The sequence below is a fragment of the Oryctolagus cuniculus genome, chromosome 1 (assembly GCF_051225735.1).
Source record: "Oryctolagus cuniculus isolate XC-2025 breed Fujian yellow rabbit chromosome 1, ASM5122573v1, whole genome shotgun sequence".
NCBI lineage: Eukaryota > Metazoa > Chordata > Mammalia > Lagomorpha > Leporidae > Oryctolagus > Oryctolagus cuniculus.
The window spans coordinates 134012269-134134164 of NC_142867.1; the positions used below are offsets into that span (position 1 = coordinate 134012269).

The window sequence follows — 121896 nt, forward strand, 5'->3', positions numbered from 1 at the left end:
TGGCCCAAGTGCTTGGGCCCTGCACCCCATGGGAGACCAGGAGAAGCACCTGGCTCCTGCCTTCAGATGGGTTGAGCACGCTGGCAGTGGAAGCCATTTGGGGTGTGAACCAGCAGAAGGAAGACCTATCAAAAAAAAAAAAAAAAAAAACAACAAAAAAAGAGGGCAGGCATTTAGTTTAGCGTTTATGATGCCAGTAAGATACACTACATCTACCTCAGCATAGCTAGGTTAGATTTCCAGTGCCAGCTTCAGATTCCAGCTCCAAATGAATTGATAGAGAAGCAGTAGTGATGCCAACAAGAGAGACCTAGACTCCATTCCTCACCCCTGGCTTCCATCCCACTCCACCTCTGCTTGGTACAGCTATTTAGGGAGTGAATAAGTGCATGGGAGCTCTCTGTCTCACTCCAGGTCTTTGTCTATCAAGCTCATAAATACTTTTTAAGTAAGATAAGATTCAAGTAAGACAAACAATAGAAAATAACTTTTGACTTTCTCTATTATTCTGATAAAGATTTGAAGAACTGGAATATCATTACACCAAATTAAAGTGAAAGCAATGGAATTATTTGCCCAAAAACAGAGCTTGGGACAGTCTGCAGTAGAACTTGCATTTGTGACTAACTGAGAGAAATGCATAAAGATTTATTTAAGAACTTGCAGTAGGCACCATAACTGTGGTGCAGTCAGGTAAGCCTCTGCCTTCAATGCTGGCATCCCATGTAAACAGACTATTTTAGTCCTGGAAGCTCCACTTCACATCCAGCTCCTTGCTAATGTGCCTGAAAGAGCAATGAAAGATGGCCTGTGTTTTGGGGTCACTTCCATCAAAGTGGGAGACCTGGATGGAGTTCCAGGCTCCTGATTTGACCTGTCCAAGTCATAGCCATTGCAGACATTTGGAGAATGAACCAGTAGATGGAAGGTAACTCTCTCTCCCCATCGCTTTTAATCTCTGTAGCTCTGCCTTTCAAAAAATAAATCTTTAAAAATAAAAAGATCCTGATGTAGATTCTTTTTTTCCACATTTTCCTGATCCTATCCATAAATCAAGTTCAGCTCCTCAAAACTCTTAAGTACTGCATTAATTCAACAATTCAAAAATAAAGTTAACTGATTTGTGTTTTAGCATTAGTTAATTATTTCACTTGGAGAATGTTTATTTCCTGGGTGGCAATAAAACACTGCCCACTACAACATTTATATGACAATAAAGACTTTTTTTACACATTATGACCCACAAAATTTAGCATATTGTGCTCTAAGTTTCAACTCAAAGCATGTAAGAAATACATATTTTTCTATGGCAGCAGGAAGACCAGAAACCAAATTGCCTGATCTTAGTTGACTGTTTCATAATCACACCAAATTCATCATTAATCTTGCTTGTGTATATTTCCTGAAAATAAACTTTATGTTTATTGCTCTATTTTAATTTATGAACCATTCAAAATCTAAAATGACAACTAAAAACAAGTCAAGGAATAATTCAGAAAACAATTTACAGGTGATGTATTGATTTTCTCTGCTCATGGAAATATGTGGAGGTGTGCAGAATCATAGCTGGAAGGAGTTAACATAAAACTTACCTGGTATCATTTGACATTGAACTGTGGAAAAATGTAGAATGAATAAAGAATAATAACTACATTAACTGAGAAAACATAGGTTTCATTGTGGAGGAATAAACCTTTAAACATGAAAATATATAGGAATATATATATGAATATGTATATATATGAAAATGTACACACCTCTATTAAGTGGTAGCAATTAAACAGAAGTTATTATTGGTTTAATGAAAGAATTGTCTATAGATTTTGTAAAATAATAATGTAATAATAAAATTTAAGAGTGATCATTCACTCAACAACAGGAGTCACTGTGTACTTACTCCTCATGTAGGATCTTTGTCCTTAGTGTGCTGTACATTGAGATTTAATGCCATAACTAATACTCAAACAGTATTTTTCACTTTATGTTTCTGTGCGGGAGCAAACTGTTGAAATCTTTACTTAATGTATGCTAAACTGATCTTCTGTATATAAAGAGAATCGAAAATGAATCTTGATGTGAATGGAAGGGGAGAGGGAGTGGATAAGGGGAGGGTTGCGGGTTGGAGGGACGTTATGGGGGGGGAAGCCATTGTAATCCATATTCTGTACTGTGGAAATTTATATTCATTAAATAAAAGTTAAAAAAATTAAAAAAAACAAATTTGCATTTAGCTAAAAAAAAGAGTGATCATTCAAATAAATGAGATTATCAAAGAGATAAAAGTTGTGTTGTCACTAAATTTTACATTAAAAAAGTTAGAGTTTACATTTTTAAATGTTTTTTAAAGATTTAGTTACTTACTTGAAAGAGATACACAGAGAGAGACAGAGAGGCAGAAAGAGAGAGAGAGGTCCTCCATCTGCTGCTTCACTCTGCAATTGGCTGCAAGGGCTGGAGCTGCACTGATTCAAAGCCAGGAGCTTCTTCCAGGTCCCCCATGTGGGTGCAGGGTCCCAAGGACTTGGGCCACCCTCTAGTGCTTTCCCAGGCCACAGCTGAGAGTTGGATTGGAAATGGAGCAGCCAAATCTCCAACTGGCTCCCATATGGGATGCCAGCACTGTAGGCAGTGGCCTTACCCAATATGTCACAGCTCAGGCCACTCTATTAATGTTAAAGTACTATTTGGATTCCATATTTTTGTGTACATCAGAACACTTCTTATTTTCATAGATCAGAAATTCTATAGAAAACATGTAAATTACAGTTTCACATTTTTGGCCAAAATTGAATTGGAATAAACATACATAATATTTGATGTAGTACACTTTTCCAGAAATGTTTTCAAATAACATGATTCCCTGTATTCATCTCTTCACATGACCCTGGTTTTCACCATTTCATTTGCTTTATACCATATCACCAAATGCAATAGAAACAGATAGTTTGTAAAGTATCTGCCTTCTCAGATTTTCTTTATTTGACACTGTTACCTTGTAGAAAACTGTGTGGCCTGCTTGTTGAAAGGATAGGATCTAACCAAGATTTGCCACAAACCACCAGACATCTAAGTTAAGCTATATCTAAGGAAACAGCCTCAATAAGTTCTTCAGATGACTAAACCCTCATTTCTGATCCCAGGCTGATCACAGGAACTGCCCAGTTGAGCTCATCCCAAAACACCGAATCAGATTTAGAAATCAAATGGCTTTTAGTTAAGCCATTCTGTTTTCTGATTTTTTTCCTACATCAAATGCTGGTACATACTGGTGAATAAGTGAAAAAGTTGAAAAATACAATTAATACAACTTCACAATCTCATGTAGAAGTTTCCAGAAACATAGGGCTGACACTGTCACATAGCAAGTAAAGTTGCCACCTGCAAGCAACCCCATTTAGACATTTGTTTGTATTCTGGGTGCTCTGCTTTTGATCCAGCTCTCTGTGAATGGCATGAGAAAAGCAGTGGAAGATGGCCCAAGTATTTGCATAAATGCTACCAATGTGAGAGACTTAGATGCACCTCCTATATCCTGGCCTCAGTCTGTCCTAGGCTTGCCCATTGCAGCTTTCTGGAGAGTGAATCAGCAGATGAAATACTTCTGTCTCACCTTCCTATATATAACACATTCAAATTTAAAAAAAGAAAAGAAAAAAGCTCCTACAAGCATGATATGTGCCTAGCAATTGGATCTTAGCAAAGCTGCTTACACTAAAAAAAAAAAAAAAAAAAAAAAAAAAAAAAAAAAAAAAAACCCTTGGGAATCACACAAATAAATTCTCTGGAGATAATCAGGTCATGTTTCACATTTCTAGTTATGTGTGGTCATATTATTTTTTGTTTTTTTTTTAAGAAACTTAAAACATGAAGTCTGATTTAGTGTAAATTTACTATTCAGAAAATAGCTAAAAATCTCACAATAATTTTCTATAGCTGCATTTTTCAAGATTTTCAAGAAGTGACTGACAGCAAGTGGGAAAATGTTTATGATATGCTTTTTGAAGTCACACGATTTATAAAGATCAAAAGGAAAAACATGGCCAGGGCAGTCTTCTAAAGCAATACTTATTTGAAACTTGTGACATTTTCTGAAATTGATCTATAAAATAAATGTATTATTCAATTAAGTGTGGCAAAATAGAAAACTCTAGCCAAAAGTTAGGGTGCCAAGAATCTACAAATCACGTGACACTACTCAACCCACTTATCTCCTGAAATACAATTTGTTTCATCTTTTTTACCTGTAGAAACCCTGGTAAATATTCCTTGAACTAACAGAAAGAACTATTAGGATACAAGGAGCAGCAGCATAGCCCAAATTGACAGATTAGGTCTCACAGACTTCCATTTCCAAAAATCACAATAGTGGAATGAAGTAATGGGCATGTGGTAGGAAGCAATATAAATAGTGACTCTCAAGACATGAGAGGTTTCGCACCTCCCCAGACCACACCTTCAAGATCACTTTAAAAAGTAACATTTGTAGGCCCTAGCATTTCTAGTCCATTCCCAACTTTCTTTTGAATGCTAGTCCAGAACGTCCAATATTACCTAGTTTTGATAACAAGGATGAAGTAAGGTAATATCAACTAAAGCTTGTTCACTCTGCTCAGTATGATCAATAACTGGACTAAGCAAAACTAGGGTCTTAATATTTCAGTGACTCTTCATCTCTGTTCTGAAGCCTTAAGGCATTGTTTCAGAGAGCGTTAAGCAGTATTCTGTCAGAAATGATTCCTACTCATGGAACTCACTTCTTCAAATATCATAAAAACTACTCACTTCCAAAGGAAATGGAACTGTGACCCAGTGCCAAAACTTCCATGTTCCTGGAAACTAGGTTTTGTATAAACTTCTGTATCCTCAAATGAGTAGTGCTGGACAGGCTACACAGTGCAGGAAACCAGAAATTCAATTTGAAGAAGATATACAATGAAACCCCACAAATGCAATATTGTGTAAGCCTGCACACATCTCACAATGATTTTTCAGGGAATATGAGGATATTTCACTATTATTGCTAATATACTCATCTTACAGATTGGTAGGGACAGAGGTACAACCCACATTCACCCCATACACTTTTCAGCTTAAATGGCTCAAACACCCAGCTTCACCACATGGTCATTTAGACTGACTACAGACTGATGTAGGCATCAGACTGTCTACAGAAATTTTAGAACCACATTCTGTATGCCTGGAGACAAACGGGAGATTGAACAACATGCTCCAGAATGAACAATGAGTCAAAAAAGAAATTGAAAGAGAAATCAAAAAATTCCTAGAAACAAATGAAATGACAATACATCATATCGCAATGTATGAGATACAGCAAAATGTTGTTAAGAGGGACATATATAACAGTAGTGCCTACATGAATAAACTAGAAAGCTACCAAATAAATGAGCTATCAGTGCACCCCAAGGACTATCAACAACAAACCAAACACAAAAATATTAGGAGGAAAGAAATAAATAAAATTAGAGAATAAACAAAAGTGAAACCAAAGATGTACAAAAAATCAGTAAAATAAAGTTATTTTTTGAAAAAATTAACAAAATTGATACACCACTGCTGCAATTAGCCAAGAAAAAAAGAAGATCCAAATCAATAAAATAAGAGATGAAAAAGGAAATGTTACAACAGACACCACAGAAATAAAAAGAAGCAATAGAAATTACTATAAAGAGCTGTATGCCAACAAATCAGGAAACCTAGAAGAAATGGATAGATTCCTGCACACATTCAACCTACCTAAACTGAACCATGAAAACATAGAAAGTTTAAACAGAGAAATAACCAAGACAGAACTCGAATCAGTCATAAAGACATCCCAAACGAAGAAAAGCCCAGGACTGAATGGCTTCACTGCTGAATTCTACTAGATAATTGAAGAACTAACAGCAATTCTTCTCAAGATATTGAAAACATTTGAAAGGGAGGGAATCCCCTAAACATTTTTTCTATGAAATCAACATCACTTTAATTCCGAAACCTGAAAAAGGAAAAAAAAAACAATAGAGAAAGAGAATGACAGATCAATTTCCCCAATGAATGTTTATGCAAAAATCTTCAAAAAAAATTGGTCAATTGAATTCAACAAAACATCAGGAAAATTACTCACCCAGACCAAGTGTGTTTTATAACTGGAATGCAGGGATGGCTTGATATTCACAAGTCAATCAATGTAATACATCACATTAAGAAATTAAAAAGCAAACACCATATGATGCACAAACCTCATGATGCACAGTTAGCATTTGATAAAATACAACACACTTTCATGATGAAAATTATAAGCAATTAGAGTATATAAAGAATGTTCCTCAACACAATCAAGGCAAATTATGACAAAACTGTGGGCAGCATCCTATTGAAGGGGCAAAAGCTGGAAGCATTCCCACTGAGATGAAGAACCAGAAAGGTATGCCCACTCTCACCATTGCTATTCAATATAGTCTTGGAAGTTTTAGCCAGAGCCATTAGGCAAGAAACAGAAATCAAAGGGATAAAAATTGGGAAGGAGGAAGTCAAAATATCCCTATTTGCAGATGACATGATTCTATATAGAGGGGAACCAAAAGATTCCACCAAGACACTATTCAAACTCATAGAAGAGTTTTGTAAAGTATCAGGATATAAAATCAAGACACAAAAATCAATGGCCTTTGTATACACAGAAATGCCATGACTGAAAAATAACATTCACAATAGCTGAAACAAATCAAATACCTTGGAATGAATTCAACCAAGGATGCCAAAGATCTCTATGTTGAGAATTACAAAACATTAAAGAAATAGGGCTGGTGCCACGGCTCAATAGGCTAATCCTCCGCCTGTGGTGCCGGCACACTGGGTTCTAGTCCCGGTCAGGGCACCAGATTCTGTCCTGGTTGCCCCTCTTCCAGGCCAGCTCTCTGCTACGGCCCAGGAGTGCAGTGGAGGATGGCCCAAGTGCTTGGGCCCTGCACCCCATGGGAGACCAGGATAAGTACCTGGCTCCTGCCTTCAGATTAGTGCGGTGTGCTGGCCACAACACACTGGCCGTGGCAGCCACTGGAGGGTGAACCAATGGCAAAGGAAGACCTTTCTCTCTGTCTCTCTCTCTCTCTCTCACTGTCCACTCTGCCTATACAAAAAAAAATAAATAAAATAAAAAAATAAAAAGAATGAAATAAGAGATATAAAAAATGGGAAAGTCTTCCATGTTCATGAATTGAAAGAATCAATGTCATCAAAATGTCCATACCACAGAAAGCAATCTACAGATTCCATGTGATACCATTCAAAACACGAAGGGCATTCATTCTTCTCAGATATAGAAAAAATGATGCTGAAATTCATATGGAAACAGAGAAGACTCTGAATACCTAAAGCAATCTTATACAACAAAAACAAAGCCAGAGGCATCACAGTACCAGATTTCAAGATATACTACAAAGCATTTATAATCAAAATGGCATTTATAATCAGCATGACATTGGTAAAAAAAAAAAAAAAAACAGATGGATAGACTAATGGAACAGAATAGAAACACCAGAAATCAACCCAAGTATCTACAACCAACTTCTATTTGACATATGAACTAAAACCAATCCCTGGAGCAAGGACAGTTTCTTTAACAAATGGTGCTCAGAAAACTGGATTTCTACATCCATAAGTATGAAGTAAGACCCCTAACTTATACTTTACAAAAAAAAATCCACTCAAAATGTATTAAAGACCTGAATCTATAACCAGATGCTATCAAATTATGAGAGATCATTGAGGAAACCCTGCAATGCATTGGCAACAACTTATTAGAAAAGACCCCACAAGCACAGGCAATAAAAGCCAAAATTGACCAGTGGGATTACATCATATTGAGAAGCTTCTGAACTGTAAAAAGAAACACTCACCAAAGTTAAGAAGTGACCAAGAAAATTGGAGAAATTATTTGAAAACTCCACAACTGATAAAGGATTAATAACCAGAACAAATAAGATCAAGAAACTCAGCAACAAAATAACCCAGCTAAGAAATGGGCACAGTAGTTAAACAGGCAATTTTCAGAAGAAGAAATCCAAATGGCCAACAGACACATTAAAAAATGGGATCACTGGCAGTCAGGAAAATACAAATCAAAACCACAAGATTTCACCTCACCCTGGTTAGAATGGCTTTCATACAGAAATCAACAAACAATGAGTGCTGGCAAGGATGGGGGAAAAATGTACTCTAATCCACTGTTGGTGGGGATATATGCTGGTAAAGTCACTATATAGACAGTATGGATAGCTCAGAAATCTGAATATAGACCTATTATATAACCCAGCCATCCCACTCCTGGGAATTTACCCAAAGGATATTGAACCAGCATATGAAAAAGTTATCTGTACTCCCTTGTTTATTGCAGCTCAATTCACAATATCTAAGAAATAGAATCAAACCAAATGCCCATAAACTGAAGACTGTATGAAGAAATTAGTGGATATGTACACCATGAAATATTATGCATTGATTAAAAAATAAAATTTGGTCATTTGCAACAAAATGGATGAAACAGAAAAACACCAAACTTAGTGAAATAAATAATCCAGTCCTAAATGGACAAATGCCATATATTCACCCTCACCTGTGATAATGAATAGAGTGCCCATAAAGGCAATCTGTAGAAGTGAAATTGACACTTTGAGAAGCAATGAATTTAAACAGACCTTTCTTTTCTTGACTGTTGAGGAACAGTTCTTTTTTTCTTTTTTTTATACTATTTGTTGAACTGTTTACTGAGGTAATCATTTATGTATAAAGTTAATTGAGGGGCCAGCACTGTGGCACAGTATGTAAAGTTGCCACCTGCAGCGCTGGCATCCTGTATGGGCACTGGTTCAAGTCCTGGATTCTCCACTTCTGATCCAACTCTCTGCTATGGCCTAGAAAAGCAGTACAAGCTGGTCCAAGTGCTTGGGCCCCTGCGCTCAGGTGGAAGATGTGGAGGAATTTCCAAGCTTCTGGCTTCGGATCAGCACAGCTCCAGCTGTGTGGCCATTTGGGGAGTGAACCAGCAGATGGAAGAATTATCTCTCTCTGCCTTTGCCTCTGGCTCTGTGTAACTCTTCCTCTCAAATAAATAAATCTTTAAAAAAAACAAAGTTAATTGACAATAGATTTTAATAAAAACTAAAAATGGGAGATAGGGAGGTGGAAGGTGGTGGGAGAGTGGGAGAGAGAGTAGACATGGTGGGAAGAATCATTTTGTTTCTAAAGTTGTAATTATGGAATGTATAAAACTTGTAACTGTAAAACTGTATAGTTCAGCATACATTCCTTTTTTTTTAACTTTTATTTAATGAATATAAATTTCCAAAGTACGATTTATGGATTACAATGGCTTCCCCCCCATACCGTCCCTCCCACCCACAACCCTCCCCTTTCCCACTCCCTCTCCCCTTCCATTCACATCAAGATTCATTTTCGATTATCTTAATATACAGAAGATCAGCTTCGTATACATTAAGTAAGGATTTCAACAGTTTGCTCCCACACAGAAACATAAAGTGAAAAATAATAGATGATTTTTTTAAATGATGATGAAATCAGATCAGACCTATTGTCATGTTTAATCCCAGTGAGAGTCAAGTTGGGAGTTGATAATTTCTTTTTTTTTTTTTACAGAGGATCAGTTTAGTATGCATTAAGTAAAGATTTCAACAGTTTGCACCCCCATAAAAACACAAAGTGAAATATATTGTTTGAGTACTCGTTATAGCATTAAATCTCAATACACAGCACATTAAGGACAGAGATCCTACATGAGGAGTAAGTGCACAGTGACTCCTGTTGTTGACTTTACCAATTGACACTCCTGTCTATGGCATCAGTAGTCTCCCTATGCTCCGGTTATGAGTTTCCAAGGCTATGGAAGCCCTCTGAGTTCTCCGATTCTTATCTTGTTTAGACAAGGTCATAGTCAAAGTGGAGGTTCTCTCCTCCCTTCAGAGAAAGGCACCTCCCTCTTTGAAGACCTGTTCTTTCCACTGGGATCTCACTCACAGAGATCTTTTTGCCAGAGTGTCTTGGCTTTCCATGCCTGAAATACTCTCATGAGCTTTTCAGCCAGATCGGAATGCCTTTAGGGCTGATTCTATGGGAAACGGTGGCTTGATCAGCATAGCCCTGACTGTTAATGAACAACTTAATACATTATCCCTCTTGGTAGTTTTTTTATCTGTTCTACTTAATATGACTGGTTTAGATCTGTAATTGATGCACAGTTATTCTTAAGTGTTGAAAATTAACTGAAATGTGATCCCTGTTGAACATGGTGGTGGGAATGGGAGAGGGAAGAGATGTATAATTTGGGACATGCTCAAGCTGACTTGCCCCAAGTGGTGGAGTTGGAAGCATACCAGGGGATTCCAATTCAATCCCATCGAGGTGGCATGTACCAATGCCATCTCACTGTTCCAGGTGATCAGTTTCAGTTCACAGTTGGTCATGGTGGAGGGACTGGGAGTCAAAAGGAGCACATAGACAAGTCTAGTACCTGCTAACGCTAACCGATGGAGTAAATAAAGGGGAGAGTGATCCAACATGGGAAGTGAGATACTCAGCAGACTCATAGAATGGCGGATGTCCTAAATAGCACTCTGGCCTCAGAATCAGCCCTAAAGGCATTCAGAGCTGGCTGAAAAGCTCATGAGAGTATTTCAGGCATGGAAAGCCAAGACACTCTGGCAAAAGATCTCTGCGAGTGAGATCCCAGTGGAAAGAACAGGTCATCGAAGAAGGAGGTACCTTTCTCTGAAGGGAGGAGAGAACCTCCACTTTGACTATGACCTTGTCTAAACAAGATAAGAATCAGAGAACTCAGAGGGCTTCCATAGCCTTGGAAACTCATGACTGGAGCATAGGGAGACTACTGATGCCATAGACAGGAGTGTCAATTGGTAAAGTCAACAACAGGAGTCACTGTGCACTTACTCCTCATGTAGGATCTCTATCCTTAATGTGCTGTACATTGAGATTTAATGCTATAACGAGTACTCAAACAATATATTTCACTTTGTGTTTCTATGGGGGTGCAAACTGTTGAAATCCTTACTTAATGCATACTAAACTGATCCTCTGTAAAAAAAAAAAAAAAAGAAATTATCAATTCCCAACTTGACTCTCACTGGGATTAAACATGACAATAGGTCTGCTCTGATTTCGGATCAGCGCAGTGTGCCGGCCACAGCAGCGGCAGTTATTGGAGGGTGAACCAATGGCAAAGGAAGACCTTTCTGTCTCTCTCTCTCACTTTCCACTCTGCCTGTCAAAAAATAAAAAAAGAAAATTAAAAAAAGGGGGGGGAGAGTATTTACCATGCCAAAACTGAGTGTGTCAACTAAAACTAAGACCTATCATTCACCATGGAGAAATGAACAGACCTCCCTGGCCGAACCCACTACACATCTCTATATATTCACTGACACCAGACACTGCACTAATCTACAGAGGCATAATACAAAGATAAAAGGCAACACAGCAAAAAAAAAAAAAAACACAAAGAATAAACCAATGAGGATCTCCACAAATGCACCAATTCAAGAAACAAAAATAAAGACGAAAAATGATATCCCCAAAAGTATACAACACTTCAATATAAGATTATGAAGAAGATGATATTGAACAAATGCCAGAATTGGAGTTTAAAAAATTGACTGCACAGATCCTTTGTGTGGTTCATGGGACAGAGCAGAAGAATATTATACACACTGGGACTAGTGCTATGGTACTGGTCTCCCTTAAGGATAGGAGCACAGGGAGCAGAATAAATTTCACTTCTGATTGAGAAAAAAAGAGATTTACCATGCCAAACCTGGGTGTGTCACCTTATGCACACTCTTAACCCCGGAGAACTGAACACTGGCCACACCCACTCTCCATAGTCACTGGATATCCTACTTACCTGCAGAGTCTTAGTACAAAGAAAAAAACTGCCACAGCAAGAAGATGAGGAGAAGGTAGAGGAGGTGGAGGAGGAGGAGCAGGAGGGGGAGGGGGAGGGGAAGGAGAAGGGATGAAATCAATGAATATCTTTAAAAATGCCAAACAACAAACACATCAATTTGAGAAACAAGAATAAGGAAGACAATGTGACACCCTCAAATGAACACAACACTTCAATACCAGATTGTGAAGATTATGAGATGCAAGAAGTACAATAAATGTCATTCAAAAAATAGATCACAAGATTCCATAGAAGCTATCAGAACAAATGAACAAACTACTGAAATCTGTAAAAGACATGAAAGAAAATTTCTCCCAGGGAACTGAGATCTTAAAGAGAACTCAAAATGAAAAGAAGAATTTAATAAAACAAATAAAAAATACAATGGACACTAACCCATTGTTGGTGGGAATGCAAACTGGTAAAGCCACTATGGAAGACAGTTTGGAGATTCCTCAGAAACCTGAAGATAACCCTGCCATACAATCCAGCCATCTCACTCCTGAGAATTTACCCAAAGGAAATTAAATTGGCAAATAAAAGAGTTGTCTGCACCTCAATGTTTATTGCAGTTCAATAAACAATAGCTAAGACATGGAATCAACCTAAATGCCCATCAACAGAAGACTGGATAAAGAAATTATGGGATATGTACTCTATAGAATACTATACAGCAGTAAAAAAAATTATTGAAATCTGGTCATTCGCAACAAAATAGAGGAATCTGGAAAACATCATGCTGAGTGAAATAAGCCAGTCCCAAAGGGACATATATCATATGTTCTCCCTGATCGGTGACAACTAACTGTGCACCTAAAAGGAAACCTGTTGAAGTGAAATGGACACTATGAGAAACAATGACTTGATGAGCCCTTGTCCTGAATGTCAAGAAACAACTTACTACTTTATTGCTTTTAGTATTTTTTTGTTTTACTTAATACCATACGGTGAACTCTTGAATTAACAAACAATGATTCTTAGGTGTTTAAATTTAACTGAAAAGGTCAGCACTGCAGCTCACTAGGCTAATCCTCCACCTGTGGCACCAACACCCCGGATTCTAGTCTAGGTTGGGGTGCTGTATTCTGTCCCAGTTGCTCCTCTTCCAGTCCAGCTCTCTGCTGTGGCCCAGGAAAGCCGTGGAGGATGGCCCAAGTGCTTGAGCCCTGCACCTGAAGGGGAGACCAGGAGGAAGCACCTGGCTCCTGGCTTCAGATCAGCGCAGCACACCCACTGCAGCATGCTGGCCTTAGTGGCCATTTGGGAGGTGAACCAACGGAAGAAAGACCTTTCTCTCTGTCTCTCTCTCACTGTCAACAAAAAAGAAAAGAAATAAATTTAACTTAAGAGTGATCCCCACTAAATATAAAAGTGGGAATAAGAGAGGGAAGAGATGTACAGTACGGCACATGCTCAATTGGACTTAGCCCTAATGGTAGAGTTAGAAACATGCCAGGGGATTCCAATTCAATCCCATCAAGGTGGCATGTACCAATGCCATCTCACTAGTCCAAGTGATCAGTTTCAGTTCACAATTGATCATAATGAAAGGATTAAGAGTCAGAGGGATCACGTAAACAAGACTAGGAGAGAACAATCCAACATGGGAATCAGGATACACAGCAGACTCATAGAATGGCAGTTGTCCTAAACAGCACTCTGGCCTCAGAGTCAGCCCTTAAGGCATTCGGATATGGCTGAAGAGCCCATGAGAGTATTTTAGACATGGAAAGCCAAGACACTCTGGAAAAAAAAAACTAAAAGAAAGATCTCTGTGAGTGAGATCCCAGTGGAAAGAATGGGGCCATCAAAGAAGGAGGTACCTTTCTCTGAAGGGAGGAGAGAGCTTCCACTTTGACTATGACCTTGTCTAAATAAGATCAGAGTTGGTGAAATCAAAAGGCTTCCATAGCTTTGGCAACCCATGACAAGAGCCTAGGGTGATTACTGATGCCATAAACAAGAGTGTCAATTGTTAAGTCAAGAGCAGGAGTCACTGTGCACTTACTCCCCATGTAGGATCTCTGTCCTTAATGTGTTGTGCAATGTAAATTAATGCTATAACCAGTACTCAAACAGTACTTTACACTTTGTGTTTCTGTGTGGGTGCAAACTGTTGAAATATTTACTTAATATATACTAAATTGATCTTCTTTATATAAAGATAATTGAAAATAAATCTTGATGTGAATGAAATCGGAGAGGTAGTGGGAGATGGGAGGGTTGTGGGTGGGAGGAAAGTTATGGGGGTGAAGCCACTGTAATCCAAAAGATGTACTTTGGAAATTTATATTTATTAAATAAAGTTTAAAGAAAAGACGTTCCTTCTCAGCCATAGCATTGTCTGTGTACAAAGGCTGTTGACTTTTATGTACAGACTTTATATCCTGCTATTTTACCAAACACTTCTATGAGCTCCAATAGTCTCTTAGTGGAGTCTTTTGGATCCCTTATGTATACAGACTCATGTCATCTGCAAATAGAGAAAGTTTGACTTTCTCTTTCCCAATTTCCCCAATTTGTATCCCTTTGATTTCTTTTTCTTGCCTAATGGCTCTTCCTAAAACTTCCATGACTATATTGAATAGCAGTGTTGAGAATGGGCATCCCCATCTGATACCAGATCTCAGTGGGAATGCCTCCAACTTTTCCCCATTCAGTATGATGCTAGCCATCGGTTTGTCATCAATTGCTTTGATTGTTTTGAGGAATGTTCCTTCTAAACCCAATGTGGGTAGAGTTTTCATCAAGAAAGGGTGTTATATTTTGTCAATGCTTTCTCTGCATCTATTGAGATAATCATATGGTTTTTGTTCTTCAGTTTATTAATGTGATGTATTACATTGAGTGATTTGCAAATGTTGAACCATCCCTGCATACCATGGATAAATCCCACTTGGTCTGGATGGATGATCTTTCTGACATTAGTTGGTTTGGCCAGGATTTTACTGAGGATTTTTGCATCTATGTTCATCAGGGAAATTGGTCTGTAATTTTTTTATCTGTTGTGTCTTTTCCAAGTTTAGGAATTAAGGTGATGCTGGCTTCATAGAAAGAATTTGTGATGATTCCCTCCCTTTAAATTGTTTTGAATAATTTGAGAATTGGAGATAGTTCTTTAAATTTCTGGTAGAATTCAGCAGTAAAGCCATCCAGTCCTGGACTCTTTTTGTTGGGTGGGCCTTTATTACTGATTCCATTTATGTCTTGGTATAGGTCTGTTTAGGTTTTCTATGTCTTCATGGATCAATTTATATAGGTTGTATGTGTCCAGGAATCTATCCATTTCTTCTAGGCTTCCCAGTTTGTTGGTATACAGCTCTTTGTAGTGGTTTCTGATGGTTAATTTTATTTCTGTAGTGTCTGTTGTTACATTTCCTTTTCCATGTCTAATTTTATTGATTTGGGTCTTCTCTCTCCTTTTTATGGTTAGTTGAGCCAATGGTGTATCAATTCTGTTTATTTTTTCAAAAAAAAAGCTCTTCATTTTGCTTTCTTTTGTATTTTTGTTTCAATTTTGATTTCTTCTCTAATTTTAATTATTTCTTTTCATCTACAAGTTTTGGGTTTGGTTTGCTGCAGTTTTTCTACATCTCTGAGGTACATAGAGAGTTCATTTATTTGGTGCCTTGCCAGTTTCTTCATGTAGACACTAATTGCTATAAACTTTTAACTCTGCTTTTGCTGTATCCCACAAATTTTGGTATGTTGTATTGTCATCTTCATTTGTTTCCAGAAATTGTTTGATTTCTCTTTTGATTTCTTCTATGACCCACCGTTCATTAAGAAACATGTTGCTCATTCTCCACGTATTTGCATAAGAGTAAATATTCTCGAGTTGTTGATTTCCAGCTTCATTGCAGTGTAGTCTGAGAAGATGCATAGCATGATTTTGATTTTTTTTTAATTTGCTGAGGCTCACTTTATGGCCTAGCACATAGTCAATCCTAGAGAAAGTTCCATACACCAGGGGAAAAATGTGTACTCTAGGGATGTAGGGTGGAATGCTCTGTAGATATCTGCTAAGTCTATTTGGTCTATAGTGTCAATTAACTCTGTTGTTTCCTTGTTGATTTTCTATCTGGTTGATCTGCCCACTGCTGAAAGTGGGGTATTGAAGTCCCCTGTTACTATTGTATTTGAGTCTATATCTCCCTTTAAATCCCTTAATAATTATTTTAAGTAGCCAGGTACCCTATAATTAGGTACATATTCCTTTCTAATGGTCATATCTGGAAGAAGTGTTTTATAAGAAGCAGTTCATAGAAGATGCATAATTCCCTAGGAAAGGGAGTAAAGTAATTCCTTCTAATTGTCTCTCCCTGAGAAATTTCCAAGTCTCTTGATATTTATGACCCAATTAAAAATAGTCCATATGCATCTAATTTATGAAATATCTTAAAATATGTTTCCTTGTGCATTTAAAATAAGCATTTCCTCAGTAAGAAAACTTTATGACAAAAAGGAAGACAGGCATTGTCTGCTACCTTGAGCTACAATGTATGCATATATCATCCACTTAGCACTCTGGCTCATGTCATCTGCATTCCTGATAATTCTGTTAATGGCACCTCTGTATCCATATTTCTTTCTGGATGACATTTTTTTAACCCACCTGTCAGTCTATCCACTCAGCTTAAATTGGAGTTGGCTGGTATGTATGTTGTCTTCAGGGTCAAGGGGGCTCAAAACTGCCCCCTCCATGATAGGTTCTGCCTTCTGGCTCACCCCAGAAGTGGCATTGCTTGACCCTCTTTCCTTGGTCTTCCTTAAGGCCAGGAAGATTCTTCAGGAAGTAGAAAACCCAGTGACTTACCTTAGCCTTTGGATTTTTGCTTTGCACTCATTTTATTTTCAAATAAAAGTCCTTCTCAGGTCCTATGCTTACTTCTACCACCACTCCCTGTGAAGAAGGGGGGCAAGTGGTGGGTTGTCTGGTTTCTGGAACCCACCTGGGGGAAGCAGCCTTCTAGTTTCTAAGGCTAACTCGCCTGGAGGGGCAACAGACAGAAGTAGATCACAGAGAAACATTGCACCTCAAGCCACTTTTTGTTTTGTTTTGTTATCTTTTAAAAATATTTATTTATTTATTTATTTGAAAGGCAGAGTTAGAGAGACATAGAGGGAGAGACACAGAGAGAAAGAGGTCTTCCATCTGCAGGTTCATTCCCCAAATGGCTGCAACAGTTGGAGCTGAGCCAGTCTGAAGCCAGGAGCCAAAAACCTCATCTGGGTCTCCCATGTGGGTTCGGGGGCCCAAGTACTTGGGTGATCCTCCACTGTTTTCCCAAACACATTAGCAGAGAGCTGAATCAGAAGTGGAGCAGCCAGGACTTAAATCGATGCCCATATGGGATGCCAACACAACCTACTATGCCACAACCCTGACCAATGAAGCATCTTTTTTTTTTTTTAATTTTTTATTTATTTTTTATTTTTTTTTAACTTTTATATAATGAATATAAATTTCCAAAGTACGATTTATGGATTACAATGGCTTCCCCCCCATACCGTCCCTCCCACCCACAACCCTCCCCTTTCCCACTCCCTCTCCCCTTCCATTCACATCAAGATTCATTTTCGATTATCTTAATATACAGAAGATCAGCTTAGTATACATTAAGTAAGGCTTTCAACAGTTTGCTCCCACACAGAAACATAAAGTGAAAAATAATAGATGATTTTTTTTAATGATGATGAAATCAGATCAGACCTATTGTCATGTTTAATCCCAGTGAGAGTCAAGTTGGGAGTTGATAGTTTCTTTTCTTTTCTTTTTTTCTTTTTTTTTTTTTTTTTTTTTTTTTTTTACAGAGGATCAGTTTAGTATGCATTAAGTAAAGATTTCAACAGTTTGCACCCCCATAGAAACACAAAGTGAAATATATTATTTGAGTACTCATTATAGCATTAAATCTCAATGCACAGCACATTAAGGACAGAGATCCTACATGAGGAGTAAGTGCACAGTGACTCCTGTTGTTGACTTTACCAATTGACACTCCTGTCTATGGCATCAGTAGTCTCCCTATGCTCCAGTCATGAGTTTCCAAGGCTATGGAAGCCCCTTGAGTTCTCCGACTCTTATCTTGTTTAGACAAGGTCATAGTCAAAGTGGAGGTTCTCTCCTCCCTTCAGAGAAAGGTACCTCCTTCTTTGAAGACCTGTTCTTTCCACTGAGATCTCACTCACAGAGATCTTTTGCCAGAGTGTCTTGGCTTTCCATGCCTGAAATACTCTCATGGGCTTTTCAGCCAGATCCGCGTGCCTTTAGGGCTGATTCTGAGGCCAGAGTGCTATTTAGGGCATCTGCCATTCTATGAGTCTGCTGAGTATCTCACTTCCCATGTTGGATCACTCTCCCCTTTATTTATTCTATCGGTTAGTGTTAGCAGGTACTAGACTTGCTTATGTGAATGAAGCATCTTTTTTAAAAAAATCCCCAATAAAAACATTATAAACTCCAACATATTTATGGAATAGACATTATAAAATAAGTATCTCTGGAATAAAAATAGAAAACAAATGCACAGAATCCAAGACAACATAAAAGAAGACTCAATAAAAAAGGACAAATGTTTAAAGAATAAAATAGGATTTAGGCAATACAATATCCTATAATTTCCACTTCCAGTTTCCACTTTCAGTAATTTCAAACAAAGTTAACTGTATCAGCTCTCACCAACACTGTGGCATAGGAGATTAAGGTGCCACTTGCAATGTTCGCATCCCACATGGGTGCCAGTTCGAGTCCCCATTGATCCACTTCTGATCCAGCTCCCTGATAATGTGCCCGGGAAAGCAGAGGAACATAGTCCACGTACCCGCACCCCTGTGCCCATGCGGAAGACCCAGACGAAGCTCCTGCCTCCTGGCTTCAACCTTGCCCAGCCCCGGCAATTGTAGCCATCCAGGGAGCGAAACAGTGGATACAAGACTTCTCTTTCTCTCTCTTTGCCTCTCTCTCTCTCTGGAACGCTTCCTCTCATATAAATAAATAAATAAATCTTTTAAAAATAAAGAACAGCTATTAAAATACACGTTTTTCAATCTGCTTGATGCCACCTGAGGAGTAGGCACCCAGAGGCCAAACATTCCAGTAGCTGGGTTTTTTTTTTTTCAGCTTTTGATTTTTAAAGATTTCTTAATTCATTTGAAAGTCAGAGTTACACAGAAAGAGAAGGAGAGGCAGAGAGAGAGAGAGAGAGAGAGAGAGAGAGAGAGAGAGTCTTCCATCCTCTGGTCCACTCCTTAACTGGCCACAATGGCCAGAACTGTACCGATCCGAAGCCAGGAGCCAGGAGCCTCCTCCAGGTCCCCCCACATGGGTGCAGGGGCCCAAGGGCCTGGGCCACCTTCTACTGCTTTCCCAGGCCATAGCAGAGAGCTAGACTGAAAGTGGAGCAGCCAGGACTCAAACTGGCACCCATAAGGGATGCTGGCACTGCAGACAGTGGCTTACCCCGCCAGTCCATAGTGCCAGCCCCTTCAGTAGCTGTTAAAAAGGAGAAAATTGAATGCAGGAGGCACAGCATTCAAAGATATAATGAGAAAAAAATGATAGAGAAGCCAGAACCTCTCTAAAATGCTGGAAGAAAACTGTCAGCCTGGAATTCCCATTTCCCCAGTTCTAATCCAGCTCCCTGCTAATCACTGGAGAAAAGCAGCAGATGGCCCAAGAGCTTGGGCCCCTGCACCCATGTGAAGACCCAGATGAAATGATCTGGTCCAGACCTAGCTGTTGTGGAGAGTGACCCAACAGATGGAAGCACTCTCTCTCTCTGTCTCCCTCTCTCTCTCTCTCTTTCCCCCCTCTGTCTCTGTAACTCTTTCAAACAAATAAAAAAACTTTAATGAAAGAATTATTTCTTATAAATTTGAAGAAATTAGTAGATGGGAGAAACAAATAAAAGGGAAGTTGTAAGCCTTACACTATGATCATGGTGAAAAATATTATGGAGGAAAGAGAATTTTTGGCTAAAGATAAGGCACTGTTTATAAAACCTTTTGTCATAAGGTAGAATGGCTGTATTATTCTAGAATGGAAGAAAAAAATTGGGCAAAAACTGAAGGTTTAAATAAGTTGCAGAAAGTATAAGCATGTATGTGTCGATGAGATTTCACAAATAAGACCAGTGTAAGCAAATAATGAAGGATAGAATTAAAAGGGAGAGAACGATCCTGCAGGGGAAACAGGATGCACAGCAGACTCATAGAATGGCAACACTCCTGCCACAGAATCAACCCTTGGGACATTCGGATCTGGCTAAAAGGTCCATGAGAGTCTCACAGGCATGGAAAGCCATGACACGGTGGCAAAAAACAATCTAAATGAAAGATCCTGGTGAACAAGACCCCAGCAGAAGGAACAGGCCATCAAGAAGAGAAGCACCTTTCTCTGAAGGGAGGAAGGAACCTCCACTGTGACATGGCCTTGACTAAACAAGTTCAGAGTCGGTGAACTCATGGGGCTTTCGTAGCCTAGACAGCTCATAGCAAGAGTCTCGGGTGATTGCTGATGTCATAAATAAGAGTGCCAATTGTTAAATCAACAATGGGAGTCACTGGGTACATGCTCCCCACGTAGGATCTCTGTCCTTAATGTGTTTTACTCTGAAACTTAAAAACACTACTAGTCGAACAATACCTTATACCTTGTGCGGTTGTGTGAGGGCAGCCTGTTGAAATCCTTGCTTAGTGTATATTAAGTTGATCTTCAGTATATGAAGGTAATTGAAAATGAAACTCGATGAAGGGCGGGATGGGAGAGGGAGTGGGAGAGGGGAGGGTCACTGGAGGGAGGTTGGGGGGGAGCCACAACAATACAAAAGTTGCACTCTGTAAATTCACATTTATTAAATAAAAAACTAACTATATAACAAACAAAAAAAAGAAAAAAAAAGAACTTAATACTTTACCCTTTTAGTATTTTTTATGTTCTACTTAAAACTATTGGTTGAACTCTGTAATTAATACACAATGATTCTTAGGTGTTTAATTAGTCTATAACTAGTACTCAAATAGTATTTTACACTTTGTGTTTCTGTGTGGGTGCAAACTGTTGAAATCTTTACTTAATATATGCTAAATTGATCTTCTGTATATAAAGATAATTGAAAATTAATCTTCATGTGAATGGAAGGGGAGACGTAGTGGGAGAGGGAAGTGTTGTGGGTGGGAGGGAAGTTATGGGGGGGGGGGAGCTATTGTAATCCATAAGCTGTACTTTGGAAATTTATGTTCATTAAATAAAATATAAAAAAAAATTTAAAAAGAAAGTATAAGCATGTAACAGAAGGTTAGAAAGGGATACATCTTGCAATAAAAACTGTTTCTTCACTCCCCAAATGGGCACAATTGGTAGGGCTGGGCCAGGTAAAGCCAGGAACCAGGATCTTAATTCAAGGTCTCCCATATGGTTGCTGGATCCAGAACATTTGGTCATCTGCTGCTTTCCCAGGTGCATTAGCAAGGAGCTAGATCAGAAGTGGAGCGGCCAGGACTCAAACTGGAGCCCATATGGGATGCTGGCCTCATAAGTGGTAGCTTAACCTGCTATGTCACAATGCTGGTACCCTCCTTTTTTTTTCTTTAAGATTTATCAATTTATTTGAAAGGCAGAGTTACAGAGAGGCAGAGGCAGAGGGAGAAAGAGAGAGAGAGAGGTCTTCCATCTGCTGGTTCACTCCCCCAGAGGGCTGCAATGGCTGGAGCTGCACCAATCTGAAGCCAGGAGTCAGAAGCCAGGAGCTTCTTCTGGGTCTCCCACATGGATGCAGGGGTCCAAGTACTTGGGCCATCTTCCACTGTTTTCCCAGGCCATAGCAGGGAGTTGGATTGGAAGTGGAGCAGCTGGGACTCAAACTAGCACCCATATGGGATGCTGATGCTACAGGCCCCTCTGCCTGTTACTGAACAAAGGTATCCTAGCAGGCTTGATCTGATGTCATTTTAGCAGGGGTGGTCAACTTCCATCCCCTAGTCATAGAAAGTCTGTGAAATCATTTGGTCTGACCCTGCCAAGGCAAATGAAAATGAGATTTGAAATTCAATAAATCTATACAGGCTAAATCTTAAGTCGATAATTTTGCATGTCCTGTGAATGATGTTATAGATATCCAAATGGCCCTTAGAGAAAAAGCCCTTTGCTTTAGAGACTACAGACATGGAACAATCGAGGATGGAAACAGTTTTACAGATAAAATTCAAGCATTGAACATGCAGCAGTAACTCCCCAGGAATCCTTGGAAGCAACAGCACTGCTACCAGATATCTTAGAACAGAGAGCTAAACTCAAAGGCCTCACAGTATTCACACTGACTTGAGTTAGGAAAGAGGATGTTGATAATCTGGGTTTCCATTGGGATAGGGACAAAAGATGTACTTCAGGCCTTCCTTGGGTTCAAGAAAAATGGAGAAGATATACAGAAATCTGTGAGTTTCCAAAAATCTTTGAAGCTAATCCATATCTCTGTTTCATTCCCATGATAACTGGCTATTCATCTTTGTTCTTTTTTTTTTCTTTTGACAGGCAGAGTGGACAGTGAGAGAGAGAGACAGAGAGAAAGGTCTCCCTTTGCCATTGGTTCACTCTCAAATGGCTGCCGCGGCCAGCGCACTGCGGCCGGTGCACCGCGCTGATCCGATGGCAGGAGCCAGGTGCTTCTCCTGGTCTCCCATGGGGTGCAGAGCCCAAGCACTTGGGCCATCCTCCACTGTACTCCCTGGCCACAGCAGAGAGCTGGCCTGGAAGAGGGGCAACCAGGACAGAATTCGGCGCCCTGACTGGGACTAGAACCCAGTGTGCCAGCGCCGCAAGGCGGAGGATTAGCCTAGTGAGCCGCGGTGCCGGCCTCATCTTTGTTCTATAAATATGGCTGGAGAGTGGGATTTTGCACATGAAGCACTGGCAGATTATACTCAACATGTCTAGCCATTGTAATCCATAAGCTGTACTTTGGAAATTTATATTCATTAAATAAAAGTTAAAAAAATAAAAAATAAAAAAAAATGCAATGTCTGGCCTCACTCTATTTTTTTTCTTTAAGATTTATTTATTTATTTGAAAGGCAGAGTAGCAGAGAGGCAGAGAGTGAGAGCAAGAGAGAGAGAGAGAGACCTTTCCTCCACTGGTTCACTCCCCAGATGGCTGCAACAGCCAGAGCTGTGCCAATCTGAAGACAGGAGCCAGAAGCATCCTCTGGGTCTCCCACATGAGTTCAGGGGCCCAAGGACCTTGCACCTTCTACTGCTTTCCCAGGACATGGCAGAGAGCTGAATAGGAAGTAGAGCAGCTGTAACTTGAATTGATGCCATTTGGGATGCTAGAACTGCAGGCAGCAGCTTTACCTGCTACACCACAGTCCCAGGCCCCAAGTCTACTTTTTTTTAAAGGTTTATTCATTTATTTGAAAGACAAAGTTACAAAGAAAGAGAAGAGACAAAGAAATCCTCCATCTGCTGGTTCACTCCCCAAATGGCTGCAACAGCCAGAGCTGGGCCAACCAAAGTCAACAGCCAGAAATTTCTTTCAGGTCTTCCAAGTGGATGCAGGGTCCCAGCATTTGGGCCATCCTCTGCTAATTTCCCAGGCATATTAGCAGGGAAATGAATCAGAAGTGAAGCAGCTGGGACTCAACCCATGCCCATATAAGATGCTGCTGAAGCCAGCAGAGGCTATATCCTCTACACCACAGTGCAAGCCCCATCCACACTAAGTCTTAATCTAACTCTACTTCTGGTTTTAGACTGGAAGTTTTCTGACAAAAAATTACTAATTTATCTGGCTTTCTCTTGAGGTATAGAAATAATAGTGTGTTCTTGCTTTTACTACTGCTGTAGAATACAGAAGCAGGATAAAGCTATACAGGAACTGGTTGTGAAAACCCTCGATTAATGCAGAGGATCTCTACAAATAAACTCAGAACTAGAAATTTTTTTTTAAAGAAATGTCTACAGGGGCCGGTGCTGTGGCATAATGGGTAAAGCTGTCGCCTGCAGTGCCGGCATCCATATGGGTGCTGATTCTAGATCCAGCTGGTCCATTTCCGATCCACCTCTCTGCTATGGCCTGAGAAAGCAGCAGAAGATGGCCCAAGTCCTTGGGCCCTGCACCTATGTGCAGGCTGGACTGAAGCCAAGATCCAGGAGCCTCATGGGGGTCTCTCATGTGTTTGGTAGGTCCCAAGCACCTGAGCCATCCTCCATTGCTGACTTAGGTGCATTAACAGGGAGATGGATTAAAAGTGGTACAGCAAGGACTTGAACCAGCTCCTATATGGGACACCAGCACATACAGGATACCAGCGCTGCAGATGGTGGCTTTACATCTCTGCTTCTGAAGACATTTACAACTACTCTGAATTTGTAAAGTGAATAATTGAGGCCAGTGCACTGGTTTGAGTCTTGTCTGCTTCACTTCTGATCTGGCTCCTTGCTAATCCACCTAGGAAAGCAGCAGAGGATGTCCCAAGTCCTTGGGCTCTTGCACCAATGTAGGAGACCTGGAAAAAGCTGCTGGCTCCTAGCTTTGGATCAGTTCAACTCTGGCCACTGTGGTCTTTTCAAGATTGAAACAGTGGGTGGAAGACCTCTCTCTCTGTGTGTCTCTCTCTCTTTAACTATCTCTACCTCTGCCTTTGAAATAAATAAAATAAATCTTAAAAAGTACAGTCTGGCTTCAGAGGCACTACTCGATACAGCCTCCTCAGATTAAAAAAAATGGTTGAGTGATATAGAATTAATGAAGGCATGAGCACAGGATGTCACATGATTCCTTTTGCCTCGGGCTCCAATGCAGCTCAACCAGCAGTGACTGGTCCCCAAGTCTATACTGCAAAGTTCAGATATATTGTATACTCTTTCATACTGTTGTTCACCAATCCCTGAATCTGCGTTGAGATTTTTTCCCTTCAAACATTCCTAGAGCTACAAAAACATCACAGCCTAATATAGTTCCATCCCAATAAAACACTCAATGAGGAATACATGACTCTTTTTTAAACTTTATATGAAAAAGTAAAGAGTAACTCACTTGGGAACATTCCAGAAAATGAGAGTTTTTCTGTTGCTAGTTAAGAGAAACATCCTGGGAATAAGCATCTCATATGGTAGTTAAAATACCTACTTTCCATGTCAGGGTGTTTGGGTTCAAGTCCCATTACTGATTCTGATCCAGCTTCCTGCTCATGCACAACCACGGAAGCAGAATGCTCAGTAGTTGTCCCTCTGCAACCAACAGGGGAGATTCACAATGAGTTTCCAGCTTCTGACTTTGGCCTGGCCAGTCCTAGCAGATGCAAAATCAATCGATCTCTCCACCTCTCTCTCTCTCTCCTCTCCATGTGTGTGTGTGAGTGTGTGTGTGTGTTTCTTTAACTGTCTGTTTATCTTTTGAATGATTTTTTTTAAAAAATGAGAAACATCCTGAAAAAACAACACAAATTCCTCCTAAGCCATTAGGGTCATGTTCAGGATATTTTCCTTCATGTGGAAGCAGCCCCAAGTCTTCCAGGAGCTGCCATTGTGCCTCCTTAGCATACTTTTGAAGGAAAAATGTTGTATTTACTTTAGTTGCAGCACCTATATCACTGGGTGTAACAAACATGGGTACTATGTGGGGCCCTTAGGGTGAGTTCAGGCTCAAAGCTTACTATTTAGTGGTTGCTTTCTGCCCTCTGTTGGATTTCTGCTGCAACTAACACATTTTTTTAAGATTTATTTATTTTACTTGAAAGTCAGAGTTACACAGAGAGAGGAGATGCAGAGAGAGAGAGAGAGGTCTTCCATCCAATGGCTCACTCCCCAGTTGGCCGCAACAGCCAGAGCTGTGCCAATCCGAAGCCAGGAGGCAGGAGCTTCTTTCAGGTCTCCCACACGGATGCAGGGGCCCAAGGACTTGGATCATCTTCTACTGCTTTCCCAGGCCCTAGCAGAGAGCTGGACAGGAGGTGGAGCATCCAAGTCTCGAATCGGTGCCCATATGGGATGCCGGCGCTTCAGGCCAGGGCGTTAACCTGCTGCGCCACAGCGCCGGCCCCACTGATACATTTTTGTTAGATACTGACATACTGTTTACAGAATACCCTACACGAAGATGAACAACAAAGTTGAAGTGATCACAATTTCCCACTTTCAGATTTATTATACAGCTACAGGATTTCAAGAGTGATCATATTTGTATTGTTTTAACTATATCCCATTACTTTTCATTTCATGTTCATTTCTTATATTTTCTACTTTCCATTGTGATTTTTTTCTATAGCTCTAAGAATATGTTGCTATTTTCCACATATTTGTACACTTCACAAATGTCTTTCTGTTATTGCCATTCAAGATAAATACATTGTAGTCATACAGCATTGCTTCTTTTATTTGTTTTTTTTTTACTTTTACTTAGGTTGTTTTGGACCTAGCAAAAGGTCTTCTGCAAACAATATTCCATACGCATTTGAACAGCAAATATATTCTTATTCAACTATACTATCTCATATATGCTTTCCAATATTTTGCAAACTATTTTTCAAAGTTCTACCCATTACTGAAAGAGACAGATGTAAGTGTCCCAACAGTAATCTTGACCGGTCTACTTCTCCCTTTGATTTTGTCATTTTTTTTTCATTTAATGAAAAAAATATATACATACATATATATCTACAATTGAAATGTTATTCAGGTTGATTGACATCTTTATTACCTTTAAATACCCCTTTTTATCTGTAGTAACATTTTTTTTTCTTTTAGAGTTATTCAGTCCCATATTGCAATAGCCAGCAAGTATTTACTACTCTTTTGTAGTTACTCAACATTGTGTATCCATTTTCATCATTGTGCGTTCAATAACTTATATGTTTGAATGTGTTTCTCCTGAACACAATGTATTGTTTGATAGTTTTTCAAAAGTTACTCCTGCAATCTGTAGCTTTCTAAATTTTTGTTTTAGTTCCATAAATAACGGATTTATCAGTCACAATGTGATGTCTTGATAAATGTAGACATGGTGGAATTATCAAATCAGTCTTAGTACCATATTAATTACTTCATATAATTGTTATTGCTTTATGTTAAGAACATTGAAAATCCAGCCTTATCAATGTTACTAGCATATCCATATTGTACAACACGGCACCAGAACTTATATACCCTAATTGCTCTTGGAGCAATGTGTTATAGCCTTCACACTCTGGTATACATTATTCTACTCTCCATTTCTGTAATTCTGACTACCTTAGAGTCAATATATAGGTGAACTCCTATGGTATTTGTTTCCTTTTTATTAATCACCAGCATCCCATATAGACAACAGTTCAAGTCCCAGCTTCTCCACTTCTGATCTAGGTCTCTGTTAATGTGCCTGGGAAAGCAGCAGTGGAGGGCTCAATTGCTTGAACCCTTGCACCTCTGTGGGAGACTTGGATGAAACTCTTGGATCTTGGCTCCTGGCTTTGGCCTGGCCCAGCCCTGGTGTGATTGGAAGATCTCTGTCTCTCGTCTTCCTTTCTCTGTAATTCTGACTTATACATGAAGTATATAAACTTAAAAAAAAAAGACTATAAAAACTTCAAGAGGGATCAGCATTTTACAAAGCAGTTAAAACTGCTGCCTGTAATGCCAGAATCTGTAGGGGTGCTGATTTAAGTCTCAGCTGAAGCACCTCAGATCCAGCTCCAATTACTTGGGCCCCTGCCACCTTCACGGGAGACAACAAAGAAGCTCCTGGCTTCTGACTTTGGCCTGGCCTAGCCCTGGTGATTGTGGCCATTGGGGAATGAACCACTAGATGGAAGATTTTCTTTCTCTGTCTCTCTCTGCTTCTTTCTCTGTAACCTTGCCTTGCAAATAATTAGACACTTAAAAAATGAAAGAAATTAGGTATTGAAAAAATATACCTTATTATAATAGAAGTCAGGAATGACAAGGCCAAAGATAACACTGCACTTGATGAAAAGTATACCTCAACATTCAATAACAAGATAAAGATATACTCTCTCATATCTGCTGCATATAACACTTAAATTCACATCAAAGCAACTGGATAAGAACATAAAAACTTACAAATAGAAAGGGGTTAATTTTCTGCTTACTGATAATACAATCTTTTTTTAAAGATTTTTATTTACTTATTTGACAGGCAGAGTTACAGGCGAGAGAGAGAGAGAGAAAGGTCTTCCTTCCATTGGTTCACTCCCCAAGTGGTCGCAACAGCTGGAACTGTGCCAATCCAAAGCCAGGAGCCAGGTGCTTCTCCTGGTCTCCCATGGGGTGCAGGGCCCCAAGCACTTGGGCCATCCTCCACTGCACTCCCAGGCCACAGCAGAGAGCTGGACTGGAAGAGGAGCAACCAGGACTAGAACCTGGTGCCCTTATGTGATTCTGGTGCCGCAGGAGGAGGATTAACCAAGTGAGCCACACGCCGGCCCCTAATACGATCTTATATATACAGAAATAAAAGGATCATTTACCACAATTAAATGGAATTAATCCATAGAATTCAAGCACATATCAAAATATACAAATCAATAAATGTGACCCACCATATATGAACGACATCTATATATGAACAGAATATGGAAAAGTGTTAAAAATTATTAAATCTTGGGGCTGGCGCTGTAGCATAGCAGATAAAGTTGCCAACTCAGTGCCGGCATCCCATATAGGCACCTGTTTGAGTCCCAGCTGCTCCACTTCCAATCTAGCTCTCTGTCCCTGCACCCGTGTGGGATAAGCTCCTGGCTGCTAATTTTGCTCTTATCACCCTGACTTGCATCCTGGAGATGTGAAGCACGGGTGGTGTGGGGGTAGGGGTTACTCATGCAGGACTGAGAGGGGCTGACAGCACCTGTGGCGCACACAGCCAGGGTGGTATATGTTGGTTTTCAGTTGGTTTTCTTGCCCTTGAGACAAGAAGTCTTTTCTTTCTAGGGATCTGGACTCCTGGGGTTTCCCGGGCTGTGCTGGGCCCTCCACAGCTGCTCTCCTCTCCCAAGGGCCTCCTCATTGGCTTTGCTCCTTCCAGACCTCCTCCCAGCCACCTTTCCTCCCACCCCCTCACTGTGCTAGCCCCCTAAAAGATATCTGAGCCTCCTCTCCATTCCACTGGGGTTGGCACCACTAGTCCTGGCAGCACCAATGGTTAGCAGAGCTCAGCCAGCCTCTGCCCTCCTTGTAAAGGGCATAATCTGTAGTAGGAAGGGGCAATGTTCCTAGGATGGAATTCCCACCTGCCACCTGCTGTCTGGGTGTCCCTCAGCCCGTCTCCTACCTCTTTGGAATCATGGAGTGTCCCCTTGCCGGTGGGCAGAGGACCCCTGGATAGCATCCAGGTGCTCCCCTGGGACCACTGCCCAGAGTGTCCCCGCCCCCTGTGCAAGCCAGTTTTGCCAAATTACCCAACCAGCTTTTACCAAACTGCCCAACTTTCCCTCTAGAAGGTCCCAGGCAGGAAATGATGGTAGAAGACATACCACCTCAGAGGTTTGTTTCCAATGATCTAGTGCAGCAGTGAGACCTCTGGTGATCTGGGCATGACCCTGGGAAACAAGCAGCATGAACAGTTAGGTCTTCCCTGGAGTCAGGGGAGATCAGGGTGGTGTCCTGGGCCTCCATCTCACAGGGCCCCTCCCTCAGAGGTCACTGAAAAAACATCTTCTGTGACCTCGGCCCTCGGCAGAGGCTAAAGGCCTGTGTTGTCTCCTTATAGCTGGAACCAGTATACCAAGATCTAGCATGTGCTCAGCCACTGACACCCCTCCCCGCAGTCCTGGGAAAGTTGTGTGCCTCTGTGTTGCTCTCCTGAGTATCAGTGCTGGGCATGTCTGCGGCCGGCACTGCCTGCTATCCCAGCTTCCCAACGGGCGCTGGTTCAAGACATGGCTGTTGCACTTCTGATCCAGTTCCCTGCTAATGTGCTTGGGAAAAGCAGTGGAAGATGGCCCAATTGCTTGGGCCCCTGCCTCCCACATGGGAGACATGGAAGAGAAGCTCCTGGACCCTGGTTTCAGCCTGGCCTATCCCTGGCTGTTGTGGCAATCTGAGGAATATGCTAGCAGATGGGAGATCTCTCTGCATCTCTCCCTCTTCCTCTGTAACTCTTTCAAATAAATAAATATATATTTTTTAATACTAGGCACCTCTGTAGCTCAGTGACAGGGTGCCGGAGTGCCTTGAGACTCCCTAGAAGGAGGGGCTGGAGCAGGGCACAGTACCAATTCTATCCCACACACAGCAGCCTCTGAGGCATCAGACAAGGAAGGTGGCCACTGGAACAGGTGCTGTCACTGATGTAAGGGCCACCAATCCCATCAGCTGGATCTGTCTGACCAGCAACTCTGGCTGAGGAAGGGGGCGTGGCACCTCAGGATGCACTTGCATGGAGCTGAATGCACCCAGATGCCACGTGAGTGTATTAGGTCCCCAACTCCCAAGCAGGGGGCTGCCTATTTTAGAACCAACACCTCCATTTCCATATGGCACATCCTTCTCAGAGCTGCCACAGAAACCTGTTCCTTTCCTGCATGGCTGCCTCTCCTGCTCCCAGCTCCCTGCAAGGGCTTTGGGGGGTAGGGGAGTGGGCTGGGGGAGCTGGCATTTATTCCATAGCTGTGTGCCATGCCAAGTTCCCAGCAATCAGCAATTGGCAAGTAAAGGACTCTCTGTGCTGGCCTGGGTCCACCCACCTCCCAAGAGAACCCTGGAAGGGGCCCGTGTACATCTTGGACTGCTCAGTTCCCTGTGGTCTGGGTGAACATGTCAAAGCTGTCTCGAGGACTGCACTGCTTCAGGGAACTGAAGATGTTGCTGATGCTCTTGGTCCCCAGGTCTTTGGCAATAAAACAGATGAAACACACGTGAGAACGTAACGTCAGGCCCCATTCGCAGTGTTCCCAGGGCACCATGTGCAGGTGCAGCCAGGGACAGAACAGCCATTGACTCCCCCTCCCCACAAGCTGCTCAAGGAAACAAGGGGGTATCATGAGCGGCAGGGGCCCTGCTGGTGTGAGAAGGCAGGGCCGAGGGCCAGGGCATAAGTCATTTCCCATCATGCCTCTTTCTCCATGTGTTCCTCATTAACCCACTCATGATATCTAAGGACTAGGGTCATTTATGCATCTAGCCACTGTTTCTTAGGCACCCTCAATGTCCAGTACCGACCTAGCTCCTGGTGGGGCCCAGCTTGAATCTGCAAGAGGAGGGGCAGAGGCAACTTTAAAGGCACGAGGCTGGAAGGCCAGGGGAGGGACCCAGCCTCATGGGGAGAGATGGAAGGGAGGAAGTGGCTGGAATGGCAGACGCATGAGTACATGGGAACACCAGACAATGCTTAACAGAGGGGCAGCAGCAGGCTCCAATTTGAATTCTAGATATTAGGCCGGCGCCACGGCTCACTAGGCTAATCCTCCGCCTTGTGGCGCCAGCACACCGGGTTCTAGTCCCGGTCGGGGCACTGGATTCTGTCCCGGTTGCCCCTCTTGCAGGCCAGCTCTCTGCTGTGGCCAGGGAGTGCAGTGGAGCATGGCCCAAGTGCTTGGTCCCTGAACCTCATAGGAGACCAGGATAAGCACCTGGCTCCTGCCATTGGATCAGCGCGGTGTGCCGGCCGCAGCGCACCAGCCGCGGCAGCAATTGGAGGGTGAACCAACAGCAAAAGGAAGACCTTTCTCTCTGTCTCTCTCTCTCACTGTCCACTCTGCCTGTCAAAATAAAAATAAAAAATAAAAATCAATTCTAGATATTAAATCTGGTGGCCATACATGGGATGGCTCAGTGGGAAAATCTCGGTGCTGATGGAGAAAGAGCAGCTACAGCTAGGATGACAGCAACTGGCAGGCCCTGACAAAAGCTTAATTTGCTGAAATGAAGGCAGAAATGGATTAGTGGGGAAGAAGGAGGGTACCAGCAAATTATAGGAAAGAATTCCGAGAGCCCAACTCGCTAATGACATCAACATCAGCACTGTTATTTGTCACAGATTGGTGCCATCCAGTGTGACAAAAGCAGCCAGAGTCATGGGCAGTCTTTCAGATTGAATGAACCATGGAAAAAGGATGACTTCCTTCTAAATGTCAGACCCTGAATGCCTTAGGTTGCCTAGACAGTTTGAGGAAGACACAATTGCAGATATAGTCTGTCAATCACAGATTCAGCTTCTGGATTCTGATGTGGCTACAGCATCCTTCTCAAACCTGAAACCTTTGTGCCACCCTTGGCCCAGTGAACATGCAAAAGGAGATCGCTTCAGCCATGTGGAATATTCCAGTGAGAACACAGCTGGCTATGCCATTCTGCAAGAAGCCAACAACTTCTAGGCCCTTGGAACTTGCCCCCCAGCCTATCTGCCAACACAGGCTTAAACTTCAAGCGCCAGGGCCAGAGTTATGGACTCAGAGAGGTGCAATTGACAAAGACCCAGGGACACACTGGTGCTTTCTTTAAGTCTTTCCCCCAACCCCAATATGAGTCACTCACCCAGGTCTGCAAACTGGGAAGAGAGGGACACCGGGGGCACCGTGCTACCCACCATTGGGCTGATCGTGGCTGGAGACCCGGGGCCCAGGTCTATTAGGTTGTCTTCAGTCACCTAGTTCAGCACCTGAGAGAATGTTAGATGGGCATGTGAGCAGGTGCAAGGTAAGAGGAGAGGCAGGAGCACTGCAAGTGATGGATTTATCCCACCAGCACCTGTTCTGAGAGCACCAGATGTAAGCTTCCTCCAGGATGCCCAAGGCACTTTCCTTGTCTACCATCAGCCGTAATTTGCCCCACAATTACTAGAAGATTTTAACCCTAGCTAGGAAAAGGCAGGGCAAGACCAAACTCAGGCAGCTACACCTCCCATCCCAGCCCCTATGATGCGAGGGGAGCTCAGCCTCAGGAGACAGATGCTGCTGGAGCCACATTTACTCTGTCACTGGTGTTGTGAATTGACTGGCCTGATCTCTACCTCTCTAACATAGCGGGAAGAGAAGGCAGAAGGAAGCAGAGAGGGATGCACCTGCCACCGCCCTGTGGTGCTCACAGCCTGAACAGGGCTGGCCCCAGCTGTGGTTCCGGGCTCTTTGTAAAGCTGAGATTCATGGGCTCTTGGGTGAAAATGCCCCATTCACTCCTGTTACGCTGCTCCAGCACTAGCTGGAATATTGAAACACAAGCCCAGGGAGCATTCAGCTTAGCTGCTAAAATGCCTCAAACCAGAGTTCCTGGGTTTCAGTTCCAGCTCAGGCTCCTGACTCCAGCTTCCCGCTAATGTAGAGCCAGAGGGCAGTGGTGTTGGCTCAAGCCAGCTGGGTTCCTGCCACTCATGTGAACTGAATTTCCAGCTCCTGGTCTAACCCAGACCCCCCACTAAACCCTGGTCACTGTGGGCATATGGGGAGTAGACCAGCAGACAGAATCTGTGTCCAAGTCTATTTGTCAATCTCTCTATGTAAAAAAGAAAATCCCAAACCTGAGTCCATCCACTTGGGAGAAGTGGAACCACTGAGTGATACAAAGTGGCTACAGGCTAGCGCCGGGGCCCTCTGACATGCTCTCACTGCAGAGGTGACTTCCCCCAGCAAATGGTCAGGGCACCACCAGTCCCTCCCGCCACAGTCAAAAGCTGAGACAAGGTCCCGGGTTGGGACAACTGCAACAAAAATCACCCTCTGAGCCCACAAAGGTCAATGCCAGTGCAGTGTGTGTCTTCATGACCCTCCCTGGTGCCAGGCCCTTGTCCTGGGGGACTACACAGTAAGTGGTGTGCTGGCTAGAGCACAGAGGCAGTGAGGACCTCAAGGCTGTCTCAGGCTCTGGGACCCCATCTTTCAGCACGGAAGGCTGACCTAGTCAAGGTCCTTTCTGACCTTGACATTGCGTCCTTCAGGACAGTCCTGGGTGCAGGCATCGGGGTGAGGGGTGGGAACTGTGCCTGCTGTTAAACTTCCTGTTTAACTAAAGGGGAGGTCTTGGGCAGGGTGGATGTTGGGGGCACAGCAGGTTAGGCAGCTTCCTTATGGGAGTGCCTGAATGGAGTCCTAGCTACTCTAATTTTTTAAGATTTATTTATTTATATATTATTTATTTATTTGAAAGGTAAAGTTACAAAGAGGCAGAGGCAGAGAGAGAGAGAGAGAGAGGGCTTCCATCTGCTGGTTCACTCCCCAAATGACTGAAATAGCCGGAGCTGGGATGATCCGAAGCAAGGAGACTGGTGCTTCTTCTGGGTCTCCCACATGGGTGCAGGGGCCCAAGCACTTAGGCCATCTACTGCTTTCCCAGGCCATAGCAGAGAACTGGATCATAAGTGGAGCAGCTGGGACATGAACCAGTGCCCATATGGGATGCCACACTACAGGTGGCAGCTTTACCTGCTATGCCACAGTGCCAGCCTCTGGCTACTCTACTTTCTATCTAGCATCCTGCTAAGGCACCAAGGAAGCAGCGTATGATGGCCCAAGTGTTTGAGTCTCTGCAACCCACATGGGAGACCAGGATGGATTTCCAGGTTCTTGGCTTCATCATGACCCAGCCCCAGGTGTTCGTCTTTCGGGGGGAAGTGAACCAGTGGATCTTCTCCTGTCTCTGCCTTTCAAATATGCATATATAAAAATACACTATATTTATTATATATAATATATAATTTATTATGTAATTTGTTATATATATCATTTTTAAAAAATTGAATTATGATCTTATTTTTTAAAGATATTTTATGTATTTATTAACAGGACCTGGATTGGAAATGGAACAGCCAGGGCTCAAACCAGTGCTCATATGGGATGCTGGTGGCTGACCCTAATAAATAAATCTTAAAAATAAACAAATAGAAAAAAACCCTACTAGGTCTAAATCAGATGTTTCACATTTTTTCTTGTGGGAGAATGTCCAGGTTGGTCACCTTAGACTGCGTATGATCTGTCTGCACTGGAGCTGGAGGCAGTGTGTGTGTGTGTGTGTGTTTTACAGTGGTGGTGGTGGCAGCTGCGGCGGCTTGCACACCCTGCCTGCTTCTCAGACACACTGACATTTACAAAGGGAAAAGCATTTTCCCCCTTTCTCTTTTTAAAGGTGGCGAAGAGGAAATCCTTTTCCTTAGCGGAGATTGTTTATTCCCCCCTCTAATCCTTGTCAAATTCAAAGGATCCTCAAATTCAAAGCATGGCCGCCAAAGGAAGAAGCCTGGCCTGGGTAAATTAGCCCAGAAACATCTGAGCACAGCCCTTAGTGCACCTGAAGGCAAACTGCTGCTGGAGACTGGCTTAGGTGGGGACAGCTGCTGGGCCCTGTCTGTCCTGCCTTAGCATTGGTGCCCTTCGCCTTAGCCCTCAGCACAGCCAGGATGGTGTTGAACTCTTCTCTTCATTACTAGGCAACCAAGTTCAGGGTCCAGCCATGGTCTCTTCTCTGAACAGGTTCCCACCAAGGATGGTCCCTGGGAGTAGGGACTTTTAGCAAACACTACTCACAGCCTCTCTCTCTTCCTCTCTCTCCATATCCTGCTTGGGAGCCTCAGGGTGACTGGTAGCTGACCGGAGATGGAAACCCCAAAGAGAATGGCAAGTGGTCCTGGAGCCAGACCTGTGTGACATCCACACCCCTCCAGCTTGCAACATGCTCCTCTACTCAGCACCAGGGAGAAGTGAGAAGGGGCTCAGCACTGGCACCACACTGCTGCTACCTACACATACATGCTGGAGCTGTTTTAGCAAGGATGCCAGGGATGAGGGGATGAGGAAGAGGAACCTTCTCTCTCTCTCTCTCTCTCTCTCTCTCTCCCTCTCCCTCTCCCTCTCCCTCTCCCTCTCCCTCTCCCTCTCCCTCTCCCTCTCCCTCTCCCTCTCTCTCTCTTCCAGCCTGCAAGCACCATTTGGATCTTGATAGCCTCATTCTCAGGCTGTACAAAATGATCAACTGCAAAATGAGCCTGCGATGGAAGTACTATGCATTTCCAGTCCCATCAGATCAAATGATTCCACGGGCCTTGTACAGCCTGCAGATGGGACGTTCCCTGCCCCACAGTGGGGTCTGTCCTATCCTCAAAATTGAAAAGAAACTCTATGTGGATTCATCTACAAGTCAGCTACCACAGTTCATCTAAATTTCCTCATCTGGGGTTAAAACCGCCTTAGGGCATCAGAACAAGACCCAGGGAGACGGGCTGGTGCTGTGCATTAGTGAGTGGAGCTGCCACCTGCAGTGCTGGCATCCCATATGGGCACAGGTTTGAGTAACGGCTGCTCCACTTCCAATCCAGCTCTCTGCTGTGGCCTGAGAAAGCAGTGGAAGATTTCCCCAAGTCCTTGGGCCCCTGCACCCACATGGGAGGCCTAGAGGAAGCTCCTAGCTCCTGGCTTCAGGTCAGCCCAGCTCCAGTTGTAGCAGCCAGTTGTGGAGTGAACCAGTGGATGGAAGACCTTTCTCTCTCTGCCTCTCCTCTCTCTGTAACTGTCAAGTGAATCAATAAATCTAAAAAAAAAAAAAAAAAGACCCAGTGAAGGTGGTGAGGGTGGGCAGCATTTGGGATAAAACAAGAAAAGAGCTTTGAAACGCCCCCTGGGACCGGGCTCTGCCTCCTCAGGAGCCTTGCTGGCTTTTGCCAGGCTGAGAGTGTTGCAGGACAGCAACTCAGCTGCCTTCCCAGGCTTCCCATTTCCTCCTTCCCCAATTGGGCTGTGCGCACGTGCCCTCCGTCCCCAGCCAGGCCACCTGCTGGCGCCCCTGCCTGCAGAGTCCATCTGTTTCAGGGACCTTCAGTGCCTAGCTCCCCAGCTGCCTCCCAGGCCCTGCTCACTGCTGTGCTCACACAGCACTGGGCTCGGTCTCAGTGGGACCAGGCCCTTCTGCCTTCATGTCCCTCACACCCCTGCATGGCAGCCGCTCTAGGGGAGCCCCTATGTGGCCCAAAAGCATGCAAGTACCTGTTCTGAATTGGCTGTGATGGGGCCAGTATGCTCAGAGCCAGAGCCTGCAAGTGTGGAGTAGGGAGCAGGAGGAGACAAGGAGTTAGAGACGGCGCCTGTCTTCTGCTGCAACTGGGACGGGGGCATGGTTGCAGCTGGATCCACTTCAGGGATGCTCTGCCTCGGGCAACAACATAGTGCTATGTACATTGGGGCTGGCTCCACAGCTGGGCCTGGCACCACCCCAGGTAGCACTCCTGGGTCCACTCTGGGCCCAGTCCTTCCACCCACACAGTAGGACCACCAGCAGTCTGGTGACACCTGGACAGGGACCCCTGCCAGACTCTGGTGCTTTCCTTGTTCTCGCCTGTGACAGCGTGAATGGCAACAGAAAGGCACTTTCAATTCTGCAGCGTGGAGCCCCCCCCGCCACTGCTGGCACCAGGAGAGCAGCAGGAGGCGGCCCCCACATCAGTCTTTCCTGGGATCTAAGGACTCCAAGGATTTCCTGGGATTAATACTGAACACCCACAGCTTAGCCTCCCTTCTAGATCCACGTGGTGTGCATAGCTGAAAAACCATGGGGCCACACTTTGCCCCTCTGTGCTGATCTGGTTCCTGAGAATGGGTGCCAGGGCCTCTGAAAAGTAGGTGTAAATGACCTGCACAGGATGGTTCTGCCCAGCAGCCGCCCCTACAGCACCCAGTCCTGCTATTACACTCCTCCACAGTCTGTGAAAGCTGGGGACTGGGCGCACTGTTGCTGCTTAATCACCAGTGGGTGAGCTGTCTCACACCTGCACTATTATTTTTTAAAGTTTTGTTTATTTACTTGAAAGTCAGAGTTACACACAGAGAGGAGAGGCAGAGAGAGAGAGAGAGAGAGAGAGAGAGAGAGAGAGAGAGAGAGGTCCTCCATCCAATGGTTCACTCCCCAGTTGGCCACAACACTGGAGCTGCACCGATCCAAAGCCAGGAGCTAGGAGTTTCTTCTGGGTCTCCCATGTGGGTGCAATGGCCCAAGGACTTGGGTAATCTTCTAATGCTTTCCCAGACCATAGCAGAGAGCTGGATCAGAAGTGGAGCAGCCGGGACTCGAACCAGCACCCATATGGGATGCCAGCGTTTCAGGCCAGGGTGTTAACCTGCTGTGCCACAGCACTGGCCCCTTCCCCTTGTTATTAAAAGGCAATGTCCCTGGGCTTTTAGAGTGCACAGATGACAAGCTGAGTAATTCACACTGGAGTGGCAGAAGTGCAGTGGCAGCCGCTTGGCCTACACGTTGTGCAGCAGATTCTTTCTAGAAAAATGCCAGCTGGAAGCTTACCCGCTGCAGTGTGTGTATGGGAGACAGACTGTCCAAGTCTGCCATGGGAAATTCTACTCCTTTCCTCTTCAGCTCCTCTGCACCACCCAGCTGAGATCAGGGCTTCTGCAGAAGGTGTCAGCCCACGCCTGCAGAAGGCCGAGAAGGCCAGTGAGAAGGATCATCCCCCACCCTGCCCCCGCCCCCCAAAGGCGGCTGCAGCACCTGGAAATCTGGGGCAGCCCCAGAGACCAGCACTCTCCTACACTTGAATGCAAAGCTCCCTGTTGAAACCTATGGTGGACCTCCCCTGGTGAAATTCTGTTTTGCAGGTGCCACTGACAGTGTGAACGAGAACATGAAATGGAACTCTGGGGTGAATTTCCTTGGCAAAGACACAGGGAAATAACACCTAAGCCCCATGCACAACCTAGGATGCAGCCATCTCCATAGCCACGAGGAAAGCAACTGCTGGGCTCTGCAGCTGAAGGGAGGGGCGGGTAGAGGGGGTGGCCCTCCATCCCAGGGGGAGGGAGCAGCTGCAGGAAAACTGAGAGAAAGCAAAGACATTGATGTGGGGTGTGAAATCTAAGCCAGCTCCAGCTCACAGCAGATCAGTGACAGTCATAGCTGTGACTGCCTAGCCCAGCCTGAGATGACTTTAGCCCAGAGGAGGGCTTATCCCCAAGGGTCCTGCTACCCCACCCCAAGCTTCTTCCATCATGTCCTCCTTATGGCCAGTGTCAACATACAAGGGCCAGGTAGAAAAATCCAACAGAAAGCATGGCCATTTGATTTCCTAAAAACAATGCAGGGGCTAGCACTGTGGCACAATAGGTTAATCTTCCACCTGCAGTGCTAGCACCCAATATGGGCGCTGGTCTTAGTCCTGGCTATTCCACTTCTGATCCATTTCTCTGCCATGGTCTGGGAAAGCACTAGAAGATGGCCCAAGTGCTTGTGCCCCTGCACTCACATGGGAGACCCGAAGAAGCTCCTGGCTCTGGCTTTGGATTGGCCCAGCTCCAGCTGTTGCAGCCATTTGGGGAGTGAACCAGCTCATGGAGAACCTGTCTGTCTTTCTCACTGTAACTCTGCCTCTAAGTAAATAAATAAAACCTTTTACACACACACACACACACACACACACACACACACACAATGTAGACAGGAAAGAGCCGGGATTCCAACAGATTACCATTTCTTTAAAAACTCTTAGATATTTTCTTACAAAATATTCCACTCTTTGGAAGTTAAAGAATGTATCAAAAAAGGCGTATCTGGGGCCTGTTGATGTGATACAGTGGGTCAAGCTGCTGCTTGCCATATGGACGCCAGTTTAGTCCTGACTATTCCACTTCTGATCCAGATCCCTGCTAATGCACCTGGAAAAGCAGAAGATGGCCCAAGTGCTTGGGCTGCTGCTGCTCACATGGGAGACCTGGATGAAACTCCTGGCTACTGGCTTTGGACTGGGCCAGCCCCAGTCATTGCGGCCACTTGGGGGAGTGAATCAGCAGGAAGATTTCTCTCTGTCTCTCCCTCTCTCTCTGTAACTTTGTCTTTCAAATAAATAAATCTTAAAAAAAAAAAAGTCATAGCCAGCACTGTGGCATAGTGGGTAAGGCTACCAACTGCAGTGTCAGCATATGGGCGCTGGTTCAAGTCCACTTTTGATCCAGTTCTGTTATAGCTGGAAAAAACAGTGGAAGATGACCCAAGTCCTTGGACCCCTGCATCCATGTGGGAGACCCTGAGGAAGCTCCTGGCTCCTGACTTCAGATCTGCTCAGCTCCAGCCGTTGCAGCCATTTGGGGAGTGATGTTTATTTGGAAGATTTAGAGAAAAAGAGAGAGAGAGAGGCATTCCATCAACCGGTTCACTCCCCAAATGGCTGTAATGGCTGGAGCTGCACCAATCCAAAGCCAGGAGCTTCTTCTGGGTCTGTCACATGGGTGTAGGGGTCTTAGCACTTGGACCATCTTCTGCTGCTTTCCCAGGCCATAGCAGAGAGCTGGATCAGAAGAGGGGCAATGAGATTTGAACCAGCATCCATATGGGATGCCAGCACTTCAGGCCTGGGCTTTAACCTGCTGTGACATAGCACCAACCCCTCTCTTGACTTCTTAAAAACATTTCCTGTAACAAAAAAAAAAAAAATACAAAGATGTCTACTCTCACTTAAATTGTATATAGTGCTGAAACTTCTAGTAGGAGCAATTAATGACAAAATGAAATGACTTCATGATAAAACTATTCAGTGTCCTGAATTTCGTGGCCCATTAAGCCATTGTGTTGTCAGCATTCCATATCAGAGTGCCAGCTCTAAGCCTAGCTACTTTACTTCTGATCCAGTGTCTTGCTAATATGCCTGGGAAAGCAGCACACAGTCCAATCCTATGTGCCTGTCACCCAATGTAAGAGACAATGATGTACTTTCTGGCAGCTGGCTTCAGCCTGCCCCAGATCAGGCTGTTGTAGCCATTTAAGAAATAAGCTAGTGGATGGGATAACTGTCTCACTATCACTCTCACTCTTTCTCTCCCCATCTGTCTGCCTCTCAGGCTCTCTGCTTTTAAAACAAATAGGGCCCAACACTGTGGCACAGTAAATTAAGTGGCCACCTGCAATAACAGCATCTCATGTGGGCACCAGTTTGGGCCCCATCAGATTCACTTCCATTTCAGTTCTCAGGTAATACACCTGGGTTAAGCAAATAGAAGACCATCCAAGTGTTTGGGCCCCTGAAACCCCGTGGAGGCCTGAAAGAAGCTCTTGGCCGCTGGATTTGGCCTGGCTCAGCCCTGGTTATTGTAGTGCTTGTGGGAAGTGAACCAGCAGATGGAAGAAAACTCTCTCTTTCTGTAACTGCCTTTCAAACAAACAAATAAATCTTATAACAAGAAAACAATGAATAAACATTTTTTTATTTGACAGGTAGAGTTGTAGACAGTGAGAGAGAGAGAAACAGAGAGAAAGGTCTTCCTTCCATTGGATCACTCCCCAAATGGCCACCACGGCCAGCGCTGCATTGATCCGAAGCCAAGAGCCAGGTGCTTCTTCCTGGTCTCCCATGCAGGTGCAGGGGTCCAAGCACTTGGGCCATCCTCCACTGCCTTTCTGGGCCACAGCAGAGAGCTGAACTGGAAGAGGAGCAACCGGGACTAGAACCCGGAGCCCATATGGGATGCCAATGCTGCAGGCAAAGGGTTAACCAAGTGAGCCACGGCGCCGGCCCTGAATAAACATTTGTAAAGATTTCATTTATTTGAAAGGCAGAGCTAGAGAGAGAGAGACAGAGAGAGAGAAATTGTCCACCCACAGGTTCACTGCCCAAATGTCTACAGTGGCCATGGCTGGGTCAGGGGCCAGGAGCTTCTTCTGGGTCTTGCATGGATTTCCCAGTGCATTAGCAAAGAGCTGGATAGGAAGTAGAGCATACAGCACTCAAACCAGTGCCCACATTGGATGTCAGAATTGCAGGTGGTGGCTCAATTCATTCTGTAACAATGCTGGACCCAAATAAATATATCTTTGAAAAGGAAAGTAAAAAATTATTAAACTCAAAAATGAATTCAGCCAGCACCATGGCTCTCTAGGCTAATCCTCCACCTGTGGCGCTGGCACACTGGGTTCTAGTCCCGGTCGGGGTGCCGGATTCTGTCCTGGTTGCCCCTCTTCCAGGCCAGCTCTCTGATGTGGCCTGGGAGTGCAGTGGAGGATGGCCCAAGTGCTTGGGCCCTGCACCCGCATGGGAGACCAGGAGAAGCACCTGGCTCCTGGCTTCGGGTCAGCGTGGTGCGCCGGCCACAGTGTGCTGGCCATGGCAGCCATTGGAGGATGAACAAAGGGCAAAAGAAAGACCTTTCTCTCTGTCTCTTTCGTATTGTCCACTCTGTCAAAAAATAAAATTGAATTCAGCAGAGTTGCATGATACATCAACCACATTGTAGTAATTAAGTTATATGAAAAATGTTTGAAGCAACTGCAGATTTATCTTGGAGAAGGACAGACTTATTTAATGCCAGGGATGAATGTGCTGCCCTAACAAATAGTGAACAAATAAAGAATATGATGTTTCAGAGTAAAAGATGGAAGTGTTTGAATATATGTTGTTTCCTAGGCTGCCATAATAAATCACTACGAAATAGGTGACTTAAAACAACAAAATTGGGATGGGCATTTGGCCAAGCATTTGCAATGCTTCCTGGGGATCAGTCTTGAATCCAGGCTACACTATCATGTCCAACTTCCTGCTGATGTGCCTCCCTCTATGCACCAAGTGAGGCTGGGTTCTTGCTACCTATGTGGGAAACCCAGATTGAGTTACAAGCTTCTGGCATTGACCTGGTCCATCCATGGCTGCTGTATGCATTTGGGGAGTAAATCAAAGGATGATTTTGCTCTCCCATTCTCTCTTCCTCTCCTCTTCTCTCTTCACCTTCCTTTCTCCTTCTCTATCCCCCTTTCAAATATAAATACATACATAAAAACATGCAATAAAAACATCTTTTTCTGTTCTGGAGGCTGGACGTTTGAGATCAGGGTGTCAGCAGGGCCATATTCCCTCTAATTGCTCTGGAGAAGAATGCCTCCTTCTAACTTTTGATAGTGAGCTGTAATCCTTGGCATTTATTGGCTAGAAGCTGTATCTCTAATCTCTGCCTGTGTTGTCTTGACATTCTCCTTTCTGTGTGTCTTCATGGGGCCTCCTTATAAAAACAATACACATTGAATTTAGGGCCCATCCTGATGGGGAATAATCTTAGATTAGCTACTTGGATATGCAAAATTCAATTTCCAAATAAAATCACATTTTGAGTTTCCAGGTAGACATGAATTTGAAGGAAATAGTATTCAACCCAGTAGAGTTTAGTTTGCTTGTTTATCAGTTCATTTAAGGAAACCTTTTAAAACTACTCTATCTACAAAGAAAATAGAGCATCTCATTAAATAGTGAGCATTGAGTCAAACAAAAAGTCAAAACACAAACAGTAGACATGAGTAGGTAGACAAGAATTGATGAATTTGATTGAGACTTAGAACTGAATTAGTTCATTGTTAATCCTTCCTCAGCTTCCCATTAGCTTACTAAAGTGTGTTTCACCATCAAGATGTTCACCTGAGAGCCTGTGAAATGTCTAGAAGTCAGGCAAGCACACAATGCAAACAGTACACATTTAGTTCTTTTCCTCTAGATAAGAAAATTATACAAAGCATGAGGATTTCTTGGGGGCAGCATAGGCATATCCTAGAATGACCACTAACTTTCCCACATCCATAGTGTTCATGTCTTATGTAATCCCCACACCTTGAGTTTGGGTAGAAATTTTGTTTTATCTAATGAACAAAATATAGCAAAGGAAAGGGATTTTCAAGGTGCAATTAATATACCATTTCAGTTGATTTTATGTTCAACTTAAATATCTTGAAAGAGGAATGGGGCCTTTGGTGATGTTGAAGACACTCCTTGCTAGCTTGTCTCATTAAAGAATCGTATTGAGAAAGTCCACATGGAAAATAACTGTAGGTGGTGTCTAGGACAAGAGGACAGCTTCCAATAGAAACTTAGAAAAAAAGACATGATGCCCTGAAAAATGAGAAAGCTGGGAAGAAAATGACGATGGCAGGAGAGTGGGAGCCCTGTGATCATGGGTCAAGAAAGCAAAGGGAGTGAACTAGCAGATGGAAGATCTCTCTCTCTCTCTCTCTCTCTCTCTCTCTCCCTCTCTCTCTGTAGCTCTACCTCTCAAATCTTTGAAAAATAAATCATTTAAAATGTAAAAAGAAACAGTAATAGGTCTAATAAAAATAACAGAATATTTCTTAAGTAAATTCATGTAATCAATACAAAATTGAATATGTCTATTAAGAGGAGAAAAGGACTTAAATAAATATGCCCCAATAGAAGACATGTAAATGGCCAATATTTGAAAACATCTTAACATCACTAATTTTTGGTGAGACAAAAAATTAGAACAGCAATGTATCACTTTCTACCTGTTAGGAATAGCTATGATAAAAAGATACAAAATCATAAGTGCTCATGAAGATGGAGAAAAGATACTGTACTCTATGCAACTGTATATTAAAACAGACAGCTTGGTAAATAGCATAAACTAAAACAAAAATACCATTAGTTTTAGCAATTCTCTACTAAGGTATATATGAAAGACATGGAACCAGTATAATGAAGACCTATCCATACTCTCATGTGCATTACACATTACTCAGAATAGTTAGATGTAGAAGCTATGGACATATCTACCTACACATGAATAGACTTGAAATGTGGCATTTAAACACAGTGGGGTTCTACTGAGCCTTGAATAATGATATTCCGTCACTTTTGACAATTTACGTGAACATAGAGAATATCATGTGAAGTGACAAACTCAGAAGGAAGTAAAGACAAATATGTTATCTCATTTATATTTCAATTCTGAAAAACTGAAATGCATATTAGAGAAAGAATAGTAGGGGGAAAGTGGTGGAGTAAGGATAAAGGGGACACATTGGACAAGGGGCACAAAGTTTCCAGTAGATAGGAGGAATGAGTCTACAGCTGTGCTGCACAGCATGGAAATTATAATGCTGAATTTCATATTTCAAATGTCTAAGAGAGGCTCTTAAAAGCTCTAACCATAAAATACATGAGATGAAGTATATGTGAATAATTCTCATTTGAAAATTCCAGAATTTGGGGCCAGCGCTATGGCGCAGCGGGTTAACGCCCTGGCCTGAAGCGCCGGCATCCCATATGGGCACCTGTTTGAGTCCTGGCTGCTCCTCTTCCAATCCAGCTCTCTGCTATGGCCTGGGAAAGCAGTAGAAGATGGCCCAAGACTTTGGGCCCCTGCACCCATGTGGGAAACCTGCATCCATGTGGGAGACCCGGAAGAAGCCCCTGGCTCCTGGCTTCGGATGGGCACAGCTCCAACTGTTGTGGCCATCTGGGGAGTGAGCCATTGGACAGAAGACCTCTCTCTCTCTCTACCTTTCCTCTCTCTCTCATTTTTAAACTTTTATTTAGTAGATATAAATTTCCAAAGTACAGTTTATGGATTGCAATGGCTTTTCCCCCCCCATAACTTCCTACCCACCCACAACCCTCCCATCTCCCGCTCCCTCTCCCATTCCATTCACATCAAGATTCACTTTCGATTATATTTATATACAGAAGATCAATTTAGTATACATTAAGTAAAGATTTCATCAGTTTAACCCCACATGGAACATAAATTGCCAACTACTGTTTCAGCAGTAGTCAAATCATTAATTCACATTGAACTACACATTAAGGACAGAGATCCTACATGGGGAGTAAGTGCACAGTGACTCCTGTTGTTGACTTAACAAATTGACACTCTTGTTTAAGGTGTCAGCAATCTCCGCAGGCTCTAGTGATGAGTTGACAAGGCTATGGAAGCCTTTTGAGTTTGCCGACTTTGATCTTATTTCAACAAGGTCATAGTCAAAGTGGAAGTTCTTTCCTCCCTTCAGAGAAAGGTACCTCCTTCTTTGATGGCCCGTTCTTTTGACTGGGATCTCACTCGGAAAGATCTTTCATTTAGGTTTGTTTTTGTTTTTGTTTGTTTGTTTTGTTTTTTGCCAGAGTGTCTTGGCTTTCCATGTCTAAAATACTCTCATGGGCTCTTCAGCCAGATCCAAATGCCTCAAGGGCTGATTCCAAGTCCAGAGTGCTGTTTAGGACAACTGCCATTCTATGAGTCTGCTGTGTTTCCCACTTCCCATGTTGGATCGTTCTCCCCCTTTTTTGATTCTATCAGTTAGTATTAGCAGACACTAGTCTTGTTTATGTGATCCCTTTGATTCTTAGACCTATCATTACGGTCTGTTGTGACCTGAAATTGATCACTTGGACTAGTGAGGTGGCATTGGTACATGCAACCTTGATGGGATTGTATTGGAATCCCCTGGCACATTTCTAACTCCACCACTTGGGGTAAGTCAGCTTAAGCATGTCCCAAATTGTACATCCCCTCTCTCTCTTATTCCCACTCTTATATTTAACAGAGATCACTTTTCAGTTAACTTTAAACACCTAAGAGTAATTGTGTGTTAATTGCATAGCTCAACCAATGGTATTAGTAACTCTTTCAAATAAATAAAAATAAATCTTAAAAAAAAATTTCAGAATTAACATTCAGCAAATGATTACATCATACCCCACAATTATATACAACTATTTCCCAGTTGAGTTTTTGAAAAAGGAACAGATTATCAGGTTACACAAACCTAACAACAATATAATGTATATAGGATTAAAAACTTTTTAAAACTTTTTTGTATTAATACAAAGAGAAATTTCCATGTATTCCATAGCAGAGTGAGAACTTTTTTAAAGCTGTATCTGAGGGGCTGGCACTATGGTGTAGTGGATGAAGCTGCCACCTGCAGTGCTGGCATCCCATTTGGGTGTCAGTTCCAGTCCTGGCTGCCCACTTCTTATCCAGCTCTCTGCTATGGCCTGGGAAAGCAGTGGAAGGTGGTCCAAGGGTATGGGCCCCTGTACCCATGTGGGAGACCTGGATGAAGCTCCAGTTTCCTGGCTTGGATCAGCTCAGCTCTGGCCATTGCAGCAATTTGGGGAGTGAACCAGTGGATAGAAGACCCCACCCCCCCGTAGAGTTACAGAGAGAGGAAGAGACAAAGAGAGAGCTCTTCCATCCACTGATTCACTTCCCAAATGGTCACAACAGCTGGGGCTGTGCTAGGCTGAAACCAGCAGGCAAGAATTTCTTCTGGGTCTCCCCTGTGGGTGCAGGGGCCCAAGTACTTGGGCCATCTTCTTCTGTTTCTCCAGGTGCATTAGTTGCAAGCTGGACGGGAAGTGGAGCAGCCAAGACTTAAACCTGGGCCCATATGGGATGTCAGCACTGTAGGCTGCTGCTTATCCTGGCAGAGCATAGCAGTTGCCCCAATAAAAATTTAAAAGAAAAAAGTCAAAGATAAAAATAGTTCAAAAACTGAATGATGCAGCCAGCGCTGTGGCTCACTAGGCTAATCCTCCACCTGCGGCGCCAGCACACCGGGTTCTAGTCCCAGTCAGGGTGCCAGATTCTGTCCTGGTTGCCCTTCTTCCAGGCCAGTTCTCTGCTGTGGCCCGGGAAGGCAGTGGAGGATGGCCCAAGTCCTTGGGCCCTCCACCCTCATGGGAGACCAGAAGCACCTGGTTCCTGGCTTCGGATCGGCACGCCAGCCGCAGAGGCTAATAGAGGGTGAACCAATGGTAAAAGGAAGACCTTTCTCTCTGTCCAATCTTTCAAAAAAATAAATAAATAAAAAACTGAATGATGGGGCTGGCGCTGTGTCGTAGCAGGTAAAGTTGTCATCTCGAGTGCTGGCATTCTATATAGGTGCCAATACAAGACCCGACTGCTCCACTTCTGATCTTTGGCCTGTGAAAGCAGTATAAGACGGCCAAGTCCTTGGGCCCTTGCACCTGTGTGGGAGACTCAGAAGAGGCTCCTGGCTCCTGGCTTTGGATAGGTGCAGCTCTAGCAATTAAGGCCATCTGGATATTGAACAAACACATTGATGATCTCTTTCTCTCTCTGCCTCTGCCTATCTGCAACTGTGCCTTTCAAATAAATAAATCTTTTATAAAAAAAAAAAGTTTTTTAAAAAAAGTTATTTGTCTTGCCTATCTGAAGTTGTCCTGAACATTGGACTGTTTCAGAAGAAACTGTTAAGTTCAGTGTTGGTACTGGTGGGCATTTTACTAATCTATTACAGAGCATGCTCTCTAATGCCATTACACTCTCTGCCGCTGCTTCTCTCTGTAACTCTGGCTTTCAAGTAAACAAATAACTCTTTTTTAAAAAATCTGAATGATGATAAGAGTGCTGCCTATACTATCTGGACATTCCAATACTGGACAGAATGGACTTGAAAACAAAAGATATTACTGGAGATAAATAAGACATATTTTGTCTAACAAAAGCATCAACAAATATGGTCAAAATACAATTATAGAAACACATATTTCTAAGGAAACATGTTAAACAGTTAATGAAAAAAGAACAAAGATAAACAGAGTGGACTGGACAATAGCAGTACCTGAACATGACAATATGCCACTTGGAATAAAGAACAGAACAAGTAAAACACACTGAAAAAGCATAGAACAAACACACTCACTTACCTCAATTCATTCAGAAAGAGAATGCACAATTTTTGCAAGTATACATGCAATATTTTTCCTTTTGTTTTTAAAGATTTATTTATTTATTCCAAGTTCTTGTCTCTGGGCAATAAGGAAGTGAGGAAAGAAAATTAGAAAAGGAGGAACAGGAATAAAAGACTTAAAAGGGATTATATACTCAGTAATACAGGAGATTCAGGAGATAAGGAGTATTGCAATTTTTAAGACTTGAGGTTGTCCCTGTAAAGAATGAGGGTGATATGTGCAACAATACCTACTTGAATATTCAAATAGACCTTGGGTAGTGTAGTCTAATCCAGATGTGCACACAGACAAGCTGAAATTTCTCATGAGTTCACAGGTCACCACAAGCTCACTCCCTTTTGCTGGACATGATACTCACCATGCTAGGCTGGAGTACAGTATTATGGCTGCAACATGTGTCAGTTGACATACCTGTGGACACATCACTGGTTTGCAGTACAATAATGTGGGGAAAGAATCCTGGGTAGACAACAAAAGTGCTATTCATCAATAACTTTGTAATTAATGAAGATGGTATTCCAAATAAATATTGCAATAACTTGCTCAACTGTTGCAATTTTAATATTTCTTATCAAAATTTATACACGAGAGCACAGTTCAGATACTTGGTTCCAATCACAATGAGAAACAAAAACTGCAGGTTGCGTATGAAAAAGAATTTCTGAAGAATGGTTAACCACTCTATATCACAATTCATCATGTGAATTGCCTAATACTTGCTAAGGTGTGATTCCAGCAAAGAATTCTAAACACATTACATTTTCAGAGCTTCTCTCTGTAATCTTGTTAGGTTTTGTGGAAGTTTGCCTTACAGTAAAGGCTTTTCCAATTGTAATGCATTCATAAGACTTTTCCCTTGTGCAAGTTCTCAGTTAACAATTGAGAGATGACTCATGGTACAAAACTTTTCTATGTATGAATGTTTTCTCATTTCTGAGTCTCTTCATGTGAACTGACAACTGATTTGTGGCAGAGAAATTTTTTCACATTCATTAAATTGATTATTTTTCTTTATTAATTCTCTGGTGTTGTTGATGTTTAATTTCTGGCTAAGGGTTTTCTCATATTTGCTTCATTTGAAGGACATCAACTTTAGTGAATTCTATATTTATGCAAGCCTGAATTCCAGGGAAATAATTTCCACATGTATTACACTCCTAAGAAACCCCCATTGTGAATGCTCTGATTTATAATGATTGATTTCTGACAAATGGACAAATGACTTTTTGTGACAATAATAAACTTTATAACCTTTCCCCTTTATGGCAATCCCTGTTGTATGGGGTGTGATTTCCAGTAAAAGGCTTAGTCACAATGGTTACAATGACTTTGGAAAAAAGCCCTTCCACATTCATCATATTCATAAAGTCTCTCTCTTGTTTGAATTCCATGATGTGTTACGAGGTATTACTTCTGACAAAAGCCTTTCCCACATTTATAACATTCATAAATCTCCACCTTGTGAGTTCTCTGATGTTGTGTAGTGTGATTTTGGCAAAGAGCTTTCCAACAATCATTACAGTCATAAGGTTTCTCCCTCATGTGAATTCTCTGATTTTTATGAAGTGTTACTTCTGAATAAAAGCTTTTTGAAATGCATTACATTCATAGGATTTCTTCCCATTTAATTAGATGATATGCAATGAGGGTAAAAGACTTTCCAAGTCATTACATTCATATGGTTTCTTCCCTCTGTGAATTTTCAGATGCATTCTGAGTTGTGACTTACGGGCAAAAGCTTTTCCACAGACATTACATTCATAAGGTTTCAACCTTGTGTGAATCCTTTGATGTTTGATGAGGGTTGACTTGCACAGAAAAGCTTTTCCACACTCACTGCACTCATAAGGTTTCTCCCCTGTGTGAATTCTCTGATGTATGATGAGGGTTGACTTTTGGCCAAAGGCTTTGCCACAGTCATTACATTTATAAGGTTTCTCCCCAGTGTGAATTCTCTGGTGTGAGACAAGGTATGATTTATAGCAAAAGGCTTTTCCACAGTCATTGCATGCATAAGGTTTCTCCCCTGTGTGAATTATCTGATGCATTCTGAGTTTTGACTTATTGCAAAATGCTTTTCCACAGTCATTACATTCATAAGGTTTCTCTCCTGTGTGAATACTCTGATGCATTCTGAGTTGTGACTTACGGACAAAAGCTTTTCCACAGTCATTGCATTCATAAGGTTTCTCCCCCGTGTGAATTCTCTGATGTTTGATGAGGGCTGACTTTTGGCCAAAGGCTTTCCCACAGTGATTGCATTCATAAGGTTTCTCCCCTGTGTGAATTCTCTGATGTATGATGAGGGTTGACTTTTGGCCAAAGGCTTTGCCACAGTCATTACATTTATAAGGTTTCTCCCCAGTGTGAATTCTCTGATGTGTTATGAGTTGTGACTTATTGCCAAAGGCTTTTTCACAGTCATTACATATATGAGGTTTCTCCCCTGTGTGAATTCTCTGGTGTGATATGAGGTGTGACTTATTGCCAAAGGCTTTTCCACAGTCATTACATTCATAAGGTTTTTCCCCTGTGTGAATTTTCTGATGTCTTATTAGATATGACTTACGACCAAAGGCTTTTCCACAGTCATTGCATTCATAAGGTTTCTCTCCTGTGTGAATTCTCTGATGTTTGATGAGATCTGACTTATGGCCAAAGGCTTTTCCACAGTCATTACATTCATGAGGTTTCTCCCCTGTGTGAATTCTCTGATGTGCTATGAGGTATGATTTCTGGAAAAAGGCTTTTCCACACTCGCTACACTCATGAGGTTTCTTCCATGTGTGAATTTTCTGATGTGTAATTAGATCTGACTTCTTGTAAGTAGTTTCTCCACATTCATTACACACATTTGGGTTTTCCTGTATGTGAGTACTGTGATGAGTGGTGTGGCAGGATTTAGAACTGAATGATTTTCCACAAAGTTTACATGTGTAGGGTTTTTTCTCTATATGTAGTCTTTGATTTATTACAAGATGTGATTGGTAAATGACAGGTTCAACATACCTAATATATTCATAAAATTTCTCCCTTGTGTTGGTTTGTTGATGCATACTGAGGTTGGAATTTTCATGGTAAGCTTTTTGTATTTGAGTTGTCTCTCCAACAGTGACAGTTGATTTATTACAGATGTCTTCCATATGAACCCTCTCAGATTTACAGAACATCTTTTCTGTGAAGACTTTTCCTTGTACAATAGGTTCAAATGGTTGCTTCACATTATGAATCTTGTGATGCTGACTGAGTGGCTCACAGAACTGGAGACAGTCCCAGGGTACTTTAGTGGCATCAAATGTCTCTCCAGCCTGTAGTTGATCAGGCCCACTGGGGAGACAGCTGTTGTGACATACATTGCATTCCTCAGGTTTTAATCCTGAATAGTTTCCCTTTTTGATAAACAGTTTTGGAATATGGCTTGAACTTAAATTAAGTGTTTTTCTTAATTCAACTCTGTTGGGAGCTGATGTCTTGCTATTTTTCAAAACACCTTGATTCAGATTTTTGTCCTGACTTTCCTGGTTGGTTGTATTCATGTCATCCCTTTTCATGGCAACTGAAATAAAAAGAAAAAAGTCACTGAGTCACATATACTGTTTCTCCTGGCATACTCATATAAAAGGAATGAAGTTACTTTTTATCCAAGTGGCATAATGACCATTTTATGGTTTTCCTCTTTCATACATTAATATATTAAATTGTACCAATAGATTTTCCAATTTCAATCATGAATGTGTTCACTACCTGCATTTTTTTCAAGTATGGCAGAATTGCTTTTATTGTAAGATGTGTTAACTCACTGTGTGGGATGCCTGCATCCCAAAACAGTGTAAGTTTGAGCCCTGGCTATTCTGTTTCCATATAGCTCTCTGCTTATGTAAACTTGGAGGCAGCAGATGAGGGTTAATGTGCTTTGGACCCTGTGACACACCAGAGAAGACTAGCTGGAATTGCAGGCTTTTGGCTTCAGACTAGTTAGATGTAAGTGTTGCAGGCATTTGGCAAGTGAGTTAATAGAGGATTTCTTTCTCTCTTTTTCTCCTCCCACGCTACTCTGCTGTTCATAAACATGAAGCAACTATGTAAGATTTAAAGAAGGGACAAATATTTAGTAGAAATATTCACCTATTGCATAGCAACTAGTTTTTCCCATCTTTTTTTTCCAGTATACTTTTATAAAAAATGTGTGTTTTGTGCTCCTCTGATATTTTAACCATAAATATGGGAGTTTTGCTGGATCATTTACTTGCAGATGGAGAAAAGTGAAATGTGTTTATATTATTGTAAGCAGGACCACATTTAAGGAACAGGATTTGAATCTGTGGTTGCCTCTTGTTCAGTCTTCCTAGGAAAAGCATTTGTGGGATTTTTCAAATGAAAAACTGCTTTTATCTCCATTCTATGAAAGCTCCCTCACATTCTAAGGAAATCTGACATCTTTAGCTTCTCAGAACTACAACAGATACAGAAAAGTCCTAATATACAACCATGGGTGTAACTCCCAACAAGGTTGTGGTCACATTCTTTGAAATGTGTTTTCTAGCTCATTCTGAAACCGCTAGCCCTGGTTATACCCTCTCAATTATTTGTATAAATATTGTTAATTGATAATTTGAGTTTCAGAAGACTTTTGACCAACTGTCTCCTATTTTCACAGAAAACTTAATTTCCTTTGCCTTTTGTATCTTTTTGTTTGTCAATTATACTGAAAAATAAGAGAATTCATACTCCAAATTCCAGTCCTAAAAAAATCTGAGCCACAACAAAAACCCATGAGGTTACTTGACCTTAGGACTCAGAATCTCATGACTTTCTGCTTAAGTCTATTATTACTTATGTTTATGTTCTTACACAAGTTCATGTGTAGTTTCATGATTTTTTCTTCCAAACATTTATTTTATTTATTTGAAAATGAGTTACCAAGAGAGGTAGAGACAGAGAGAGAGAGAAAAATCTTCTACCTTCTAATTCACTCCACAAGTGGCTACAACAACCTGGGCTTTCTGCTTGGTTTCCCTGCCCATTATGTGCACACTGACCTGGAAGGCTCTCATTTAGGTATTCTTCCACCATCCATGGCTCTGCTCCTTGCTCTAACTTGATGATCAAGTCAGGTTTGGTAATGCAGGACCCTATTAATGAAAAAAATTTTAGACTTTGTGAAATCATTATCTTGGGTTATTTAAAGGACTATAGCTTGATCCAGAAGCTATGTAACAAATGTTCCAATTTGAATCCTTTCCTCGATGGTACTTTATTCATGGATTCAAATTCTATACCAGTCCATCACTAAACTTTGTAAAGTGTTCACTGATTTGTCAAAGAGCAAGAAAATGTTACCACTGGGCATCTGCTGGGTGTCACTCACCCAAGGAGAACAGGCTGCTGTAGGTCTCCAGCATCACATCTCTGTACAGGATTTTCTGAGCATTGTTCATTTTCTGCCATTCCTCCCAGGTAAAGTACACAGCTAGATCTTCAAATGCTATCATCACCTGCAATATTATATTTCTGGTCAACATATCAACTCTGTCACAAAATCAACACTAATAGTTGTGTATTTTGTGTATGGATATGAAGGAAGAAGGCAGGACGTGGTTTCATTTTAGATTTGTTGAGTGTTTAAAAAGTTACACAGAAGAATTGAACAGAGTCAAACCTATGGTCTATCAGCTATGAAAAATGCCCAAGCTGGAGGAAAACAGGAGCTTCAGGCCCTTCACAAAGGGCCACATCTGTTAAGGGAAACTGCACAGAAGGCTCAAAGGGGAATAAGATTGACTCTGGAATGAGCAATCTTAAGGAGAAGAATGCAGAAGCATTCAGGGAAAAAGGCAAGAAACTATCAGTGAAATTATGATGGGAATGAACAGAGAATTTCCAGAAAAGCACCATTCACAGTCACTTCCAATATGGCACAGAAAAAAAAAATATTTTAAAAGACATGGCAGGCATTTAGCTTAGTGTTTACTAGACACCTCAGAGTACCTTGCTTGGATTTACAGTGCCAGTTTCAGCTTTGAGCTCCTAGCTAATGCAGACCAGGGAAAGCAGTGGTGATGCCACAATTTTGGAGACCTAGTCTCCATTCTTCACTCCTGGCTTCAGTCTTGCCCTACCTCTGTTTGGTATAGTTATTTAGAGAGTGAATAAGTGTGTGGAAGTTATCTCTTGGTCCATCAATTTCTTTCTATATCAAGCTCATAAATATCTTTAAATAAGAGACAAAATTCAGGTAAGACAAAATATAAAAAAACAGCTTTTGGCTTTTTCTAGTATTACTCTGATACAAATCTGAAGAACTGAAATAACATTATACAAAATTAAAATGAAAACAATGGAATTATTTGCCCAAAAACAAAACTTGGGAAAATCTGCAGTACAATCTGCATTTTTGACTCACTTAGAAAAATGCTTAGAGGTTTAAGAACCTAGACTAGGGGGCCAGTGCTGTGGTGTAGCGGATTAACACCGTAGCCTGAAGTGCCAGCATCCCATATGAGTGCCAGTTCAAGATCTGCTGCTCCACTTCGGATCCAGCTCTCCGCTATGGCCTAGGAAAGAAGTAGAAGATGGCCCAAGTCCTTAGGCCCCTGCGCCCACATGGGAGTCATGGAAGAAGCTCCTGGCTCCTGGCTTCAGATCAGCACAGTTCTGGCAGTGGAGGCCAATTGGGGAGTGAACCATCAAATGGAAGACCTCTCTCTCTCTCTCCCTCCCTCCCTCTCTCTCTCTGACTCTCCTCTCTCTGTGTAACTCTGACTTTCAAATAAATCTTTAAAAAAAAGAACCTAGAGTAAGCACAAGCATTGTGGTGCAGCAGGTTAAGCCTCAACCTGCAATGCTGATATCCCATATTAACAGACGATTTGAGTCCTGGCTACTCCACTTCCAATAGAGTTACCTGATAATGTGCACGGGTGTATTTAAAAGATTTGTTAAGGGACTTAAAGGGAGATTTAGACCCCAATACAATAGTACTGGGGGACTTCAATACTCCACTCTCAGAAATAGACAGATCAACAGGACAGAAGGTCAACAAGGAGACAGTAGATTTAAATGACACTATAGCCCAAAGGGATCTAACAGATATCTACACAACTTTTCATCCTACACGTAAAGCATTTACATTCTTCTCAGCAGTACATGGAACCTTCTCTAGGATTGACCACATACTAGGCCATAAAGCAAGTCTCAGCAAATTCAAAAGAATTAGAATCATACCATGCAGCTTCTCAGACCATAAAGGAATTAAGTTCGAAATTAGCAACCCAGGAATCCCTAGAGCATATGCAAACTCATGGAGATTGAACAACATGCTCCTGAATGAACAATGGGTCATAGAAGAAATTAAAAGAGAAATCAAAAATTTTCTGGACGTAAATAAGAATGACAGCACAACATATCAAAACTTATGGGATACAGCAAAAGCAGTGTTAAGAGGAAAGTTTACATCAATAGGTGCCTACATCAAGAAATTGGAAAGGCACCAAATAGATGAGCTTTCAATTCACCTCAAGGATCTAGAAAACCTACAGCAAACCAGACCCAAATCTAGTAGAAGAGAAATAATTAAAATCAGAGAAGAAATCAACAGGATTGAATCCAAAAAACACATTACAAAAAATCAACCAAACGAGGAGCTGGTTTTTTGAAAAAATAAACAAAATCGACACCCTATTGGCCCAACTAATTAAAAAACAGAAGAGAAAAGACCCAAATCAATAAAATCAGAGATGAAAAAGGAAATGTAACAACAGACACCACAGAAATAAAAAGAATCATCAGAAATTACTACAAGGACTTGTATGCCAGCAAACAGGAAACTTTATCAAAAAAGAATTGATTCCTGGACACACGCAACCTACCTAGATTGAACCAGGAAGATATAGAAAACCTACACAGACCCATAACTGAGACAGAAATTTAAACAGTAATAAAGACCCTCCCAACAAAGAAAAGCCCAGGACCAGATGGATTCACTGCTGAATTCTACCAGACAATTAAAGAAGAACTAACTCCAATTCTTCTCAAACTATTCAGAACAATTGAAAAAGAGGGAAACCTCCCAAATTCTTTCTATGAAGCCAGCTTCACCTTAATTCCTAAGCCAGAGAAAGATGCAGCATTGAAAGAGAATTACAGACCAATATCCCTGATGAACATAGATGCAAAAACCCTCAATAAAATTCTGGCCAATAGAAGGGAACAACACATCAGAAAGATCATCCACCCAGACCAAGTGGGATTTATCCCTGGTATGCAGGGATGGTTCAATGTTCAAAAACAATCCATGTGATACACCACACTAACAGACTGCAGAAGAAAAACCATATGATTATCTCAATAGACACCGAGAAAGCATTTGATAAAATACAACACCCGTTCATGATGAAAACTCTAAGCAAACTGGGTATGGAAAGAACATTCCTCAATACAATCAAAGCAATTTATGAAAAACCCACGGCCAACATCCTATTGAATGGGGAAAAGTTGGAAGCATTTCCACTGAGGTCTGGCACCAGACAGGGAGGCCCACTCTCGCCACTGCTATTCAATATAGTTCTGGAAGTTCTAGCCAGAGCTATTAGGCAAGAAAAAGAAATGAAAGGGATACAAGTTGGGAAGGAAGAACTCAAACTATCCCTCTTTGCAGATGATATGATTCTTTATTTAGGGGAACCAAAGAACTCTACTAAGAGACTATTGGAACTCATAGAAGAGTCCGGCAAAGCGGCAGGATATAAAATCAATGTACAAAAATCAACAGCCTTTCTATACACAGGCAATGCCACAACTGAGGAAGAACTTCTAACATCAATCCCATTCACAATAGCTACAAAAACAATCAAATGCCTTGGAATAAACTGAACCAAGCACGTTAAAGATCTCTACGATGAGAATTACAAAATCTTAAAGAAAGAAATAGAAGAGGATACCAAAAAATGGAAAAATCTTCCATGCTCATGGATTGGAAGAATCAATATCATCAAAATGTCCATTCTCCCAGAAGTAATTTATACATTCAATGCAATACCAATCAAGATACCGAAGACCTTCTTCTCAGATCTGAAAAAATGATCCTGAAATTCATATGGAGACACAAGAGACCTCAAACAGCTAAAGAATCTTGTACAACAAAAACAAAGCTGGAGGCATCACAATACCAGATTTCAGGACACACTACAGGGCAGTTGTTATCAAAACAGCATGGTACTGGTACAGAAACAGATGGATAGACCAATGGAACAGAATTGAAACACCAGAAATCAACCCAAACATCTACAGCCAACTTACATTTGATCAAGGATCCAAAAGCAATCCCTGGAGTAAGGACTTACTTCCCAGTAAGTTCTGGGAAAATTGGATTTCCACATGCAGAATCATGAAGCAAGACCCTTACCTTTCACCTTACACAAAAATTCACTCAACATGGATTAAAGACTTAAATCTTCGACCTGACACCATCAAATTATTAGAGAGCATTGGAAAAACCCTGTAAGATATATAGGTACTGGCAAAGACTTCCTGGAAAAGACCCAAGAAGCACAGGCAGTCAAAGCCAAAATTAACATTTGGGATTGCATCAAATTGAGAAGTTTCTGTACTTCAAAAGATACAGACAGGAAAGTGAAGAGGCAACCCACAGAATGGGAAAAAATATTTGCAAACTACGCCACAGATAAAGGCTTGATAACCAGAATCTACAAAGAAATCAAGAAACTCCACAACATCAAAACAAACAACCCACTTAAGAGACGGGCCAAGGACCTCAATAGACATTTTTCAAAAAAGGAAATCCAAATGGCCAACAGACACATGACAAAATGTTCAAGATCACTAGCAATCAGGGAAATGCAAATCAAAACCACAATGAGGTTTCACCTCACCCCGGTTAGAATGGCTCACATTCAGAAAGCTACCAACAACAGATGCTGGCGAGGATGTGGGGAAAAAGGGACACTAACCCACTGTTGGTGGGAATGCAAACTGGTCAAGCCACTATGGAAGTCAGTCTGGAGATTCCTCAGAAACCTGAAGATAACCCTACCGTTCGACCCAGCCATCCCACTCCTTGGAATTTACCCAAAGGAAATTAAATTGGAAAACAAAAAAACTGTCTGCACTTTAATGTTTATTGTGGCTCAATTCACAATAGCTAAGACCTGGAACCAACCCAAATGCCCATCAACAGTAGACTGGATAAAGAAATTATGGGACATGTACTCTATAGAATACTATACAGCAGTCAAAAACAATGAAACCCCGTCATTTGCAACAAGATGGAGAAATCTGGAAAATATTATGCTGAGTGAATTAAGCCACTCCCACAGGGATAAATATCATATGTTATCCCTGATCGGGGACAATTAACTGAGCATAAAAGAGGAAACCTGTTGAAGTGAAATGGACACTATGAGAAACAGTGACTTGATCAGCTCTTGTCCTGACTGTTGATGTACAATGTAATACATTATCCATTTTAGTATTTTTTTTTGTTCTAGTACTATTGGTTGAACTCTGTAATTAACACACAATTATTCTTAGGTGTTTAAATTTTAACTGAAAAGTGATCCCTGTTAAATATAACAGTGGGAATAAGAGAGGGAGGAGATGTACAATTTGGGACATGCTCAATTGGACTTGCCCCAAATGGTGGAGTTAGAAATGTGCCAGGGGATTCCAATACAATTCCATCAAGGTGGCATGTACCAATGCCACCTCACTAGTCCAAGTGATCAATTTCAGTTCACAATTGATCACACTGATAGGTCTAAGAGTCAAATGGATCACACAAACAAGACTAGTGTCTGCTAATACTAACTGATAGAATCAAAAATGGAGAGAAATATCCAACATGGGAATCAGGATACACAGCAGACTCATAGAATGGCAGATGTTCTAAATAGCACTCTGGCCTCAGAATCAGCTCTTAAGGAATTCGGATCTGGCTGAAGAGCCCATGAGAGTATTTTAGGCATGGAAAGCCAAGACACTCTGGGGAATAAAAAAAAAAAAAAAAAAAAAAAAAAAAAAAGACCTAAATGAAAGATCTCTGTGAGTGAGATCCCAGTGGAAAGAATGGGGCCATCAAAGAAGGAGGTACCTTTCTCTGAAGGGAGGAGCGAACTTCCACTTTGACTATGGCCCTGTCGGAATAAGACCGAAGTTGGCGAACTCAAAAGGCTTCCATAGCCTTGGCAACTCATCACTAGAGCCTAGGGACATTACTGACGCCATAAACAAGAGTGTCAAATTGTTAAGTCAACAACAGGAGTCACTGTGTATTTACTCTTCATGTGGGATCTGTCCTTTATGTGTTGTCGAATGTGAAGTAATGCTGTATCTATACTGAAACAGTATTTTACACTTTGTGTTTCTGTGTAGGTGCAAACTGATGAAATCTTTACTTAATATATACTGAATCGATCTTCAGTATATAAAGAGAATATAAAATAAATCTTGATGTGAATGGAATGGGAGAGGGAGTGGGAGATGGGAGGGGTGCGAGTGGGAGGGAAGTTATGGGGGGAAAGCCATTGTAATCCATAAACTGTACTTTGGAAATTTATATTTACTAAATAAAAATTAATAAAAAAGAAAAAGCAAAAAAAAATTGTACCTAGGAACTACATTGAATCTATTCTCTTTGTTGTAACATCACATTAACATGAGAATTATAGTAATTATCATGCATTTTCTATTATCTTCAGAATTTAATGTACTAATAAATCCCTTTAAAAAACATAAAATAAATTTTAAAAATGAAGCCTAAAAAAAAGATTCAATACAATACTCAACAAAATACCAAGGATATTCTTCTCAGATATAGATAAAAAGGCTTTGAAATTCATATGGAAACAGAGGAGACTCTGAATAGCCAAATCAATCTTATACAACAAAAACAAGGCTAGAGGCCAGTGCCGTGGCTCACTAGGCTAATCCTCCGCCTTGCAGCGCTGCCACACCGGGTTCTAGTCCCGGTCGGGGCACCGGATTCTGTCCCGGTTGCTCCTCTTCCAGGCCAGCTCTCTGCTGTGGCCAGGGAGTACAGTGGAGGATGGCCCAAGTGCTTGGGCCCTGCACCCCATGGGAGACCAGGATAAGCACCTGGCTCCTGCCATAGGATCAGCATGGTGCACTGGCCACGGCGGCCATTGGAGGGTGAACCAACAGCAAATGAAGACCTTTCTCTCTGTCTCTCTCTCTCACTGTCCACTCTGCCTATCAAAACAAACAAACAAACAAGGCTAGAGCCATCACAATACCAGATTTCAAGACATACTATAACCCAAACAGTTGTAAACCAACAGTCTGGTAATGATACAGAAACAGATGCACAGACCAACAGAACAGAATAGAAATGCTAGAAATCAATTAAAGCATCTACAATCAACTTTTATTTAACAAAGGAGCTAAAATCAATCCCTGGAGCAAGGGCAATGTATTCAACAAATACTGCTGAGAAAACTGGATTTCCACAGGAAGAAGTATGAGCAAGATCCCTACCTTACACCTTAGACAAAAATGCACTCAAAATGGATTAATCTTAAATGTACAACCCAACACCATCAAATTATTAAAGAAAACTGGGGAAACCCTGCAAGAAAATGGCACAGGAAAAGAGTTCTTAGAAAAGACCCCAGAAACACAGGCAATAACAGGAAAAATTAACAAATGGGATTGCATCAAATTGAGAAGCTTCTGTATTTCAAAAGAAAATTCTCCATAGAGTGAAGAGGCAACCAACAGAATGGGAGAAGTTACAAATGAAAAAGGATTAATAACAAGAATATACAAAGAATTCAAAAAACTCCACAAAAACCCAGTTAAGAGATGGGACAGACTTAAATAGACATTTTTCAAAAAGTGAAATTCAAATGGCCAAAACACGCATGCAAAATGCTCGGGATTGCTAGTGGTCAGAGAAATGCAGATAAAAACCACAAAGAGTTTCATCTCCAGTTTGCGTGGCTTTCATACAGAAGTCAACAAACAACAAACGCTGGTGCAGATGTGGGTATAAATGTACCCTAATCCACTATTGGTGGGAATGTAAACTGGTAAAGCAACTATGGATGATAGTATGGAGATACCTCAGAAATCTGATACGGACCTGCCATATGACCCAGCCATCCCTCTCTCAAGACTTTAACCAAGGGAAATGAAATCAGCAAATAAAAAAGTTATCTGGACCACCATGTTTATTGCAGCTCAATTCACAAAAGCTAAGACATGGAATTAACCTAAATGCTTGTCAGGTTAAGACTGGATAATTTATGGGATAGGTATACCATGGAATACTACACAGTGGGAAAGAAAAAAAATTAAATCCAGTCATTTACAACAAAATGGATGAATTGGGAAAACATTATACTTAGTGAAATAAGCCAGTCCCAAAGGGACAAATACCATATATTCTCTCTGATATATGATAACTAATAGAGCACCTAAAAGGAAATCTGTGGAAGGGAAAATGACACTTTGAGAAGCAACGACTTGAACAGCTATTGTCATGATTGTTGAGGAACAGTTTTGTTTTTTATACTATTTGTTGAACTCTTTACTTAACATAGAGTTAAACATATGTGTATAAAATTGATTGAAACTAGATCTCAGTAAAAAAATGAGGAATAAGAGAGGGAGGAGAAAGAGAAATTAGAGCATGAGTGGGCATGGTAAGAAGAAACCACATTCCTAAAGTTATAATTATGAAGTATATAAAGTTTATAACTGTAAAGCTGTGAAGGCCTACAAACATTCCTATGGACTTACTTCTAAGGGTACAATTTAAAAACTTGCCATGGGAACACAAATCACCTTAGATTGAATGGGAAAAATGCATCTTAAATGTTAAAGTGACCATATGGATAGGATCAAGGGTTTGATAATAATTATAGATAGAATTAAAAAGGAGTGAATGTGCCAACATGGGAAGTAATCCACATAGCAGATTCATAGAATGACAATCTCTTTAAGCAGCACTCTATCCTCAGAATCAGCACTTAAGGCATTCTGATCTGGCTGAGAAGCCCATGTGAGCATTTCAGGAATTGAAAGCCAAGAAAGTGAAGCAAAAAGTTTCTTACATGAAAGATCTCAGTGGGTGAGACCCCAGTGGCAAGAAGTGGTCATCAAAGAAGGAGGCACTTTTCTCTTAAAGGAGGAGAGAACTTCCACTTTGCTTTAGGCCTTTTCTAAATATTGACAGAGTTTGTGGATTCAAAAGGCTTCCATAGCCTAGGCAGCTCACATCAAGAGCTTTGGGTGGTCACTGACATCATACATAAGAGTGTTAATTGTTAAACTAACAGCAAGAATCACTGTGCACTAACTTCCCATGTAGAACCTCTGTCCTCAAAGAGTTGTATTATAACTATATCTAAGTGCTCCCGGGAGATGTTCCACTCTAGGATGCTTCTTTAATTACATTTCTAAAAAAAAAAAAAAAAAAAAAGGATGTAGGACTGACACTATGGCATAGCAGGTAAAGGCATCACCTGCATTGCCAGCATCCCATATGGGTGCCGGTTCAAGTCCCAGCTGTTCCACTTCTGATCCAAATCTCTGCTATGGCCTAGGAAAGCAGTAGAAGATGGCACAAGTCCTTGGGCACTTGCACCCATGTGGGAAGTCCTGAAGAAAGCTCCTGGCTCCTAGCTTTGGATCAGCACAGCTCCAGCCATTGTGGCCATCTGGGGTGTAAACCAGCAGATGGCTCTGCCTCTCCTTCTCTCTGTGTGTACCTTTCAAGTAAAATAAATCTTAAAAAAAAAAAAAAAGGAAGTGAAATTAACTTCAAGATGCAATGACTTTGAACTACCCTTGTCTTGACTGTTGAGGAACTGTTTTTGTGGTTTTTTTTTTGCATGTAAATTACTGAACACTTTACTTATTATAGAGCCATTGTTCTGTATATAAAATTAATCAAAAATGGGTTTGACTGGAGAATGTGACTGGGAATGGGAGAGGTAGGAGGAGAAAGGGTGGGAGAGTGGGCGGGAAGGTGGGTATGGTGGGAAGAATCATTATATTCCTAAAAATGTACCTATGAAATGCATCAATTTTGCATTCCTTAGATAAAGTTTCTTATGGGGGAAATTTTTTTAAAAAATGATAGAGAAGTAAAGAACAATTTTCCCAATGAACACAGATGAAAAACTCCTCAACAAAATTTAGCCAATCAAACCCCACAACACATCAGAAAGGTCATTCACCCAGACCAAGTGGGATTTATTCCTGGGATGCAGGGATGGTTCAACATTCACCAATCAATCAATATGATACATCATGTTAACAAACTGAAGAACTCAAACCATACAATAATCTCAATAGATGCAGAGAAAGCATTTCATAAAATACAACACCCTTTCATGAAGAAAACTCTAAGCAAATTGGGTATAGAAGGAACATTCCTGAAAACAATCAAGGCAAATTATGACAAATCCACAGCCAGCATGTTATTCAATGGGAAAAATTTGGAAGCATTCTTACTGAGATCCAGAACCAGACAAGGATGCCCACTCTCACCACTGTTATTCAATATAGTCCTGGAAGTTTTAGCCAGAGACATTAGGCAAGAAAAAGAAATCAAAGGGATACAATTTGGGAAGGAGGAAGTCAAACTATCCCTATTTGCAGATGATATAATGGATCCAAAAGACTCCATTAAGAAACAATTGAAACTCTTGGAAAAGTTTGGAAAAGTAGCAAAATGTAAAATCAACAAACAAAAATCAACAGTTTTCATATACACAGACAATACCACAGCTGAGAAAGAGCTCCTAAGACTAATCCCATTCAAAATGGCTACCAAAAAAATCAAATACCTTGGAATAAATAAAGATCTCTGCAATGAGAATTAAAAAAAAAAAAAAAAAAACTAAGAAAGGAATAGAAGGTACAAAAAATTAGGAAACTCTTCCATGTTCATGGATTAAAAGAGTCAATATCATCTAATGTTCTCCCAAAAGCAATTTAAATTTAATGCAATACCAATGAAAATTCCAAATACATCCTTCTCAGATTTAGAAAAAAATGATTTTGGAGACCCCCAAATAGCTAAACCAATATTATTCAACAAAAATAAGGCTAGAGGCATCATAATGCCAAATTTCAAGACATACTACAGGGCAGTTATAATCAAAACAGCCTGATACTGGTACAAAAACAGATGCATAGCCAGCAGAACAGAACAGAAATGCCAGAAATCAATCCAAGCATCTACAACTAGCTTATATTTGACAAAGGAGCTAAAACCAATCCATGAAGCAAGGAGAGTCTCTTCAGCAAATGAAGCTGGGAAAACTGGATCTCTACATGCAGAAGCATGAAGCAAGATCTCTACCTTATACCTTTCACCAAAGCTACTCAAAATGGACTAAGCACCTAAATCTATGACCTGACACCATTGAATTATTAGAGAACATTGGGGAAACCCTACAAGATAATGACATAGACAAAGACTTCTTAGAAAAGATCCCAGGGGCACAAGCAATCAAAGCCAAAATAGACAAATGGGACTTCATCAAGTTGAGAAGCTTCTGCACTGCAAAAGAAATGCTCAGGAAAGTTAAGAGGCAACTGACAGAATGGGAGAAATTATTCACAAACTATTCAACTGATAAAGGATTAATAACCAGAATATATAAAGAGATCAAGAAACTCAACAACAAAACAAACAACCCAGTTAAGAGATGGGCAAAGGACTTAAATAGCCATTTTTCAAAAGAGTAAATCAAAATGGCCAGTGGACACATGTAAAAATATTCAGGATTGCTGGCCATCAGAGAAATGCAAATCAAAACCACAATGAGGTTTCCCCTCATCCCAGTTAAAATGGCTTTCATACAGAAATCAACAAACAATAAACGCTGGCAAGAATGTGGGGGAAAAGGTACCTTAATCCACTGTTGGTAAGAATGTAAACCAGCACATTCACCATGTAAGACAGTATGGGGGTACCTCAGAAATCCGAATATAGACCCACCATATGATCCATCCATCCCTCTCCTGGGAATTTACCCAAGGGAAATGAAATCAGCACATGAAACAGCTATCCATGTTTATCGTGGTTCAATTCACAATAGCAAAGACATGGAATCAACCCAAATGCCTAGAAACTGAAAAATGAACAAAGAAATTATGGGATATGTACATCATAGAGTACAATACCACAGTAAAACAAAAATGAAATCTGGTCATTTGCAATAAATTGGATGAAACTAAAACATCATACTTATATGACATATAAATACATCAGTCTCAAAGGGACAAATATCATACATTCTCCCTGACTTGTGATAACTAGTATGGCACCTAAAAGGCAATCTGCAGAAGTGTAACTTTGTTACTAGTGAGGAACAGTTTGGGGTTTTTTTTTCATTCTTTTATTTTATCTTATTTTACTTTTCTTTTTTTTTTAGTAAATATAAATTTCCAAAGTACAGTTTATGGATTACAATGGCTTTCCCCCCCATAACTTCCCTCCCACACGCACCCCGCCCATCTCCCACTCCCTCTCCCATTCCATTCACATCAAGATTATCAATTCTCTTTATATACAGAAGATCGATTCAGTATATATTAAGTAAAGATATCCTTAGTTTGCACCCACACAGAAACACAAAGTGTAAAATACTGTTTCAGTCTAGATATAGCATTACTTCACATTGGACAACACATTAAGGACAGATCCCACATGAGAAGTAAGTACACAATGACTCCTGTTGTTGACTTAACAATTTGACACTCTTGTTTATGGCGTCAGTAATGTCCCTAGGCTCTAGTGATGAGTTGCCAAGGCTATGGAAGCCTTTTGAGTTCGCCAACTTCGGTCTTATTCCGACAGGGCCATAGTCAAAGTGGAAGTTCGCTCCTCCCTTCAGAGAAAGGTACCTCCTTCTTTGATGGCCCCATTCTTTCCACTGGGATCTCACTCACAGAGATCTTTCATTTAGGTCTTTTTTTTTTTTTTTTTTTTTTTTATTCCCCAGAGTGTCTTGGCTTTCCATGCCTAAAATACTCTCATGGGCTCTTCAGCCAGATCCGAATTCCTTAAGGGCTGATTCTGAGGCCAGAGTGCTATTTAGAACATCTGCCATTCTATGAGTCTGCTGTGTATCCCACTTCCCATGTTGGATCGTTCTCTCCATTTTTGATTCTATCAGTTAGTATTAGCAGACACTAGTCTTGTTTGTGTGATCCATTTGACTTAGACCTATCAGTGTGATCAACTGTGAACTGAAATTGATCACTTGGACTAGTGAGGTGGCATTGGTACATGCCACCTTGATGGAATTGTATTGGAATCCTCTGGCACGTTTCTAACTCCACCATTTGGGGCAAGTCCAATTGAGCATGTCCCAAATTGTACATCTCCTCCCTCTCTTGAATTCTTAACATAGAGTTAACCATATGTGTATAAACTTAATAGAAAATAGATTTTAGTTTAAATGTGTGAGAATAATATAGGGATGAAGAAGGGTGGTAGGACTGTGGGTAGGAGGGCAGGCACAAGCTTACATTCAATATCATACTAAAGTTGCAATTGTGAAATGTATGAATTTTGTAACTGTAAAGCAGTATAGTTCTACATACATTACTATGGAATTCTAAGGGTACAGCTTAAAAACTTGTCATGGAACCCCAAATCCTCTTAAGCTGGGTGTTAAAAATAGCATTTTAAGTGTTATAGTGATCATATGGATAGGATTAAGTGTTAAAGTGATCATATAGATAGGATCAAATGTTAAAGCAATCATATAAATAGGACTAAATGTTTTGTAATAATAATAGATAGAATTAAAAAGGAGTGAATGTTCCAAAATGGGAAGCATACAGCCAACTCATAGAATGACAATCACCTGAAGTAGCACTCTGACATTAGAATCAGATCTTAAGGCACTCTGGTCTGGCTGAAAAGCCCAGGGGAGCATTCAGTCATGGAAAGCCAAGACATTGTGGCAAAAAAATGTTCTACATGAAAAACCTCTGTGGGTGAGAACCCAGTGGAAAGCAGCAGCCACCAAAGAAGGATGTACTCTCCTCTGAAGAGAGGAGAGAGCTTCCATTTTGCCTATGATCTTGTCAGAGTACTGAAGGAGTTTGTGGATCCAAAAGGCTTCCATAGCCTAGGCAGCTCCTGTCAAGAGCCTTGGGTCATTACTGACATCATACATAAGAGTTCATTGTTAAAATAAACAAGGTAACTATGTGCTAATTTCCCATGCAGGACCTCTGTCCTGAAAGAGTTATACCATGAGACTTAATAGTAAAACTTGTTCTCGAAGAATAACTTCATTTTAGTGCATTAAGTGGAGGATATTCTTACATCTCATAAGTTATAGTTATGTCTAGGTGCTCACAATAGATGTATTATTCTTGGGTTCTTCTTTAAATTTAATAAGTTTTTTTTTTTTTTTTACAGCAAAATTACCTTTGAGATGTAATGACTTTGAACAGCCCATCCCTGGACTGTTGAGGAACAGTTTTCATGTTTTTCTGCTTTTTTTTTTTTCCTTTTTCTTTCTCAAACAAACTTTTTAACTCTTTACCTAAAATAGAGCTAATCTTCTGTGTATAAAGTTAAATGAAAATAAATCTTAGTAAAAAACAAGAATGGGGGGCCAGCACTGTGGTGTAGCAGGTAAAGCCGCTGCCTACAGTGCCGGCATCCCATATGGGTGCCCGTTCGAGTCCCAACTGCTCCACTTCCAATCCAGTTCTCTGCTCTTGCCTGGGAAAGCAGTGGAAGGCCCAAGTCCTTGGGCCCCTGGACCCACGTGGGAAACCTGGAAGAAACTCCTGGCTTCAGATCGGCTCAGCTCCAGCCATTGTGGCCAATTGGGGAGTGAACCAGCAGATGGAAGACCTCTCTCTCTCTCTCCTCTCTGCCTCTCCTCTAACTCTGACTTTAAAATAAATAAGTCTTTTAAAAAAAAATGGAAACAGGAAAGGGAAGAGGAGTGGTAGGACCATGGGCGGGAGGATAGTTATTGTGGAAAGAATTACTATGTTCCTAAAATTGTATTCACAAAATGCATGCAAATAAATTTTAAAAATAAATGAAAATAAAATATTTATAGGATAGCAAAAAAATAATAATAATAAGGCAAGCATCATCATGTAGCAAGGAAAGCTGCCACCTGCAATGTAAGCAATCCATATAGTCACTGGTTCATGTTCCAGCTATTCTGGTAATGGCCTGAGGAAAGCACTAAAAGATGACCCAAGTACTTAGCCAAATGCTACCAATGTGGGAGATCCAGATGAAGCTCCTGGACCCTGGACTCAGTCTCTCTCATTCGTGCTCATTGTAACCATCTGGGGAGTAAACGAGCAGATGGAAGATCTCTCTGTGACTCTTCCTCTCTCTATATAACAATTTTCAATTAGATCTTAGCAAACCTGCTGATACTAAAAAAAAGTCTTGGGAATCAGACAAATAAATTCTCTGGTGATCAGAAGGTTATGCTTCACATTTCTGTTTATATAAGGTCATTATATTCTTTTGGTTTATATTTTAAGAAACTTATTAGCACATGAAGCCTCATTTAGTGTAATTTTATTATTTCAGAAAATGGGAAATAGGCTCACAGTAATTTTCTGTAGCTTTATGTATATTGTGTATTGTTCAAGATTTTCAAGACGAAATTACTGACAGTAAGTGGAAAAATTTTTATGATTTGCTTTTGGAAGTCACTCATTCCATAAACAGAATAAGGATGAAAAGGAAAGAAATGCTCATGGCAGTCTTCTGAACCAGTCTTCTATTTGAACTGGTGATAGTTTCTGAAGTTGATCTGAAAAATAAACATGCTTTTTAATTAAGTATGGCAAAATAGAAAACACTAGCCAAAAGTTAGGGTACCAGGCATCTACAAATCATGTGACACTACTCAAATCACCTATCTCCTGAAATACAATTTATTTTATCTTTTTAACATACAGAGACCCTGGAAAACCCTTCTTGAGCGACCAGAAGAACTATTAGTATACTAGGAGCAGCAGCATAACCCAGATATTAAGTATATGACAGACTAGGTTTCACAGACCTCAAATGATGGAAATCATGACAGTGCAATGAACTAATGGGCATGTGGTCAGAAGCAGTGTAGATAGTGACTCTCAGAAGTTATCCTTCCATCCCAGGCTACACCCTCAAGACAACTAAAATAAGTAACATTTGCTAGGCCTTTCCTTTCTTTCTAATGGATTCACAACTTTCTTTTGAAGGCTGGTCCAGAACTTCCAATATCACCCAGTCTTTGATAACAGACTAGGTAAGGTAATATCAAATAAATATTGTTCATTTGGTCACCATGACCAATAACTGCTTAGATCATTCAAAACCTAAGATCTTTACATTTCAGTGACTTTTTTTTTTTTTGACAAGCAGAGTCTGCTCTGAGGCCTTAACGCATTGTCTCAGAAAGCATTAAGCGGTATTCTGTCAGAAATGATTCCAATTCATGAAGCTCCCTTCTTCAAATATCTTTTTGTTGTTGTTGTTTATTTTTCTTAAAAACTACTCAATTCCAAAGGAAATGAGACTGTCACCCAGTACCCCAACTCCCATGTTCCTGGAAATTAGGTCTTGTATAAGATTCTATAACTTCTATGAAGTGCAGTAAACCAGAAACTTCAAGATACACCATAAAACCTCACAAATACAACTGCCACCAAGTGTAAGTCAGCCTGCACACACCTCACAATAATTTCTCAGAGAATGTAAGGAAATTTCACTAGTAATACTAATATACTCATGATACAGATGGGTAAACAGTGACAGAGGTGCAACCTATATTCACCCCATACACATTTCAGCTCAAATGGTCTGAACACCCACCTACATCCCATGGCCATTGTGGATGCAGCAGACTGTCTACAAAATTTTAGAACCACCATCTGTACACCTGGAGTCACACACTGGTCTTCTATCATAGCATCACTTTCTGCTAAAAAAAAAAAAAAAATCCTGGAAAGCCTAACTTTATTCATTGTGGGTGACTCTGTGCCTGGCTGGGAGACTGCCTAGCCATGCAGGAGGTTAAGAGGGCATACCATACCATACCCCCTGGGAAAGGCTCTGGTCAGGGGCTCAGCACACTGACAGCCACACATGACCTGATTACTGGCAGGTGGCAAAGACCTCAGGCACATTTCCTCCATTCCCACTTCCTGTTGAAGGGCCTTGTAATTGTCAACTAGGTAAACAGCTTCTGGGTGTGGCCCAGACCCTCAAAGGCCACCTGAAAGACTTTGTAGGCTATGTAACCTTCAAGCTGATTGGGGAAGCATAGAGGCGCCAGCATCTACTTTATCCTATAGAATTAGTGTCGCCAACCTGAACTAGCTACTCCTCTTTGCCTGCCCTTTAAAGCTTGTGCCTGATTGTTGATAAATGGATATGTCCACCAAAACTGTCTCTGGTGCTTCTTGTCAAAGAATGCTGTCATCCCAACAGTATGGGCCTCACAGGATGAGCCCAAAGTTCATTCCTTTTTCAGCTAAAGAACTTGTCTAGCCACATGAGACACCCAAATAATACTTCAATTCCTCATTAATTATTGGTTTCACAAATTTAAATGTAAAAGAAACAAACTATAAGTGGAAAAATTTAATCATGGAAAGAATCTTTGGAAATTATCATTATATTTATCTTCTATTTTCCATAATTAAATCATGGTTCTAGAATCCTCAAATACCTCTACAGATATTAGGGAAAAAACTCCAAGGACTCTTTTAACTTTAATATTCAAAGAAGAAACTAAGATCCTTTAATGACTGATTTTTTTTAAAGATTTGATTTATTCATTTAAGAGATAGTTACAGACAGTCAGAGGGAGAAACAGAGAGAAAGATCTTCCATCTGCTGGTTCACTCCCCAAATGGCTGCAGTGGTCAAAGCTGAACCCTTCTGAAGACAGGAGCCAGAAGCTTCTTCCAGGTCTCCGATGCAGGTACAGGGGTCCAAGCACTTGAGCCATTTTCTGCTTTCCCTGGTCATATCAGAGAGCTAGATGGAAGAGGAATGGCTGGGACAAGAACCAGCACCCATATGGGATGCCAGTGCTTCAGGCAAAGGATTAACCTACTGTGCCACAGCACCAGTCCCTGAATAACTCATTTTTAATCCTTTAAAACAATGCTTGATTTTACCTAATAAGACATTTTGTGTGCCATCAATGGATCATATTTCACAGAGAAATAATAATAACTTATCAGATTAATATGGCTGGAAAACAGGATGAGTGCCTTGTAAAATCTTTGCAAATATTTAAAACACTATCTAGTAATTCTTTATTGAAAAGATTCTGAAATTCATCAATCATTACTCCATTCAATTATCTATATATATCTAACAAAGCTTTTTTTTGAGAACTGCACTTAATTTGTGGTTTATGACACAAATTAGGCAAAGAGACAAATATTGGGGTATCATGGAGCTCCTGCTTTTACTCCTTTTCTGTCTAAATGAGAATGGGCATGAAATTATGATCAAGTTCTTGAGGATTTGAGCGGTAGTGTCACAGTCCACTGACTCTTGGCCCACAGCTACTGATCATTTTTTCTATGCATAATATATGAATTGTGCTGTTCAAATTCCTGTATCAATCCTGATCTGGTAATTGTCTTCCAGTGACTACTCTGCAAATTGAGGGACCTGAGTCTTGAGCTTCCATCTTTTCTTTTTCTTTCTTTTTGACAGGCAGAGTGGAGAGTGAGAGAGAGACAGAGAGAAAGGTCTTCCTTTTTGCCGTTGGTTCACTTCCCAATGGCCGCTGCGGCCGGCGCATCACGCTGATCCGAAGCCAGGAGCCAGGTGCTTCTCCTGGTCTCCCATGCGGGTGCAGAGCCCAAGGACCTGGGCCATCCTCCACTGCACTCCCGGGCCACAGCAGAGAGCTGGCATGGAGAGCTTCCATCTTAAGTAACTTCACCTCAAACCCAGAAGAAAATTATCATTTGGTTCCCAGCCTCATATGATTCAAACAGAAAATGAAGCTGCAGGGATTAAAGAACTAGAGGAGTATTATGAAATATTGGATTCCCCTGTCCTCTCCAAGAATTATTGCTCCCTAGAGTGGTAGCCACATACTTCCGACAGCAGGAGTTGCTCATTTTGGAACTGCAGTTGAAAATTCTGGGGGAATTCCTGAGAAGAAAGAAAGTGGGAAGGTCACACCCAGTTGTTGATTGGTCTTTTACAACTCACTTCCTTTCTCTGGATTTTAAATATACCTTCTGAGTAACGACTGGCATTTATATTTCAAGCACTTAGAAAGAGGAGCTCTAATACCAGATTAGTACTGAATGAAGAATGACAAATATAGTCCACAGGATATAAAGAGAGAGATGACCATAGAGTTGAAACTGACTAGTTCAGGATACTACAAAAACTAAAATTTGAGATCAATCTTGAGCTACTTATCACTAATGGAAATCTGTAGTAATGTACCAGCCAATGTTATTTGATCATATATTCTGATTAATATATTCTATAAAAAGAGATAACATGCCACCTTTCCCCACATGCACTGAAGCCTTGCTCCCTAAATTAACTATATTCAGTCAAAGACATGCTACACACATTTTCTCATGAATTAAGCCACATTCACAAATAAATATAGAATGTATCATACAGAAGAAAAGCCACATTTTATGTGGAATTGTATTTGGGATATTTCTGTGCCCTCACGTAGATTGGTCTGTATTACTCTAAGGTGTAAAATTTTATTATGTTCCTCATAGTTGTTTATTAAAAAAAGAAAAGGAATAAAGTTGCTCACTCTCACCACTACTATTCAATACAGTTCTAAAAGTTTTAGCCACAGCAATAATGCAAGAAAAAGAAACCAAAGGGATACATATTAGAAAGGAGAAGATTCAATAATCCCTATTTGCAGATGACATGATCCTCTATACTGGGAAACCAAAAGACTCCACCAAGAGATTACTGAAGCTCATAGGAGAGTTTGCTAAAGTTGCAAGATATAAAATCAACACACAATCAGTAACCTTTATAGAAACAAAAAAATCCATGGCTGAGAAAGACCTTACCAGATCAGTGCCATTCACAATAGCTACAAAAAAATTTTATTACCTTTGAATAAATTTAATCAATTGTATGAAAGATCTCAATAAGGAAACTTATAAAACATTAAAGAAATAGAAGAAAACACACAAAAAAGGAAAAATCTTCCACGTCCATAAATTGGAAGAACAAATAGCACCAAAATTCCCAAACGACCAAAAGCAATTTTTAATTTTTAATTTTATTTTATTCTTAAAACTCTGAGAGGCAGAGTTACAGAGAGAGGGAGAGACAGAGAGAGAGATGTTTTCCATCTGCTGGTTCACTAACCAGATGGCTGTAATGGCCAGAGCTGGGCTGATCTGAACCCAGGAGCCAGGAGTTTCCTCAGGGTCTCCCACATGGGTACAGGGGCCCAAGCACTTGGGCCATCTTCCACTGCCTTCCCAGGCCATTAGCAGATATCTGGATCAGAAGAGGAGCAGCTGGGACATAACTGGCACCCATATGAGATGCCAATGCTTCAGGTGGAGCCTCTACCTACTATACCACAGGGCCAGCCCCCCAAAAGCAACTTAAGATTTAGTGTGATCCCAATTAAAATACCAACAATATTCTCAGAGATAGAGGAAAATGATGCAAAAATTGATATGAAATGCTAAAGCAATCTTAAACAACAAAAACAAAGTGGGAGACATCACAATTCTACAATTCAAGATCTACTACAGGGCAGTTATAATTAAAATAGCCTGTTATTGTCACCAAAAAGACAGGTAGAGACCTATGAAACAGAATAGAATCTTCAGAAATCAATCCACACATGTATAACCAACTAGTTTGTGACAAACAAGCTTAAAGCAATCCCTGGAGAAAGGACAGTCTCTTCAAAAATGGTGCTGGGAAAATTTAGTCATCACATGTAGTATGAAACAAAATCCCTACCTTACAGTTTATATAAAAATCAAACATAATTAGATCAGTCAGCTAAGTCTATATGATACAATCAAACTACTATAAGAAAACATCAGGGAAACTGCAAGACATTAGCATAGGCAAAGACTTTTGGGAAAGATCCCACAAAGCACAGGAATAAAAGCAAAAAATAATCAAATGAGATTACATCAAGTTAAGATACTCAACTATAAACACTCAAAAAAAGGAACAAACTGACATCATAGAAGAAAATATTTGCAAACTATGCAATTGAAAAACTATCAATATCCAGAATCTCTAATGAGCTCAAGAAACTCAACAACAAAATAAATAATCCAGTCAAGAAACAGTCAACAGGCATTTTTCTTGTTATATTGAAATTTTTTTCAAGGATGAAATTCAAATGGCCAAAAGATACATGAAAAAATGCTCAGTATCACTAGCCATCAGGGAATGCTAATAGAAACCCCAATGAGTTTTCACCTTACCCCAATTAGAATGGCTATCATACAGAACCAAAAATCAGGGGCAGATGCTGTGGTGTAGCAGGTTAAGCCACTGCCTGCAGTGCTGGTTTGGGTCCTGACTGCTCCACTTCTGGACCAGTTCTCTGCTAATATGCCTGGAAAAGCTGCAGAAAATGACCTAAGTGCTTGGGCTCATGCACCCATTTGGGAGACCCAGAGGACACCCAGAGGACACTCCTGGCTCCAGATTGGCCCAGCATTAGCTGCTGCATCCATTTGGGGAGTGAATTAGCAGATGGAAGACTCTCTCTTGCCTCTGCCTCTCTGTAACTCAACCTTTCAAATAAATATTTAAAAAAAAAAAATCAAACAATAAAGGCTGGTGAGGATGTAGGAGAAAAAGTACCCTAATCCATTATTGGTGGTAATGTAAACTAGTATAGCCATTATGGCAGACAGTATGGAGATGCCTCAGAACTCTGAAAACAGATGTACCATATCTGCCATCCCACTCCCAGGAATTTATGAAAATGAAATGAAATCAGCATATGAAATATTTCTCTACCTCCATGTTTACTGCAGCTCAATTCACTATAGCTAAGATATGAAATCAACCCAGATGGCCATCAACTGGAGATTGGATAAAGAAAATGAGTTGTGTACATATACGAAGCGGAATACTATTAAGCCATCAATGAGAATAAAACTCTCTTTTTCAACAAAATGGATGCAATTGGATACCATTATGTTTATCAAAGAATCCAGTCCCAAAAAGACAAATACCATATGTTTTCTCTGATTTATTGTAACTAATATACAAAGAATAAAAAAATAATGTGTATGAGTGAAACTGACATTTTAAGATTTGATTATTGTCTGTAGCTCTTGTCTATACACTTGAGGAACATTGATTTTTCTCCTTACTACTTGTTGAGTTCTTTCTTTTGTAGAGAGTTAAAGCTTATGATTATAAAATAAACTGAAAGCATGCCATTTAAAAAATTAAAATCAACCAATGGAGGAGGGAGTGTGCAGCATGAGCAAGAAAGAGAATAGGGTAGGAAGCATCATTTTGCCTTAAATCCATATACTTGAATTACATGAAATTTGTTAATTTTATATACATTTTAAAAAATAAACTTAGTACTAGAATAAAAAAAAGACCTGAGGTCAGTATTTTCTGACTCACTATATAATTATTAGTCTTTACTTGTGTCTGACCATGTTTGGTTTTATATTTATTTATTTTTTAAGTATATTCTTTAAAAAGAGAGATAAAATTAATGTCACCATTCCATCTTATCTATCCAGTTTCTGCTATGCTATTAATTTATCATGAATTCATATCCATGTCTTCTTAAAAACATGCAAGGTATCCTAAAGAAGGAAAGTCATATTTTATGTGGATTTGAGTTTGGAGGAGTAAAATACAAAATATTACTTAAAATTTGAATTAAATGTATTATTTTCAAAATATGTAAAGAATCATATAATTTTCTTAACTAAAAATGAGATATAAACATAATTTACAAACTTTGTCATTTATATATTAAGAATGTTTATGCAATTCATTATATTTCGGTTATATGTAAATATCACCACTCTCAATAACAGAGTATTTTTAGTCATTCAGAAAGTTATGAGTGGGCATTTGGCTGAGTTGTTAAGATGCTGCTAGGTAAATGGATTTATGATCTACATAAGGATAGCCTATCGCCACCCACTATCTGGGAAGCAATGGCTCAAGAATGTGGGAGGCTTTGAGCCATGTTGGAGTCTGGGATTAATTATTTTTTAAATCAAATTACTTATTTGAAAAACAGGGAGAGAGATCTTCCCTATTCCAAAGTTTTCCAAACTAAAGTCAGCACAAGTGTGGTGGACTGTTTCTGTAGATATGCTTACTACGGGCCTGACATGTAATGGAAGATGGATCTATGTGTTCTCTTTCCAAATACAGAACCTCCATCATTCATATAACATAGGACACTACCTCTTAGCCACACTCACCCTGAACAAATTCCTGGACACAGGTAACTAGAGAGAGAACAAATAAGGATGCCTAACTCCCATAATTGGCAGCAGACAAGAGGGAGATCCTGGTATTTCCATTTCATTGTGTCAGAACAGAGGAGAAGAAAATAGACCTGGATTAAATAGCACCAAGTCTCTTTGCTCTTTCTAAACCATAAACTTTCTGTGGTTTTTCTTTAATTCCTGTATGTCTTTGAGACTTTTCTAGAATAGCTTCTCATTTTGATTTCTTTTTGTTTTTTTTTTGTTTTGATTTTAAGTAGTACTTACCAATTTTATTAAAACAAGCATCTCTACTGCTATTTACCACCATGCCCAAATTCTATGAATCATTCAATTTTAATGCTCATAATGTTTAGTGAATTATTAATTATATTTGTAATTGCCACATAATAAAGACAAATTAGCTAAAAATAATTCAAGTCAACCAAATGTCAGTCTCATAACTGATTCATGGTATTATTTATGGTTTGGGGGGCTTTGCAGATGATTACATGTGCCACGAAATGGCAATTTTTAAAAATTCTGCAATAGGAGCTGGCGCCGTGTCTCACTTGGTTAATCCTCTGCCTGGGGCACTGGCATCCCATATGGGCACTGGGTTCTAGTCCCATTTGCTCCTCCTCCAGTCCAGCTCTCTGCCGTGGCCCAGGGAAGGCAGTAGAGGAAGGCCCAAGTCTTTGGGCCCTGCACCCACATGGGAGACCAGGGGAAGCACCTGGCTCCTGGCTTCGGATCAGCATGGTGCAACAGACGTAGCGGCCATTGAGGGGTGAACCAACGGAAAAGGAAGACCTTTCTCTGTCTCTCTCTCTCTCTTTGTCCACTCTGCCTGTCAAAAAAAAAAAAATCTGCTTCAATGCACTAGATTTATGATTTTCAGAATGTATCTTTCCTATGTGTAATGTGGTCCGTGCGAGATTTGACTAACAGAAATGTCAAATGTGATAGGTTTTTTTGTTTTTGTTTTTGTTTTTAAAGATGTATTTGAGAGGCCAAATGGCCACATTGGCTGGAGCTGGGCTGATTCAAAGTCAGGAGCCAGCAGCCAGCAGCCAGCAGCCAAGAACCAGGAGCTTCCTTTAGTTCAACCTCCACAACTATGAGAAATAAATTTCCATGATTTAAATCATACAATCTGTGGTATTTTGTCTTCAAATAAATTCATCCTTATTTCTTCCAGCATTTCATTGCAGTCACTAGAAGGTTACCATGGTTATCAAGGAAATATGGAAATTAAAAACTATAACTTTAGGTGGCCAAACATCTAAAAACACAAGAAAAAAATATCAGTAAGCAACCTACTACCCTTCTCAAGAGCATAGAAAAAACAAGAATGAGTCAAATCCAAAGGCAATAGGAAAAAGTGAGTAATAAAAATAACAGCAGAAATAAAGAAGAATCTTAAGTAATATTAAAATTAATAAAATGAAGAGCTGATTTTTTGAAAAGAAAAATTAATGCCCCACTTAAACTAAGAAAACTGAAATGATTCAAATGAATGAAATCAAAGAAAAGAGAAGAAACAAATCTATTCCAACAGGAAAGTAAGAATTCAAACTTATATTTCTACTTGCAGAAAACATGGTTCTATATGGAGAGAAACCTAAGAACATTATCAAGACAATTCTGGAACTAATAAATGAATTTAGTAAAACTGACAACATGAAATACAAACAAAATCAGTAGCACCTTTGTATATAATAATGAACTCAGTGGGAAATAAATTATAAGAACAAATATATTTACAATTGTCACAAAAAAATAAAGTACCTTGCAGTAAATTTAACCCAGAATATGAAAGCCCTCTACTATAAAATCACAAAGTAATGATGAAAGAAATTAAATATATAAAAATTGGATGTCTCATGTTCATAGATTGAAACAAGTAGTTATGACTGAAATTTTTATGTTGTCCAGTGTAATGTGTACATTTACTCCAATTTGCATCAAAACACCAATGTAATTTTTCACAGAGGGGATAGTATTATAGCACAATGGGTTAAACTGTCACCTGCAATACCACTATCCCATATAAGAACAATTGTTAACTCCTGACAGCTCTGCTTTTCATCCAGCTCCCAGCTAATGTGCTTGGGAAAGCAGGAGAAGATGACCCAAGTTCCTCGGTCCCTGCCACCAATGTGGGGGATCTAGATGAAGTTCCAGACTCTGGATTTGACTTGGCTCAGCCCCAGCCATTGTTGCCATTGGGGAAGTAAACCAGCAGATGAAAAATTTTGATTCTCTGGCTCTCTCTGTCACTCTGCCTTTCAAATAGAAAAATCTTTTTAAAAAGAAAATAAATTCAGCTGGCATTGTGGTGTGGTAGGCTGGGCCTCTGCCTGTGATGCTGGCATCCCATATGGGTGCTGGCTCATGTCCCGGCTATTCTTCTTCTGATCCAGCTCTCTGCTATGGCCTGGGAAAGCAGTAGAAGATAGCCCAAGTGCTTGGACCGCTATACCCATGTGGGAGACCTGGCAGAAGCTCCTGGCTTCATATTGGCTCAGCTCCAGTTGTTGCAGCCATTTCAGGAGTGAACCACCAGATGGAAGACCATTCTCTCCATCTCCTCCTCTGTCTGTCTGTAACTCTACCTCTCAAATAAAAAAAAAAAAAAAAGAAAGAAAGAAAAGAAATTCACAGAACTAGAAAAAACAAACCTAAAGTTCATTTGAAATCAGAAAATCCCCACATAGTCAAAGCGATCTGGAACAACATAACAAATCTGCATGCATCACAGTATCTGATTTCAAGACATATTATGGAAGCAGTGTAAGCACTGGCTTGAAAACAGAAAATGGAACAAAATAGAAAGAAACAAACCCACATTTCCCCAGACAATTCATCCTTAACAAAAGAACCAAAATACCCTGGAGAAAGAAGAATTTCTTTAGCAAATGTTCCAGAAGACATACCCCAACAATCTTACACTTTGTAAAAGTCAACTCATAATGAATTAAAAATCCAAATATTAGAACAAAAATTAAGTAAATACAGAGGAAACTGTAAAACATTGGCATAGAAAAGTTTTTGAGTGAGATTCCAAAAGCACAAGTAACAAAAATAAAAACAGACTAATTTGGTTGTATCAAACTAAGATACATTCTTCACAGTGAAGTAATCATCAGAGTGATGAGATACTGCAGAAAACATTTGAAAACTCTGAATATGACAAAGGATTGATATCCAGAACATATATAGAATTGAAAGACTCCAAAACAGTAAATAAAAAATACAGTTAAGAAATGGGCAAGGATCTTAATAGACATTTCTCTGAGGAAGAAATGTAAATGATCAAAACATATGTGAATACACTCAATGTCACTAGCAATTAGGTAAATGTAAATCAAACACAGTATCAGGCCTCAACACCTGTGAGAGAATGCAATGATCAGGTTTTTGTCTGTGCAACAAGTGGGTATAGAGGACCCTGTTCAACTTCAGAGAGCAGAGTCTACATGGAGGTAAAGAAAACCTTTTTTTCCTAATAGGCTTGTTAAAACCCTCACCAGTGCTTGTTTGTCTTTGCCACTATTTTGGGTCTCACAGCTTTCCTTCTACTAAACTCCTATTTAGCCTCTTCTCTGTTGCTTATAAAAATAGTAGACCTTCTATTTACTAAGGATAGTTTTGTTTGTTTTGTTTCATTTTTAATTCCTTCTGTTTCTTACTAAGTTCTTCCAAGGAATCACAACCCTCAAAAAATGCTTTCATTTATGCAGTCTGCAGTTTTCACAAGCTACTACATGCCAAGTAGTATGCTAAAGGCAAGGCATAGGCCAGGAACAGAGCAAAGTTCTCAATGATTAAAGCAGAGATGGGGTCAGAGGCCAATGACAAAGATGAAGATGGAGAGGCAGGCAGAGGTGAGATGAGGCAGAGGCATGTGACATAGGTGAAGGTATGAAGATGAAATAAGGTGACTGCTATGGAGTTTTACATTCTGTTTGCAAATGAATTGAAGTTGAGAGCAAGAGTGTGAGCCATGTTAGATAATTAGTACTTTTCCAATTGTGTAGGAGACAGTGGACATAAGGAAGGTGGGACCACGGAGGTGGCAGGTGGAATGAAGAGATTTGAAAAACACCTAAGGAATAGAATTGGCCAGGCATGGATAAGTGAATGACAAAAATGGAATAACTGATGATTCCCAAATATTTGCTTTGTATAGGAGGTTGAATGTTGGTGACATATTCTGATATAAGAATTTTCAGACAGACAAGATTACTTTTAATTTTTCCCATATTGATTTTGAGGAGCCCTATGAAGGTTACAGCTGCATATGTGAGTTCTATACTCAGGAGAAATGTAAATTTCTTTAATATAAAGTATGAAGTCATGAGGAGTAGAAGAGATTACTTAGGCACTACATTATTTGAATACATATATACAATAGAAACTGATTAAGCTATGCAGCTAGTATTAAAGCACTGCAATAGTAAACATAAGAGCAATACCAATATTTAATTTTAGGTAGGAGAGACTGCAGATGCACTGAAACGGAGTAATCAGAAGTATAGAGAAAAGCCAGGGAAATGAGACACAATGTATGCTGAGGAAGGGAGTGTTTGAGGAGGGAGCTAGGAAATGTGTCAGATGCTGACTTCTAACCATGTTCTTTGTTCTCATTAGTTCTCTTTGTTCTCATTAGTTCTATATCCCATTATTCTGCCTCACTTTGATAATATAATTTATTCTTAATGAAATTATATTTTCTTATTACCAAGTTGTCATATTAACCCTTAAAAAATGCCTGGATTCTGTACCTAGAAGAGGGTTGGGCACATAGAACTTTAATAAATATTATGTGAATGACATGCACTCAGTATATGAGGAATTAAAAGCATAAATTGCATTTTTTAAGATTTATTTATTTATTTGAAAGAGTTAGAGAGAAGGAGAGGCAGAGAGAGAGAGATTCTCCACCCACTGGTTCACTCCCCAACTGGCCACAATAGTCAGAGCTTTCCCAGGACATAGCAGAGAGCTGGATTAGAAGAGGAGCAGCCAGGACTCAAACTGGCATCCATATAGGATGCCGGTAGTGCAGATGGTGGCTTTACCCACTATGCCACAGCGCCAGCCCCCATAAATTGCATTTAACCAACACAATAATCACCAATGCCCTTGGGAAGAGCCATTTGAGAAGAATAGTGGGAACAAAAATAAAACTTCAATGAATTGAATAAAACCAGAGAGAAAAGGAAATGAAGTGGATGTCAACATTAATGGCTATTTGGAGCAATTTAAATTAATAGGGGGGCCAGCGCGGTGGCACAGCGGGTTAACACCCTAGCCTGAGGCACTGGCAAATCATATGGGCACCAGTTCAAGACCCAGCTGCTCCACTTCCAATCCAGCTCTCTGCTGAGGCCTGGGGAAAGCAGTAGAAGATGGCCAAAGTCCTTGGCACCCTGCACCCATGTGGGAGACCTGGAAGAAGCTCCTGGCTTCAGATCAGTGCAGCTTTGGCCATTGTGGCCAATTGGGGGGGTGAATCAGCAGATGGAAGATCTCCCTCCCCCCCCTCTGCCTCTCCTCTAATTCTGACTTTCAAATAAAATAAGTAAATCTTTGAAAGAAAGAGCAAGAGGAAGGGAAGGAAAGGAGAGAGGAGAGAGGAGAGGGGAGAGGGGAGAGGAGAGGAGAGAAGATAAGACAAAAGAGAAGGGAGGGAGGGAGGGAGGGAGGAATTGCTTGCTAGGGAAAGCGGCTGACATTGTGGCACACTGGGTTAAGCTGTGAACCATGTGAGCGCTAGTTTGAGTCTAGGCTATTCCACTTCCAATTCAGCTCTCTGCTAATGCACCTGGGAAAGCAGAAGATAGCACAAGAAATTAGGACTCCGCTTCTCATAGGAAAGACCTGGATGAAGCTCCTGATATCAGCCTGGCCCAGCCCCAGCTGTTGTGACTCTTTGGGGAGTGAGCCAGCAGATGAGAGATCTCTCTCTTTCCCTCTCTCTCTGTAACCTTGCCTTTCAAATAAACAAATCTTTAATAAACAAATAAACTAATAGAAAGAAAAAAACTACAATATTATGTCATCTTATTCCAAAAAGATAAAAAATAGCAAATGCTAGAAAGGATTTGAGAAAAGAAAACCCTTATACATTGTGGGTGAGAACAGTATGGTTGTTCCTCAAAAAAAGATAAAAATGGAAATACTAGCTGCATAGCTTAATCAGTTTCTATTGTGTATATGTATTCAAATATTGCACTATATATATCACTAGTACAGATTAATTAAAAATTATGTAAATAAAATTTTAAAAATCAGAACTGTTTTTATTTACTAACATGGATTATCTGAAAATGAAATTGGAACACAGTTCCATGTATAACAGAATAAAAAACAAGAGATAATATCCTCCAGCACTGTTAGTGATTAATGAAATACCTAACCCAACAATCAACAAATCAACGTGGTCTTTCCATCTGAACTTTCTGATCAGCCCTTATATGATTTACTATCAGATAAACTGGTATTCTGGAAATACATGGAAGGGTCCTTATACTGGTCTATTCATTGTTAATACTACTGTCAAATTACACACAGGGTCGCCAACCTTGTACCTGTCTCACAGTTGAAATACAGACTAGGGGTGGGTTACTAAGCCTAATAGGAAGAAAGCTCGTGTCCTTCACTGGAGTACCTGAGTTCAGTTCCTGGATATGGATACAGCTCCTGATGCCAGCTTCCTATTCATGTGGCCTCTGGGAAGCTGTGGTAATGGCTCAAGTGATTAGGTTCAGGAAATGCATGGAAAATCAGGATTGGGTTTTCAGCAACTAGCTTTTGCCAAAAAAAACGGATTCTTTTTAAAAAATTTATTTAATTTGAAAGGCAGATTTACAGAGGGAGAGATCTTCCATCCACTGGTTCACTACCCAAATAGCTGCAATGACTGAGGATGTGACAAGCCAAAGCCAAGAGCCCAGAACTCAATCTGGGTTCCCATAAGGGAATATTTATCTTATATATTTGGTCAAATACATAAAGACTATAAGGTTTTTTGTAATATTGTTCATGATAGGAGTAAAACAGAAACAACCAAAATGTATATTGTAGGGAATTGGTAAAATACATTATGGTATATCTATACAATAGAATACTAAATATTTAATGGTATGAAAATGATTTAGGAACAAAGTGCTTTTATGTAAAACAAGGTACAGAAGAAAATGCCCCTTTGTAAAGAAAAAAGACACATACATAATATCTTTTTTAAAAATTTTATTCACTCATTTTCATTTCATTCATAAGGCAGAGAGAAATTTTACATATGCTGGCTCACTCTTCAAATTGGGCCAATATTGGGCTGGGCTAGGCTGAAGCAAGGAGCTAGGGGAACTTCATCTTGGTCTCCCACATGGGCAAAGGAGCCAAGGACTTTGACCATTTTTTACTGTTTTCCCAGACACATTAGCAGGAAGTTGGATCAGAACTGGAGCAGCCAGGAAGTGAACTGGTGCCCATAAGAGATCAAAGGTAGAGACGTAACCCATTAGCAGCTTTTTTTTCTTTTTTAAGATTTATTTTATTTATTTGAAAGAGTTACAGGGTAAGATAGAGACAGAGAAAGAGGTCTTCCATCCACTCATTCACTCCCCAAATGGCCAAAATGGCCAGTACTGAGCTGATCAGGAGCCAGGAGCTTCTGGGTCTCCCACATGGGTCCAGGGGCCCAAAAACTTGGGCCATCCTCTGCTGCTTTCCCAGGTACATCAGCAGAGAGCTAGATCAGAAGTGGAGCAGCTGGTTCTCAAACTGGTGCCCATATGGGATGCCTGCACTGTAGACCAGCACTCCAACCTGCTATGCCACAGTGCCAGCCCCGAGAGACTTAACCTGTTAGACCACAATGCCAGCCCCATGCTTATATATTTTCATAAAGGTACTTCAAAAGGTTCATGGAAAGTGGAATTAATAGATAACATTATTTTGGTGGAAAAATTGAAATCCATTCAAGTACACGTTCTACAAACATTTTTGAAGTTTTATTGTATGCATGGCCTTCAAAATTTATTACAGCAAAGCAAACAATCATTTAAATTCAGTTTTTCATGATGCACCTAAGTACCCTTGAATATAGGTGTATAGAAGTTTCAGAAGAGAATGTATGAAACTTTCAAGAGTACTTTGTTATGGGAAGTATGACTAGTATAGAAAAAGGGAATGACATTTTTATTTTATACTGTTCTAATATAAGAATATGGTACTTAAAAAATGCATAGGCTTGTATTGAACAAGATGTATCTAAACTTTATAAAATAATGTTATTTTTAATACAAAATATACATGAGTATATTTTTTTAAGATTTATTTATTTATTCAAAAGAGTTACAGAGAGGTAGAGGGAGAGACAGAGGGAGGTCTTCCATCTGTTGGTTCATTCCCAGATGGCCACAACGGTCAGATTTGCTGATATGAAGGCAGGAGTCAGGAGCTTCTTCCAGATCTCCCACATGAATGCAGGGGTCCAAGGACCTGGGCCACCTTGTACTGCTTTCCTAGGCCATAGCAAAGAGCTGCATCAGAAGTAGAGCAGCCAGGACTCGAACCAGCCTCTATATGGGATGCTAGCACTGCAGGAGGTGGCTATACAACTGCTATGTCACAGTGCTAGCCCCGGAGTATATGTTTTAAACATAGTTGATTATAAAAGCTTGTTTCAGGGCTGGTGCTGTGGCACAGCAGGTTGACACCTTGGCCTGAGGTGCTGTCATCCCATGTGGGCGCTGATTTGAGACCCGGCTGTTCCACTTCCTGTCCAGTTCTCTGCTATGGCCTGGGAGAGCAGTACAAGATGGCCTAAGCCCTTGGGTCCCTGCACCCGTGTGGGAGACCCAGAGGAGGCTCCTGGCTCCAAGCTTTGAATTGCCACAGCTCTAGTCTTTCAGCCAGTTGAGGAGTGAATCATCAGATGGAGGACCTCTCTCTCTCTCTCTTTCTCTCTCTCTCTCTGCCTCTCCTCTCACTGTGTAACTCTGACTTTCAAATAAATAAATAAATCTTTAAAAAAAAAAAAAAGAGCTTATGTTTCTACTCAAATGCAGTGGTGAAAAGGAATTATAATTTACTCACAAAATAATTTAGAACTTCCTAACAGTATCTAACTTATATTGAAGGAAAATATCCTAAAATGTCTTTTGTTTGTTTGTGAATTATATTGCCTCAAAATAGCATTTCCTACCTCAAAGTTATTAAAAGCTTTGAAATGGAGACAAACTCCACGATGTTGGTAGATGTTTTATTCTAAATTCTTTATATACTCATGTTAATCCCAGTCTCTTATTTTAGAAAAATAAGGGTTAATGGTTTATAACTCCTCCTAGTCTATGATGGTTACAAAGTAAAACATCTAGTCAAGGTATGAATTTTTAAATTTCTTATCTGGAATCAACTTACAGTAAGAAAAATTTTGTGGCACTAATAGTCTTTAAATACAAATAAAGAGAATATTTAGCAACTTGAGAACAAGTGGCTATCAAAATGATTCAGATTCAGACAAGATAAGATTCCTTGTGGGGTAACCACATACTAAACTCATGATTTTTATATAAATGTCTCACTGTCACAGACTGAACAGCAGCAAAACATGTTATCAGAATGATGAACATGCATCTAACTTTAAACACAGATGTTTCCTGTTAGGACTTTATTGGCCCAAGTATGTATGTTAACAATGCAGGTCCTTTTAAGAAACTCTGCATACAAAATAGCCAAGAGCCAAAACAGAACTCCAAAAAAATCAGACATCATCTTCTCAGAAATATATGAAAAGACTCAGAAATAAATATTTCTGTTGTAAAGTGAACTGCAGGGGCCAGCACTATGGCATAGTGGGTAAAGCCACCTCCTGCAGTGCTGGCATCCCATGTGGGCACTGGTTTAGGTACCAGCTGCTCCATTTCCAATCCAGCACTCTGCTGTGGCCTGGGAAAGCAGTAGAAGATGGCCCAAGTCTTTGAGCTGCTGCACCCATGTGGGAGACCTGGAGGAAGCTCCTGGCTCCTGGCTTTGGATTGGTTCAGCTTCTGCTGTTGCAGCCATCTAGGGACTGAACCAGTGCATGGAAGACTTCCGTGCTTCTGCTTCTGCCTCTGCCTTTCTTCTGTAGTTCTGCCTTTCAAATAAAAATTGCAACCATTATTGTTTGTTTTCTTTCAAAACTTCAAGTGGACATAGGTCATAAAATCAAAAGTATATAGTTTCATACATACTAAAGCTTATCACAGACAACTGGTACTAATGAATGGATTCTCTCATAGTCTCTCTATATAAATAATTAACAAACCAATTCTATTTTTCCTACTCTGCAAAGCCAATCAATGAAATTGATTTAGAATTTTTAAAATCACTCACAAATACACAATGTTAGTGGTTTTGAGCTTTATAGGAACATAAAATAAAAATTTTTAATTCTTGTGCTTCTTAACATCAGAGAGTTCTAAGACATTAAGTGGTATTTTTTGTTTCAAACCCATATAACACTAACAATGTGCAGAAAAGGATGAGGATTTTTGTTTTAACTTATGCGATTTTTCCTCTACAGCAAATCCAGGAAGAGAGTCCTGTGAAACAAATAAAAAGCCCTTGGTGCTGTTAAATGATTACTTTTTGTTCAGGAACCTCCAAGCAACCACACCACTGTTCTAGTGAGGTTCTTTCTGTGGCGGGAACCTTCTCTTTCCTCTGCTTCTTCAGGCAGATCCAGGGAGGCAAGCTGGAATCTCAGGGGAAGGCCATGGGGGCGTGGAGAAGCATGCATCTCGTCTGCAGGCAGTGTGTCTGAAAGTTTCTTCTCAAGACCAAATTGACAGGTCTCTATCCATTGAGAAAAAAAGACTCATCATAAAAATTAGTAACACAGAAAAGAACCATTGGAATTCCATTCTTTCTGTCTCAGTAAAGTGGAGAAATAGCTCTCAGAGTAAAACAGACTTTAAAGAGTCTGTGCAATATCTCTGTGGCTTCCCTCACATTCTAAGGACAGACCTCAGAATTGCCTGCTGCCCTTCCAGAAAGGTTAATCAATAAATAAATCCTTAGTAAAAAGAAAAAACAGCTAGTTTTTCTTTCTATATTACATACTAGATAAGAGTTCTGTCTTTGAATCAATAGCTTATGATTTTTATTCATTATTCCTTCTTTGAAACTGAAGTGGGGCAGGCAAAAACATGGATGTAAGAGGGGAGGGGAGGAGCTTAAAGTACCAGATTGTAAAATAGGAACAAATGGACACAAAGGCTAGAGGTGAGGGGGTAAAGATTAGGTTAGGGGAAAAAAGTCAACTTCTTAAATCTTTCAAAACAGAAAGAAAGAAAGGAGGGGGAAACTGATAGTGCAGTATGGTTATGTTCTTATGGAATTATGTTCTTATGGAATCCATTCTCTTTATATTCATAAAAATAAAAATGTTTGTCAAAAAAAAAAAGAAAAATTAAAAGTTAATTCCTTTATTGCATTACTACAGCCTCATTGTAAGACTAAAAACAGAACCCAAAGGCAGGCATGGGTTGCAGGGAAGGGCACAGTAAAAGTGGCAGTGACAACCCAACTTCTCTAACAACCTCTGCGCCTTAACTTCTGATCCGGCAAAGTTTACATATCACCCAGAATCAGCTTCATAAAATAACGCACTTAGGGTAAAGGCTCAGAGAAAATCAATGACCCCACTATCTCTTTGCCTATAAAGCATCTTAGAAGTTAGCACACTGCTGAAGAAAGATTATGCCTGGGGTCAGCATTGTGGCATAGCTAATAAAGCTGCCACCTGCAGTGCTGGCATCCTATATGGGCACCAGTTCTAGTCCTGGCTGCTCCACTTCTGATCCAGCTCTCTGCTATGGCCTGGAAAAGCAGCAGAATATGGCCCAAGTCCTTGGGCCTACATACCAACGTGGGAGGCCTGGAAGAAGCTCCTGGCTTTGGACTGGCATAGCTCTGGCCATTGCAGCCAATTGGAGAGTGAACCAGCAGATGGAAAACCTCTTTTTCTCTCTGCCTTTCCTTCTCTCTGTGTGTAACTCTGACTTTCAAATAAATACATAAATCTTTAAAAAAAAAAAAAAAAAAAAAAGGATCAGCGCTGTGGCGCAGCAGCTTAACACCCTGGCCTGAAGTGCCGACATCCTGTATGGGCACTAGTTCGAGACCCAGCTACTCCACTTCCAATCCAGCTCTCTGTATGGCCTGGGAAAGCAGTAGAAGGTGGCCCATGTACCTGCGTGGGAGACCAGGAGGAAGTTCCTGGCTCCTGGCTTCGAATCAGCACACCTCTGGCCATTGCAGCCAACTGGTGAGCGAACCAGCGGATGGAAGACCTCTCTCTCTCTCTCTCCCTCTCTGCCTCTCCTTCCTCTTTGTAACTCTTTCAAATAAATAAATTAAAAAAATTTTTTTAAAAAGATTATGCTTAAGATATGTATAAAGAACACAAGGATATAAAGTTGGGAGGCAGTTTGGTGATTTATAAACACCTGCAGTGAAGTGCAGATAAATGAAAGGGATGGATCCAAGAATGAGGCATTATTCAGACAACAGAGTATAGTGGAAAAGCCCAGCCAGTAGTGATCAACAAGCCTATAAGTTGAGATTTATGAGTATTTGCAAAGTATACAAATGAGTTACACATATAGCAGCAGTAATTTTTCCCTCTTAGGACACAAGACCAAAGAGTCTTATTTTTTTTTTTCAATCTATCAGTTTTTCATTTCATTTTAAAGGCAAGGGAAGATGGAGAGGAAGAAAGATTTCTTCCATTTGCTGGTATATCCTCAAAGGCTTACAACAGCTGGCAAAGTGCCACCCTGAAGCCAGGATCCTGGAACTTCATTCAGGCCTGGGTGAGTTCAGCTGATTCAGAGGACACACAGTCCTCACTCAGTGATACCTGTCTTTATAAAGACACATCTCAATACAAAGTAACACTCCCTATTCAGGACATTTGAGACCTGAGAGAAAACTTTAAATACAATGCAGATGAAGAGTAAAACAGAAATCCAGAGGTTGCCGTGAGCCAACAGGTTTCTTGCCTACTGGAGAACCAGCTGAGTCACCAGGGAGACCAAGGAAAGAGAGCCAAGCAAAGCCACTTGGGACCTGTGCGGACCTGTGCACGAGTCTCTCGAGTGAGCATGAAGGCAGCCCAGTCATCGGCAGTTTTGGGCCCCCTTAACCCTAGAATGGGTCAACAAACTAGCCAACGGCAATTCAGACTGACTTATCAGACTGGCAGTCTAGCTAAATATAGTGTCACCCATTCAGGAGTCTGGACACATAAATGGTCTAAAAAGAACCATCAGGAGATTCACACAACTGGAGCCAGAGTGCTAAGTGGGAAATAAATGCACAGATCCTAGCCCAAGGCAGCAGACAATGCTAACCTTCTCTTTTGTTGTAAAATTTCCTTACTTTATCTTAAGGGCCTTGAGAAACAGATCTGTAGACATCTTACATGTAAAACAAATGTGGATTATTCATAATTGTTCTATAAATATTAGCATTCTTTCCCTGATCAATGAGCCTCAGGAACTAGTTCAGGGTGGGGCCATTAAAAGGAATCACTTCAGTTTCCTTTTCAGGGAAGTATACATCCTCCATGAACTGCTTCTTACAAAACACTTCTCTCAATTTCCAGGAGAAATAAGTCAACCTTGAAGAGGCTATTTTTTTTTTCCATAGAGCCTAATACCTGCCTTGTGAATCACCTGTGATGCCAGGTAGATGGGCGAGAAAGCCAACTGGAATCATCTACGAGGAGACAAGATACTGTACCCAAATTACTATATTCCACTCTACAGAAAAACGCAAACTGAATCACAAAGAACCCCAGTCAACCAATCCCCTGGTTTAAGCAAAGGACATACTTGTAATACTCCAAATCCGCAGGCGTCTTTCTGGTGTGCTCTCATGTGGACTATCTGCTTGGGGATACAGAGTATAGGTGGGAGGCTGCAGCAGAAAAATGGTCAATGTTTCAATTATAAAACTGATTTTTCATTACCTCAAATTCAGTCATAAAACTTTCTGTTCTAAGCAAGAGATACACATAAAGCCATGCTCATCCCTCTCTCAACAAAACTTTAATGCTTACTGCACATTTAGGAGTGCATTATTGCATTTAATTACACCACTTCCCTATATTTTATAAGCACATCTTAACCATTGGAAGAAAACTGAAAAGTGAGCCATGTATATCAGAAACTATGTTAGGAATTGTCTCTAAATTTAACAAAAAAGGAACTCTAAAATAATGTTAATTTTGGTGATCTGCACAAATGACCTATGTCCTATTACTTTGTGCTTTGAATACTTTCCAAGACTTCTTCTGGCCTCTCCATCCTCCCTTGTCCTTCATATCCCTTCTACATCACTACCCTCTCTGTCCCTGAAGCTCTCTCTTTGGAAGCAATTTTACAGACTGCAACTCAGTCATTATTTCAAAATGGTTTCGTAGGGAGGGCCTGAATGACCTAATACCCCTTAAATATATATATATTTCCATAAACAGACAACAGAGTATAGTGGAAAAGCCGCTGCCTGTGATGCTGGCATCCGATATTGTGCATGAGTTTATGTCCCAGCTGCTCCACCTCTGATACAACTCCATAATGTGCCTGGGGAAGCAGCAAAGAATGACGCTTGGGCTACTGCCCCCACATAGGAAATACGGAACATGCTGGCTCCTGGCTTTAACCCAGTCCAGCCCCAGCTGTTCTGACCTTAGGGATATGAACCAGCAGATGGATATTTTAATGTCTCCCTCCCTCCCTCTCTCTCTCTCTGGAACTCTATTTACTTAAAAGCCAAATTTACACAGAGAGAGAAGGAGAGGCAGAGAGATAGAGGTGTCTTTCATCTGCTGGTTAACTCCCCAATTAGCTGCAATGGCTGGGGCTGTACCCATCCAAAGCCAGGAGCTTCTTCTGGGTCTCTCCCATGGGTCCAGGGGCCATCTTCTATCGCTTTCTCAGCCCATACCAGAGAACTGGATCAGAAGTGGAGCAGCCAGGACTCAAACCAGCGCCCACGTGGGATGCCGGCACTATAGGTGGTGCTTTATCTGCTATGCAACAGCACCAGCCCCTCAATCCTTTCTTACAGAAAAAAAGTTATTTCTCTTGCTATCCAAGCACTCAAATCCAAAAGAACCAATGCTATTCAGTACAACTTCCAAGGCTGCTCAAGCACTGAAGGAAAAAATGGAGCAAGGGGCCCAAACCTGAGTGGCTACAGGATGCCAGTCCCCTCTTCACCCTGCACCTGAATTTCTGATTGCAGATGGTTTCAAAGGCAACTCCAGATGCTGCAGTGGTGAACAAATAGCCTCAATTACAGACACTCCCTGTGTGGGCAACAGCAGAGAGTATACCACAAGGGAGGAATACATTGGGGGAAAAAAGGATGTTAATGTTAGCTGGTGCCGCGGCTCAATAGGCTAATCCTCCACCTTGCGGCGCCAGCACACCGGGTTCTAGCCCCGGTCGGGGCACCGGATTCTGTACCGGTTGTCCCTCTTCCAGGCCAGCTCTCTGCTGTGGCCCGGGAGTACAGTGGAGGATGGCCCAAGTGCTTGGGCCCTGCACCCCATGGGAGACCAGGAGAAGCACCTGGCTCCTGGCTTCGGATCAGTGCGGTGTGCCAGCCGCAGCACGCGGAGGATGAACCAATGGCAAAGGAAGACCTTTCTTTCTGTCTCTCTCTCTCACTGTCCACTCTGCCTGTCAAAAAAAAAAAAAAAAAAAAAAAAAGGATGTTAATGTGTATAGCTAAGAATTTCCCCACCCTGCTGATCACAGTCTCAAGAATGTCCCGGACAGAATTCCGTTTCACTTTGGAAAACAGACTCCATAAACTTTCTTCCACCTAGGTGTATTCTTACGTGAAGGATCCATCTCCCTGTGGGAGATTATGCCATCGCAAATGGCAAACCAGGCAAAAAGCAGAATTATGGCTTCAATCCTCAGAAGTGAATGGATAACCACATCTATGAATTATGACTGGAAAAATAAGCTTCCTCCTGCTCCAGGAATCTGACATAGGTTTAGGCTAAAATAAGAAACACAGAGACCTCGTGGATTTGTTAGATGAGAAGAAAGCAAGCTTGATCTTCAATTACTACTTCATAGCATATTGGTTTGAGAGGATTTCATTTTCCGCTTATATTTGAAGAAATAAAAAGGTATAAACAGTTTCAGGGGCCAGCACTGTGGCACAGCAGGTTAAGCCTCTGGCCTGCAGTGCCAGTATCCCATATGGCTGCCAATTCAAGTCATGGCTGCTCCACTTCTGATCCCACTCTGTTATGGCCTAGGAAAGGAGAAGATGGCCCAAGTCCTTGGGCCCCGTACCTGCATGGGAGACCTGGAAGAAACTCTAGACTCCTGGCTTTGGACCAGTGCAGCTCTGGCCATTGTGACCATTTCAGAAGTGAACCAGCAAATGGAAGACCTCTCTCTCTACCTCTGTCTCTCTGTAACTCTGCCTTTCAAATAAATAAATAAATCTTTTTAAAAAAAATCTGTTTCTGCCTCTCCTTCTCTGTAACTCTTTCAAATAAATAAATAAATCACTTAAAAGTTAAAAAATAAAAAAATTAAATATGTGAATCTTTGAAAAAGAGAAAAAAGAATCAGTACCAACTTAAAGCATGGCAGCTTTAGACACTGATGACATTATAGCTAGCTACTCAAAAATGACAACCAACATAAACTCACTAAACAAGAACCAAAATAAAACAGAACAGTCCAATGTAATGCCAATATTTGTTCAGCAGATATCACAAAGATCTTGACACACAAGTCAACAAAAGGATAAAAGGGAGGGGCTGGCTTTGTGCCACGGGGGATCAAGCCACCACTAAATAAAATACTGGCATCCAATTTAAGTGTCCATTAAAAAAAAAAAAAAAGGTTACATATTTATTTACTTGAAAGTCAGAGTTATGGGAGCTGGCACTGTGGCACAGCTGGTCGAGGCCCTGGCTTGAAGTACTGGAATCCCATGTGGGCACTGGTTCAGATGTTGGCTGCTCCACTTCCAATTCAGCTTCCTGCTAATGTACCTGGGAAAGCAGCAGAGGGTGGCCTAAGTCCTTGGGCCCCTACACTCACCTAGAAGACCCAGAAGAAGCTACTGGCTTGTGGCTTCAGATCAGCTCATCTCTGGCCATTGGGGACTGAACCAGTGGATAGAAGACATCTTTTGCTCTGTCTCTACCTTTCTCAAATAAATAAATCATTAAAAAAAAAAAAAAAAGAGTTACAGAGAGTAGGGAAAGACAGATGGGACAGCATTGTGGAATACTATGTAAAGCTGCTGCTTGCAATGCTGGCATCCTATATGGGCACCAGTTCATGTCCTGGATGCTCCACTTCTGATCCAGCTCCCTGCTATTGGTCTCAGAGAAGCAGAAGATAGCCAAAATACTTGGGTCCTTGCCACCCATATGGGAGACCTGGATGAAGATTCTGGCTCCTGGTTTGGGCCTGGCTTGGACCTGGCCCAGCCCTGGCCATTATAGCCATCTAAGGAGTAGACCAGCAGATGGAAATTTTTTCTCTCTTTCTTTCCCTTTCTCTCTGTATCTCTGCCTTGCAAATAAATAAATAAATCCTAAAAAAAGAGAGAGATTTTCTACCTGAAGTGGCTGCAATGGCCAGGGCTGAGCCAGATAGAAACCAGAAGCCAGTAGGTTCATCTGGGTCTCCCACACGGGTTGCAGGGGCCCAAACACTTGAGCCATCCTCTGTTGCTTTTCTCAGGCCATTAACAGGGAGCTGGATCAGAAATGGAGCAACTAGGACATGAACTGGCACCCATATGAGAAGCTGGCATTGCAGGTGGTGGCTTTTCCCATTGTACCACAATGCCAGCCCCATGAGTGCCAGTTTGAGCCACAGCTGTTCCATTTCTGATCCAGTTCCCTAATGCAACTGGGAAGCAGAAGCAGGTGGTGCAAATACTTGGACCTCTGTACCCATTTTGAAGACTTGGATGGACTTCCAGTCTCCAGTATATAACCTGGGTCAGTCCTGCTGATTGTGGTCTCTTGAAGAATGAACCAGCAAACCCAAGAGCCCCATCCTTCAGTCTCTGCCTCTTTCTCTGTAACTCTGTCTTTAAAATAAAAATGTTTGACCTTAAAAAAATAAATAAATAAAAGGAACAGGTGAAAGAGGAGCAACAGTCAAATAACAGAGCAAGGCTACAGTTGTGCTGTCCCTCAGCAGCTTTCTGCCTTAAGTGGGGTCTCCAGCTTATAGACAATGACATAAAAGACACACACATGTTTCAAGATAAAAGATGAGAGGTATGGAAGGCAGGTTGATTTTATGACTTTTATTGAAAAGGTACACTGGGTTTAGATAGTTGCCTTTTAGTGTAGCAAAGTTAACCCAGTACATAATTCAAAGAGATAGACTGAAGAAGATACACTGACAGGGGAGAGAACTGCAATGTCTCCTTTGCTCTTCTAGCAACATAAAGAGAAGGAAAAAGGATACTCATGTCTGTGGTTATAAAAAGGATGGAATACAGGAGCCAGCACTGTGACACAGTGAGTTAAAGCCCCAACCTGCAGTGCCAGCACCCCATATGGGCACCGGTTCATATCCTAGCTGCTCCTCTTCCGATCCAGCTCTCTACTATGGCCTGGGAAAGCAGAAGATGGCCCAAGTGCTTGGACCCCTGTACCCGTTTAGGAGAACCAGAGGAAGCTCCTGGCTCCTGGCTTTGGATCAGCTCAGCTCTGTCATTGTGGTCATTTGAGGGTGAACGAGTGGAATGGAAGACCTCTCTCTCTCTCTCTGGCTCTACCACTCTCTATAACTCTGCCTTTCAAATAAATAAAGTAATTCTTTAAAAAAAAAAGAAAAAGAAAAAGAAAGAAAAAGGATGGAAGCACAAAAATTCTGGAACAGGGGGATCAAAGTTCAGATATAGTTTTTTTACATCTCAGAACATAATGTGGTATAGGAAAACACCATCGGTTCATCAATTCTTACCAGGATCCAGGAAAACTGCCCTGCCTACTCACAGCCCAAATATTTCAAAACACATTTTTCTGAATACATTCTGAACACATTCATGCAGAAGATTACAGGACTCAGCACTCTGAGTTTCCAAGTGCCAAATGAAGGTTCAGTTTCCACTATAGGCAGGTGTAGCCCAACCAGGCACTCAGAGAACATGAGAAAAACTTTTCCACAAGCAGGAACTGAAATATATAGCAACCACACAAAACAATTGTGTCTAGCACTCAGAGTAATCCCAGGGCAAACACCCATCAAACCTGTTAAGTCCTAAGAGAAGTCAGTTTTCCAGTCTTGAAATCACAATAAAAACATAATTACTTGACATAGTTTATGGTGACTGATATCATCTTTGTCCTTCTCTGAAAAGTAGCCTGATGTGGAAAAGGGCTGGCAGTTATGAAAATAGAATCCCATGCAGTCTGCTGGATATGAACCAAAGGAAAAGCTAAAAAATAATACCAAGACCAGAGAAACATGATGAGAAAAGCAATGAAATGAAGGATGATGAGTTTCTTCAGCCCTCTGCTCCATCAAATTCCCTAGGAACTTACACTTCTAATGCAGTGGCATTCATTGCACTGCCAAAGGGCTGGAAGGTAGGATAAGTCATCCACCTAGAAAATGCCCAGTGTGAGTTCATCAATCTCTTTCAATGGCCAATGTCACACAGGAAGCAGTCTTCCCAGGGAAGGAAGCCAAGTGGCATCTTGGATCAAGGCAGTGATTATTTCTGGGCAATCATGCCCTTTGCAAGCCAGCAGAAATAGCAAAGAAAAAAAAGGGAAAAGAAACAGGAGGAAAAAAATGGAATTCCCAAGTGGTGGAGACTCCATATTTCTGACTTACAGATGCTCAGACGAGACACCACAGGCCTTAGGAGTCAGTGGGCAGCAGCAGCACACCATAATCACTCAGAAATTTCAACAATTTCCTGTAGTCTACACATAGCTGATTTTGGTCTATACACATTCCAGGTTAAATTCACCACAGACAAGTGAATAAAAAGGCTTACAAAAACCTTCAAATACACTATTCCCTGAGAAATACATTATTCCCATAGCAGCCATCTCAGACAGAAGATATCTCTCTTTGATTGGATTTATTCATTTATTTGCAAGGCAGAGACACAGAGAGGATGGGAGAGAATGAGAAAGATTTTTCATTACTGACCTTGCAAAATCAAGCCACCCAATACAGTAGGTGGGGGTTCTATAAATTAATGCAGCACTACTCATGGCAGACTTGATATTCAGAGACCAGTTTTGAGCTATGCAATTCCCCCAAATATATCCTCTCCTCATCTCCCCCAACAAGGACCAGGCACTGAAGAAGCCCATCATGCACATCTAGAAAAGAACATTTATACATACTGAGTTGGTACCGGTTGTACATGTAGATACCTCACGCACACTGGTCATAAACATGCATTTCCAGAAACAGGTTCCCTGTGAGCCAACAGCAGCAGCATTATTTTTGATGCACATGCCTCTCTCATCCTCTCTCATCACAAAGGATTCCAATTTCTCTGTTCTGAGAAGGAATAAAGCCATTTCAACAACCTGCCCAGAATCTCTGATAGTATTTAGAAACATAATTGGTATTGGCATATGTTGCCTAGATGTGCTTTCTTCCACAGGATTGGTAATAATAGTTAATCATCCACTCTTTTTTTAAAATTTATTTATTTGAGAGGCAGGGTTAGAGTGATCTTCCATCCACTGTTTCACTCCCCAGATGGCTGCAACAGCCAGAGCTGGGCTGACCCAAAGCCAGGAGCTTCCCCAGGGGCCCCTACACTTGGGCCATCTTCTACTGCCTTTCCAGGCCATTAGCAGAGAGCTGGATCAGAAGAGGAGCAGCAGGGACATGAACTAGTGCGCAAATAGAATGCCAGAGCCACAAGCAGAGGCTTAACCTACTAGGGCACAGCACCAGCCCCTTTCATTCACTCATATACAGATTAATAAACTGCAATGGATTTGCTATTAACATTTTTCAGGGGTGGGAAAGTTTTTTCTGTCATGCCATTTGGATATTTATAACATTATTATTGGACCATACAAAACTATTCACTCAAAAATCAGCTTGCTGTAGATTAATTATCCAGTCTGACCTGCAGTTGTCTTGGCAGGGCCAGAACAAATGATTTCATCAACCTTACATGGCCCACAGGCTGGAGGTTCCCCACCCCTGATTTAGAGCAAAATATTAACTAATGCTCTGACTTCTTTTGCTTTGCTTATTGGCCCAGTCAGAGATAATGTCCAATAAAGGCCCACGGAATGAACTGGAGTTAAAAGAAACTTCTTTCCATTTCCCTTGTGAATTTAGATTGTGCATTTTCATAGCCACTTCAAAATATCTATTGCTGGGCTAGCATTCAAGCACACTAGGTTAAGCTACCATCTGCAATGCCAGAACCCATACAAGCACCAGTTCAAGTCCCAGCTGCTCTATTCCAATCCTGTTTCCTACTAATACACCTGTGAAAGGCAGCAGAAGATGGCACAACACTTGGGTCCCTGCCACCCACATGGGAGTTCCAAACGCAGTTTCAGGCTTCTGGCTTCAGTCTGGCCCTACCCTAGCCAATGTTGCCATTTGGGAACTGAAACTGGTCTCTCTCTCTCTCTTTTTAAAATTATTTTAAATGAGATGAGAGAAAGCTTATTTATCAAAGCCAGGATAACAACATAAATACTAGGACTCATAAACTTCAAAAATATACACTAAAAAGAAATTGAAACAAAATATAACCAAAATCATCATCTACTACAGATTATAATCTTTATATAGACAGTCATACCAGAAAAAATTTACCCCCCACTTTGAAAAAAATCCACCTGGGGCTGGCATAGTAGGTTAAGCAGCCACTTTCAGTGTTGGCATCCCACATGGACACTGGTTCAAGACCTGTCTGCTCCATTTCCAATCCAGCTCTCAGCTAAAGCACCTGGGAAAGCAGTGGAAGATGGCCAAAGTGTTTGGGCCTCTGTACCCAAGTGGGAAACTAGGAAGATGCTCCTAGCTCCTGGCTTCAGCCTGGTCCACCCCAAGACATTGTGGTCATTTAAAGAGTGAACCAATGGATACAGGACTTCTCTCTGTGTCTCTCCCTTTCTGTAACTCTGCCTTTCAAGTAAATAAAATGAATCTTAAAAAAAAAAAAAAAAAAAACACCCTATACAATGTAATATTTTAGCTATTCCTTCACACAGAGAAACATTTGATAAACTAGATGAATCCTCCTGGCTTGATGCAATTCAGAGAGAATTTCCTACTACCAACATGTGGAAGACATCAATGACTGCCATTAATGGGAAGATGGACAGACACAATCAAATTGCTTCATCACATGGCACCTTTCCTTAAGGACATCACTGCTACGTTACCAGATTATGTACCTCACATAAAACACTTCTCTCTTACAAATGGTAAAGAACTTGCCAGAAACTTACAGCAGTGCAGGGAATGATGTGCCAAGGGCAGCCAACTACCCTGATGAGTCTAGGAATCCTGTTCTTGGCTGTTTCCAAGTCACATTTAATGGACACCCAACAGGGTTGCTCAGAAAGTGGTCTTACAGTTGTTTCTCAGGTGTGAAACAGCTTTTCCCACCAGAAACACATAAATGCTTACCCATTCGTAAACACTGTGATAGGAAGTAAACTGGAGATAAGATCAAAACAAGACACTGGGTTTGAGAGGAGAAATGCTGTCACCCTCATACTCGCTACCCCAGGATTCAGTTTCTATTTTTACTTCCTAGATAACCTCATTATGCTAAATGAATTTCATACATTAGTAATCTGGTGACAACACCACTCTAACAGAATGTGTGAATCACTGTTATTCATGTGAAAACTTCATTACATTGAAAGTTAGTCTGTAGCAATAGTTTTCAAGACTACATCGTTTATTCTATGTGGGCATCTCTGGGTGGGGGAGGGGCACTTTTTTCTCTTTTTTCTTACCCCTCCTCAAATTAATAAGTTGTACAAAGGCTTCCACAGCCCACAGCCGTTATGAAAATCTTGAACTAATATCCTCCCATGTTAAAAATGTCATGAGGCTAAACACAGAACCCAGAATAAGAGAAGTAACTGGCCCTCTTAATTAACACAGTATGGACTATAAGATAATCAACTTGGTGGAGCACTGGGTGACTGTAAAGAACTGGGAAGAGAAAAACTGTTACTTTTCTGTATTTTCGCTTTCATTGTTCTCTTTATGTTAATCCATATTAAAATAGCTCATTATTGACTCACACAGTAGACGTGTACTAGTTTCAATTCATTTATCACTTTGCAAAGGGATCAGCAGCAGGTAATAGCAGTCGACACCCTTGCTAACAGGAGAAGAAAGAAGGGCTGAAGACAGAGATCAGAAAGCAGCAAAATAAATCACCAGCTATGTGTCCATGGCCTCAAGCTCCAGATTGAAAAATTAATTAAATTAAGCAAGAAATTAATTAATTGAACACGAGAGAGAGAGAATCCATAAAGCTATTGAACACCCTTCATGCTGCTCCCGCTGAGAAAAGATCACCCAAACACTCAGGGCCCCAGCTGCCAGATGTGTCCCCGGGGACCCCACCGGGCCACAGAGGTGCAGGACGGAGGGCGGGAAGCAGACCCTAGTCTCATCCTCCATCATACCCCCCTGCTGCCTTGGGCTCCCTGCTGAAAGCTACTGAGCCCCTCCCGGCCAGAATCACCGCGGGAGGGCATTCTGCTATCCACCTGAAGTGGGAACCGGCCTTATTTAAATATAGAGAACGGGAGTCTCCTTGCCTTCCTTCCTGAGCTCTTACCTGTTCTGCTAGTGCAGGTCTCCCGTTGGTGCACATTAAGTTTAAGCGAGGTTGCCCGCGGTACTGGCCGAGTGCTGGGACGCTGGGAAGTGGCGCTGGGAAACAGGACACCCGGTCCTAGCCCTGACTGCAGAAGAAGCTGCTAGGGTCACTGACAAGCAAGCTCCCCAAGTCTGGGAGCCGCCGGTCACCCTCTCACCTTCCCCTCTCACACACAAATCTGCGCCCCTTCCTGTTCACCATACTTGCCGTGGAAAGTCCTGGGAGCAGTCCCCTTTCTGCAGGACGCAAGGGGAGCAAGCGGAGAGTGTGAGACAGGAAAAGTCCCCGGCTCGTGGGCCCCACGGCGGCAGAGGCAGAGGCACAGAAGCAGCGGGGGGCAGGCCTGGGGCGTGTTCGCAAACTGCCTGGGACTGCACTTGCAGAGCAAGACGGGCGGTGAGTGTGGGAGAAGGAGCAGCGCGGCCTCTCTGGGCCCACGCGGATCAGTAGGCTAAGCGCCTCCGTTCCCAACCAGGAGCCACAGGGCGGGCAGGCACGCGCACGCGCGCGTTCCCCACAGTCCCACGCAGGGGCATTCGGAGCACGGAAAACGTCAGAGCACCTGGCGACTCTGGGAAATGGAGTCCAGGCGCGGGCACTCCCAGCGAGACCAGACGGCCCTCCGCAAGGGCTTCAGTGTGCGGTAGGTGGATCCAGACATCAAAAAGCAGCAAAACAAGCCAGCTACGTTTCCCCGCCCTCACACTCCAGACTGCAAAGCTTGCGCTAACTAATCACGGAAGAGGGTCCTATACACAAAGCTACCGTACATCACCCGCGCTACTCGCCCTGGGAAAAAGTCAGCCGCACACACAGGGACCCAGATGACAGGTGTGTCCGCGGGAACCCCACGGGCCGACGAGGTTCAGGATGGGGGCGGCGGGGCAGATCCTAGTTTGATCCTCCTTCCCCAGCCCTCTGCCGCCTCCGGCTCCCCGCTGACAGCCAAGGAGCCCCACACGGATGGAACCGTCGCAGGATACTGCAGGAGGCCCTTCCAGACAGCATTACTCGACCCACCCAAAGAGAACCAGGCTAATTTAAATACAGCGAAGGGGAGTCTCTCCGGCTCCCTGTGCTCTCTCCTGCCTTGCTTGCGCAGTTCCGACATCCGGTGACCTCTCTCTTGTAAACACTAAATAAGCACATTAAGGAAAATCTGAACAAGGTAACGCGCAGGACTGGACGGGCGCCGGGAGGCTGGGCAGCGGCGGAGGGGGAACAAGACAGCCAAGGTCTCAGCCCTGACCGTGCCCGGGAAAGCCGCCAGGACCGCTGACAAGAAAATGAGACATCTCGGAGCCGCCAGCCGCCCTCTCCCACCCCTCTCCCACACATACGCACCCGCGCCCCTTCTTGTTCTCCGTACTTGCCGTGGAAAGTCCTGGAGCACGTCCTCCTTCCGCAGGACACACGAGAAGCAAAGCGGGGAGCGTGAGGCAGGAAAAGTCCCCGGCTCGTGGGCCCACGGCGGCAGATGCAGAGGCGCAGAAGCAGCGGGGGCAGGCTCGGGTGTGTGTTCGCAAACCGCCTGGGACTGCACTTGCAGAGAAAGACACGCAGTGAATGTGGGAGAAGAAACGCGGTCCCCCAGGGCCCACGCGGATAAGTACGCGAACTTCCTCCGTTCCCAGCTGAGCGCCACAGGGACAGGCATGCGCACGCGCGTGCGCAGGGCACGTTCTCCCGCATTCCCACGCACTAGCTTTCGGAGCGCGGAAAACGTCAGAGGCGCTGGCGATTCTGGGAAATGGAGTCCAGACCGGGGCATTCCTGGAGCCGAGCGGGCCCGCCCAAGGGCTTCAGTGTGGGGTGGGCGGAGACAGACTGGGAGCCCAGGTGGTTTTCCTTACACCCCTCCTTCCCCTCGTTCCCACCCCAAAATCTCAAGGATGAGTTGATGTTCTTCCTTTCTTGAACCAAAGTCTTAAAAAAATGACAGCAACTGCTGCTCCCAAACCGTGATTCTTTCATAAAGTCTGTCTTCTTTCAGGAAAAGCTTACTGGCTGCTTTGTTCCTGGACATCTCTCAAATAATAAATGACTATGAATACAATATAACTTTTAGCAGAGGTGTAGATAGCATAGTTTAATATCCAAATGTGAGAATACAATTTTTATTTGTGTTTTATTGGTGTTTATTTTTTTCAAATCATTGTACACCATCCATTAATTCACCAAGTACAGAAACAAATAGGAGAACTGGACACAGAACTAACATTGCCTAGTATCTTCCAGGAGCCAGGTTAAGGGACTAAATGCTTTACATCATAATATTTATACCTTAGATTAGTTCTGGAGACGGAATTATCAATTTACAAAGAGGAAAATGAGGTGGAAAGTGTTTAGAATTGAATTTGCCCATGGCCATATGGTTAAGAAGTCTAGGTTAAAGGCCAACAAAAATGAAATACTAGTTTAAGAAATCCTTCTTTTGTCCGGAGGCCCAATTTCTAAAACTCCGTATTTTTCATCTGGAAAATAAAAAATGAGTGAAAGAGTATCTACAAAGATAATGTACACTGTAGGATTATAGGATTATAACTTGTCTAAAAAGGAAGGAGGGGCAGGTGCTGTGGCATGCTGGTTGATGCCCTGGCCTGAAGTGCCAGCATCCCATATGGGCGGCAGTTTGAGACCCAACTGTTCCACTTCTGATCCCGCTCTCTGCTATGGCCTAGGAAAGCAATGGAAGATGGCCCAAGTCCTTGGGCCCCTGCACCCACGTGGGAGACCCAGAAGAAGCTCCTGCCTCCTGACTTTGGATCGGCGCAGCTCCGGCCGTGCTGTCTAATTGGGGAGTGAACAATCGGATGGAAGACCTCTCTCTCTCTCTGCCTCTCTTCTCTCTGTGTAACTCTTTCAAGTAAATAAATAAATCCTTTAACAAATAAAAAAGGAAGGAGATTCAAAGTTGATATTACTCCATGATTATTTTTTCTTATGTTTAATATCAATATAGCATATAAATATTATACATTCTTAGGTATATATGTGTTGTTGGATTTTTAAGTTTTTAAGTAGAAATGCAAATGGTAGCTGGATGGCATGGAGTTCTATGTTTGGGCTTACTTCTGTCAATTATAATTCATGGGATTAGAGATGCTGGATTAGGAATGCTTAAATCTATCTACTCATTTCACACTGGTGTTTACTGTGTCAGGCAATAGTCTTTGGTTAGATTGTTCTTTCTTACCAGACTGAAAACATTATGAAGGCAAGAAACATGTTTCCTTTGACATTAAAACTCAGTATCTTGATAGAATATCTTGTTGAATGAGTAATTGAGGATATAAAAAATAAACAAATATAATTTCTGATACCCAAGAACTACCTAGTAGAAGAGACAATGAAATAGAAATCTACTTGATGACTGCCACAATATACAATTTGTTGTTGAGACAGGTTTGATGACAAAAGGGGATTATTAATAACTACACATGGATGAAGTGTATAAACAGGAGCCATCCAGGGGCAAGCAGATTAAATGTTAACCCTAGCTATGTAAGATATTCCATTCATTTATTTAATAAGCATTTATTAATCATTCTTTTGTTCAGTGGGTGAAAAGAACTACCAGCCACTTGATTTCCCCAGAAATTTGAATGAAAGATACTGAATTACCAATAAATGCAGGGAAAGTGTGCTGAATCACAAAAGGCTTTGGACACAAAGGTAAGAAAATCAAAAAGCATGGAGGTCAATTAAAAAATATATTAAATGTAATTTAATAGGATCTGAGCCAGGATACTGTGGTAGGGGGAGTGAAGAACAGCACAACAATCAGAGCATTCAAGGCCAATATTCACAATTCACTTAGTGATAATGCAACACTGTAGCTTGGCTTCATGTGTACAACTAAACCTCACGCACTTGATGTATCATTCTGTTTGGAGCACATGGAGTCAGAGAGGGTAGAGGAGCATGATGTGTGGGGTGGCTGTGCAGAGGAAGGGGAGGAGGAGGAGGAGAAGAGCAAGAGTCCCCAGCACTGTGGGGATAAGGAGAAGAGGAGGAAGGGAGACAGAGATGACTTGTCTGCATTATGCCTGTCCTAAAGGCTTTTTCAGTCCTAGGATAGATGACAAGGACATAGACAATTACAAAATGATGTGATAAAAGCTGTAGATGCCAATAGAATCACCTACATCATTTTTAGATGCCATGCCCATGTGAGGCAGGAACCATTGAGTTAAGATAAAATCTCAGAGGTAGCAGAGCCCAGAAATGACACCATTGTCTAAAATGAAAATAGGCAGGTGGTAGGCAGAGGCTTGGTAACTGAAGCTGGGCCCGGACTATGCATCCTGACTGACGGGGAGGCTGTCAAACCTCTCATTACTCTGGACGAGGCTGAGATCCTTCAGCTTCTATCATAATGCCCATGTTTCTACAAAGATGCATAACCAAGAAAGATCCTCATCTCTGGATTTGACTGGAGGGACTGTGAGAGCTCCGCACATTTGAGGCCAGAATCTTTTGAACCCTAAGGTTTCCTCTTTCATAGGAAGGTTCTTTTCTATCATTGTCTTCTTAGCATAAACTTCTCCTGCCACCAGATCTCCCACAAACCCACATCAAAGGGCAGATGATAATAACTTGTTGAGTGAACAAAATCTTGAGGTGTCATCTAAATAGAAGACTTATGAATCTATTCTCATCTTATGGGTGTACTTCAAGGTGAGAAAACTGAGGCAGGGGACTTTGGTCATGCTCAACCTTGGAGTCCTCCTTACAATGCCAAATAAATAAATAAATAAGAAGGAAAGAAAGATAGTCCCAAATCCCATTCACAGCTCAGAAGTGCCCTGCCACCCATCTCCTGGGTACATGCTCCTGGAAAATGACAAATCCCCTAAGACCAGAGATGGGCAGGTACAATCTTGACACCATAGAAAGCATTGGAGGAGGAGAAGCTCTGCCCCACTAGAGCCTATTGGCCAAAGGATTCAGTGGAAGGCTCAAAGGTTGTTGCACTGAACATCTGCCCACAGAGTAGGCACAGAGGGCCTGAGATGTGCTATGGTTTGTGACCTCATGGTACTGACTGCAGCTGTTGACACATCAGAAATGGGTGGTAGGCAGAGGTTTAGCTATCTCTGCCTCTACCTGGTCAGCATTACCATATGCATGGAATGAGCCTGCTCTTGGAGTGCCTGCTGAAGCAAAGGGCTACATGGAGACTTGCAGTCAGAAGTCTGAAGCACTGGCCTCAAGGTTGGAGAGTTGCCATGGTGACAGTGTTTTCAGGGGTGATGTGTCAGGGGCAGTCTTAGGAAGGCAGGGAGGCCTCCTAACCATGCGCCCTTCCCCTTATGCTCCTCTGAACTTAGATGACCTGAGTTGAGTGCAACAGCCTGGGTGGGTAATACTGAGAGGCCACCAGATGAGATTCTAGTTTATGTATGCAGGTTGTGGGTCATAATGCCAACAGTACGTGCAATGCTGGGTGCTGGCCAATGTGGTCTGGCCAATATGATCTGCGTAAGAGTCTAACAGAAGGAGAGTGGGGCATGGGATTTTCAAGACATATTGGTGAGTGAGTGAAGCAGGCTGATTTCTTACCTGGAACTACTAGAGAAGGGGAAGAAAGGTTTGTAGTCTAGGAACTCAGCAAAAAGAAAGAGTACATCCTCTTCCCTCCTTCCCTCCTTCCCTCCTTCCCTCCTTCCCTCCTTCCCTCCTTCCCCAAGACGCACACTCAAGGTTAGCAGTTGCCCTCCTGGTAAATCTGAATTGGTGGTGGTAACAATGTTGGAAGCTGTGAATAAAGGGCCTAATGTGGCTAACTTTCTGTTTGTCTTTCCTACAAATGCTTCAAGAAATAATATTTTCTTAATCCAAAAATAGGCATGTGCATATCTTGAGACTTGACTGAGAGTTCCTATAAAGTGTAAGTCCTACCTGATGACTGAAAAATGCTAGATGTACTCTGTGACTATATATATATATATATATATATCCTACAGGGAGGATCTCTGTGAGACCTCAGAGGAAAGAAAGGGTCATCAAAGAAGGAGACACTCTTCTCTGAAGGGAGAAGAGAACATCCACTTTGCTTATGGCCGTGTCCAAATACTGAAGGAGTCTGTGGTCACAAAAGGCTTTCATAGCCTTTTCATGGCAAGAGCCTCGGATGATCACTGACATCATAAAAGAGTATTAATTGTTAAATGAACAATAGTAGTGACTGTGCACTTGCTCCCCAGGTAGGACCTCTGTCCCTTCTGAATTGTAATATGAGAATCAACTGCAAATTCTCTCCCCAAACTGTACTCTATATGTTGTATGTGGGTGTGGGGGCAAATTATTGAAGTCTATTATTAGCATAGAATTTGTGTTCTGTATACAAATTCATACTAGAAATGGTCCATAATGAAGAAGGAGATGTTAGAGGGAATGGGAGGTGGGATGGGAGTGGGGGTGGGGCTTGGGGGAAAGAACCACTATATTCCTAAAGTTGTGTCTATGTAAAAATGAATTCCTTAAATTAAAATTTAAAAAAGAAAAAAAAGAAAAATGCTAGATATGTGGCCCTTTGTCAAGGATTTGGAGTGCTATAATCAGAGCTGGATTTTGCCATTGATTGTGGGGAGCAACTCGGACTAGACTGTTACTGGAATTAAGACTTATTCTATGCATCTGCTCTCCCACAATATGGTGCTGGGAGAGGAGAAAACAGCTTCTACCCAGCTGCCTCTCACCAACTTGACAAGCTGCAGGAGCTGCTCCTGATTGGAGGAGAGCGGCGTGCTCGGCGTGTGGGCAGCCGAGTTGGGATTGGCGGAGGAGGACTATAAAGGAGGAGAGAGACGGCATGCACGAGGAAACATCTAAGGGGAACATCTAAGGGGAACACCTGTGCAGCCCCCGAGAGAGCCGGCCGGCGGTGTGCCGCTCCCCTGCGGAAGTGGGGAAAGTGGCCAGGGGGAACCGCCCTTCCACGGAGGTGGAAGGGACAGTAGCCAACCTGGGAAGAACCAGCAGCAAACCCGGGGAGGGCCGAGCAGACGAAAGAACAGCGCAGGGTCCTGTGTCGTTCCTCCACGAAGAGGGGGAGCGACATAATGGTGCCGCGACTTGGATATGAAGCCTAGGCAGGACTTAGTGTCGTTCCTCCATGAAGAGGGGGAGCGACATAATGGTGCCGTGACTCGGATAGGAAACTTAGGACGGATAGGAAACTTAGGAGGGAAGAAACGGGAAGAACTGGGAAATTATCGGAGAGAGAGACTAGCAAACAGCCTAGGGAAAAGCCGGACGAAAAAGGTGCCGGAAGAAGCTATTGAAAGCCTAGGCATAGACTCAGATATGGACTACGGGGGGAAACTGGGAGAAATCTCTAAGGTCGAAAGCGAAAGTGAAAGCTAGAACAAACAAGACTCAGATGCAGACTGTGGGGAGAGGCCAGGAGAAATGAGGGAGGAGTATTGTTGGAAGAAAGCTTGGGGAAACATACCGGGTAGAGGAAAATGTTAGGGAAATTGAAGCCGCGGGGGGCAGGCCAAGGCGGAGACGAAAGCCACTTTGGGATTCTCAAGTTAGCCCGGGAATGGGGGGCGAAAAGTTGAAACCAGAAGCAGAAACGTAAGCCAGATTGGGATCCGTCTGATTAGCCCGGGGAGCAAAGGACGGGAAGCCAAATCGTGGGGCGGAGACGTGAGCTGGGTTGAATTCGCCAGGTTAGCCCGGGGAACTTAGATTGAATGCTAGTGGCGGAGACGTAAGCTACGCTGTGTGACTCGCGGAGGCTGCCGCGCGCAGACAGAGCGTGCGGGGCTCAAGTAGATAGGGAACGCTGGGCTAGTGCGAAGCCGCACAGATGAGAGAGGCGCGGGCTGAAGCGGCTCAGAGCCGGAAAGCCGCCGAGAAGCAGCCTCGGGGCGGGCGCCAGGAAGCCGCGGGGATAAGAGAAACAGAAGTTTAGAAGTAAAATGAGAGAAATAGGAATGTTGGCAGACAGAAGTAAAATGGGAGAAATAGGAATGCCCGGAGATAGAGAAATAGAGAAATAGAAAGGCCTCCCCGCAATACTGCAATGAGAGAGCTTGGATTCGGTCTGCCTGATTAGGGAGGTGGTGAGCACCTGCGGGCGGCTAGCAGCTTATGCGCCGCAGGTCACCGAAGACAGGCACGAATTAACATCAATAAGGCCTCCCCACAACACAGCAATGAGAGAGCTTGGATTCGGTCTGCCTGATTAGTAAGGCGGTAAGCACCAGCAGGCAGCTCGACCAGAGTATGAGCTGCAGGTCACCGAAGATAGGCACGAACCAACACTAATAAGTCTCCCCCACAATATGGCAATGAGAAGGCTTGGATTCGGTCTGCCTGATTAGTAAGGCGGTAAGCACCAGCGGGCAGCTCGACCAGAGTATGAGCTGCAGGGCACCGAACACAGGCACGCATCAGCGCCTAAAAACCTCCTTACAACATGGCGAAGAGAGGACCCGGATTCGGTTTGCCTGATTGATAGGACTTGTAAGAACCTGTGGCAACTCTGGCAAGTAGAGCAGAGTGTGTGCCGCGGGACACCGAAGACAGGCGCGTATCAACGCCAAAAAATAAAAAGAAAGGGGGATCTGTGGGGAGCAGCTCGGACTAGACTGTTACTGGAATTAAGACTTATTCTATGCATCTGCTCTCCCACAATATGGCGCTGGGAGAGGAGTAAACAGCTTCTACCCAGCTGCCTCTCACCAACTTGACAAGCTGCAGGAGCTGCTCCTGATTGGAGGAGAGCGGCGTGCTCGGCGTGTGGGCAGCCGAGTTGGGATTGGCGGAGGAGGACTATAAAGGAGGAGAGAGACGGCATGCACGAGGGAACATCTAAGGGGAACATCTAAGGGGAACACCTGTGCAGCCCCCGAGAGAGCCGGCCGGCGGTGTGCCGCTCCCCTGCGGAAGTGGGGAAAGTGGCCAGGGGGAACCGCCCTTCCACGGAGGTGGAAGGGACGGTAGCCAACCCGGGAAGAACCAGCAGCAAACCCGGGGAGGGCCGAGCAGACGAAAGAACAGCGCAGGGTCCTGTGTCGTTCCTCCACGAAGAGGGGGAGCGACATAATGGTGCCGTGACTCGGATATGAAGCCTAGGCAGGGTTTAGTGTCGTTCCTCCATGAAGAGGGGGAGCGACAATTGATGGTGCACATCATTTTCTCTACTACAGTCTTTGGCCACTCCTATGGCATTTATCCTTGTTATACATTTCCTCAGACTCCCAGCTGAAAGGCAGCCAAACATGAATCCCAAAAGCTAAAGACTGAAGTCTATGTGAACTGCAATAAATAGTGATTGGCTAAATTTTCATTATAGAATTTTCCAGAAATTGCCTTCATCCAGGTCTGCTTTATTCTAGCTTTATTATATACAATAATAGAGGAAGGACAAAAATCCTTACATCCATGTTGACCTCTCACCTACACAACAAGCAGTTCCCTGTTTCTCTGTCTTGCTAATACAGCCCCACTGTGCCTTGACCAGTCCTGCCCTGCCTCACCTGTTGGATACAGCACTATCTGAGGACTCCTGCTATCAGCCTGAGATCTCTCTCACTCCTCCCAAGCTGTTTCCCTTTGTCTCAGTAGTTCAGCCTCAGAGTCCAGCCTCAGCCCAAGCCCCTTCCAGCTCACACTGTTATCTCAAAGGACCTTTGAATCCAGCCTAAACACCCCCTCTGTCTCAGCAGCCCGGCTTTAGCTCAGCCCTCCAACCCCTCCCAGCCACATTGTACTATATAAACCAACAGTCTGTAAGGGAGGGAGTTCTCTTTTTGCTGTGTGTTTGCTGGAAAGTTTCCACCATGCATTCACTTTGGAGTGAATAAACCATCTGAATAAATCTGGTCTAGCCGTGGCTTTGTTATTGACATTAACCCCCTAAAATATATATCGAAACATGGCCCCCTAAGAGTTTCTCAAAAGTCTCATTTGGGTGCCATGTATGTTATCAGAATTTGGGGTGCCATAGGATATCACCATATGCTTACTAATAAGTCCCCAACAGTAATAAGCCCATGTGGGTTCTTGCCTAATATTCAGAGAAGAATTCTGAATACCAGCATAAATGAGTGAGGCAGCATGGTACATTTTAAGCTTTTATTCAGGGAGAAAGATGCATAGAGGAATGAGGGCCCTGTCTAAAGGAGAGAGGTAAGTCTGGGTTCACATCAAGCACCAGGAACCAGCCATGTGGAGGAACATCTGGGACAGGAAGCATGGGGTAGGAGGCCCAAAGGCCACATGCCCTGAAGGTACAGGACTGCAGCCCGTCCAATGCTGGCAAGAGGCCAGGCAAAGGAAAAGGGGTGAACACACCGTATCCCAGGCTTTTAATCCACTTTTAAAGGGGAGTGGTTAATTAACCTGATTGGCCAGTGGGTACATGGTGTGGCCAGGTAGGGGCATGAGGTCACACAGGGGCATGGTGAGGGCATGGTCTTCTAGCACACAAACCTAATAAATTTTAACCTGTATGTGTGTCTACTTCAGCTTCATGCTGTCTCCTCTTTCCTGACACATAGCATGTGTTGTTTTGTGGGCTTGTGTTTGGAGACTTAAGTATACAACCTCAATAGCCTGCCATTTAAAAGCCAATTTCTAACAAGAACTTGGAATTGGCTCCACTAATCTGTGTGTATGATCTTAGAAATTCTCTTGGCTGCTTTTACTGGGAGGTGGGTGTCAGGAAGTGAGCTGTTGTGAAGGGATCTGTGCGGTTTCTCTTATGAATTCTGTGGTGCTTCACTGAAACTTGGAACACTATGATTTAAGCCTTCAAATTAAAATCTCATTAACAATTTTTGCTTAAAGAGGCTAAAAATAATCAGCTACTTCAATCATAGACCTTGGATAAGTGTTCTCCCTCCAACTTGAAATTTCTAAAGAGGATTTCACTTAATGTTTTATGATTGATGTTTTCAGAAAAGGAAGAAATAGAGCTACCCTTTTTTCCCTTGACTTAGCAGAACTTACTTGTGAAAAGGAAGGGGAGTGTGCAACCCAGTGACTGTTGATATCTGGAGGCCTGATCTCCTAATGGCTGCTCCCGTGATTTCCTACAGCTTTTCCATGTGAGTGAAATCAGGTGAGAAAGGATAGTGTACCAGCCAAAGGACTCTGGCAATTAATATGTACATTAGAGAGACAAGACTGTGTGAGGAGTATTGAAAATTTCCATTAAAAATGTGTGTCAGGGCCGGCCCCGCGGCTCACTAGGCTAATCCTCCACCTAGCGGCGCCGGCACACCGGGTTCTAGTCCCGGTCGGAGCGCCGGATTCTGTCCCGGTTGCCCCTCTTACAGGCCCTCTGCTGTGGCCCAGGAAGGCAGTGGAGGATGGCCCAAGTGCTTGGGCCCTGCACCCCATGGGAGACCAGGAGAAGCACCTGGCTCCTGCCTTCCGATCAGCGCGGTGCGCCTGCCACAGCCTGCCAGCCGTGGCGGCCATTGGAGGGTGAACCAACAGCAAAAGGAAGACCTTTCTCTCTCTCTCTCTCTCTCTCTCTCTCTCACTATCCACTCTCCCTGTCAAAAAAAAAAAATGTGTGTGTCCGGGAAAAACTAGGTATGGATTTTAAAAAATTGTGACAATATTAACTTACCTTTTAATTCCATATTTCCCGTGAACTTTTTAAAGTCTCCTTTCATATAGTTTGCCCTCTGGGAGGGCTCAAGCCCTCTAGGGAGGAATACAGGAGGCATCGATGTCTCTTGTGACTGCATCATGTGTTGATTTGGCTTATAAGCTCAGAGTATGGGAGCTCAAGTGTGGCTCATTGGATACAGTCTGAGAGGACAGTGGTAGTAAAGATTGTAAACTAGTATTTGTTGAGTAATTGTATGCCAGACATGGCTGTTAAGCTGTTAGTGTTTTAAATGTGTTTGCCCAAGCACTAGATACTATTATTGACATTATTTTTCAGATGAAGAACAGAGATTACCCAAGATGCTGTTGCTAAGCAGTGGCAAAGCCAGTATTCAAACCTGGAAGCATTTTCTTAATGATGATGGTTAATTTGTGGTTGGTTTTGTCAGAATCTGGTTGATTGCATATACTCTATATACTGTCTACACATTGCAGATTGTTTTTTTTTTTTGAAAAGGTTTATTTATTTGAAAGGTAGAGTTACAGAGAGGCAGATAGAGATACAGAGAGAGAGAGAGAAAGATAGAGAGGCTGGCGCCCTGGCTCACTAGGCTAATCCTCCGCCTGCGGCGCCGGCACCCCGGGTTCTAGTCCCGGTCGGGGCACCGGATTCTGTCCCAGTTGCCCCTCTTCCAGGACAGCTCTCTGCTGTGGCCCAGGAGTGAGTGCAGTGGAGGATGGCCCAAGTGCTTGGGCCCTGCACCCCATGGGAGACCAGGAGAAGCACCTGGCTCCTGCCATCAGATCGGCGCGGTGTGCCCGCTGCAGCGCGCCGGCCGTGGCGGCCATTGGAGGGTGAACCAACGGCAAAGGAAGACCTTTCTCTCTGTCTCTCTCTCATTGTCCACTCTGTCTGTCGAGAGAGAGAGAGAACCTTCTATCACTGGTTTACTCTCCAAATAGCCACAATGGCTATTTGGCTGTAGCTGGGCTGAGACAAAGCCAGGAGCTTCTTCTGGGTCTCCCACTTAGGTTCAGGGGCTCAAGCACTTGGGACATCCTCCACTGCCTTCCCAGGCACATTGACAAGGACCTGGATCAGAAGTGGAGCAACTGGGACTGGAACTGCAGCCCACAGGGATGCCAGAGCTGCAGGTGACAGCTTACCTACTATGGCACAGTGTTGGCCCAAGGTTAAGACTTTCAAAAGTCCTTATATATGACCTAAATTTGGCTAGAGAAGACTTTAAGGCCTGAAAGGACCTTGCATCACACCTTGAATAAGAAATCTGAGAGGGGCCAGCGCTGTGGTGCAGCTGGTTAACAACCTGGCCTGAAGCATCAGCATCTCATATGGGTGATGGTTCAAGTCCTGACTGCTCCACTTCTGATCCAGCTCTCTTCTATGGCCTGGGAAAGCAGTGGAAGATGGCCCAAGTCCTTGGGACCCTGCACCTGCGTGGGAGAGCCGAAAGAAGCTCCTGGCTCCTGGCTTCAGCTTGGCGCAGCTCTGGCCATTGCAGCCGATTGGGGAGCGAACCAGTGGATGGAAGACCTCTCTCTCTCTGCCTCTCCTTTCTCTGTGTAACTCTTTCAAATGAATAAATAAATCTTTAAAAAAAAGAAATCTGAGAATATTGCTGTCTCCCATCTCAGCTAATCTTCAGAAGTAGATGATGTAAAGTTATTTTGCTTTCTGTATTCCAAAGGGATGTTGGTCCTTTTGCCTCACCTAGTGATTCCAGAGTGAAACACAAGGTGGCCTTTGTCTACCCAGCTAAAGGGATTTTGGTGTTTTTGGAGGGGCTACAACACAGTGGGTAAAACTGGTGCTGTGCTTGTGGAAGATCCAGAAAGAATTTATCACAATTTTCAGCCTTACCACCACTGAATCCCTATAAGCTTTCAAATATAAATTTAGGTACTTTCAGGACCTACATTAGTACATAGCTCAGTCAATATGCAGGTGAGTAAGTGTGGCTAATTCAGTGAGGCATGAGAGAGATGGGGAGAGAAATGACATTTGGCATTGCTCATTCCGTGCAGGTGGTAGTGGGCTGTTTGCCTTTGAAACATTCTGTGGACTTCACTGGGTTCTATCCCCTCTAGTTTGGATGCAAGTACCTAGGTGCCCACTGGCAACCATTCAGAGACAAGCTTTTGGATTTGGTGAGATGAGGCCATTTTTGTACTGAGCAGTGAGATTTCTCATTTGAAGACTAAAGTAGTGAGAACTTTAGGTGTTGGATTTTAAAAGAAGAAAGACAAAATTTTTGCCTTACCTATTGTGGGGAGCAACTGGGAGCAACTCGGACTAGACTAAGTTACTGGAATTAAGACTTATTCTATGCATCTGCTCTCCCACAATATGGCGCTGGGAGAGGAAAAAACAGCTTCTATGCAGCTGCCTCTTGCCAACTTGAGTGATGACCTCCAGGAGCTGATCCTGCTCCTGATTGGAGGAGAGCAGCGTACTCGGCGTGTGGGCAGCCGAGTGGGATTGGCAGAAGAGGACTATAAAGGAGGAGAGAGACAACTTGCACCAGGAACATCTGAGGGAACACCTATGCAGTCCCCGAGAGAGCCGGCCGGCGGTGTGCCGCTCCCCCGCGGAAGTGGGGAAAGTGGTAGGGGAACCGCGGAGGTGGAAGGGACGGTAGCCAACCCGGGAAGAACCAGCAGCAAATCCGGGAAGGGCCGAGCAGATGAAAGAACAGCGCAGGGTCTTCTGTCGTTCCTCCACGAAGAGGGGGAGCGACACCTATATTTTCTATTTTATTTATATTTATTTTAGGAAACTTGCATTATTTATAAGTAAAACTTACACCTTGATTCTAACATTTAATTAGGCCTCTGAGGATCAGATATCATGCAAATTTCAAATAGCAATGTAAAGAGAAAATAACATTTTTCACATGTTCAGAAAACTTTTCTAGACTTTAGTAGTGTTCCCATTACTACTACATTTATGTTTTCTCTTTTTCTTGCCCTATTTAAAAAGTCCTGTAGTGATTTAGGGCCTCTAGGGGAGAGTAAGTCTGAAGATGGCAAAAGAAAAGGCCTAAGATTGTGGTCACTTAAGATCTTTAGGCCTAGTTCAGTTTTCCAAGGGGCCCTCTCCTAGTGTATGGGGTTGGGAAATTGTCAGAATGTCCTGAGCAAACTCCCTTCTGGTGGACACTGCATTCACATTTGGAGAAGAGAAGATGCTGTGAAGAGATGTCCAGATCAAGATAGGAAAACCAGGGGCAGAGGAGAGCCTTGGACTGCCCCTCTGAGTTTTAATGTGAACGGTTGCCACCCAAAAAGTGTACACAGATTTTCTCCCTTCTCTCTTTTGACCTTCAGAGCTCCATCTTCAAGTGAAGACCAGTGTTGCATGTTGTTTTCAAAATGATTTGGGTGATTCAGAGAGGAAAAAAATGCATCATACACTGGTATCAGGGCCTTGAACTTTGGTAATGAATATTGAGGTTTAGAAGAGGGGACCAAAGACACAGGAGAGGCAGGTTTTTCATGGATATTACTGAATACTGTTATCCACTGTTAGAACAAGGCAACAGTAGATATAGTAGAAGGAGAGTAACAAAGTTTATTATTATTATTATTATTATTCCTCTCCCTTAAGATTTAGATGCATCTGGCTGGTACATTCTTCCATCTTTACAGACTGGAGCAGTTCCACATCCTTGTGTTTACTTTCAAGAGCCAGGAAAGTGCTAGACTCCCATTTATGTTCTCTTGTGGTATTCCAGACTTCTGCTCCATATTCAATAGAAAGCTGGAAGCTGTCACTCCCCCTCTTCGTGGAGGAACGACACAGGACCCTGCGCTGTTCTTTCGTCTGCTTGGCCCTCCCCGGGTTTGCTGCTGGTTCTTCCCAGGTTGGCTACTGTCCCTTCCACCTCCGTGGAAGGGCGGTTCCCCCTGGCCACTTTCCCCACTTCCGCAGGGGAGCGGCACACCGCCGGCCGGCTCTCTCGGGGGCTGCACAGGTGTTCCCCTTAGATGTTCCCCTTAGATGTTCCCTCGTGCATGCCGTCTCTCTCCTCCTTTATAGTCCTCCTCCGCCAATCCCAACTCGGCTGCCCACACGCCGAGCACGCCGCTCTCCTCCAATCAGGAGCAAGTCCTACAGTTTATTGGCTGAACTGGAGGCAGCTGTGTAGAAGCTGTTTTCTCCTCTCCCAGCACCATATTGTGGGAGAGCAGATGCATAGAATAAGTCTTAATTCCAGTAACTTAGTCTAGTCCGAGTTGCTCCCCACAGATCCCCCTTTCTTTTTATTTTTTGGCGTTGATACGCGCCTGTCTTCGGTGCCCCGCGGCACACACTCTGCTGTGCTTGCTAGAGTTGCCACAGGTTCTTACAAGTCCTATCAATCAGGCAAACCGAATCCGGGTCCTCTCTTCGCCATGTTGTAAGGAGGTTTTTAGGCGCTGATGCGTGCCTGTCTTCGGTGACCTGCGGCTCATACTCTGGTCGAGCCGCCTGCTGGTACTTACCACCTTAATCAGGCAGACCGAATCCAAGCTCTCTCATTGCCATGTTGTGGGGAGACTTATTGGTGTTGATAACGTGCCTGTCTTCGGTGACCTGCAGCTCACACTCTGGTCGAGCTGCCCGCTGGTGCTTATCGCCCTAATCAGGCAGACCGAATCCAAGCTCTCTCATTGCCATGTTGTGGGGAGACTTATTGGTGTTGATAACGTGCCTGTCTTCGGTGACCTGCAGCTCACACTCTGGTCGAGCTGCCCGCTGGTGCTTATCGCCCTAATCAGGCAGACCGAATCCAAGCTCTCTCATTGCCATGTTGTGGGGAGACTTATTGGTGTTGATAACGTGCCTGTCTTCGGTGACCTGCAGCTCACACTCTGGTCGAGCTGCCCGCTGGTGCTTATCGCCCTAATCAGGCAGACCGAATCCAAGCTCTCTCATTGCTGTGTTGTGGGGAGGCCTTATTGATGTTAATTCGTGCCTGTCTTCGGTGACCTGCGGCGCATAAGCTGCTAGCCGCCCGCAGGTGCTCATCGCCTCACTAATCAGGCAGACCGAATCCAAGCTCTCTCATTGCCATATTGTGGGGAGGCCTTTCTATTTCTCTATTTCTCTATCTCCGGGCATTCCTATTTCTCCCATTTTACTTCTATCTTCCAGCATTCCTATTTCTCTCATTTTACTTCTAAACTTCTGTTTCTCTTATCCCTGTGGCTACCCGGCGCCCGCCCCGAGGCTGCTTCACGGCTCTGCGCGGCTTCCCGGCGCCTCGCCCCGCCGGCGGGCTCCCGGCTCTGCACGGCTCGGCTTCGCGCGCACGCTCCGCTGTCTCCACGCACTTCGCGCCCGCACCACGGCCTCGCGCCAGCTCCGCGTTCCCTATCTATTCACGCCCCGTGCTCTCTCTGCACGCGGCGGCTTCCGCGAATGTTTCCACCACCACCGGCATTCAGTCCAAGTTCCCCGGACTAACCTGGCGAATTCCAACCTGGCGGCCCACGTCTCTGCTTCTGGTTCCAGATCTTCGCCTCTTGCTCCCCGGGCTGACTTGAAGAATTCCAAGATGGCTTGGCCTGCACTCGCGGCTTCATCCTCCCTAACATTTTTCTCTACCCGGTATGTTTCCCTAAGTTTTCTTCCAACAATATTCCTCCCTCATTTCTCCTGGCCTCTCCCCACAGTCCGTATCCAAGTCTAAGTTTCTTATAGGTTTCACTTTCACTTTCAACCTGCAGTCCGTATCTGACTCTAAGTTTCTTCTTGCTTTCACTTTAAATCCTAACTTCTTTCCCACAGTCCGTATCCGAGTCCAAGCCTCCTCCAGGTTTCACTTTCGCTTTCAATCTCCTAGCTTCCCCGCCATAGTCCGCATCCGAGTCTATGAAAGCTTTCACTTTCGCTTTCAATCCTAACTTCTTTCCCACAGTCCATATCCGAGTCTATGCCTAGGCTTTCAATAGCTTCTTCCGGCACCTAGGCTCTTTGCTAGTCTCTCTCTCCAGTATTTTCCCACTTCTTCCCGTTTCTTCCCTCCTAAGTTTCCTATCCGTCCTAGGTTTCCTATCTGAGTCACGGCACCATTATGTCGCTCCCCCTCTTCGTGGAGGAACGACACAGGACCCTGCGCTGTTCTTTCGTCTGCTCGGCCCTCCCCGGGTTTGCTGCTGGTTCTTCCCGGGTTGGCTACTGTCCCTTCCACCTCCGTGGAAGGGCGGTTCCCCCTGGCCACTTTCCCCACTTCCGCAGGGGAGCAGCACACCGCCGGCCAGCTCTCTCGGGGGCTGCACAGGTGTTCCCCTTAGATGTTCCCCTTAGATGTTCCTGGTACATGCCGTCTCTCTCCTCCTTTATAGTCCTCCTCCGCCAATCCTAACTCGGCTGCCCACACGCCGAGTACGCTGCTCTCCTCCAATCAGGAGCAAGTCCTACAGTTTATTGGCTGAACTGGAGGCAGCTGTGTAGAAGCTGTTTTCTCCTCTCCCAGCACCATATTGTGGGAGAGCAGATGCATAGAATAAGTCTTAATTCCAGTAACTTAGTCTAGTCCGAGTTGCTCCCCACAGGAAGCCATGGCATCAATGCACCCATGGTAACAGTAGCATTCTTCCCTCCCCGGAGGCATCACCACTTTTTAATGCTGATTTTGAGATCATGTGTGTCAAGCCACAGATTCATCCTCAGGTATCTGTCACATCATAGCCTCAGCAAAGGTGAGATAGGCAAAAAAGGAAGGGAGAAGAGCTGTGCTTTCTGGGACACTGAGGGGCTTCTCAGGGCATCCTGACTTTTTGTGCCTCATCGTGAATCTCTGTCTTAAATGTTGGACCTGCTTCAGGCATCCTAGGGAGAGGAGACTTCAAGTTGCCTTAGAGGTCTCAGGGAAGAGCTGGGTACATTATTTCTTTCTGTTTTCAGCTTTTGAGAATCAAAATATTTCCTCCTCTCCTATTCTCCCTCTTTCTGTTGTATTTCCTTTCTGAAATGCTTCTTGTTCTTTTAAATACTCTTGCAGCCAATCTCTAAGATTATCCCCAATGATCCTTATCATGATTCACACCCTTTGCATACTCACTGAATCTGAGATAGCCCTGTAGAAACTGTAGTATGTCATGAAAGAAATGATGTCTGACTTCTGAGGCTTTTATAAAAGATCATTCCCATCTGCCTTGGGCCATTTCATATAGGGTAAACCCCCATACTGCAAGTGAAGAGCCAAAGTGACTCCATTTTAAAACAATAAAAAAAAGCATCCTCTGTTTCCCATAGCAGACCTGAGTCCTTGTAAAAGCAGGCATTCAGGCATTCCGGAGATAGCAAAGCTTACCAGGGACAGCCAGCTCGGTAGACCAAGGACAGCACAGTAGAGATTGCTGAACAAAGTAACTCCCTGTGCCCAGAGCTTTCGTGCTGTAAGCCCCGCTGTAACTCCCTGTACCCAGAACTTCCGCGCTGTAAGCCCCCACTTAACTCCCTGCGCCCAAAGCTTCCATGCTGTATGTAACTCTTTTTTTGCTGATGTAGCCCTTTTTCCCTTTAAAAACTCTCCCAAACAAAGACCGGGGCCTCACTCCTTCCTCCGCTGTGCCGGGTGGTTGGATGGGGTCCCTGTAGTGGCTTGTACTCCCGAATAAACCTTGCTTTTGCAGTTCGGTGTGATCGACTCTCTGGGGGTCTCTGTGGGGATCTAATGATCTGATGGGGTAAGGAGTCCCATAGAAGGAATGTTCTTCCAGATTCTATCTGGAAAGCCTGGCTCTGCTCAGCACACTGTGGCTAACTGGAATCAAGCAAAGCAACCATGGGATGCTAATTAGCAAACAGGCAGAAAATCAAATGGGCAGGAGGGAAGAGACAGGACAAAGAGCATAACAAAGGACACTCAGGAAATCCTGTGGAGAGGCACATGTGTGTCAAAGTTGGGGTCTAGCCAAAATCCAGTGACAACATATCAATCATGTGAATGAGCTTTAAGTGAACCCGTCAGCCTCAGTCACACCTTCAGATGACTACAGCGCCAGTGAATGTCTGACTTCAGCCTCAGGAGAGACCCTGCACCACACAGCTACTCAGTCCTCTCTCACATCCCTACTCAGGATCTGTGAACAGTAACTGAAGTTCTGATGAGTTTTTTAAGTCACAGTTGGTATAATCTGTGAGCAGCATTGCATAATCTAAATAACTACATTTTTTGGTTGTTGGAAAGTAAAATTTCCTGGCTTGCTTATTTTCCTTTATGACAAATTGTCCTCAAAATCTTTCACCTCATACAATAGTACTCCTAGAAGCACAGAGTAGCAGCAGAGAGACATGTGCCCTATGATTCTGAAATCCTTGGTGTTTACTTTGGGGGCATAACTGGGGACAGCTGGCACAATTATTGTATTGTGGATATCTTGGTTGTGTCTGACTCTAGGACTATGCTTGTCCTGCAGGGCTACACCATTAGGCTGTATAAACTTGTTGCAGTGGGAGCAGCTTCTGTAGTAAGCAGGAGAGGAAAAACAGAATCTCAGCATTGAGTATTTGGAAGACAGGTAGGAATAGAATCCATTCAAAGAAAACTGGGCTCATTTTCTTTTTTAATGCTTTCTATTTATTTGTATTCATTTGCTAAAAAGACATAGTTAGAGAGAGAGAGAGAGAGAGAGAGAGAGAAGAGAGGGTGATAAAGACAGAGACAGAGAAATGAGAGAGGGAGAGAGAGAGAGAGAGGTGTGGGGGAGAGAGAGAGGTGTGGGGGAGAGAGGGAGGTAGAGAGGGAGAGTGAAAAAGAGAGCTTTCATCTATTAGTTCATTCCCCAAAAGGACACAATAGCTGGGATTGGGCCATATCAAAACTGGGAGCCAGTTGTTTCATCCAGTTTTCCCATATGGATGGCAGGAACTCAAACATTTGGGCCAACCTCTACTGCCTTCCCAGGTACATTAGAAGGGAGCTGGATAGAAGTGGAGTAGCCAGGGCTCAGACTGGTACCCATATGGTACCCATATGGGATTCTGGCACTGCAGGCTGTGTCTCAACCAGCTGTGGCTCCATGTCAGACCTTGGACTCACTTCTTGACTTTTCTAGGGAATGTCTTTAGAAAATTGACATATTTGGGGACAATTCTCTAGTGTAGCATGTAAAGCTACCACATGTGGTGTCAGCATCCCATATGGGAGACAGTTCATGACCTTGCTGCCCCGTCTCCCATCCAGTTCCCTGCTGATGTGCCTGGGAAAGTAGAGGGCCCCTGAAACTGTGTGGGAGACCCAGATTATGCTCCTGAATCCTGGCTTCAGACCAGCCCAGCTTTGGCTATTGAAGCCACCTAGGAAGTGAGCCAGTCAGTGGGTGGAAGATCTATCTCTCTGTCTCTCTTTCTTTCTAAAAACTAAAAATAAATAGATAAATAGATAAATAGATAAATAAAGATTACAGGAGATATACAGCATGGATAATTCGGGAATATAAAATGATCAGTTCCACATAAGGAGACCCATGTAAAAAGAGAAGTAACATATTTTGCCTATAGCAGACTCCACAACCATTTCTGTTTTCCCTCTCTTCTTTTTCCTATTCTCCATTT

The 121896-nt window shown here is 42.4% G+C and overlaps 1 protein-coding gene, 1 long non-coding RNA gene and 1 pseudogene across 14 annotated transcripts in view; 2 read left to right on the forward strand and 1 right to left on the reverse strand.

The window, feature by feature from the left end:
- The window catches only part of LOC138843796 (small ubiquitin-related modifier 3 pseudogene), a 9134-nt pseudogene extending 8971 nt beyond the window's left edge, over nt 1-163 (forward strand). Inside the window, exon 1 of the transcript XR_016222476.1 lies at nt 1-163. This exon is cut by the window's left edge and continues 8971 nt beyond it. The product of XR_016222476.1 is annotated as a small ubiquitin-related modifier 3 pseudogene (transcript).
- A 48212-nt stretch (nt 164-48375) lies between these two features.
- On the reverse strand, nt 48376-102531 carry LOC100353215 (zinc finger protein 717). 12 transcript variants are annotated; one of them, XM_089315229.1, is made up of 5 exons: nt 102115-102531; nt 53737-53863; nt 53408-53500; nt 51378-51924; nt 48376-48425 (listed from the first exon to the last, which is right to left on the reverse strand). In XM_089315229.1, the coding sequence occupies exons 1-5, from the start codon at nt 102514-102516 to the stop codon at nt 48407-48409; spliced, it is 1188 nt and encodes a 395-aa protein (XP_089171355.1). In that variant the 5' UTR covers nt 102517-102531; the 3' UTR covers nt 48376-48406. The 12 variants fall into 12 exon arrangements, with proteins under 12 accessions (XP_089171355.1, XP_089171360.1, XP_089171366.1 ...); XM_089315234.1 differs by having other exon boundaries at nt 102090-102507; XM_089315240.1 differs by lacking the exon at nt 102115-102531 and adding an exon at nt 100704-102074.
- On the forward strand, nt 101455-103663 carry LOC149128643 (uncharacterized). The gene is made up of 2 exons (XR_016222477.1): nt 101455-101576; nt 103427-103663. It is a non-coding gene; the product is annotated as an uncharacterized LOC149128643 (long non-coding RNA).
- Nucleotides 103664-121896: the final 18233 nt, after the last annotated feature.

Excerpts from the sequence above, each read along its gene's own strand:
- LOC100353215 (XM_008274894.5), bottom strand. The coding sequence starts at position 102,516 with ATGCCCCGGTCTGGACTCCATTTCCCAGAATCGCCAGCGCCTCTGACG. Across the intron at positions 53,501-53,736 it reads CAGCAGCCTGTTCTCCTTGG|GGTCCTGCATTACCAAACCT; the intron begins GTGAGTGACACC and ends TTTCATTAATAG. Across the intron at positions 51,925-53,407 it reads CCTAAATGAGAGCCTTCCAG|TTGCCATGAAAAGGGATGAC; the intron begins GTCAGTGTGCAC and ends TTTTTATTTCAG.